The 139,770-nt window shown below is 35.3% G+C and overlaps 3 protein-coding genes across 4 annotated transcripts; 1 reads left to right on the top strand and 2 right to left on the bottom strand.

Annotated features, from left to right (window-relative positions):
* The first annotated feature begins 28,498 nt into the window (after window positions 1-28,498).
* On the top strand, window positions 28,499-57,536 carry rims4 (regulating synaptic membrane exocytosis 4). The gene is made up of 6 exons (XM_058777840.1): window positions 28,499-29,585; window positions 46,513-46,651; window positions 53,136-53,248; window positions 54,111-54,212; window positions 54,509-54,648; window positions 56,720-57,536. Exons 1-6 carry the CDS (start codon window positions 29,489-29,491, stop codon window positions 56,936-56,938), a joined length of 810 nt encoding a protein of 269 aa, XP_058633823.1. The 5' UTR covers window positions 28,499-29,488; the 3' UTR covers window positions 56,939-57,536.
* A 3,413-nt stretch (window positions 57,537-60,949) lies between these two features.
* Window positions 60,950-65,644, bottom strand: abraa (actin binding Rho activating protein a). Its single transcript, XM_058779265.1, has 2 exons — window positions 64,654-65,644; window positions 60,950-62,303 (listed from the first exon to the last, which is right to left on the bottom strand). The coding sequence occupies exons 1-2, from the start codon at window positions 65,428-65,430 to the stop codon at window positions 61,866-61,868; spliced, it is 1,215 nt and encodes a 404-aa protein (XP_058635248.1). The 5' UTR covers window positions 65,431-65,644; the 3' UTR covers window positions 60,950-61,865.
* Window positions 65,645-77,323: 11,679 nt separating this feature from the next.
* On the bottom strand, window positions 77,324-138,913 carry angpt4 (angiopoietin 4). Of its 2 annotated transcripts, XM_058778581.1 has the most exons (11): window positions 138,832-138,913; window positions 131,851-131,901; window positions 121,934-122,802; window positions 97,923-98,072; window positions 90,266-90,387; window positions 86,293-86,525; window positions 83,742-83,854; window positions 83,524-83,625; window positions 82,459-82,625; window positions 82,238-82,368; window positions 77,324-79,594 (listed from the first exon to the last, which is right to left on the bottom strand). In XM_058778581.1, the coding sequence occupies exons 3-11, from the start codon at window positions 122,246-122,248 to the stop codon at window positions 79,434-79,436; spliced, it is 1,494 nt and encodes a 497-aa protein (XP_058634564.1). In that variant the 5' UTR covers window positions 122,249-122,802; window positions 131,851-131,901; window positions 138,832-138,913; the 3' UTR covers window positions 77,324-79,433. The 2 variants fall into 2 exon arrangements, with proteins under 2 accessions (XP_058634564.1, XP_058634563.1); XM_058778580.1 differs by lacking the exon at window positions 131,851-131,901 and having other exon boundaries at window positions 121,934-122,275; window positions 138,818-138,911.
* Window positions 138,914-139,770: the final 857 nt, after the last annotated feature.

Here is a 139,770-nt window from a genome sequence, read left to right as displayed (position 1 = left end):
ACACAGACATAATAAAAACTGCCGGTTTAACCAACACGGGAGCATTGCTAAGATCACAGTCTACTCCAACTGCAATTTGCCCCTGAAAATCAAGGTTGATTCGTGCAGGTGGAATCTCAATGCGGTTAGTATTGCTTAAAGGCAATTGACATTTGTTAGTATCTATTCTAGGCCATTTTTATAAATGGTATGACGTCAAGTCACAGCGATGACCTAGCCAGGTTTTCATTTGTTAAACAAAAATAAATAGCATTGCAACTTTGCATTCATAGGGCAAGTTTGCTCATGTAGGCATCATGCATTACAATTAAGTCTGATGATGAACGAAAATGATGATTAAGATGTTTCCATCAGTTTGTAAGGTCCCAGGTATCCTTTTATACTACTAGAGCTTTAAAAGAAAAATATGTCATATTGAGAATGTCTAATGCAATCAAAATAAGCACGCAAAGATCTTTTGAAGATGATGTTTCTGCATGCATTGTGCCACAAACATATTTATTTTTTTATTTTTGCACATCCACCTTCTCACATAAAAAGCTTTTCCGTCTTTGGTGTCAGTTTTAATGCTCTTATACTCAGCTCTTTTATTATAAAGCACATGACAATGTCATGTGTCAGGGCCGGCTCCAGGCATGGGCAGGGGTGAGCCCACCCAAATGACTGTGTTGCCCACCCAATCAGAATTAGATAAAGATTACGTTAATTTGTTTGTGCATAGATTAAAACTAATCTGAAGCGGACTGTATTTTGAGAGGTTTGAGCTATAGCTTGAGACTGCCCAAACAATCATGAAATAACAGAAAATTGCAGCATTTTTCTTTTATTAGCTGCATGCAAGGCGTGCTGTGTTCACGTGGAGGCTTCAGTCTGTTGCGGAAAAGCAGAGGCTGACAACAAGAGAAAACGGGCAGAAATATTTCACGGGGAGTTTGCGAGTTATGAGGAGTTCAGTTTAATACACGAATATGTATCATAGCCTACCACTGAAATTACCTGAGCAGTTTTAATGTCCTAAAAAAAGAAAAAGAAAAAAATTCAATAACGTGCGTTCATTGCATGGACGGGGCACGATCATTAATATAAGTGTCTAAAATGCAGTTCAGTTGAAAGCTTACCCCTTTTGACTCGCTGTTAATGAAAAAAAAAAAAAAAAAAACTAACACTAGCTTTTCTAATCTTTTTATATTCTATATATTTGTCTTCTTTTTATTTATTAAACAATTAACAAAAGCAAAAAATGGCCTCTAACACTAACTTTCTCTATTCTTTTTCTATTCTATCTGTTTTCTTTTTATTTAGCCTATTGTATAATTAAAAAAATATATATTTTGTTGATTTTGATTGCTTCCATTGTCCTCATTTGTAATTCACTTTGGATAAAAGCGTCTGCTAAATGACTAAATGTAATTTAATGTAATGTTGAATGTAAGAATGAAAACTGAAAGTAAACAACACTGAAATAATGCGATGAAAGTCGCGTTCGTTACTATAGCAACAGTCGGCTCGACTGTAATATCCAGTGATGCAAACTATTCGACATTTGTTTTTGTTTTTGTTTTTTGTCAAATTCCGCCGTTTTGAATTAAAAGTTGGGCCGTCCGTTTACGTGATTCATGTAATTCATAATTATTGTGATGACAATATAATTTTTCTGGCTTGCGTTTTCAACATATTAGGAATACAACTAAAATTGAATGGGTGCATATTTTAAAATAAAAATATTATTTGCAGTTCAGATTGATTACTTTACAAAAAATCTTATTATTTATTTAGTTCCTTTACCATTACCATAGTGGTCTGGTCTTAATATTTTCCTCAAAACAATAGTCTCCGTAATGTTCTTATGATTATGGCCTTGTTTGGTATAAATAAAAAAGTTAAAAGTTAATAATAAAAAAAAAAAATCACCAGTGTAGAAACAATGGTCCAGAGAAAGAGACCAAAGAGGTTTTTTATTGTTAATAATTAATTAACAATATTGTTAATAAAGAAAAAAGGCTTATTTTGTTGTGAAAGTGCATCATATTCTAGGCTGCCCATGAAAGGTTTTTTTTTTTTTTTTCCAGTGTACATATAACAGCCTATAGTTAATATAGCAGTATCTACAGTATAAATATCCAGACTTTTCCCCTTGCAATACCCCCTGCAATATATATATATATATATATATATATATAAGAAACCTAGTGTTTTTATTTGTTTTTTTTAAAGAAATAAGTAGATAGAATAGAAAAAAAGAAAGTGCTAGTTTTTCAAGAAAAGCTAGTAGTTAGAGAAAATTGATAGAGGGTCAAGTGTTTTTTTGTTTGTTTTTTTAAATGAAAAGAAGACAGATAAAATAGAATTAGAATAGAGAGTGCTAGAGTTAGAGGGTCAAATAAAGATGGAAGAGATGTGTTTTTAGAAGAAGATCTTGATTCTTGAAGATGGCTAAGGATTCAGCTGCTCGGATTGAGTTGGGCAGGTCATTCCACCAGGTGGGAACAGTTAATGAAAAAGTCTGTGAAAGTGATTTTGTGTCTCTTTGGCATGGCACAATAATGCGTTGTTCACTTGCAGAATGCAAGCTTCTAGAGGGCACATAGGTTTGAATTAGTAAATTTAGGTAAAGGGGTGCAGAGCCAGAGGTAGTTTTTATAGGCAAACATTAATGCCTTGAATTTTATGTGTGCAGCTATTGGTAGCCAGTGCAAATTGATGAACAGAAGTGTGACGTGCGTTCTTTTCGGCTCATTAAAGATTAATCTTGCAGCGGCATTTTGGATTAATTGTAGAGGTTTGATAGAATTAGCTGGAAGATCTGCCAAGAGAGCATTGCAATAGTCAAGTCTGGACAGAACAAGAGCAAAGAAAGGGCCTGGTCTTCCTAATATTGTATAGAGCAAATCTGCAGGACTGGACAGTTTTAGCAATGTGGTCTGAGAAATTCAGCTTATCATCAATAACAACTCCAAGGTTTCTGGCTGTTTTTGAAGGAGTTATGGTTGATGAGCCTAACTGGAAGGTGAAATTGTGATGAATTGATGGGTTTGCTGAAACTACAAGCAATTCTGTCTTAGCTAGGTTGAGTTGAAGGTGATGGTCCTTCATCCTGCAAGAAATGTCTGTTAGACATGCTGAGATGCGAGCAGCTATCGTCGGATCATCAGGATGGAATGAGAGGTAGAGTTGAGTGTCATCAGTATAGCAGTGATATGAAAAGCCATGTTTCTGAATGACAGAACCTAGTGATGCCATGTAGACAGAGAAGAGAAGTGGTCCAAGAACTGAGCCCTGAGGCACCCCAGTAGCTAGATGTTGCGACTTGGATACCTCACCTCTCCAAGATACCTTGAAGGACCTATTTGAGAGGTAAGACTCAAACCACTGGAGTGCGGTTCCCGAGATGCCCTTTCTCAATAGGGTTGACAGGAGGATCTAGTGGTTGACCGTATCAAAAGCAGCAGACAGATCCAGCAAGATAAGTAATGAAGACTTTTAAGCCGCTCTTGCAAGTCTTAGGACTTCAGCAACTGAGAGCAAGGCAGTTTCTGTCGAATGTCCACTTCTGAAGCCAGATTGGTTACTGTCCAGGAGGTTGTTCTGAGTGAGAAAGGCAGAGACTTGGTTGAACACAACTCGTTCAAGTGTTTTTGCAATGAAAGGTAGAAGGGAAACCAGTCTATAGTTCCCTAAAAGAGTTGGGTTAAGAGTGAGTTTCTTAAGAAGTGGGGTTATATGAGCCTGTTTAAATGCTGAGGGGAAAACTCCAGTGTGAAGGGATGTGTTAACGATGTGAGTGAGTGCTGGTACAACTGCAGGAGAAATGGCTTGAAGGAGATGAGATGGAATAGGATCAAGCGGACAAGTAGTAGGATGACTGGAAAGGATGAGTTTACAGATTTCTGCCTCAGTGAGTGGAGAGTAGGGCTGCAACAACGAATCGATTAAATCGATAAAAATCGATTACTAAAAGCGTTGGCAACGAATTTCATAATCGATTCGTTGTGTCGCGCGACGCGGAGACGTTTGATTATTTAAAAAAAAAAAAAAAAAACTTTAGTTGAGCGCGGAGCGGAGTGAACACACTCGGTCTCTCGCGCACGGATGCTAGCAGAGTTTGGCGCCTCATAAATAAAAAACAAAAAGTAAAAAAAAAAAACGAGCGGAGGTAGAGGAAAGATACATGGCGGAGGCAGAGAAATCCGTGCGACCCAAGTCATCCAAGGTGTGGGAGCAGGGGCGGCGTTTATGGCAGAGTATGGCAGTTGCCATACCCTAGCCCAGTCAGGTGCTGTGAAAAATTATCCAAACTTGAGTCGCTTATAATTCGTTTTTATTATTTTAAATCAGAGAGTTTTAAAAATAGTAAACCAATTATAAGCATTAAAATAACTTGTCAGTAAAACTTCGTAACGCCATTGGATCATCGAGCTCTCAGCGAGACCTCGTAACTTCACCCCGCCTCCGTTCAGATTGACGCGCCGCGCACAGCCTGGAGAAGATGAGATCTCTGCTTTTCGCAATGCAAGGGTGAATAAATAATTGGTGTTTGAATAGTACAGCGTTTTCTTTACTCAAACACTAGGTCAGTAAAGGATAATGTTTTTGTGTGTTTGAAGAGTGGAGAAGAATTAGTTATTTGCTGTCTATATACGTTTTAAATATCCTGTGCATTATGTGCATAAGCGCTTAATTTGAGATTTTGGCCAAGTGTATTAAACAACAAGAAAAAACTAAGCGCCCATATAGCTACAATCAAAGTTATATAACCTGTAAAGTTGATGAAAGCATAATGCACTTAATGCACTTATGCACTGCATAACAGTTACAGCCGTTCTAACGACAGACAAAACACTCCATCTCCGTCATTCTCTGGTCAAAAACATTATTAACTCCATTTGAGCTTGATTTTCATATAATGTTAAGTGCAGGTGTCTGATACAATACCAACGCTAACGACGCAGTGTTGTTAAATTATTTAATTTTTGCACTCCCCATACATGTGTATGTTTTTGTGTTAGTCCATTTTATTTTATTTTATTATTATTATAACAGCTCAGGGATGTTCAAGGAGCAACATGTTTGTGCACTTTCTAAAGATTTTAGTTCTGTTTTTGAATAAAGGGTTGGAAATGAATGTTTTTTTTTTTTTAATCCGATTCATCGATTAATCGAAAAAATAATCGACAGATTAATCGATTATTAAAATAATCGTTAGTTGCAGCCCTAGTGGAGAGAAGGATGTGAACGAGTGTAAGATGTGTTTGCACGCATATTTTTAAGTAAAATTTAAATACAGAAATAAGTAAAATCTACTTAACTAAGTTATCTAAAATTAGTAAAGGAAATAAGTAAATTTAACGTGGCCAGGTAGAGTTTGATGAGTAATTTCTACTTAATTATTTTAAGTTTACCCAAGTACATTTCACTCAGTCACAGTTTGTTTACTTTGTTTGTTTAACTTTACTCAAACATCATAGCCCTGAAAAAAAAGCCTATAAAGCATGTGGTTAAGTTACAAGTATGTATGTAAGCAAGCAGACTGCTCGTTATTTGTTTTAAGGTAATATGTTGACTCAATATAGTTATAAACTGAATGAACACAGAGACCTGAATACTTGGCACACGATACACAATGACGGTGACAATCAGTGAATAGTGTTTGAGTACGAATGGGTCATTTTGAGTAAAAAATTAACTCCAGATGTCACAAAACAGCAAGTTACTTAACCTAACAACAAAAGCAACCACAAACAGTGTAAATACATCTCGAAAACAGCAAAAAAAAAAAATTACCTTATTAATTATTCATGCCCAAGTGCATGATGGGAACAATGCAATCATGACATTGATATTTACTTAAACAATATTTGTAAAAATAACAAACAATTCCAAGTAAAATATACTTATAAGTTCAAACTTTAAATTCTACAAGCTTAAATTGAGTACTAATATTGAATTTACTCTTTTATTTAAATTCTTGCCTGAACTAAATTATTTAATGTAGAAATTACATTATTTTTTCTGTAGTATTTACTTCACCACAAAATCATTTTAATCAGTGTATGTCCTTTTAACAGTGGAGACATAAGCAGAGAAGTCAGAGAGAAGTGATCGATATAAATTAAGGTCAGTAGGATTTTGTGATTTGCGCCATACCCTTTCTGCAGCCCTGAGCTTAGAACGATGATAACTGTTTAGGGGGAGGAAGCGAAGATGAAACCATAGCAGATAGCCGGGAGGATGAGAGTGAGCGTAAGTTACGTCAGAATCAATGTTTCTATCAGGTAATCAATTAAGTAGCCTGTCTACGTCATTCATTTAGAACTGAATTATTAGGATGACCTTTAACCTTTCAAGCCTGGTCACACAGAGGTCAATGCGAAGCACTCAAGTACACCTTCCTTGATGCATATTTGTGATTAATGTCTGTTTTGTAATTTCATGCATGCATACGAGAAATTACCACATTCTACTCAATCATCCACTTGTATAATAAAGTAGAGCAACCAAATTTGGTGCATGAATAATTGGATTTAATTTCTCACAGTATTTGGAAAAGAATACTTACTGTTCAATTAAACAGACACCACAATGAGTGAGAATGTTTCATAAACCAATTCAAAGCTTTTCAGTGATGCTATATAATGCATGACTCAGACCCAAAATAAGGCTGGGTTATTTTGGGACCGCAACCCAGATGACTGAAAAAGACAGCATTAAAGAACTGAACATGTTCATTATTATTATGAACGCTCGTTAATAATCTAAGCTTATCTTTCATATACAAGAAGCTCAATACATTCTGAAGCCTAATGTCTAAAATTAGTGAACTATTTAATGGACAAATGTAGATATAAATTATATAAATGAGGGAAAAAACTGTTCTTTTGGGTGCCTGATGGAAATGTCTTGAAATAAACCTTAAAAAATAATCCAGCAGAAAAGAGGCTGCTGTACAGTGACGAGTCTATGTTCCCTGAAGGGACTTGAGAATAATATCTATAGCTGCGAGTCTCCAGGGAAATCTGTGCAGACCTGCTTAAGGCATGTTCAAGCAGATTTATTTGTTAAGCAATAGAAGCATGTGTTGATGCTGACTTGGTCACCTATTCATAAATCAAAAACATACAGTACGCCGCTGTATGTGTTGTTGTTCTTGTTAATGAAATCTTTGCACAAAAGGCAAGCATCATTAATACTTCTATTTATACTTTCGGGTTAGGGACACAAACCAGTGTTATTATAGTATTAGTTATATACTACTATATTATTTATGAAATTTTGAACTAGATTTTATTTTTGTATTTTCAGTTTTCAATTAATTTAAAAAAAATATATTTATTTATTTAAGTTTTAGTCATTTTAGTACTTTGACAACATTTCTAATTTTAATTTTTTACCCCTTTAAATTTAAGTCTAAATGTAAGTTAAATCTAATATTTATATTATATTTGAGCTTTTTATGTCAATTACCTAAAATGATTTTTAATAGTTTTAGTTTTATTTAATAATACTACTGACAAAAACAAACCCATAACTCTAGTTTTAAATGAATAGTTCACCCAAAAATGAAAATTTGCTCACCATCAGACCATCCAAGATATAGATGAGTTTGTTTTTTCAGATTTGGAGAAATTTAGCATTGTATCACTTGCTCACCAATGGATCGCCTGCTGTGAATGGGTGCCGTCAGAATGAGAGTCTAAACAGCTGATAAAAACATCACTCCACTCCAGTCCATCAGTTAACGTCTTGAGAAGTGAAAAGCATGATTGTAAGAAACAAATCCAGAATTTTTTACTTCCAACCATTGCTTCTGTTTAAAATACAGAGTCCTGTATCCATAATATTTTCACTTTCTACAGAGAAAAGTTGTCTCATCTGAATCAGGAGAGAAATATGCACAGATCAAGCACTGTTTACAAGTGAAAACGGTTCTAAACAAATGGATCTGATGTGAGAGATGGACCTTTTCACTGGAGGAAGCATTATTATGGATTATAGACATGTATTTTGATCAGAAGTGACAGTTTGAAATTAAAACACCTTAAGGATGGATTTGTTTCTTACAAACATGCAGCTTTTCACTTTGCAAGATGTTAACTGATGGACTGGAGTCATATGGATTACTTGTGGATTATTGTGAGATTTTTATCACGATACACACGCTCACAACACCCTAACATTGCGGCAGTGGCTTTTGCACAGTCACTTGCATTTTCCTTAGTAAACGTAAAAACTCAGTTATGATGTATTGTGGAAGATACTGGTGATATAAACCTCAGAACCTTTTCACTTCAGTTCTCTGGGTCGAAATACAGGTCTGTTAAATATGTATTCAAGAAATGCACTGCCTCACAAGACACACTGCATGCCTCTCATGTTGGAGAGCGAACATAATAGTCTTGGACAATAGCACACATCGATTGTTCAGCTACATAATGGAGAGAGCAGGAAATTCTTTACTATGCATGGAGAGAAAGGACTGAACTATACTACCACATGATATAGGCCTAATCTTTATGCTAGCATGCCATTTTTAGTACATAATCATTTCCTGGATAGAAATTAACATGCATTGCTGACAGCCAAACAACTGAAAGGAAGGAGCAAAGCACAGCACAGCAGAGTGGCATATATCATCTCATGAAACATGAATGAGAAACTAGATTTGAACATTTTCTGAAGGAAAGACGAATGGTGCCTGCTAATGCAAAACTCACTCTGTGGTAGTCAGTATGTTGCTATGCAGTATGCAGAGTGTTCTGGGTGGTTGTAAGTGCATTTCTATGTGATTAATGGCTTTCAGTCAAAGCATATGCAATTTTTTGGCAGATGTTTCCAGATATTTTTTTTATTATTTTGTTTTTCTGAGCATTTCTCATAATCCTTTGCACCTGCAGCTGTAACATTGCATGCTGCAATGTAATTATTACTTCACAAAAGAATGAAAAACAGCAAGTTGTTTCTGAATTTTACTCCCTCCTCTTCAGATTCGGGTTGCCAGATTGAGGAGACACAAGTGGAACAAGTGCAATTGACAATGGAAGGTGATGAGCCTTACGCTGGTAAATTGATGAGATTAGTTTTAGAATTTGTTGAGCTTTTTTAGATGGATTCCCAGGCTTTTTAGGTCGGGTAGAATCTGTGATCTCTGACCCAGTTCGTTTGCTGGCTTCCATGGCTGCAATACGCAGTGTTTCAGTGTTGGCAACTAATTTTCAGAGAAAGTTGCTAAAGGAAGGTCAATTTGTTGCTAAAAGTTGCTAAATGACGCTGTGATGTCATTGCGATGACGTCATTGCGTAATCACGATGTGAAAATTTGTCACATCAAATCTCAGCAAAAATATATTTTATATATGTTAATTTAGATCTGTTTGTAAAATATGTATAATATAAATAACTGTCTTTAATACATTGAATTATTGAACACTTACACATTTTTGAATGTTTACAATTTAATTTTTTTAATTTTTATATATATATAGCTAGTAAACTAGAAATACTACACATTTTCAACAATTATGCTTTAGCAAAGTCCCTTTCAAGGATTTCTATAGTCTTTGGCTTTAAGCAGTGTATTAGTAGTTAGTGTGCTACACTCTAAGAAACGTCTGTAAAAAATAGGGCACGATCTACTATGTTAATATCAGTGTTTCTCACAGGATTTTGTGAGACTGTGGTGGGTGGACTTCGGTCCCTCGATGGGGGTCCGGGGGCATGCCCCCGAGAGAAAATTTTGTACATTTTAAAGTTAAATTCATCTATCTGGTGCACTTTGAGAGTTCAAAATTAAGAGCTCCAACACAGGTTCAATGTGCAAAATAAACAAAGAAAAAAGCTGGTGAAATGATTTGTACTTGAGTTTTAAAGGGGACTCAGTTGTGATGTAGTGTCTCAGTCTAAATTACACTCACACCGGTGAATTTGGAAGCCAAACAAATTAGAATATAATGATAACAACAACAACAATAATAATAATAATTTTATATTACTATTCCTATGACAGTAATAGCCATATATTGAAAAACAATTGTACTGTAAAATAAATGAAAATAAGTTTTTCACAGGTATATTATTTTACCTTACTCTAAAGTGGAGAAATTACAATACTTTTGTCCTAATTTCTACACTTGCAAGCAGGGCCTAAAATTAACCTGTTGCCACATCTGCCATTTTAATCAAGATACAAACAAAATATTCTGGTGATTTGAGAGAATTTACAAGCTATAATTTTTTTTTTTCTGGCCATGAAACTGTTTTTGCAGTTGCTGCTACTACAACAAATAAACATTTAGCCTAATAATTTAAAAAATGCCATTTGAAATTAGAATCAACCAATGCATTTTAATCATAATGCAAACAAAGATGCTACACACATGTAGCATGAGCAGTTTTTTATTTAAATTTGATTATAGCATTTCAACATTTGAAGCAAAAACAGAATGGTCTGAGTCAGTGAAATTGTGCTAAAACCTACATAAAGCAAAAAAGAATTTCACTCTCTGACAGCAGGGGGCGCTTATGGAACAACAGTGATGAGAGAGAAAAAAATGTCATCGAAACTTCTCTGAAGCCAGTTCTCTTCAGAAATACATTAATATAAACCCCCTTTCCAATATTTATATTTTTATTACTCTGCCTGTACAGTATTTTCTTTGTGTGTGTGTGTGTCTGTTAATTTAATAAATTTAGCAACAAAATTGCTAAGTTGGCAACACTGCAGTGTTTTCCACCAACTGGCCACCCAGGGTGTCAAAGTTGGAAGTGGGCGGAGCCACACAGGCCAAAACAAAAACAGACATTCTAACACAGAATGCACATTACAAAGCAAAATAACTGCATGTTTCCCAAATATCTGCAAACATATTATGGTAGCTATTTTATGCAAAAAAAAAAAAAAAAAAGATATACGGTGCATTTTGAAAAAAAGTGCATATTCATATGCTTGTATTTTTTTATTTGAAGTGTTGTTGCATCAGTTGCAATTAAGTAATGGGACTTTACTTCAGCTTCAGTCCAGGTCTAGAATAGTTACTGCTTTTCTGTTTAACATTGTTGTCTCATGATGTGAACCGATGCTTGACACACTTAGCCTGTCCTTCATCCTCCACGTTTTAATGATTAGCCGAAGATATCGGATATAAAAGACACAGCATCGTCCTCAGAGCCCCAATTTCTATATTAACTGGCAGCAGGCTGCTCCATTTTCAGCAATCTAGGTTGATGTGTACTGGAGGAAACCGATGGCACTCTTAAAACGAGTGCCAAGAACTTGTGGTTGGCAAATGAAGCGAGGAACAGAGAGTTTCTGCACAAGTCATCACATAATAAGTCTATACACTTGCACATGTCAGATATAAGAATCAGATTACTTAAAATACACAGCATGAATTCAAAATGAACCCTATTTTCTTTCTGATTGCAAGTTCTGAATGCAATGCAGGTCTTTTTGGGAAGAATTCATCGGTGTACGTTATTCCAAAAAAATAAATAATTAAAAGAATAAAACATACCTTCCTATCAAAACAGGCTTTGAAAGGGACAGTTCACCCAAAAATGAAAATTCTGTCATCATTTACTCAACTAAATGTCGTTCCAAACCTCACAAACACAAAAGGAGAAGTTTTAAACAGTGTTGGTTACCAAACAGTTTAGGTTCCCATTGACTTCCATTATGTTTTTTTTAATCTATAATATGGAGGCCAATGGGAACCAAAACTGTTTGATTACCAACATTTAATTTATGCAGTTCTGTAATTTTTTATTTTTTTTTGCATTAGTAATTTGTTTTTTTAGTTCAATCTGAGCTCACTGCATGTCATCAGTAACACACTTGCATGTGTTAGATATAAAAATCAGATTACTTAAAAATATGCAATGTGAATTTAAAAATGAACCCTATTTTCTTCCTGAATGCAAGTTCTTGGTCTAATTGTGTAGATGTTTTGGTGCATGCATATTATTCCTAATAAAAAACATTCAAAACGATTGTTTACCTATTTAAACAGGAATTTAAAGGATAGTTCACCGAAAAGTGAGAATTCTGCCATCATATACTCAACCTCATATCATTCCAAACCTGTATGAGTTTGTGTTTTTCACAAAAGAAGATATTTTGAGGAAAGTTGGTAACCAAACAAGTTTTTTTCATCAATCATTTTTGTCCAGATTATAGAAGTCATTGGGAACCAAAACTGTTCAGTTACCAACATTATTCAAAATGTTGTACCATCCCTTTAATTTGTTATGCAGTTCTGTAAATTATTTTTTCCCTTGCATTACAATTTTCTATTTTGTAGTTTTTTAGTTTTATAGTTTTCTCCTTATTCAATCTAGAACTCTCCGCATGTCATCCATAAATGCTGGAGCATTTTAGTTTATAACTAAAGCATTTTGACTATAAATCTACATTAAACATTAAACACATAGGGAGGATAGTACAGTATTATATCATTTGTCATCGAAACCACAATTTTGATTCCACAGTGCAAAGAATTATAGATACAAAATGAAATATTCAGCAGCCCCTAAAGGCAATATGGAGAATTTATTTACACATATCCATCTTTGATCTAAATCTTCAATGCTTATCCCATAAGACACGCCTGCCCCGCAGCCCTACCAGAGATATATAGTGGTGGGACGTCATCTGTAAATTACTTTCTGACTCAGCATGTTGTGGTAAAATGAATTCACACTACAGCAGGTAGTGGGCCTGTGGTGGGAAACAGCTGGCTGCGTTATTTGCTTCTCTCACTCTGGTTGTCGCTGGTAAATAGAGACAGCCTGCATGCATCGCTGTCCTTGGATGTGCTCAAACTGACCCAGTAGGTGAGCAGGCACCAACAAATGAGGTTACCACGGGAACAAGAGAGGGTGGCCTTAGCAGGTGTTTGTGAGACATATAGCATCTGCTGTGAATAACACACAGGTGAAAGCCTGTACTGCAAAGCATCTTCTTCGATACCTCTCTTTCTTTTCTCTGACACTGCAACATCATATCGCTGAAATGTCATCATTTTCAATAACAACTTATGTTCTGTCTGTCTGTCTGTCTCTCTCTCTCTCTCTCTCTATATGTGTGTGTGTGTGTGTGTGTGTATACACACACACACACACACACACACACACACACACACACACACACTAACCAATAAATTATCATTAAATTATGAATTAAAATGTAAAAAAAAAATATATATATCATTTTGTCTAACTAAATTAAACACTAAAAACTAAAATTAATCATTCTAAGTGAATTTAGACATTACAATATTATATTGTACAGCATTACAAATATTAGGAGTGAACCTATATTAAAATTCCAGGTCAATAAATGATAAATTACAGTTCTGTTATAATTAATAAACACTAAAAACTAAAATCAATCATTTTAAATGAACTTAGAAGTCAAAATATTATAATTTACAATATGAAAAAAAAGTCAACATGAAAAATATGTGACCCTGGACCACAAAACCAGTCATAAGGGTAATTTTTTTTAAAATTGAGATTATACTGAAATTGAAATTGAATAAATAAGCTTTCCATTGATGTATGGTTTGTTAGGACAATATTTGGCCAAGATACAACTATTTAAAAATCTGGAATCTGAGGGTGCAAAAAAATCAAAATATTCAGAAAATCGCCTTTAAAGTTGTCCAAATTAAGTTCTTAGCAATGCATATTACTGATCAAAAATTAAGTTTTGAAATATTTACGGTAGGAAATTTACAAAATATCTTCATAGAACATGATCTTTACTTAATATCCTAATGAGTTTGGCATAAAATAAAAATTAATTATTTTGACCCATACAATGTATTGTCGGCTATTGCTACAAATATACCCCAGCGACTTATGACTAGTTTTGTGGTCCAGGGTCACATATTAGAAATACACCAATATTAAAATTGTAGGTGAATAACCTATAAGTGATCAATTACAGTTTTTCTCAGTCACTTTGGTGCATTTCTTGAATCATCCTTAATATTTGCAAAGAAGTATGTGCATTTCTCAAAACAATTCGTACAAACAGCACCACACAATGGATTTCCTGCAAAAGCTTGTAACTTACTCAAAATCTTTAGTTCATCTCTCAAAAGTAAGTATTTATGTCAATGAACATATCAGTGCCATCAGAATGAAAAGTCCTTGTGTCATTGTTCACAAACAAGATAGTCAAAATGCTTAGTCATGTTGTCAATATAACAGTGCACTCTCTTAGTATTACCTGATGTAAACTATGGCAATAGTTTGGATGAGAGTTACTGCAATGAAATGCAGAAGGCTGCACTTCTTATATATGCCATATATCCATTTCAAAAGTACAAATTTACAAATTGCTGAATTTGGGATATTGATTGAAAGAAACTCTTTCGAAATGTTTGAAATATTGAGGATATGGTCGATCTCCCAATATTTAGCTGCACCCTTCAGCCATTGTAAGGTCATGATTGACAACATGGTCCACAATAGTGGCCCTTATTTCATCTGAAATGAGCCTCTGTCCTTGGCCTCTTCCTCTGTTTTGCCTCTGTATCCTTCCACCACACATCCTTACTTCTCTTCTTCCTCTCAGCTGTTGACCCTGATCATTTTCTGGATGTTCATCCATTGTCAGAATTTGTAACTCTTGTGTTGTCCTCTGTCTATATATGCTTACCAATTGAAGGTTCATGAGATGCACCTTTGAGCTATTTCAGAGAACCGGTTTATAATTGGTTGATCTATATTCTCTTCATTAGTGAAAGTCAAGATTCACTTACATAATTCATGGCAAATTTACAAAAAGTCTAATAGAAATGTGTAGAAAATATGCTTGACAGTTTATGACAACTAGATCAACCATTTTGTATTTAGTGACTTATACGATGAACTATTGACTAGATGTTTTGAGGGGTAAGACTATAGCACAGAGAACTATATAATACATTTTGAGCAACATGATATTAGCAACTGATAATGTAGGAAACCGCAGGGAAATGTACATAATCAGTTGCATGAATGTACCAAAGCAATCGCAACTTGTACAAAAGGATGTGAAACTGCTTTTATGATGTGCACAAGTGACTAGATGATCTGGAGGTTGAACAAGTAGTTTTGAGAATTTCATTTCTGATCTGAGAAATGCACCAAAGCGACTGAGAAAAACTGTAAAATTCTATTTTAAAAACTACACCATTTTGTCAAAAAAGAAATTAAACTAAAGTTAAAAACTAGGTTTTTACCGTAGCTTTTTTCACAGTTTTTTACCGTTAAAATCACGGTAATGTTTTACAGTGTATAATAATATCATAATATACATATGGACATATGCAATATGTAAATAAAGATATAATGGGTTTACAAATATATTTTTGTTCTGTAATGCTACCATAAACTTTATTGTATAATTAAAATATTAAATATTCAAATATTCAAACTTCATGATATCATATGATTTGTAAACAAACTGTCAGAATTCATGCTTTTTTATTATTAGTCTGAACTGTTTCAAGCCATATCTTGCATGGGAAATGCAAAAAATAACTCCAGCTGTCGTATAGAAGCATATGAGGGAGTGTGTATTATATCAGGGTGGAGTGACAGAACTAATGGAGCTCTATGATAATAATGTGCTTTGCTTATGTCAAGGGCAGGTGGCAGCTACATTCCTGTGAGCTCTTTTTAGAGGCAGCAGAGGATGATGGTGGCTTTCCAGTTTTCTAGGTCAGTCTGATGCATGATTCTGCTGTGTCTGTGAGTAATATGCATTTTGTGTGCGTGTGCAAACCAGCTGTTCCAATTCAGTCATTATTGTAAACGCGGCCGTTTGGTGTAGACAGATTTCCTGTATACGTCCAAACAAACAGGGAACCCATATTATCTGCGAACATAGCTGCACAAAGCTCATGTTAATCAAATGTTTTGTAGTGCTTTCTACTTCTAAACCAAAACAAAGTCATAATACTATATACTAAAGTACACATATACAAACACTTCTTACACATATGCAAGTTTGTTTCCACACTCCTCTGAAATCTGCCAGAATGTCACTCATATCTCAAAGCAAATACACTCTGCATTCTCAGCGTCACCTCAGGACGCTACAGCAGGCATTATAGTGTAAACTGTCTTCTTCTATGATCAGTTTTTCTGAGGAATGGATGGTTGGTTGGATGGATGGATGGATGGATTGGTATAACAGATAGATAGATAGATAGATAGATAGAATGGTTGGTTGGTTAGTTGGATGGATGGATGGATGGATTGGTATAACAGATAGATAGATCAAATTTGGACCTGTCTGGCCGTAGAAACGTTTCCACTTTGAAACAGTCCATTTTAAATGAGTCTTGGCCCACAGGACACGACGGTGCTTCTGGACCATGTTCACATATGGCTTCCTTTCTGCATGATAGAGCTTTAGTTGGCATCTGCAGATGGCACGTTGGATTGTGTTTACCGACAGTGGTTTCTGGAAGTATTCCTGGGCCCATTTAGTAATATCAATGACAGAATCACGCCGATGAGTGATGCAGTGTCGTCTCAGGGCCCGAAGACCACGGGCATCCAACAAAGGTCTTCGGCCTTGTCCCTTACGCACAGAGATTTCTCCAGTTTCTCTGAATCTTTTGATGATGTTATGCACTGTAGATGATGAGATTTGCAAAGCCTTTGCAATTTGATGTTGAGGAACATTGTTTTTAAAGTATTCCATAATCTTTTTACGCACTCTTTCACAGATTGGAGAGCCTGTGCCCATTTTTACTTCTGAGAGACTCTGCCTCTCTAAGACATCCCTTTTATGTTACAGACCTGATGTTAATTAACTTAATTAGTTGCTAGATGTTCTCCCAGCTGAATCTTTTCAAAATTTCTTGCTTTTTCAGCCATTTGTTGCCCCCGTGCCAACTTTTTTGAGACCTGTTGCAGGCATCAAATTTAAAATGAGCTCATTTAGTGGATAAAAGTGTACAATTTCTCCATTTAAACATTTGTTATGTTCTCTATGTTCTATTGTGAATAAAATATTGGCTCATGTGTTTTGAAAGTCTTTTAGTTTTCATTTTATTAAAATTAAAAAAACGTTCCAACCTTTCCGGAATTCGGGTTGTAGATAGAACAACAGATAGACAGACAGACACAGACAGATAGACAGATAGATAGGTAGATAGGTATAACGATAGAATGATAGAATGACAGACAGACAGACAGACAGACAGATAGACAGATAGATAGATAGACAGATAGATAGATAGATAGATAGATAGATAGATAGATAGATAGATAGATAGATAGATAGATAGATAGATAGATAGTGAGATTTGTGGAACACGAGAACAGGAAAAACAACTTTTGTTATAAAAAAATAAATAAAGAGCAGCTTGGGGCTGAAGAGCTTCCTAGAGATGTGAAGGTAGAGATAGAGCTGATGAGAGCGGCTCTCAAAGACAAACCAATGTCAAATGAGAGCAGACTGGAACATCTGCACCTCAGACAGCAACTAATGAAAGCACAGTTTCTTCTCCTTACTTTGCTTTGCACTATCACCAACACTGAGAGCGAGACAGAGAGAGAGCGCTCGACCTTTACTGTAGACAGCCAGAGTAAGTGCAAATTACATCCGAATGATTTATGTTAGCTCCTCTCCCAAATCCCACAACATCAGCAAGTGCTCAACGTCCAGATGCAGCCGTACCTCTCCCTCCCTCTCGCTCGCTTCCTTCCACCGTTCCACCTAAGATGTCACAAGGACACATCGGCAGAGACATCCTCATTTCGTTCTGCTGGAGAATTGTGTCTCCTGGGTACCTATTTAATTACTTTGCACTGTTTGATGACAAGAAACAGGCATACACACCCACTACCTGATTGCAAGGTGAGGACCTCTGTAAATGTTGAAGGTAATGGCAGAGACGGAGGGGAAATAGATAAAAAAAACAATGCTCATGTAGTTTATCCATCCTCAACCTCTTATTAATTCATTATTATAAGGCTAGACACAACTATTTTCTCTGTATTTGTGGCCGTTGTGCTTGGGGACACGCTATGAGGCCACAAACGTTTTCAGCGTACTCTCACTCCTTCTCTGTGTTATTTTTTAAATGATTAGTAATTTTGTTTGGTACTTTTGTCATTTTTATTATTATTTGAAGATTTTATTATTTAATTATTTCTATAAAACTTGAATTTGTTTTATTTTTAATATTTTATTATTTTGTTTTAGTAATTTTAGTACTTTTCTCATTCTCATTTCAGTTTTGGTTTAAGATTTTAGTTAACGATAACACTGCAAATCCTGTATTTGTATATATACTCATTAAGCAAATTTTTGTCTATATTTTTTTATATTACTGCAATATTTGTTTATAACAAGCAAACTGCATGAAATAATTTATCCTATCATACAATGCACATGACTTGACTTTCCATTTCCAGCGTGACCAATAATATCTTACTTTTTAAAATCTCTTTCTTTACTTTTTACTTGATTAGAAGCAAAAAAAATGTTTAGACATTTTATACAGGATTGTACCAATAGTTAAAAATAACCATTTGTACATAATGCTATGTTGCATAATGCACTCTGTTTTACATAACACTTTTTTTTAAAGATTAAGAAATATTTAGTGTGTATACTATGCAATATGTGGTAAGCAATAGGCTATTTAATTTTGAACATATTATGCTAGCACATTACTCTATTTTTGACATATAAGATATGGCAGAAATAGTAATGGTATGCTATTTTGAATTCATGAAAGCACTGAAATTCAACAAAACAAATGTTTTCTTTTGGTACTTTCTTGGGTCCAACTCTAATTCTGAGTCTTGAATCTAAATGTACAGATCCAAAGTTCAAGCGCAACACGAGAGCGGAGTTATTTTTTCACCTGGCTTCACAAATGTGTTATCCACAGGAAGTGAGTAGCTGCTGCTGTCCTGCGGCGTGGTGGATCTCAGCGAGAGGCGCACTGATTGCACATGTAAACACACACAGGTGGTCTGAGCCTATTTTGGAGCAACTCGCATTAGAGCTTGATAAAGACTGTTTTTTCTCAGCATTATGGCAGAACACTTCAGAACATTTCTGCACAGATCCACTCACATTACTACAGCTGCACGCTGACACTCCTAATAATGAAACCTCTGTCATATTTTACTCACCCTTATGTCGTTCTAAACCTATGACTTTGTTTTTTTGTGTGGATGCAAAGTCTTCTTTTTGTCTACACAATGAAAGTCAATGGGGTTCAGTGCAGTTTGCATGGTCTGGCTTTACAATCATCTGATGTTTGATAGCAGCTGAATTGTATCCAATACTTGTTTCTTACTAATTATTTTATGCCTAATCCTGATTTAAACGTTAAAGTTATTATGGCCAGTGACAGAAGAAAATGCAAACATGAACCAGATGTTTATAATGTAATTTTCCATTTTGGGAAAAGCTTATAAATGTAAAATCTTGTGTTAAAGTTCTTTGACATCAAATGCAATATTTGAACATATTTTTCACTCTTGGAAGTTAAATGATACATTTTGAATAATTCTTTTTGTCATAAAAACCTAAACGTTTGACATTTGACTGCTTTTGTTATTAAGTGCATTAGAACTGATGCATACTGTATATAATATATTATTTTGTGAAAAAACTGTACAAGATAGAAGGTTTTTATTGATACATTTGAACTCATCAAATTAAGCAATATTATTCCTTTTTTGCAAATGAGCAGAATTTTTTTCTAGATGCATGGCTGCGCAGTTATTAGTTTTGTTGCACATATAAACACACTCTCTGACTAACTTCCAGATGTGTTGTGTAACCCAGTCTTGAGTTCAGTGTAGGATGTGTTTAAATAGGCCGACACGAAGGGGACTCTCTCATGTGTCTCTCGTGTGCCAACCAAAGGTAGTGTCCTAAAAGTGGGACCGTTTTTAGAGCAGGAGCTGCTTCAAATCTACATCAAGTGAATCAGTGTGTGGCTCTGCAAAGGTTTCTGCAAATGAGATGCCCAGCATTCAGACCATCAGTACCCTTGGAAACAAGCACAATAACAGACAGCAGAAGTAAACGGGCGAGATTACATCTGTGCATGTTGCTCAACTCACACAGCCATCAACATAACAAGATTATAGAATTACCGTAAAAAATCAGGGTGAAGCCAACAGGATTGCGGATTAAGCTGCGTTTCAATAACTGAAATGATGCGGGTCAAAACAAAAAGCTGTTACATAATAAGCATTTGGAAAATATCAGGAAGAAAAGCAAAGGACTTGATTGAAAAACTAAATAGAATAACTAAAAAGAACTCTAAAGAACAATCAGTTTTTTATTGAAACTAATTTGCAAATTTTGAAATATATCTAGACATTTAGAAATTAGCAAAATGCTTGTTTAAAAAGTGTTAAATGTAACTTCATAATATAATTTCAATAATAATTTCAAGCTACAATTTCACCATTTATTAATTTATTAGCATTATTATATAAATAAATATTTAAAAAGTTTTTGTTTACATAATATATGTGTGTACTGTGTATATTTATTATGTATACATAAATTCACACGCATACAGTATATATTTTGATCATATTTACGTCTATATTTATATTCATATAATTTATATTTAATATATAAACATAACCTATTTTTCAGAAATATATACATGCATGTGTGTGTATTTATATATACATAATAAATATACACAGCAAACATACATATATTATGTAAACAAAAACTTATTTTGGATGTGATTAATCGTTTGACAGCACAAATATATATATTTGTGTGACATTTCAAAATTTCTAATTTATGTTTAATATTTTTATCTAATATTTGTATTTATATTTCTCAGCTTTATTTTAAATAACAAAAATGTTTTTAATAGTTTTAGTTTGTTAACAATAATAACACTGGTAGTTTCCAGCACAAAAAAAAAAAAAAAAATGGTCCACAATAAAGGTAAAAAAAAAAAAAATACCTTGCTTATTTACCAAAAAGTCAGCATATATCACCAATTTCAGTAAATACCTTGATATGAAACAAACAAAAAGAAAATATCTCCTGTGAACATAATATTCTTATTTTTCAATTTTTATTTATTTATTCTATTTATTTATTTATTTAGTCTGTGGCAAATAACTGACAGCTTAAGAGGGTTTTATCTGTTGAGACACTGGGACGCTGACAGCACAAAGAGGATTTTTATTTTAATGGCAGTCCATTTACAAAAGAGGAGCATTTAAATGGAAGCTGTCAAAATGTTTCAGATTTGGTTTGATTTGGAGTTTAGGGCGTCAGAAAAACATCTTGGCATTTGGAAACTTTTCTACTAAAATAACAAGACCTGGAGCAGCCATATGCTCAGTAGGCAGACTGACTAAGAATAGCTGTAAATTTAGAAGATTTAGAAACCACGAATCAGAGACTGGTTCAGTTTGTCAACTTGAATGAGAAGATCTGTGACATTACACCTCCTGTCGAGTGCATATATATTAAACACCTGAAATTACCCGTGACTCATTGAACTAAATGGCTCTAAATGCCACACAGCCTGAGACGGTCTATCGAGGTTGGCCTCTTGCATCCACTTCCTGTGGAGAGAGCCCGTCTGTTTCATGTTTACGGGCATCAGTCAGCCACGGTCGTGATGGTGGGTTTATGTCTATCAAATCAACAGCTTCAGTTCATCAAAGTCTTTTTTTAGACAGACATGACTAATGCAAGTTTGGCTCACAAATATTTGGATAAAATCAATGAGAATGTTGATTCTGTGTTGAATGGGACATGAATGGGAGAATAAATGACAACAAAAATGTCATTTTTGGGTGAACTATCCCTTTAAGATGCCAAAAGCAGGCTCGCCATGCAGGGAATAACATAAATCTGTGGAATTAATCCCAGATCTTACCTCAGCAGGTTTTTGTGCATTTGTAAATTTTGAGGTGACCCGCATGACATTACAACAAACATGCTTCAATTGAAGTTAAATGCCAAAACGAAGGGCTTAAGTATAAGGGGAAGTTAGCATATAATAGGAAAACAAGAGAGAGAGACAGAGAAAGAGAAAGAGAGATAAATGTGTAGCACTATGTTGATATTAAAAGCTGTTAGAGGGATTGGCCTGTGGACACGGCGCTTTGTAAATCCAGTAAGTGGATTTTGCAATACTGTGATAGACTGAGCGCTTTTGCTTGGTTGGTAAAATGATGTGATCAAGCAAAGCTTCAACACGCCCGAAAAGAACCAGACAATCACTTGGGTTTGTGTGTGTGGCACTTTTAACAGCGAGGGCCTCTTTTTTTTAATCAAATAACCATATATTTACTGTAATTACCTTTATTGAAGCACTATTAATTAATTAAAGTATGAAAAAGCTTTGGCAAAGCGTTGCCGCCGCTCTGAACGGAGATGCTGGTGGATGAAAATGAGTCTGCAAATTTAAAAGTGTTTCCTGGCCCACATCAGCTTGACCTGGATGTCAGTTGAGCTCCACTTTTACAAGTTGCTTTCAGAAAAAGACGGCATGTTAATAAAAAATGCAGACAATTGGATCAGAAAATATAGGCCATCCACACTGCACTGCTCCACAGAGAAGAAATATGGCAAATGAGATCTCTTTCATATCTCAGTTGTTTCTCTTAGGCAGCAATGAGGTTTAATGTGGGTCAAAGTTTCTGTATATGGGCTGATTTTCAGATTTTCCTCTAATAAAACACAGTAATCTCAAATGTGTCTCGACAAGATATCTCAACAATGGTCTCAAGTTTACCAAGATACGAAAGTCTGCAATCAATATGGAAACTTATTTCCGCTTATTGGCTATTTAACAATTGCAAGTTATAAACTCATAATTTTGAGTTTACATCTTATAATTCTGACCTTTTTTCTAAGAATTAAGAGTTTATATTTTGCAATTTTAAGTTTATATTTTGCAGTTCGTTCATGTCTCCCAATTTTGAAATTAGATCTCGCAATTCTCCATTTCTATTTTGCAATTCTGACTTTATATCCTGCAATTCTGACTTTATATCTCACAATTCAGATTTTAGCTCAGAACTGTGAGAAAAAAGTCTGAATTGTGAGATATAAACAGTATTGTGAGAATCTGAATTGTGAGAGAAAAATTCTCAGTTACCTTTTTTATATTTTTATTTTGTGGCTGAAATAAGCTTTCATAAAAGTCTCAATATGAATTCAAATATTTCTCATTAAATTCTTCCAAGACCAAATGGTCTGAGCTGCTATCTACCTTAAAAGTGTTGCAAGATTTTCCTTTCTGTTCCACAGAAAAATAAGTGCACACAGGTTTGGAAAGACATTTTGGGTGAGTACATTTTTATTTTTATTTTTTAAAACTGTTGCTTTAATGGCATCAAACAATGCTTTCTGAGCCTTCACAAATGGACACTAAAACCTGAAAGTGTTGCCCTCTCGTCCTTCCATCATGCAACCCAGAATTTCAATGCAGCTCATGAACGTGGAGCAACACATCCTCAACACGTGTGTGCGCGTCTGTATCTCAGGCAGTCACGTGTTCAAACATTTCTCTGATGCAATGCAGCCACCTGAAACGATCCGTTCTGCAGCCTGACATCAAAGTTACTGCTGCTAGTACAAAATCCAGGGCCTTACAAATGGATGATTATTTTGATTGTGCCATTTCCTTACAGATTATATATTATTCACTGATTTGCTTTCATTCACCTAGGCTTTTGAGATTAAAAAAAAAGGGTAAAAGTTCTGTTCAGATATGCATTTCTATTTTTACAGACAGGATAATAGTGGAGGATGTGTTTGTACAGGAAGCCACTGAAGTGAAAAAATAAACCTGCTGTTGTCACCTGCTGTTATGTCTCTAATCCCAAAGTATGTGCTCTCCTTGCAGGAAAAGCTGTTGCTTCCACTTGGATTGTGCAGGCAGGCATCAGCTGAAGAACAGGTAAATAGGCTATAATATATTATGATCATCGCAACAAACATCGATCATTTGTTCTGAAAACAATATTACTGACCAGGATAAAACATCTTTCTGATTCTGAATGAACCAGAACCACATACCTAAAAAAAAATGAAAAATAAAAATATAACTTACAGAGGCAGCTACTTTGAAGTCAAATCAAATTCGAAATCAGCGTTCTGTAGCCTACTCTTTAGATTATATAATAAACATTCCAACCGTCTATTTGTTATATGTGACCCTGGACCACAAAACCAGTCTTAAGTGTAAATTTTCCAAAATTGAGATGTATACATCATCTGAAAGCTGAATAGATAAGCTTTCCATTGATGTATGGTTTGTTAGGATAGGGCAATATTTGGCTGAGATACAACTATTTGAAAATCTGGAATCTGAGGGTGCAAAAAAATCGAAATATTGAGAAAATCGCCTTTAAAGTTGTCCAAATGAAATGCATATTACTAATCAAAAATGAAGTTTGTATACATTTACGGTAAGAAATTTACAAAATATCTTCATGAAACATGATCTTTACTTAATATCCTAATGATTTTTGGCATAAAAGAAAAATTTATAATTTTGACCCATACAATGTATTTTTGGCTATTGCTACAAATATACCCCAGCGACTTAAGACTGGTTTTGTGGTCCAGGGTCACATTAAATTCCATCGCTAGAAGAAACGACAAATCTATTCATCTACGGATTCATCAGACTGATTCAAAAGGTAACTCCTGAGGTCGTGAATCTTTCAAGTGATTCATTCAAATAGCCGGTTCATAAGAGTTACTTGTTAGTGAATCAAAGTCGAATCAATCCAACAAATAGCTCCGCAAAATGATTTACTCACTGTTTTGAAGCATTTGAAATGCTGTTTACACCTGCTGACGTGAAAAATGCAACGAGAACACCACGAAAATGTTCATGTTTTACAAACAGTTTCAGATGTTTTCATTGAATATCGAGACTGAAGTTGTAGTATTCTAAAATATAAATAAATATGCTACAATTAATGTAATCTTTACAATATGTATAGTCTTTTAAAATCTGAAAAAATAAATTAAAAATAAATAAATTAAATAAAATCACGTGACTAGTCTCGATCTGTTTGATACGCGCTACGAAGTGAATCTTGATTCAAAACTAAAGATTCATAAAGATTTCGAAGCTTCGACTCAGTAGCCGTTGGAACGCTCTTCACTAGTAATATGTCGATCTTGGGATTTTAAAAAGAATCTGTATCAAAAACGTTCAATTTACAATTATCTTTCAAGGTACAGTTTTTTTGTGTATTAAAGTGCATCATTTGGAATAGCCTCATTTAACTTAACGTTAGTTATACAGTCTAAATAAAAATCAAATGAGGACAAGGGCTACATTTGAAGGGTTTGATGAACTGCTGATCTTAAATAATGCCATATAATAGTCATATAATAGTGCAAGTGGGTTTCTGGTCATCACAGAAAAACATTACAACGATCTTACCCTCTTTTGGAATATTTACAGCATGATAATGGGTTTCTGCCATGGGTTTGAACAGAAGGGGTGTCAACTGTTGCAAGTACATGTTGTTTCTGGCACGGAGAAAAAAATCCTGCCCTAATTTGACCGTCTTTATTCCTCCTGTATGTTCTCTCTTTCACACACAAACTTGTATTCACTTTTTACTCTCAGCATCTGTCAGATTTCATTGGTGTCTCGCACTTAAGATGTCATCACCGTGAGACGGCCCCTTCCCCAGGGTCCCGCTGGTAGATGGAACTACATGGTAAAAGGTCAGTGAAGCAGTGAACAAGAACCAGCACAACTGCCATTGGCTAATGCAGTGAACAAGACAACTCTAACACACACACACACACACACACACACACACACTATTCATAATATCTAGTGCTGTCAAACGATTAATCGCGATTAATCGCATCCAAAATATAAGATTTGATTATATATATGTGTGTGTGTACTGTGTATATTTATTTTGTATGTATAGATACACTCACATACTGCATATACTTTGGAAATATTTACATACATATAGATTTATATATTTATATTCTTATATTTTATATTATATATAAATATATTTAATATATAAACATAACATATTTTTCTTAAGTACATACATGCATGTGTTTATATTTACATATACATAATAAATATACACAGCACACACACATATTGTAAACAAAATTTTTTATATTGGATGCGATTAATCGCGATTAATCGTTTGACAGCACTAATAATAACCCATACAGTGATGGCATCAAATGGAAGTACCATGGTACTCGAAGGCAATGTTATATGTACTATTATACTGTTTATTAATATTTTTAATTAGATTTTATTTTTATATTTTCAGTTTTCATATCAATTGTAAAGTTTTAGTAATTTATTATATGCTTTTGTAATGTTACATTTTTATATTTAATTTTAGTTATTTTTATTTAAGTTCTAGTAATTTTAGCATTTAAACTTACATTTATTTTATTTCAGATCATTTAAATATTTATTTTTAGCTCTAAATTATTTTTCATTTCAGTGTTAGTCATTTTAACTTACAACTTACAGCCTATACAACATATCAAATTTGTCTTTTAACATTTATAATTGATTTTATGTGAACTTTATTTTAATAATTGAAAACAATTCTTATTTGTTTTAATTTTAGCTAACAATAAAAACAATGCTCCAAGATACTTCCAAGAATACTGTGGTGCATGTTCAAAGCTAATGAATGAATGATGCATTTATATATATTGTGTATTGCTGTACACCCAAAGCGCTTTACAATCATGTTGGGGGTCTCTCCTCAACCACCACCAGTGTGCAGCATCCACTCGGATGATGCGCCGGCAGCCACAGGACAACTGCGCCAGTGCGCTCACCGCACACCAGCTACAGGTGGAGAGGAGAGAGAGTCATAGCGCCAATCAAGTGGATGGGGATTATTAGGAGGCCATGATTGACAAGGACCAGCGGACTAATGGCAATATCATGTTACTTTTTAAAACTTTTTTTGTAGTGACTGAATGATTATCAGTGATTTCCCCTTATAAAACAGTACTGTGATGACACCATGATGGTATCAGATGATCTGGTATTTGAATATACTGTACCATGGCAAATACATATCAGTTATCACATAGCAACTTGGCAACAACCACATAGCAATGTGCATTACTCAAATTCCTTCTGAAAATGTGAAAGTCAAGTCAAGTCACTTTTATTTATATAGCGCTTTTAATAATAAAGATTGTGTCAAAGCACTTTACAGTATCAAATAGGAAAATATTGTCAATAATGTAAAATGACAAGATTAAACACTCAATTTTCAGTTAAAGGCATTTCGTTGTTGAATTCAGTGATGACATCTTCCAGCTCAGTTCAGTATCTGTGCAAAAATCTAGTTAATCCTTCAAAAACTTGCATTCAACCAAAGTGAGGGTTAGCATACAATCTGATGAACTCTGGTAAACCTGCTGAGGTTAAACCATATACAACGACTAAATCTATACAAAAACTGACAGGGTGCACTTTGAGAGAGAGCGAGATTGTCAGCATCGGTTATGAGGCGTTCATAACTATGAGTGATGCTCCTGCGTTTGTTATTTGCAGTAGAGTTGTGATTGTTCATTGAGGTGGCACAGGTGACATTTTCAGCCACACACACACACACACACTCTCAGCTTCTCCTGCCAGACACACAGAAGACAAAATGTGTCTTTAACAGAAGATGACTGCTCTCAGCTAGCAGTGTCATTCTTTTATTCCGCTTCTTAAAGAAATATTGTGGGTTAAATACAGCTGAAGCCCACAGGTGCTGTCAATGGCTGCGTTTAAATTGCCAATCATCAGAGATTATTCACTAAGAAATGTTTTACTGTCATTTTGTTGCTATTTACTTGTACTTTAATTCACAACATACAATGTCCGAATCAAAGGCAATTGTCCTGTTTGTTGATGCTGTTTCTATCATTTCTATCATTCTATAATTTTTCAGTTTGAAAAAACATAAAACGGGTAAACCTGGTGACTTCCAGATGGCATTCATATATCAAAGATACTAAGGATCTATTTTTACATTTTCATTTTAATTTGTTTGATTTATTTTTAAGGCACTTTTATCATATTTATTATTTTTATTAGCCTTTAATTTATTTTATATCAGTTTAATACTTATTAGTAGGCCTACTTGTTATTTTCAGTTAATTGTCAAGACTTTTTATTAAAATTTTTCATGTAATATTTTTATTTTACTTTATTTCAGCTTTTTTTCAGCAGATTATTATTAATCTTTTTTTGCATTAAAAAAATCAGAAAATTAAAAAATTAGACACAAAATTTTTACATTTCTATTTCTAAGCTTTCCAGAAAGTCTTGCATTATTTCTATTGTATTACTATATCAATAATTTAATTATTTATTTATTATTTACTTACAAACTGGTGGACAAGTTCAAATTTATTATTATTATTATTATTAATGAAATACATTTACAGGAAGTATTCACTAAAATAAATTATTATTATTTAATCTATAAAATTTTTTTTTTTTGGGGGATTACTTTTATTCTGGTTGAAATAAATAAATTAATATGAATATTCACAACATTATTGATTTGATAGGTCTTAATATATAGCCAACTGTTGCAGTTTCTGGTGAATGTGTTTGATTGTAAAGACAGAGGCAAAAACATACTGCAATCAAACCTTGTCTGAAATCTATCAGCTTCCCAATGTTTCAAGATTCCCACTTCACCGTGTTAGCGGAGAGAGAGCGAGACGGTCGATGTCTGTGAAGGATGAAAGATATTCACAGCTATTGTGCCTGTAGACGGTGGCCACGCCCATATTCTGACATCCGGCCTGTGATTGGCCTGTATCCTGAATCCCAGCAACAGCTCTCGGGTGTCTCCTCCCACTTTTTGTCTCCACAAAGAGCTCAGCGCTGAATGAAGTGAATCAGCCTCAGACTGCTAGAATAGTAAGAACCTTTTCTCCCCGTCTCTCTCTCTCTCTCTCTCCGTCTGTCTCTACGATCCCATCTCTCCTTCTCTCTCTCCATTTCTCCTCTTCTCTCTCTCACACACACACACACACACACACACACAGACAAACGGTAGTATACACTATCCGTCCATCCGTCCATCCACTGCACAGCCCGGTAAGGGATCAGCTAGACAGGGAAATGCAACAGATCATGTTCTCTGAAGCAGATTCAGCACAGCTCTGAGACATCAGCCTCTGAGATGAGACTCCATCCATCCTAATTCTCTGTCCTCAAGACCTGGACAGAAACAAAACAAAATAAGGACTTTAGAGACACCAAAAACTCTGGACATCACATCTGGACAGGATTCTTGAAGCCAAAGCAGGTCCACAGGGACTTACGAGGGTGCTTTGCCGTTTGTTTTTCTATCTTGTACTGGGCTGGCGAAGGGGCCGGTGAAAGTTAGCCAAGACGCCGCGTGCTGTGCTCCGCGTGAAGAATGCTCAGGCGCGCCTGCCCAAGCCGGCGGACACGGCGCCGGCACCTACGCCGGGCCTTTACATGGAGCGCTCACAGAGTCGCATCAGCTTGTCTGCGTCCTTTGAGGCCCTGGCCATCTACTTCCCCTGCATGAACTCCTTCGATGAGGATGATGGCGGTGAGTGGATGTATATATGTGTGTCCGAGGATGTGGATTTGCTAACAAACTGTGACACCTGGAAGTTAGAGAAGAAGTAAGGCTTAGGGTTGAGATTTTGAGGTTTGAGATGTGGCTTTGTGGGTCAAGATCTGGGCTGGAAGGTTATGGGTTCGAATCCCACAAGACATATGTGAGTTTTCACCAGTGTGTCCTCAAATGGATAGTTCGAAAACATAATGGCATTTTTGGATGAATTTGTGCAATGTGATTTGTACAGAAACATATAAGCTATGTCTCATTTCATAAGCTGCGCCCTGCAGAGGTTGCCTGTCGGCCACGTACAAAGATGAAGGATGTGTCATTCAACTGTTATTCATCGTGAGGCCTAAATTATTGTAATTTCTTTCTTACTTACTTTGGAATTTAATGCTTACTTTTCCGAAATGAGGCAGCTTTAATGACATATGGTCGATATGTGTGACCTGCAGAGGGCGCAGGCTTTGAAAAGAGATGCAGCAACAGTTTTTAAGAAAAAAGCAAGCATGAATGTCCATCCCTAAATATAACCATCAATGGGGTGTAGGGAGATCTTATGAAAACATACAAATTAGCCATCAATTTGCCAAAATGGAAAATAGTTACAAATGAGATTCGATAGTTGACCCAAAAATGCAAATGCCGTCATCATTTCCTCACCCTCGTGTCATTTCAAACCTGTATGACTTAAAATAAGCTATTTTTAAGAATGTTGCAACTCTTTTTCTTTACAAAATCAAAGCCAATAGGACTCACTGGACTCATTGACTTTCATTGTATTGACAAATGACAGTTTCTTTGTGTGAAGAAAGAAAGTCATGCAGGTTTGAAATGGCGCGAAGTTGTGTAAATGATGACGGAAATTGCCGTTTTAGATTAACTATCTCTTTAAGCAAGACACTTCAGGTCACTCCAGGGAACATGCAAGTTTGCTTTTATTCAGATAACATAGATAATAATGGTTATCCTGTGGGCTTGGGGCTCATTTGGGTCATTATTGCAGCATTTAATTGGTGCAAAATGATGCACAGTTCCTTTCCCAGTCTTGGGGTTTTTGCAAGCCCCCAAACTCTTGGGTGCCACGTGCGTGGTTTGGATGTAAAGCCATGTCATACTGTTCATTTTGATATGCAATAAAGAAAATGGTGCGCTTGTTCACTTGAAATCCATATCTGCAATCTGAAATGGTAAAACAATTGATCTTTATGATGAATACGTGCATATGCGCACACAAAACGCTTCCTTCAGCCGGCATTCTAACCAGACAGGCGTTTTTATTAATGAAGGCATTTAATCACAGCGTTGACACTCAAATGCTAATATAGCTGTGATTTTCTCCAGGTACGGCTGTGGCTCATTTCAAACGACGTCTGATTGCAGGTTAATGTCTGTCTCAAATCCATCAGCAGACATCATGGCATTAATTTAGCGCTCATTAGAAATATTCCAACTGCTCGGTGCGCTACTTGCTGAGTGTTTTTGAGCTGCAATTTTGCATAATTTCCCAAGTGCTTTTAGTCTAGGCATGCTATAAATCTCTCTCTCTCTCTGTCCCTGTGTGCTCTCTTCCTTTCTTGATCGCCCTCATTTCCTTTTTTCCCGTCCACTCACCCAAAAAACCTTTTACACAGCCACGTCTATCCGAGACATCCACACACCCACCCACGCTCACACACACACACATACACACTCTCTACCCTTGGCCTGATTACAGACTTCTCTGCAGGAGAGAGACTAGTATTGAGAGGAAAAGATTGTGCCTAGCTGGTGATCATCTTCGTTCAACATGTGTGCATCACACACAAACACACACTCATAACCAAAACGATGCACACTTATAGCACTCTGTGGTTTAGCTCAAAGTAACATGCATTGCTCCTCATACGCATCTTCAATTTTCACTTTAGTCTATATTGCAAATATTTGCATGATCATGCAATATTGCTTGATAATTAAGAATGTGGGCATGCATCAAATTATACGCTGTACTGTGCAAGGCCTGTGGTGCTGTGTAGCGTACACAATTGGTTTTTAGACTTATAGGCCTGTCATTTAACTAATCAGCTCACCGCATCTTCTTTTTATGCTGATACATACTTGCATAAATCAACTTAATCAATGCAAATCGCACTAATGAATATGCTAATTACTGGAACACAAACGAACACATTGCAAGTGCTTTAGTTTAACACCTATTGCTGACTGTCAGATGACTGCAAATGCATTGGTGATTTAATAGCAAATAATACTCAAAACAGTAATATATTGTGCAAATTACAGTTTGCTTTCTGGGTTTTGATATTTGGCATAATATTTGGGATGGTTTGCAGCCATTTAAACCTGTTGTTTATGAACATGTAGATGGAGAAAAAGGTTTTCTACAAAAGAAGGGGAAAATGCTGAACAAATGCAGTAATAAATTAACTCGCCAGTGATTTCATAATAACACCCATTACTCACTGCTCAAACCCCAGGACATTTCTGACCACAAATATAGAAGCGAAATTATCTCGTGAAAAAAAAAAAAGAACTCCCGCATGATATTAATGCTTTTCGGACGGATCCATTAATCAGAAGAATGAGGGGAGTTAATGATGTCTTTGTCAGTCTATTTCAGAAGAGAGGTGCTGAATGTGAAGGTCTTTTGGTTGTGTTATATGCACATCTCAAGTCACCTGCAACTGATCGTCTATTTTATTAGAAATGCACGGGTGATATTGCAATACATAAACATTATGTTTTCTCAAAAGGCTCATACTGAAACAGATGTACGAAACTGAAGCTATCAGAGAGGCGACTGCAGTAGTCTGTAGGCTAATAGATCTGTTAAATAATGAGTCATTAATGACTACAATTCACTTTCTAACAAGACAGCTGTGTTCTCATCTTTGTTCAAACGTGATCTATCCAGACTAACACATGTCCTAACCAGGCGCAACACAACACAGATATTGTTTTATCTTAGTGAAAGCGAAAATGTGATATGAATTTTTTTTTAAATTATTATTATATATTTAATTATTATATATTTAATAATTATAATTATATATTTAATTTAGTTCATTTAAAAAAAAAATCATTTTCTACTAAAACTCTCTAGGCTTTCTCATATTTAAATTGTAGAATTTTGTAGTATTCTATCTTATTGTAATTCTCTTTAATGTTAATAAAATAATAGATCACTATTAAATGCAGTTCAATACAAGGCACATAGGTGGCGCTTTTGAGTCAAAAAGTGACAAATGGTTACCCTACGGTTTCTGGACTTCAAGTTGTCATTTTGCAGCATTTCCGCTTTCATTGAGGTCAAAAAAACTTACTGGAAACTTGTTGCATGCCATCTGGTTAGAAAATGGCGTCAAACTTCACTCGTCTTGAAGAAATGATGTAGAGAATCTGCATAAGCAAAAAAAAATACTTTTAGCTATATTTTTTAATGCACTGAAAAGTTAAATCTAAGTTAACTGGTTTTATTCAAGTCAACTCAATCTAAATACATTAATTTATACCAACATATTAAATGTCATGGGTTAAATCAGTCAGGAATAGCACTGTTTTACAGTGAGGAAAACACAAAATAAAAGCTAAACAGACACACATTCAGGGCTTTTCCAAGTTAAAATAAAAATACGAGTGCTGTGTGATCCGGCACGTTTATTTTGCATCTAATCTTTTTGATTAGTGTCCTCTCAAGCTTTAACAACCGAGTCGAAGTTTCTCTGTTCAGGCTGCTTTTTCCTTCATTCTGTGTTAAGATTTAATCTAACAGCCACACAAGAGGGTTCAACACCTATATAACACTCTCACTCCCCATGCAGCCACGTTGACATGAAGGGCCCGAAGCCTTTGCGACACGCATCAGACCCAACGTTGCCTCCCACCGCTTGTCTTGGCGCATTCAGACTTCATCTTTCATATCCTGTTTGCTGTTAGCGCTGTTTGATGCAATGTGTACTAAGAATCCCAAAGCACAACATGTTTCGGCTCCCCCCTCCACCGGCGCAGGAACAAATCTCTGCCGAAGAAAAGCGAACGCTCTGAAGTCTCGAGGCTTATTAACCCTCCTACACTGACAGGTCCTGCATTGATGCTGCTGCTCAAAATAACTCGCAAACAAACACACACACGGCATCAGTGAGATGTCATATGGCGGCAGGCGCACATTCTGTGTTGCGTAAGAGCGTAGTGAATCAAGGACAGAGGAAAAGATGGAAGGAGGTCAGGATGATTGATACTCGTAGCATCCGTGTCTACAGTGTGTCTGTGTGAGTGCATGCGTGTCTGTGTGCATGAGATTTAATGCTGACACTGATTATCAGCATGTGTTTATGGCTTCAGTTTTAAAAAGCTGCTGAAGGATGATGCGTGATGATATTTATATTTTAAAATCAGGGTCAGGCTGCAAAAAAAAAAAAAAAAAGTTCTGAAAAATCCTTGTGTCGCCTTTAACACTATCACCCTTTTATATAAAAAATACATTGCACTTAATTAGTAGGCTAATACAATTGTAAGATATATTGGGAATCAACATAGTGATATATAAAATCACTAAATTACAATGAGGTATTAAGATTTCACATTCAGAAAATGTGTCTTGATTTTTTTTTTTTTTTATAATTTTTGTGACAGATATGGCTGGGTGAATATCACGATAATACTTAGAAATGTTTAAAAAAAAACAGACAACACAGAGTCTTGATTTCAGCTTTGATTGTAAGTTGATTACATGAAAACATGATGCAGAAAAACAGCAAACTGTGACACAACTAAAAAATAAATACAAAATGTAATTGTTGGTGTCTGAACTTGAAATTTTCCAAAGCAAAAATTTAACCAATTAATTGGTATACCATGCAATTAATACAATTAAAATATTTAATCAAATGACAGCCCTGATTTTTGGTTGAATTTCTTGTTTAAAGAACAAAATATGGCTCATTCAGGAAATCTCTACAAAAGCATCAACTTTAGAAACAAAGACATAACCAGTGATAACCTGACTATGAGTTTGATTCAGATCTTTGTTATATAAAAAAAATAAATAAATAAAAAAAAATAGCTAAAAAAAAATAAATAACAGAATTTTTTTTTATGTGTTCGCATTTTGGAAATTCACAATTTAACTCAAAAACTTTTTGAAGTGTTATTTCAAGCAAAGCTTTGTCAAATCTGTACCCTAAATTTTATTTCAAATTAAATTAGTTTTAACTTAGAAAACAAAACATATTATCCAAAAATAAAAAATAAACAGGCAAAATAGGAATAATAATACTAAATAAATTAAAAATAAATGCATGCTAACTTCAAGAATGATTTACACACTTTTTCACTATGCATTTTAAGCCAAAACTAAAAATTACACAGCTTGTTACTAGCATTCCAGTTATTTTCTGACTATTTTCCAAAAGACTTGCGTTGAACCGTGAAAATCACAGAGACTTGTGATAGAGCTGGGTTTTTTTTTAATTCATGCAGTAAGCAACAACCTATAGCTAAGCACTAGAAACCACTCTGAACACCTTAGCATCAGGGTGGTTAGTTTGGCAAGATAGGATTCTTCAGACTCAATATATCATCAGACTCAACCGGGACTCAAATAGGTCTGGTTACGAAGTAATATCATAAAAGACAATCTGAAGTGGCATCAATCTATCAAATGTTACGTTCTTTTGAAAATGTCACGAAACCACTTTTTATGGTAGAGATTGCATATCTGTTTCCATTGCACAAGTTCAATTATTTAGAAAATGTCAGTGTGATAAGTGTGCGGTGGTGCAGCCGCCGTGTGTCTGTGTACTGATCCTGAATCGATGGCCGCTGAAGTGCTGTTCGATTCCCAGCCATCAGGCACAGGTGAGAAAGCAATCTGTCGTTTTTTCCCAAGTGGAAAAGAGAAAAAGTCAGCCAGGTTGAGAAATCTATCACATGATGCCAATGTGAAGACAACAGTCTGTCCAATCAGATAATGAAATTTCCTGTTTCACACTGGTGCATAGTCTGACTCATCATATAATCATCATTCATTGTTCCTGTTAGAAGCATCTCTAAAATATACAATTATTTGTTCTAATACTGAATCTGCATGTTAAAATGTTCAGTAACACTTTATATAATGCTTTATGAAATTACTTTTAATGCATTAATTGTGCCCTGTAATGCACCTTATAATGCATTGTATGATCTCATGAATATTTGTAACCACAGTTAACAATACTTAACTATTATTTTATACACCTTTTCAAAGTATATACCGTATATATATATATATATATATATGTGTGTGTGTGTGTGTGTGTGCATTAATATCTTTTAACTAAAGTCTTACCAAATATTTTTTTATAAACAATTAGAAATATTATAAACTGAAATCATTTCAGTATAGAATCAGACGTCATTACAAACATAGCTGAAACAAGGTTCTACAATTATTTTTCCTATTTTTTATTTAAAGATTGTTTGGGTGTGTTTTACAAGAAAATACTATTTCATACTTCAAAATGTTGTTTAATTCAGTGTGTTACTTGTCTGTGAAATATACTAGCAATTTCGGAGTATTTTTAGTTTTTTAGTTTTTTTCAGTGTAGAAAGAGTATTTAATGCTGACATTTTATCAAGTTTCATTTTCAGTTTTTAATATAAAAAAAAAGATTAAAAAAAAACAAACAATTGTAACAGGGTTGACATTTTAAGATTGTACACAAAATGGCTGTTAGAAAATATAAAAGAAAGAAGCATAATAATACATTTAGTGAGGTTTATGCTTAAAGTTAAAGTGTGTTATTTCTGCATCACCACTACAAATAAATTTGCAAAAGCAGGCCAAATGCACATATTCTTCATTCTCTGAGAAGACAATAAATGATGCATTTTCAGGTAAATTTATTGAATTTTAAGGACATAAAAAGGGCAGACAAAAAGATACTGACCTAGAATAGTGATTTTATCACAATGTAAAATAATTTTTTTGTGCCTCAGATTAATGCGCACAAGCCTGGCAAATGCAGCACTGATTGATCTCTCTTTTCTGTCCCAGCGTGACCTCTGGTAGTGTAGTGTGCAGGTGCATTTGGTCTGCACCCTTTGTGTTGGCACATGCAGTCGGAAAGCACAGCGATACAGTGACGCGTGGGAGCAAGAACAGATGGTTGTGTACAAATGCTCAGGTTTACCTGCTGTCATGTCCTTTACAGTCTGGAAGTGAAAATAATGTCCTGGACTTTTATTTTGATCATCAATAATCGCTATAGTTGTAAAAAACATGTCCAGGCCACATTTCACCCCAAAATAAAAAGTAAAAAAATATGAGAAACAATGAAGCCTGCAGACGCGCACACACACACACACACACACACACACACACACAAAGGTGTAGAAACATTTTTCACTTTTTTGTGTGAAAATGTATTAAGAATTATTTTATTTTTTTGCATTGTGACATTATTTTCTTAAAATTGTAACAATTTTTCTGAATAATACATATAAATTAAATTTCATTAGTGTAATACATTTGTAATACATATTTTTAGGCCTAATTTCCTTTATGCAGAATATAACCAAATGTTTTTAAATGTAATTTTAAATACAATATAATATAATACAAATATAAAACAAAACTTATATTTAATTTTTTATTTTAAGTTTGAAATTAAGTTTTCAATTGCGAAGTAGAAACACTGAAATAGTATTTTCTTGTAAAGCATACTTCAATCTTTTTTATTTACAAAGTTGAAAAATTATTTTTTACACTGCATTAAGATTTTCTTTGTGCATTGTGACATTATTTTCTTCACATTTGAACTATTCTGTATAATAAATATAATTAAAATCTTATGAAAAACTTTATGCAAAATATAACTAAAAATGTTTTTAATATAATTGTAAATACAATATAATGTAAAACAAATATAATATAAAACATAAATTATATTTTTTAATTTTTAATTTTAAATTGTGTTTTTTAGGTTTGAAGTATTTTCTTGTAAAAGATACTCCAATAATCTTTTTTTATTTAAAACACTGAATTTGTTTTACAGTGCATTGTCACATTATTTTCTTGACATTTTAACTATTCTGAACAATAAATATAATTAAAATCTTATTACTGTAATACAGTATTTTTAGGCTTAATTTTCTTCTTTATGCAAAATGTAACTTTGCATAAATAAATAAATGTAAGACATAAATATAATATAAAACATAACATATTTTTTTCTTTTAAGTTTGGGGTAAAATATGATCCAGTTCTAGACAGTTTTTCGTGAGAACATGATTCATCAATGGAACAAAATAATCACATTACCTACTAGCAGGGAGTGCATCCAGTAACTTTGAACTTCATAATTAATTTATTCACTTAGAAGTGTAGTTAAATTGAAGAGTCAATATAATATTACAATGACAATTATATCTGCATAATGATAGAATAATGAAATAACAGGTGTGCTCTATAATGCTAATCACCCATTGAAACAAATGAAGACCGTAATTGAAAAGCCTAACCAAACATGCATTTGTTTTTAATACGCTGCTTGGCAGAAGCGTTCAGCGAGCACATCAGTTTAAGTAGCAGTTGACTTGTGTAGTAAATCCCAGCGTGGTTCGTCTGTTTTACAGCATTTATATAAGCCACTCAGAGCAGATCTGCAGAACGAGACTGTTTGAAGTTTCAAACAATGTCGACACTCACTCGCTCAATTACTGCCGCCTACACGTTGTGACTGAAGTATCTCAAACAGCATCCGGTGGCCCACATTTTGAATGGACACATTGTTCTGAAAGGAAATTTATTCAGAGCTGTGCAGAAAATACGAGTTCAAGTCCGGCTTGTGTGTTACTTTCTGATCTTGTTTACCTCTTGTGTCTACATTTTTAAAGAATTTTATTGTCATGATTGTTTTATATATTGTTCTGCCAAATAATCAATACTAAAGCAGTGCAACAACTACAAAAAAACATGCAACAGATACTAATTAAAGCCAATTAAAATGTTATATTCTACACAAATATATTATTTTTTATTATTATTTTTTAAATTAATTAATACTACTATTTAGCAAGGACACATTAGGTTGATCAGAAGTGACAATAAAAGACATTTACTGTGTTTCACTATTTCTATTTCAAATAAATGAACTTTTGAACTTTCTATTTATCAAAGAATCCTGAAAAAGTATCATTGTTTCCACAACAAAATATTAGGCAGCATATCTGTTTTACACAGTGTTGGGAAGTAACTAGTTACATGTAACGGAATTACGTAATTTAATTACAAAATAAAAGTAACTGTAATCAGTTACAGTTACTGAGAAAAAATATGTAATTAAATTACAGTTACTTATGAAAATGTTAAGGATTACAAAGGGGGGGTACATCTGATTTATTTATTTATTTTTTCCACACACACTCCCACATACAGATTTAATTGATTTATTTCATAAATTGCAGTGAGTGCTCTAAAATATGAAACACCAATGTTTCAGGAGTTTATAATATGCTCATTTGATAACTCTTTTATCATTTTATCAAGTGATTCATATCACTTTTATGTCCTATATGGGTTTATGTATATGCTTTATTTTTTTAAGATTAACTGTTTTTTTAAAGGCATTGTTAGATGCCAGTGTTTCCTGTCATAGCTATGCAAAGATTTGATTTCAAAAACAGTATCATTGCTATTAAACTATTATGATTTAGAATGATTTTAAAGTAAGTCTGATTTTGTGGTGGCTGTGCTTCAAAGGGGACATCGGATGCCCATTTTCCACAAGTTGGTATGATTCTTTAGGGTATTCTTGAAATGATCCCAGTGGTCGTGTAAAACAACACCCTTTTTACCTTGTCAAAAACAGCTCTGTTCACAGTGACTCGTTTCGGTTCATATCTCTTTACATGATAATGAGCTCTGTTGTTGTCGCTACAGCTGCTCATGCGTGGAGAAAATGACAGACTGCGTACAACTGGCTGAGGGTGGAAATATGCTAATATGGGACAGTACATCAGAGGTTGTGGGAGGGGCCTGAGCCATATGACATATGGCTTGATAACTGTTTAGATTTTTGGGGGATTAAAAAAAGGAATTGTAGGGTGGTTGTGTCTACGCACTACTAATTTATATGCAAATGAAGATATTTTGCATCCAATGTCTCCTTTAAAATTAAAATATTACAGTCTTCATTCAAGTGAAGAAAGATTTTGAAAGTCTGACAGTAATAAGTGTTGAGCACTACTGTAAGGTTAACCCTGTCTGCTTTACATGTTTCAAAATGATTAACAGTTGAAAACATTGAAATTTCAAAAAGTAATTAAAAAGTAATCAAATGTAATTACTTTAATAAAGTAATTGAAAAGTTACACTACTTATTACATTTTAAGTAGTGTAACTTGTAATCTGTAACCTATTACATTTCCAAAGTAACCTTCCCAACACTGGTTTTACATTGATAATAAGATATTTTTGTTGTTGTTGTTGTTTTTGAGCATGAAATCAACATATTAGAATGATTTCTGAAGGATCATGTGACATGTAATGATGGTGAAAATTCAGCTTTGCATCAGGAATAAATTACATTTTAAAATTTATTACAATAGAAAACAGTTATTTTAAACTCACATTTTCACATTATTAATGTGTTTACTATACATAATTTGATCAAATAAATAGTGAACATGAAATCAAAATGGACCTTTTCCATTTCTGGTCTTGTAAATGATTTTTCAGTGCACAATATTATAAAGAAAAAAAGGTTTGTAATCGATTGGAAAAGGATATGTCTTATTTAAGGCAGAGTGGTTGCATAGTACAGTTTTAAACTAATATATTACTCCGAGGGGGGGCAAAGAGTTACTTATCTTGAGAGTTTCATTTAAGTAATGGATGGTATGGTATATGCACTCTTATCTCTTAATGATATTCATATATCACCAGAAGCTTTTACATATTTAAATAAATAAAGATGGAAGGTTCTGAGGCAGTCTACACTCATTGAAGTGATCTCTGGCTGAACTTTATTGTGGACGGTGTTTCCACACATTGTAAACCATACGTCCATGCACAAATACCTTGATAAGCATAAATCTAACTGAATTGAATAAACTCCAGTAGAATTAGATATGTCCACAAAACACTCCCAACAAAAAAGGACTTGACCTTTTTCATCTTGTTAAAAAAAAAAAACAGGAATAGTTCAATTTGCTGAGGATTTATTCAACCTCAGGCGATACAAGATGTAGATGAGTTTGTTTCTTTATCAGAACAGATTTGGATAAATTCAGCATCATATCACTTGCTCACCAATGGATCCTCTGCAGTGAATGGGTGCCGTCAGAATGAGAGTCCAAATAGCTGATAAAAACATCACAATAATACACATGACTCTTGAACCGTTTCCTCCAGTGAAAAAGTAAATCTCCTGTTGTCCTCTCACATCAAAATCCACCAACATATTTGTTTTGAACTGTGTTCTTGTAAACAGTGCTTCACCTGTGCACATTTCTCTCCTGATTCAGACAAGATGACATTTTCACTGGACAAGGCAATATTACGTGACTCGTGTTTTAGCCAGAGGCAAAACGTCTTAATGATGAACTTGTTTCTTACAAACACACAGATTTTTGCTTCACAAGATGTTAACTGATGGACTGGAGTTGTGTGAATTACTTGTGGCTCTCATTCTGACGGCACCCATTCACTGCAGAGGATCCATTATGAACTTACACAAAATTGTCAGTTCACTGTTAATCAAATAAGGAAAATATATAAATTATTTTAATACAGATATATTTAAATGAACAACAATAAAAAAAAATAATTAAAATAACTTAAATTATAAGGCACAAGACAAATATTTTAATCTAAAATCTGCTGTGAAAAGACTCTTGTCTCTGGTCTGCAGCTACTGAAGCTCCAGTATGAAAAACCAAACTCATAAAATCCCAGAAATATCTCAGGTATATTAATATAACTCTCATATATTTGCTTCTGATAAATGACCTTCTGAGGTCATTTTTCCCCCTTGCATCCATTTATAGCTCAGATCAAAGCCCTGTTCTCTGTCTCCTGACTCCTGAAGCTCACTTCTCATATTTAGCCTGTACGCAAAACATCGGAGCTGAATTAGGGCAGTATATGAGTAAATATTTGGCATGAATTTTGGCTGTGAAGGACGCATCTGTGTATGATCAGATCCTCCACTGTGATTAAACAGATGGGCTCTCATCTAACAACCAGCACATGCTAAATACTTCTGTATTTGGGGCTTATAAAAGGATTTTAACACATTCATATGTTGAGCTGACAGGGAGCTGAGCATCAAAAAGCAACCCTTACATCTCCAGGTTATTATAAAATAAAATGAAATTTTTAGAAATTTTAGAAGAAATGTTTATTTTATTTTTTTATAAGTATTTTGAAGAACATTGAGCCTAATTTTTAATTTTCGTTTGATTAAGATTTTTCCATTGTGATTTAAATTAAGCATTAAACCTCAAAATGTGAACTTTACAGGATAAAAACATGTCCAAGTTAAAAAAATTAAATTAAATCACAATGAACTATTGTTATACAATAAAGTCAATAGAATAAATATCATAATGATGTACAAATGAAAAAAAAAAAATATATATATATATATATGTCATGTTTTTGCTTTATATTAAAGAGAACGAAATAAGGTTTTTTTGAGAATCAACCACTTCCATTAAAAAGTAGTTATAGTAAAAGTAATTATAAGAACAGTGCTTTGGTTGGAAAATTGGCAAGAAAGAAAGGTCTGGATATTTACTTCAAAAGCAGAAGCTGTGTTGGGTTTCACATCTGATTAGGGAGCGCAGAGGTTATAGCCTCAAACCAGGCATCTATCAACATCACTGTAGATCAATAGACCTAGTGCTACTGATTTATCAAAGAGTTAATAGGTAATTAAGGCAGGCTGGGGTAATGAAAGGTAATGGCATGATCGATAGCATGGACAAACCAGAAAACTGACATGCTCATTTAGATGACAATCAATGTCTGGCCTAATGATCTTCAGCAAGCTATGTTTAAATCGGACCGAACTTAAGAGCATCCTATTCCTGTTAACCTGGGATGTGCACAGTGCATTAGAGACACATCAAATCATGATGCTCTTAAAGAGACTGGTTTAAACTTTAAACTATGTTGTTCATTTCTGCTGAAACACAAAAGAAAATGTTCTTGGTCCTTTTTTACAGCTTTAAGCTCCAAAAGGACGTAAAAGTAGCCCATAAATAATATTTTTGTCTGTTTTCGAGCTTGAAAGCTCTTGATGGAAAAGAATTTCTCCTATTGTTAAATAAAATCAAATAATATAGGTTTAGAACAACATGACAGAAAATGAATTTATGGATGAGCCAATTAATTAAGAGAATGATTCACCTATTTTCATTTAAATTCGCACATCACTCTAGGCTTTTATTGAAGATGTAGTCTTAAGTCTTATAATAGGTTTTTCTATAAGCCTCTTTGTTCTTATAAAAATTGATAGGAAATAAATTTGGACGCTCTGACAAGTGACAAGCATAGGTCATAAACCACACGCAAGATGAGATAGCAACTAAAAGGGCTTGTTAGAAAAGCCTCTTATTTCTTTCTTGTTCGTTGTATATTCGTGAATGTCACTTTGATTAATGAGTGTTGGCCATACTGGTAAAATGAGATACTTTATCTGTTGTCAAGGGATCCAGTTGCTGAGACCTACTTGTGGTTGCACAATACTTGACAGAACACAAAACGCCAGTGAGATGTCCAGGGAACAGAAACATCACACTTACACAAGACATAATTAATGTCAAAATGGATTATTTATAGAGAAAAATCATTATTGCTCATACTTATTTTGGAAAAAAACAAAAAAACAACAACTCCCTAGCAACCACTCATAACCAGTGGTGGACGAAGTATCAAATACTTGAGTAGAAGTACAGATATCCTAATAAAATATTAGTAGACTACTACTTAAGTCACTACTACTTCGAAGATCGATGAATGTTTATTTTAACTTATATACTTTAATATTTAATAATTTTACATTATATAATTTAGGCTATGTAAAACTAATGCTCAGAATATCTGGGGGCTTGTCATACGCACGCATCAAAACAATAAATATTAGTATCAATTTATAGGTTACTAATACTTCATCTGTGCAAACAAGTGAAAAAAAAAAGATATAGTATTTAAAATGAGGAAAAACTAAATGTGTGTTCACGAACAATATACTGTGAATACAGACAATGGGCAAAATATATAAAATTTGAAGAAGAATATGCAAACATACTGCTTCGGCAATGGGGAAGATGCATGAGCATTAAGTATTATATTTTACTTTTTACTTAACTCGTTAAGTACTTCATACAGTAAGCTTAAACAGCTCGTCATTTTACAATAGATATAGTTCACAAACAACTGACATTCGTGACTTAAATGATTTTCATATAGGAACATTAGTAACTTTTTTTTCGCGCCATCAGTCACGCATGCACTCAAGCTCTAGAAGGGATATAGCTACAACCAGAAAAACCAACAATAAATTTTATTTTCTACCTATTAGATTGTGTTTTATTAGCGTCTACACCACCCTTAAACCTACCCCTTACAATAATGCAAAAACAGTAATTATTGTTGTACAGCATTACAAAAATGAAGCTATATTGATGTGTGCATGCTCAGTAGCCCCAGATGTATCCCTTCCAGCTTTAACCCATTTTTTGCTTATTTTGAGTCAGACTTGTGAATTCACTGAATTGCTCAGTCCAGTTCGCGAATTAATCATTCAGTGCGATTTGCGAACCGATTTAAGAGGTTCACTGAAAAATATCGACTTGTTCATGAATCAGGCACTGATATCGCGTCTCGGAGCGGGTGGCAATTTCTTCAGTTCAAAATAATGAGGTACGAAATGTTTTAAGAAAGTGAAAAAATTTCAAAATAAAAATACTCAGATAAAGTAGCTAATAAATGTACTTAAGTATAGTAACATAGTAAAAATACTTAAGTTCCCGTAGCCTACACCACTGCTTATAACTCACTTGAAACCACCAAACAACTCCCAAGAAACCACACAGCAGCATGTCAACAACCAATCACTCTGGAGACCACCCAAAGGCACATGTAAAAATCAAGTTTTGCTGGGATTTGCCTGTTTTTTTGTTTTGTGTTGTTTTTGTGAAAAGGTGAAATCACTTTTTCAGGCATGTTCGCTGAACATAAAAAGGCTAAAGAGAGAGCGAGAGAGATGCAGTGAAGCACACTGCTCTTGTCTCCCATAGCAACCCTGGCATTTCTAGTGCATTTCCTGATACATGATGTTCTGTTTTGGAAGGTTACACTGACATGCTAGTTAGCATGTGCCGAGCGCACCAGAAACGTAGGAACAGACAAAAGAGGACTGTATTTTTAGGAATGGCCTAACTAGGTCATGTGCTTCACGGCCAGGAGAAAGCTGTGAAAATGGCTGCTTTCCCATCACTGCAGAGAGCGTGTGCTTTTCATGTGGATCAAACGGATAACATGCAGTTTTCATAAATGACAAAAAAGAAATTATGTGTATCAATCTTACTTGCTGTTGCATTTAAAAAAAAAACTGAATTAAAATATGTATTAATTAGTCATTGAAAAATAGAAATAATTTGATGATCAATGAAAAATAAAAATGTTTTTCCCCAATGAAGATTTAAAACTAAGACGAAATCAAAGGTGACTTAATATATTAAAAATATAATTTTTTATTTTTATTTTTTTCAAAGTTTGTGTAACGTGTTTTAGTTCCTGTTTGTCCTTTTTTGGTTTGTTTCCTGTTCTCATTATTAGTTAATCCTCGTTCATTCTGATCACCTGTGTTTATTAATCATCTTGTTTGCTCCTTTGTTCCATGTCTTTATTATCCTTCAGTTTGTGTCTAGTCTTTGTTTTGGTTTAATGTTATTAAATGGAAATCCGTGTGTTGATGCTTATTAAAGACTCCTTTCGTCTACGCCGTCGTCGTGCGACTATTACCACAACCACGTCCCGTGACAGTTTGTCAATAAGATTTTATTTTATTATTTTACTTTTATTCAGCAAGGACATAATGAATTGCTCAAGTGACATTTATAATGTTTCTATATAGCGTTTCTATTTCAAATAAATGCTGTTTTTTTTTTTTTTAACTTTCTATTGATCAAAAATTAATTATTATTATTTGCTGAAAATTCAGCTTTGCATCACAGGAATAAATTACATATTAAAATATATTCAAACAGTTATTTTAAATTTTAGGATTTATATAAAGTGCATGCGAAAAATGAGTACCAAAACCATTATGAGATGACATCCAGCTTTGAAATGACTCTGAAACTCATTCTCTGAATAGAAATATATTCATGAGGTCATGGGCTAGTAAAGCGATCAGTCTGCGGCTGATCCCCTTCACCTTTACTAGGAAAAGTCCAGGCTTTGTGAATCTGTTCTCTAAGCCTTCTGAGTTCAATAAGGCACCACTACATACTTGAGTTATACAAGAAGATTATATTTTTCAAAGGATTTATTTTTAATACAACCAGCGCTCTACCTGGCGGTAACGTTATCACAACATTTTTATTCAGTCTGATATGGAGAGGATTTGATTTAACTTGCTTTTTCCAGTGCCTTTGCTGCTCAGACAGAAATACAAGAATAACATGGATATTTCACAATAACCCGTCCCACACAGTTTGTGCTACAGACATGAATGAAATCATGTGGCTTATGAAGGCATGTGTGATCATGAAACACAATTTTTATGCACTGGACAATAAACATTCCCACAAAATGTGGGGAGCTAAGATCAGAGACTTGGTTCCAATAAGAACCGTAGCAAAGATCGTATGAATTAAATGTTGGTTTGGTGAACTTGCCTATCTTTCTTTGTTTCAGACCCAGAGGGCCGCAGGTTAAAGGGCATTCAGAGGAGTACAGAGACGGGGCTGGCCGTAGAGATGCCCAGCCGTACGGTCCGGCAGGCGAGCCATGAGTCCATCGAGGACAGCATGAACAGCTACGGCTCAGAGGGAAAGTGAGTATTATAAATAAATACTTTTCGAAATACTACATTTCTTTTAAAGGAATAGTTCACCCAAAAAAAATAAATAAATTGGTGATCCAAGATGTAGATGAGATTGTTTCTTCACTGGAACAGATTTGGAGAAATTTAGCATTACATCACTTGCTCATCAATGGATCCTCTGCAGTGAATGGGTGCCGTCAGAACGAGAGTCCAAACAACTGATAAAAACATCACAATAATACACAAGTAATCCACACTACTCCAGTCCATCAGTTAACATCTTGTGACGTGAAAAGCTGCGTGTTTGTAAGACACTAATCTATCATTAAGACACAATCATCACCTTTGTCTTCTGAGTCCATAATCCATAATAACTCTTCCTCTAGTGGAAAATCTCCTGTTGTCGTCTCACATCAAAATCCATCGACATATTTCTCTCCTGATTCTGATAAGATGACTTTTTCACTGGAGAAAGCAATATTATGGATATGAAGTAATGGTTTGAAGTTAAAAACATCTTAATAATGGATTTGTTTCTTACAAACAGACAGCTTTTCACATCATATGAATTGATGGACTGGAGTGGTTTGGATTACTTGTGGATTATTGAGATGTTTTTAACAGCTGTTTTGACGGCGCCCATTCACTAATATTATAAAAATAACCATTATCACAACGATGATTCGCTTTAAATGTACAACAATCAATACCGGCTGCTTCCTCTCAAACCGAAGACGCCTGACAAATATAGAATCTGTTATTTCGTTTGTTATCAGTTTGATAAAAATAGAAAAGAGTGTTGCATTACATTGTGGAAAAGTGCAGGTGAGATGAGAAATGAGCTTTAGAAATCTACCTCTGTACACAGCCTTTGGATATATTCAGCTACAAGTTTCATTCAGACAAATCTTTCTTTCTTTCTTCCTTTCTTTCCTATGAAAGCTACTAAAAACAAGATTTTTTTTTCTCTATCTTTTGACAGCCTTAGTGTTTTTATTTAAAAATCATAGTTTCAGTTTTACCACTTTAACAAAGCAAAATTTAAATCTGGAATCTACTTATATACACTTGTTGGTTGTGAATCACTGTTATACAGGAATCACAGGTCTCACATTTCCATTTTATTGGTTTGGGATACATAGCATGTGTTATTGCATTACATTTCTCTAGAAACAGGGATGCTCATCCAATAACTCTCAGGAGATTGTGCTTATATCTTATATCAAGCAATAAATAAAAAGTGTTTGAGGTATTCCCATAAGTTACATAACCAACAATATAAACCCCTCTTCTCAGTAATAAACCTTTTCTCTGCTGGCTCCATTTCTGAATGAAATCCAGAGTTCAGACCTTCTGTGTTGATGTACAGTAAACTCATTTCAGATCTGGACACTGTCTGGAGTGTCACATCAAAGCTACAGGTTTTGAGTTTTGCGTGATGTAGTTTTATTTTAGCTCTGTGGAGGACAAAAGCTGTTTAGCTTTAATTCCAATATGCCAGAAAGTTTTGCTCAAGTTTGGATACATAAATGGAGAAGATATTTGCTGGTTTGGGCTTGTCTGAACCAGGGCTATTATCATTATCTGAAACTAAAACCATAAAAAACATTCCCGTTCACAGAAAATAACATAAAAAAAACAAAAAAAACTAATACATATAAATAAATTTACAATTATTTTTCATTGAGCAAACAAATTCTTTTTAATGAATGATCAACTATTAGACATAATAAAATATCAAAGCAAGTGGCATCTATTTTAAAGAAAGATTGCACAAGTACACATTTCATACAAAACATGATAATATGAACAATAGATATTTGGTTCAAAATGTATCAGGACACTTTTGCAGTTGCCAAAAGCTAAAATAGAAATCTTAAGAGAGGATGCAAAATGATATAAACTTTAAATAAATTCATGAAGATTTTTCAGACAAAACCATTAAAATAAGAACCACTCATTAATGACAAAAACTTCTGAAATGCGCTTGCAGTTCACTTCAAAACAATATGTTCGGTTACATAATTATAACGATATGTTATGCTCGACCGCGGTCTATTCTGCATAAATTTCCCCTCAAACTCTTTGTCCAATACCCAGCGCTCCATTAGAAATTCACAAACAGACAAAAAATCCCCACAAACCTTACGTAATGTAGTTGGATGCTCTTCCTGCGCAGCTCCATCATGGGAGTAAAATCCAGCCCAATTCAGCGGGATTACTGCGCAGTTTATGGAGCATGGGGATTAGAGTTTTGGCTGCCACTGCTGAGGATATTTTACCATATTACATTGCATCTTATGCATCTCATGAATACATAACAGAGTAAAACATATTTTACATAAACACTCACTGTCAGTCTGGCCTTTGACGATCAACTGTGATGGAAAGTCACAGAGCAAGGTTGATTTGATGCAGTGGCTTTTTTTTTTTTGCTTCGACAGAAGTTTCTGTAATATGTATTCAGTATCTAGTGTTTATTTGATCTTTTTTCCATTAGATATTGTTGGTAAACTGCCTTTGGCCTTTTTGTCTTTAAATTCTTCAAATGTTATAAAATCAAACAACTGTATCAAAATGTTATAAAACTATTTAAAAACATTTAGAAAGCATTACAAGGAGCATTATTAAAACTAGGACTAAACATTATATAAAAAAATATTGGGGTTTAAAACTTACAAAAATCATTATTAAAACATAAAAAGTATAAAATATTAAAATATTACAGAGCATTATTTCTTTGCAGTTGTCTGTTACAAAACCTTAAATCTAAATTCAATTTATAGTCTATTGACTCCAAAACACATTGCAAATCTTACAAAAATCAATGCATTTTCTAAAGTAAGCAGCAAGCATCATCTTGCTGCAGCTGTTGTACAGATATAGAAGCATAGATATCTTTACTGTGGTTTTATAGGTGCTTTCGCTTCATTAAAACACAAATAGTATGAATCTACATTAAAAACTGATGCACTTTCTCTGATACTCTTACAAAAATCTGAATCTCTTGCATCTCTGACCTCCACAGCTCCCACTTTTGTCAGTAAAAATGTCTTATTTGGGGAGCAAGAAGTGTGAAAGAGGTCACAATAGTGACATTTATGTAACGGACCTGTCAAAATGCCCTAGAAAGCGTAAAAGGAACAATCTAATGCCCTAATTATAACTCCAAAAGCAGAACTGCTCATGGTGCATGGACCAAAAATATAATCATTATTATATTTCTTGAATAAAATCATTTTTGAAGCATTTTTTTAAACGGCCAGAAACTGAAATGCAGTGACGCAAATATAAGTGTAAAAGTAAATGCCCTCGAGTTCACACAGGTCCTAGCAAAAAATAACCACGGGTTTGACATTTGACATCCAAAAAGTGTCCAAATACTTAATTATAAACAGTATATCTGCTGATTTTTTTAAATTTAAAACCTAACACACTTCTTTTTGTGAAATGATCATTTTCTGTCTTCTTTAAAATCAATGCTATTTCATATAAAATGAAATTCATACATTTTTAAGTGTCCAAATACTTTTTGGGGCCTCTGTAGAAAATTAAGATGTTGAGATCGATATTCAGTAAATTCTCAAATAGCTAAAAATCTGAGAGATATACAGTAAATACAGTATAACTGAACAGCAGATCATCTTCATTTAGGGTTATTATAGTTAATTAAATTAAAACCATTAAAAAAAAATCATTACATCAAATTAAATATATAATTAAAAGAAAATATTTTTAAAAAATTGCTTAAACTTTAATTTATTTCAATTAGTGGCCAATGCAACATCTCTCATTTTCCTTTAGTTTAACTTGATATACTAACATAAAATAAAAATTATGTATATTGTTTAATATATACTTATATATTTAAATAAAAACTATATAGACTTACAGACAAAAACATAGGACAAAATTATTAAAAATGTACCTAACATTAAAAAGTAAATAGAGAAATAAAAACTAATTCAAAATATTGCTAAAACTAGAACAGTATCTCACTGATACTAAAATAACACTGTCTCCACCACATTTAAAAATAAGTCTGCACTCTATTTCAGATGTATAAACATTTCCCGCATACCTTTCACTTTTTTTCCAGAAAACAATAACTCTTGTACTTGCATGCAAGGACGGAGCATCTGTTTAAAATGTTTGCATGCAATGAATACCAGAGCACCAGAAGAACGGCGCGGAGACAATGATATATAAAGCAATTGAGAGCAGTGCACTGAGACGCCATGATTAACACATAACACAGACAAATGTTTATTCGAGTGACATCAAGAATGTGGCGTGTAATATGTGGAGCGGTGATAGGTGCATTTGTCACTCTCCGAAGCGTTCGTAGTAATGCGTGTGTTTACTGCTGACGCCAGTGCACGCAGGGGCCAGTGACTAATAACGACTCTCCGTTTTGCCAGATAGAATGAATGAAATGTCACATGCGAGAGAGGAAGAGGGCGAAAGGAATAGTTTGTCCAGAAATTAATGTTCTGTCATCATCTACTCACCCTCAAACCCAAACATATTTCTTCTGTGGAACACAAACAGAGATGTTTTGAGTAATTCTTTCATATTTTAACTTAAAATTTTGAAAATTCTTGGAAATAAGTTGTATGGACCACTTTTCTGATTCTAATGTGGTTAAATGGACTGTGTGACGATTCTCCGTTTGTGTTCCAAAAGGATTTGGAACGACATCTTGGGAGTAAATGATGACTCTTCCTTGAAGAACAGAGAGACGAGCAGATAGAGACACCAGGCGAGAGACTAAATGATGAACTAGATATTGACGTGGGACAAAGAGACAGGATGGAGTGAAAAACGAGCAAAAGAATGAGGAGGCGATGAAAAAGGCATCTCTTGGGATGCCCGGTCTGAGTATTAGGCATCAGGATTGTCTGGACCCTCCCAAAAGCATTTTAAAAATAGACCTGTGCGGAGACGGCAAGCAAAAGAGACGGCAAGCTGGGAATGGGTGGAGGGGCGCTGGAGAGAATCGAGGTCAAACCGCAGAAAGAAAATTAATTATGAATCCGTCCACATTAGTGTGGAGGATTATTGAGAACAAACACACAGGAATGGGAATGGAGAAAGGAGGGAGAGATGGTTTGACAGGAGGACTGAAGGAGAATAGGGAACGACAGTCATATAGAACGTCAAGGAGCTTTTAAAAATAAAAATAAATATACCTTAAATATATATATATATATAATAAGAAGAATAAATGTGTAATTTTTGTGCAGAAATGCAAAACTAATGACTATTTTCGAACAGGTTTCCTGAACACTCTCACTTCCCATCTGCTATTGGTCGGTCAAAACAGATAGTCCCTGAATGTAAAAACACCTTATGTCGGGGTGGTTACGTTTGCTCAAACATGCACCCCTTTGCCCTCTTTGGCCCCCCTTTTTTTTTTGCTTGCAAATGAAAAACACACTTTTTTCATCACCATCTGTTTCTGTATCTAAAATGGATCTCTTTTTACAAAAAAAAAAAAAAATTAGACCTAATTAATCTCATCTGAGCACAAGTAGCTGCCTTCTGTTTGCTGGAAAAAAGTGAAAAATCTATGATAAGCAATATGGGATTCTTCACCTGTGTAGATAGCTAAAATGAAGTCAATTTCCTTAAGAAGATCTAGCTAAAGAGTAAAAAAGAAATTATGTATAAAAAGAAAAATAAGAGGTTGATAATGGAGAATTGCTTCGCAAGTGAGACAAGCTATTTTACTTTTATTATAATAACATAACATATATAATGAATTAGGAATATTAAGAGCTTGTTGGTTTAGTTTAAGGCTTAGAATTCTTTATTGAAGATGTTTTAGTGGAGAAAATGTATCTGAAAAATAATTCCGGAAGGCTGATGAAAAAGTGGACAGTCACTGTTGTGCTATTAGATGAAGGCCAGACCTCCTATTTCAAGAGGTCGTGAGGGTGAATGTGACACGGAGCATGCGGCTCATCTCCTGGAAACACATACAGTACACTGAAGTGATGAATTTTTGGCCGCATACGTCTCAAATCTGCCGATAGGAGCAGGAAAGCAGTGTGATTACATGTGTGTGCGTTGGCTTTGCTCCAGCGGAGCACTCGGCACTATCAAAGCTGAGCTTCACTTTCAGGCTTAAATGCTGTCTATCTTCATTACATAAAAGAGAAGTGCCTTCCGCCCATCGATCCCGTCCCATCACAGAGCCATGCCGTTATCATTTCAGCCATCGCAGAATGAAGGAAACCATCATAATATGCGTCATACATGCTCATCTAATGTCAAGCTTCAAAGCCATCACAAGCAACACACACATGCTTAATTCAGGCTGTCAGTACTCAAAACAATGACATATATGTCTACACAAAACATTCTCAACATTATTTTAATACAGCACTGCATGTTACATCCAGCAGACAGCATACAGCACTCAGTAAATTGTGTGAATAAAATGAATGCAAACTTCCACAGTAACACTGCCCTGTTTTCTTCCCTTTAGTCTGAACTACAGTGGAATGTGTTTGGCATCAGACGCCCAGTTTAGTGATTTTCTGGACGGGATGGGACCTGCTCAGTTTGTGGGCAGACAGACACTAGCTACAACTTCAATGGGTGAGTGCACTTATACATCACATGTTAGTGTAGTACATGTGAACAGGCTATAATTTGTCCTTTTCTTTTATGCAAATAAAGGTTAGCCATTTAAAAATACACATTTTGTATTTTATTGTGTTAAATGATAATGAAAATTATGCATCTTTTTAGATATGTACTGTATATGTTACTAAAGTGATAGAGCTTGACACCTTTTATGTGTTCAACAAGTGGTCGGTAATTGTCAGAGCTGCTTTTCAAAAGGTTGTTTGTATGACAAAATGCATGAATGCATGAAAAGAGATTCTATTTTGATACTTCCAAAAAATGTGATGTAAATTATAGAATTCAAATAAAGTCCCTGACATGTAAATAATAACAGAGCGTGTTTATATGGTGGCTGTTTAGCCAAAATGACCAATCAGCACCCAGGACTTGAACCATCAGTTTATAATCAATAAAATAACATTAAATAAGACTGCAGAGAAAATATTGTCATTACAGTATTGTTAACGCTTTACAAAAAGGTCTCATTAGTTAACATTAGTCAATGCATTAACAAAACAATGAACAATACATTTGTTACAGTATTTATTCATATTTGTTAACGTCAGTTAATAACAAATATAACTATTCATTTATAGGTTATGTTAGCTCGGGTCCATTAAAGATACAACATTTGATTTCAATAATGTATAAGTAAATATATTATTATTAGTTTCTCATTATTAGCTCATGTATCTAATGTTAACGAAGGGAACCTTATTACCAACATATTAAAATAACTAAGATCAACACAATGCTATTGAAAAAGGTAGAAATAATGTCACTCACCCACATGTCACTTGACGCTCGTTAACGTGTGTATTAATGTCTGCAGGAGATGTTGAGATCGGTCTGATGGAGAGGAACGGACAGCTGGAGGTGGAGATCATTCAGGCTCGAGGACTCATCATGAAGCCTGGATCTAAGGGCCCTCCAGGTGATTCTTCACCACACAGAGGGTTGAGCCTGATTAGATTCAGTTAGCCAGAGGACAAAACTGACTGCAAATGTTTAGAGATTGGTTCTCAAATATACAAGTTTCTCTTAGATTATTCTCCTCTTCTTATCTGAGCATTCATTATCCAAATGCGAGCATGTGTGTTTTGAAAAAAGAGAGAAAATTGAAAAGAGACGTCTAAATCAGTGGCTCTTCAAAGTGGTTTTCAATATCTTGTGGATTTCAAGGATGCCGTTTGAATTATTGTATTTGTTTGTTTCCTCCTTCCCTTTCAGCGGCCTACATTAAAGTCTACCTTCTGGAAAACGGCATCTGCATTGCCAAAAAGAAGACGAAGTCTGTCCGGAAATCATTAGATCCCCTTTACAATCAAGTCCTTGTTTTTTCAGAGAGCCCGCAGGGAAAGGTTGTACAGGTAAACTTGTACTTTGTGCAAAGCTCCACCAGAAGATGCATCAGAGGGACTTACATTTTATATAAATGCTTAAATATTTAGCATTAGGGGTTGTTTAGTAAGTATGAGCAATAGAAATAGTATTGCTTGCCTTATAAATCTGCATCGAACCAGCAAACTAACCCTAGAATACTTGAATTTCTTAATGCATTTAACATTAAGGTGTCAAGCACTTCAGATGCATCTGTCTGGCTGGTTATTTAAATGACAAAGAAAATAGGCTCTAATTTACGGCAAAGTTTACTCACGTCTTTTCCAATTTGGTGTAATTTCTCCGTAGGTGACGTGATGTCAGTGAATGATCATTTCTTATGCATTCCCTCCATCATTTAGTTCCACTGCAGAGAGAACTGGCGATGAAACAGCATTGCAGTGAATGCTTTATTTTTAGCAGCGCTGAAGAAATAGGGGGAAACATTTCATATCTCTCAGAATTAGACATTTTTCTGAGGACAACATTTATGAAAGCCTGTCACAACAAACATTAAAGGTTAGAACAGACTGCAGGATGTTCAGGATCATCGGGTGGCGGGAAAGAAATCATTTGCATGTGTTTATTCACTGATGTACGGCATCCTCCATCCAAACATCCGTCATTATAACATTATAATGAATCTCAGGGAACTTTCAGATTGATCTAGGCTAAGTTATTCTTCAAAATTTTCACACATTCATTATCATATTTGGAAATTCAAATTATTCAGTTTGTGCTGCAAGATGGATGAATCACACAAAATCTGTCAAGAATGTACACGTCATATCACGTCAAAAAAAAAAGAGAGAAAAATGGTTTTGCCTAAAGAAAATGTAGCTTATTTTTAGGACCTTTTTTATTGTAACATTATTTTATTTAAAGCACATTTTCCCCCAGTTCTCATAACTGTAATACAAAAACACTGAATTTCTATTACTTTAATTAAGAACAAATATGATGTACTATTTGTAAACTAATTATGCACCTTGAAAGAATTTATTGTGCTGGATTTGAAGCTTTTTCAAAAATGTTCATGGAAAAAAAGCTACTAAATATTCTCCCTTAATGCTCCTAAAATGAGATTTATTTTTTCTGCAAAATATAATTTATTTATATTTTGGAGTGATCTGGACATGAGATTTGCCCAGACTAATGAAACTGAAATAATAACAATTATTGAATTACGGTAAATTAAAAATTGAGAATTGTGAATTTATGAATTATGAGGATAACAATAGCATTATGAATTATGATGAATTCAGGAATTTATTAATTACAAAAATCATATGTGACCCTGGACCCCAAAACCAGTCATGAGTAGCACGGGTATATTTGTAGCAATAGCCAAAAATAGATTGTATGGGTCAAAAATATCGATTTTTCTTTTATGATTTAAAAATCATTAGGATATTAAGTAAAGATCTAAGAAAGAATTTTAAAATAGTTGTATCTCGGCCAAATAATGTCCGATCCTAACAAACCATACATCAATGGAAAGCTTATTTATTGTGGTCCAGGGTCACATATGCATTTCAAATTATGTGATTCACCCAGATTAATGGAATTAGCAAAAAAATATTATGAATTATGGTAAATTCAAAATTGACAATTATGAATTTATGAATTTACAAGGAATATATACATTTCAAATTGTGAGATTTTATCCAGATTAATTAGATTAATTAACAGAACTAGCAAAAAATTATTTTGAACTATGATCAATTTAAAATTGACAATTTTGAATTTACGGATTAGAAGGATTGCATACATTTAAAATTCTTAAAATCTATATAATTAAATTCATCTGGATTAATAAAACTAACCATTTACAAATTTATGAATTAGAAGGATTATATATATATATATATATATATATATATTTCAAATTCCATTCTGAGATTCATCCAGAATAATGGAATTAACTAAAAATAACTAAAACTGAGAATTCTGAAATGAACTATAAGGGTTATATACACATTTAAAATGTAGAATATTATAGTCAAAGATACTTTTCATCGTTCCTTATGATAACATGTTACTTCCATTTCTCATGAACAGGTCATCGTTTGGGGGAACTACGGCCGGATGGATCGTAAATGCTTCATGGGCGTGGCCCGCATCCTATTGGAGGAGCTGGATTTGACAAACATGGTGATTGGCTGGTACAAGCTTTTCCCCACCTCCTCTATGGTGGACCCCACGATGGCGCCGCTGATCCGCCACTCCTCACAGCTCTCTCTGGAGAGCACCGTGGGGCCGTGCTGCGAACGCTCCTAAGACTAACTACTCCACTAGATTTATTTTTCTCTGGAAGGGCTCTCACAGCCCCCCGATCCTAAGAGTGCTGGTTGTGCATGACTGCAGCACCGGAACCCTCTGGAATGTTCTAGAATTTCTTCAGAACAAATGACCTTTCTGGAATATTCCAGAATTGACCACAGAGGGAATGCTCTTTTTCAGCCTCTGAGAAAAAGACTTGAGGACTGGCAAAGAATGCAGACCAGACGTCTGGGCTTTAATTTAGCTTTCAACACATTAGCTTGTGATGGTCTGTATGAGGAATCGTCCTCCATTTAGAACTGAAAGCAGGTAAACGTTTGTGCAGGCATCATGTTGGGTGCTGCAACGGATGGGTTCGTGCAATATGACACACAATAGAAAGAAGAATGTATCGGTAATAAAAGTGCGGGTTTGCATTCATTTTCTTGTGTAATTAACAGGAATAGATATATGTCTTAAAAATATGTGTAGTTTGAAAAGAGTCTATGTTTGTAGTTCATGATTTCGTTCGCACACGGATCTTTTTCTGTTCGTGTCTCTTCCGTTTGTCTTTCTCATTACTAAACAGTGCCAATGCTGCCAGCAAGTGGCTTTATTTGTGGCTAGTGTCTATATTCGGTGACTACAGGCTTTATGAATCAATAATCTAAGCAGACACATGTTTAAAAAGACTATCTTTTCCCAAACAGTGACATGTCCAGTGACATGTCATTGTACGTTTTTCCCCACTATGACAGCATATGGAAAAATTCAAATGGATGCAAGATGCTGAAGTAACATAGTGATTATGAAATTAATAACTATGACAGATATGAGGTTTCTAAAGAGCAGAGTGATATAAACAGACACGATATATACATACATATATAATACAAGTTTATGATAACAAGTGACATGTACATAAAATTAATGAATTTAAATTTTAAATGAAATACTGAAAAAAAATCAAACTTGTGCAATCCATTAATAAGGCTGTGATTTTTAAAATTAACAGTAGGCCTAATGACCACTTCTGTAAATCCAAAAAAAAAAGATCAAATATCGGTCAGATTAATCGCCAAGGCCAGCATTTAAGAGTATATTACTAATTATTGAAAGATAATTTAGTTTTGCACTTTATAATCTTAAATGTCTTTCTTATAAGCAACCGCTAGTTTGGTTCTTCTTTACATTATGATATTATTTGTGACTTCGGGATGCAGAATCTACAGTAGCAATGATAAGGTTGTAGCATTAGATAGTAGCATACGCATGAAAGGCATCTTAGTTTGCCACCATCTAATGAGATTTTGCATGGAATCGATTGATACGGGATTATCGAGCGTTTTCGCTGGCAGTCAAGCAAACATGTAGCAGCCAGCGGACGATCAAACGAATACTGTTACATCGCACTGAGATGTGCCGTGTGCCGTCCTGATGCAAGAGCGGCGTCGGGGATTAATAAATACTGATACAAATGTTTTCATACGTTCTGAAATGATGAAAACGCCAGCACAGAAAGGGAAGAAACAGCATTCTGCATAGCCAAGAATTTTTACGTCCAGCATAAAAATATGACTATTTGTCAAGAAAATACACTATTTACCACTAGACAAAAGGATTTTTTAAAAGACTCATTCCTCTCTGAGAAGTTCAGGAGTGATGATTTCAATTAACGCTGAAAAATGTACCTCAGACACCCTCAACATGCTCATGTTGTGAAGGCCATATAAAGCACTGCCACATTCTTTTTGAAGACTTTAATGTTCATTGTCTTAAAAAGCAATAACTAAATGAATTTTTGCTCACTTTATTTGTTACAGGGAGTAAAGCCAGATTGTCTCTGCATTACATTAGAAACTTCTGCATCCATGTAGCAATATAGTAGATAGTCTGAGAGATCCTCGAGAATTTAGTGCCATTTCAAAGATGTGTTGATGAGCTAACAAAAAAAAAAAAATAATCTTGATCTAGAAAAACCTTTTCGGGCAATATAGTGCTTAGCATTGTATATTAATATAGATGATATATATTAATATGCATCAATTTAATACAGCATCATTTCATTGTTCATAGACGTCGATCGCTGTCTGAAAAACTACATATGAACTACATCTTTTTCGGTCTGTTTATTGTAAATAGACACCTTGGATTTAGTGGTTAAAACAATAATAAAACTGATTTGGGATGTCAGTATTGACATTTCTGTTTTTTAGGCTGTAAGCAACACATTTCTCCTGTTTCTATCAGCATGATGTTATTGCTGACATTTTAAAATCTGGATTGGATATATAATTGCTTTTAAACACCAAATACACTCCAGATGTTATAAAAGAATGTGATTTATAGAGTTTCAAATGAAATATCTCCATTCCACAGTAGTTTTTGTAAAGCCTTAACTTGTAAACCAGAGGTCTTAACACAGTTCCAGTTGTACGGCGGAGAAACGAGCATGCAAGAATGTCATTCTGCTTTTATTTCTATTCATTTTCTGTCTTTCTCTTTCTTTTTGTATTTACTATTCATTTAATCTGGTATATAGTCATGGCCTTTTGTCATCGCATTTTTCACCACACAATTTTGTAACTAATTAACCATCTACCATATCAGCTGTATTTGTTGAAGTTGATAGGGCAAAAATAATCAACATATTCCTAAAAATTGGATGCTGTGATATTTTTCTTTGTGGAGATACTTGTTTAAATCCTTATAACTATTCATTATATGTCAATTTGAATTGTAAAAATAACGTCACTGTTGATTAATGCACAATTTAGTGTATTGTTACTCTGTTGAAAATGGTTATACAGAATAAAACAGCTCACTCTGATTTACAAAACACGCGTTTGGCTGATGATTGCCTGACGCTTCATGGGTTTAAGAGGAGATTTATCCTGAAACCATCTGATAATCTTCGACGACTAACACATAACGTTAAGCTTATTGCGCACATCAGAGAGAATCAGATATTGAGTGTTATAGTTAGCCTGTCTGTCTGCTGCACTCAAGTCTTTATCAGGAGACCAAATGGCTTTTTAAGAGTTAGATCAAGGAAAATTAGATCAAGCACTCTCGATTTGGGAACTGAGCTGGATGTTGGTATTTTGGGGATACGGCTGAGTTTTATTATCGTGTGTGTGTGTGTGTGTGTGTGTGTGTGTGTAGCCACTGCCACTAACAAAGGAATAGATGAATAATCTTGTCCCTGTTTGATGTAATTACAAAGAATAAAGGTCCCTTTTATACACATCATACAGTATGCATCCCACACACATACATATTTTTTTTATATAATATAGCTTATTTATTTATTTGACATTTTCTAATAAAATGAATAAATAATAATAATAATAATAATAATAATGGCACCAATAATCTTTATTATGTTAAAATTCTATAATAATAAAATTTATATTTTTCTTAATATTTATATATATAATTTAATTTATACAAAGTATTATTAATATTTTATTACTATTATGCATAACATTTGTAGTATTAATAAAATATAAAAATATAGGAATTAGAAATTAAAATATAGAAATATAGAAATTATACAAAATAATAAATATAGAAAATGTTTATTTTGTAATATAATATTTGTTACACATACTGTCATATTTATTAAAATATCTATCTATACATAAAAGTTATATATATATATATATATATAAATATATATATATATATATATATATATATATAATGTTCATTTTGTAATAAAATATTTCTTATAAATATTACAATTATATAATTTTGTTAATATTGTTATATTTATATTACTGTTGCTTTGGGTAAAAGATTCCGCTAAATGACTAAATGTAAATGTAACATTAATATTACTACTAATAATACATTTAGTCCCCAATGCAAAGTAAACACACACACACACACACAAAATAATAATAATAATTGTGTTTAATAAGTGTGTTTACTTTGCATTGGGGAAGTTTCAATAGCCAAATTCAAACTTTTTACCTTCAAACTATCTTATTTACAAATAATTTAAAAAAATGAATTAGGACAATGTTGTATTTTCTATGACTCAACAGTTTTATTTAATATTTTACTGACAGGAAAAGAAATTCCACATCAAATAAATTAGTTGTTTTAAACTACATGACTGTATATCTTTAAATATTTATAACAAATCCTTCTGTAAGAAGACTATCATGCTTTCATTTTGAAAGAGGTTATTAAAATGAGCCACAAACACTGAACAATAAAACAACAGAAAGTGTCTGAAAGTAGATACAAATTAACAAAATGTTCAGATGGGAAATAATGCAAAGCCAAAAAAAAAAACAGACCCTACACCTATATTCTCACAGGGCCAAACTGATTTGTCATTGAATTACAAGCATGAAACATGAGATGATTTCCAAAACACTTCTAGACATCAAGGTTGGTGTGCTAAGCATTCAGAGGATGCCTGATGTTTGATGCATGAGGAGACAAACATGAGATCTGTATATTCCCTTGTGTAAACTGTGAGAGAGGAGTCGCCCTTACACCATCTCAAATATGAAGCTCCTCAACATTAAAATTAAATTCACTTTCAAAACACATCATGCACCTCTGTTTACGCACATCTCAGAGAGTTCATCGGTTTTCTGGAACGTTCTCAAGGTTCTAACATTTCATCCTGCTAAATACAATTATAAATAGAGGGCTAATTTGAAACTAGATACCTAGAATCTAATTTAAAGTCATTTAAAAGTAGTTAGTTTATAACTACTTATCCGGTGCAAAAAAACAAAAACAAACAAACGAAAAAACATCAAAACAATCATTTTTCGAATTTGCGCAGCTTTTGCAATGCGTAAAAACAACAACAATGCACCATTTTGACATGTTACACTGCTACTTGTTGGAAAAAGTAGGTTTTAGAAAAAAATGGAGGTAAAATTAGTTTTACACTGCAACTTAGCAACTTTCCGGAAAATTAAACTAGTAATGTGATTATTATGTCATCATCCTGGCCCTTCCAGAGCATCTCGCCCTCAAAGTCCACCATCTTGTGTTTGCGACAGCGCAACAAAATTCCCACAACTTTATCGGAGATTTTAACGTAGCGGTCGAACAGGCGGCCGAAGGTGATGTAGATATGACCCTCTTTATCCCGCTGGCCCATGTCGCGTATGATAAAGCACATCTCCTCCATCTCACGGTAGATGTGTTTCTGGGCCCGATCGGCACGCTGGGCTGTTTTGGATCCCTCTTTGGGCTGCCCGTATCCCGCGTCGCCCTTGTGGAGTCGAATAGCCATGGCATGTTCATAGTCAAACTCTTCGCTGAAAGGGTTGAGCTTCTGACCTTCAATGTGGTCTTTAGCGAACAGCTGCCACTTGCTCCTCAAGTCGTTCATCGTGGCTATTTTAATCTGAGAGGACAAGATTCATATGTTATTCATATGTTAGTCACATCACATTTAGTGTATGTTTTGAAGAATTAATGCTGAAAAAGAAATATGAATTAAGATGAATTTGCTTGGTTTGTGGATTTAGTTGTATATGTACAGAATTTTATAAACAAACAAATAAATAAATATTTTAGAAAATAATGAAATTAATAATTAATTTTTATTATCAATGTTGAAAACAGTTGTGCAAATAAATAAATACTAATGAATAATGCAAATAAATGAGTTTTATAATTAATATGAAATATTTATTTATAAATTAAACATATACATAACTTTTACAGTATTCAACAAGAAACATTTCTTATTATTATCAATGTACAGTTAATTAACAGTTGTGCAAATGTACACAAAAAAAGATTAATGAATTAATATAAAATATTTATTAATTTAATTTATGAATAGTTTTTACAATATTCAACATTGTAGAAAGTTGTATTCAACATTTCATATTGCTGAAAACAGATATTTATTTACACATTCAACAAGAAAGGAATTGAGGTCATAGTATTTAATGTGGCCTAGGTGGCATCATACGCTAAAGATTTCAGAGGTTATTTATTATTATTAAATCATTTTAGTAGTAGTATTAATAATAATAATAATAATAATAATAATTCACCTTAAAAGACAAACATTTTTTCTTTAGATTAGCATGCACAATAAGACTAGGAATGTTTATTTGTAATTTAGATTTCTTGTTGACTTCTTATTGTAAACATCTTTGTTTACAATAATATATTATTCAGATCTTGTCTAAGGTGTAGACAACCTGGCTTGTCACCAGACTGTCACATTACACTACTGTCTGTCTGACATGCCTGAGCATTACTGTTAAATATTTCTCAGGATGTCTTAAAGGGGCACTTATTTCACATCGGCGCCATCTGAACCCGTGCAAATGCGTCCTGTGAAACACAAGCTGGTGAATCAAATACCACGGTGACACAGCCGTGATGGATCTCACTCATCAAGTTGAGGGTGAGCATGCTGCTTTTTGAAGGTCAGATGTAAATGATCCATCACTGTTTTTATTTACATATATTCCATTGCGGCAGAACATGTCTGAGTCTATGATGGAACATTATGCTGCCGTGAAAGTATAGTTGGACTGTGACGAGCTATAAATCTCAGCTTGCAATTACTTACAGGAAAACATCTATATATTACAATAACACTGTTGTATGGTCAAGAATTCATTTTTTGATTAAAGCCTTGAATGAATAGTCTGTTCATTTGCAGTTAGCTGTGATTTTTATTTGGTTTTCAACCAAAAAACTCATATTCAGCAATTCAAGTCATTCAATTTCATCAAAATAGATTCCCTATTAAAACGCATTTACTAGATTTTGATTATAGATTTTGTGAGTATTTTAAGAGAGACAACCGCATTTAAATTAATCTCGCCTCCAACCAAACAAAAACCCATCACTAGAACCAAGTCCCCGCCCTACTTTTTATTTTTATTTTTTTACTTATCACTATTTATTTATTTATTTTGATTTTCCATTGTACATCACAAAATGGAAAAGATACATGCCTTTAATGTAAATGTGGCTGCCACTACATGAACTTTTCAAGAGTGAATTCAGTTTTCACTCCCATAACAACTGAATTCAATGTGAACAGAATAAGATTCTCAACCAAATTACATTGAAAATATGAAAACATATGGCAGTGCCTATTTACACTACTGTAAAAAAAGGTAAAATTATAGAATATATTTTAAAAATTGTCATCTAAAATGCGCTATAATTAATATTCGCCTTTTAACGCCGAGCATGCAAACATGTCCAAGTTTATTTGTATAGAGCATTGAATGGCACTACAATTTATGTTTGTTTTAAACTTATATTTTTGTTTTGTTCTGTAATGAATAAAGTTAAATTTAAATGATTTTTTTTTTTTGTGGAGCACTAAAATACATGTCTATAGTATTTGTTTATAAACTTTTTTAATTTACCGGTATTTTACATTATTTCTGAATTTAATACTAAAATGTGACTTATACAATGTGACTTATCTGTGTGATTTTTTATTCTCTCAGCAATGCAATTTTGATTTGTTGTGACTTATAGTCAGTATAAAAATATCAAACAAAAATAGTTGCTCACACGAAGTGCTAATAGCCATACAGGCTATTCACACAAAGTTCGAACAGAAGTAATACGCTATTTAAACTAAAGCTATAATTTCTAAGCGGGCAGTTCTAATTGGGGGCGGAGTTAGTTCAAATAGCTTTTGACAATTAGTTTGGCTATTTGCACTCAGTACAAATAGAATATAGCATGAATTGTACAGATAAACGTACCTTGTGTCTGCTGACATGTTTCTTAGGCTCACTCTCATTCTGATCGCTGTTGTCGCTAAGAGACGCTTCCTCCCCAAAACCACTGTCCTCGGCATCTGAACTGCTACTTCGGGATCCCATTGTCTTTTCCTCTTTTCGTCCGAGCGCTTTCGCCAAAGTTCCTCCTTTGCCACCACAGTAGCGTCTCCTGGTGGGAGATTCGTTACCAAGAAAGTTTTTGGTGTCCTCTGATGTGAGCTGATTGGTGTTGATCTTCTCCTTGATGACGCTCACTAGGTCTTTCCCGTATTCGCTACATTTTGGTGTGATGGCTTTAGTCACCATTACGGTCTTGATCTGGTCATCTGCATCTTCTTCGCTGTTCACCGAAACCACACGAGGTGTAACCAAGAGTTTCATCTCACTCTTCTCCTTCTGCTTTTCTTTCGCATCTTCAATGATGGTATCAGGCATCCATCCGCTTGGGATCGTGTCTTGCTTGTCGGTGCGTTTGTTCGCCCAGCTTTGCCAGCTTTTGGCGAGGCTGTTCACCGTCGAAGCCACCTTGATCTTTCTGACGGCTCTGCTGAAAGGCCGGTTTTGCTGGACAGCAGCAGTACTCATGGTTCTTGTTGTGTTTCCTGGTTGGCGAGGTTCAAATCTCAAGATTCGTAATCCGTTTGGATGCTGCTGGTGGAAACCGGGGTCTTTTATATGAATAGAAAAGGAAGTGTCTTCTGAGGTGGGCGGTGTGACATTCCTCTGGATGCACATGGTGGCCACTGTGACCCCAAACATGCTAATGGAATTTCCCCAGTGGAATAACAGGTGGCCACGTTATGACCAACCAAAAACACTTCTGTCCAACCGTGCAAAAATCACTCCTGACATCACACCTGACTGCATCTCTTGTTTTAGATGCACCCATGATCTCACCAAACCCTAAAACTGCTCAAGGCCGCCTATAGATCCTGATGAAACAGCTACAAAAATGCATGCTCTTCTCCACTGCCATGGCATATTTTTGTTCAACGTGCCAGAACTCAGTGTGATGATCTATTTTTGCAGACTGGGTGTTGAATTGTGCATGTGCGCGCTTCTGTTGATTGATACACAGGCCTGTTCTTAAAGCGCAAGCCAAGCTATTTTAAGCAGGAGTCGTGTTGAGGGAAAACTTAGGATGAGCCTTGGATTTGCACATCGACTCTGTTTCATTTATACTGCTTTGCAGATAAAATAGTGATTAGTATTATTAGAGTATTAATCTGCTAGACATTTTCATAAGGTTAACCATTAAACAGCTAGGTTACTGCAGAGATAATGCGTAAAGCAGGGGTTCGTAACAACCCAAATTAAAAAAATGGCCTGCAGATTTGTTCTGATTAGGTCACGTACAGCTATGCTAAATTAAAATAATCAAATGCAACTAACAATTTAATGGCTACTGCATCAGTAGGATTGTAAAATATATTTCCCATATTTTTGGCGCTGTTGCCTGCATGTTCAATCAAACCCTGCAACATTTTCTAGCTGGAAGCTAGTGAAATTATACAGATGCCAACATGGAAAGATTGCTTGACATCTAAGAGGGGAACCACTGACTTCTCTTCTGAAATCAATTATTAAGAGAAAAACGAGTCCAACAACAGAACCAGTTTGTTCTTGAGTGGTGTACTGCAAAGTTAGCATTTAAAAGAAATAATGTTTCTAAAATCAGTATTGGAGATGATAAACATTTTGCATAATTCATGGTAATATTAATACATTTTGATGTCTGATGTTAAAGACACTTTTGTATGATAATTTTGGCACTTTGTTTGATCGCCAGTTGTAAAATGTAAACATCTGCATTGTGATGCAAAAACAGTTAAGAACAAGTTTGCACTGCATTATATGTGAAACCTGCTGAACTGATAAGGTCACACACAAAAACGCAAAATTTAAATAAAGTAATAAAATGCAATTTGAGAGTCATTTGCAAACCAAAAGTGACAATTTTCTTATTCAGCCTTAGTTACGTCATTATGCATAGTAATATCAATACATGTCAATGTTTAATTTCTAAAGACTTCCTATTTACTTTTGCCTCGTGTAGAAAATGTAATGTAAAAATCTAGGTTGTGACGCAAAACCATTCGAGACCCAGTTCACATTGCCTTTTACAACTTGCTAACGTGAATCCTGCCCTAGATAACTCCAAGTGATGCTATACCTTAATTGCTCAAGGATTATCAGAAATCTGTGTGCGATAAATATATTCCCGCCTCTTAAATGTCTTTGCTTGTTTTTAGCTCCCACACAAGATCCCTGAATCTTTGGGGACAAAAATAAAACGACTGTCATTTTGGATGTTGTTCTCATCTCTTCCTGCTTCCTCTGGCTTATGGTGACTCACATACGGAGGAGTGTACCGAGGAAAGAAACCGTCACTTATATCACCGCTAACACCACCAGCTGGATGCACTTACCGACTCACAATGCAGCTCAACACACTAACATTAATGCTCATTAAAAGCTTCACTGACTGGCCAATGTAGCATCTCCTAATGTATCTGTAAAAGCAAATGCATTCACAACCTCAGACGATTCACATTTAACTCATTCGGATACGTAAATGGCTTTCTGTAGGAAGAAAATAACAAAGGAGATTTATTGATCTCTCAATAATAGCTCTAATATTGCAATCGTCAATCTCGAAAATGAAATTATAAGAAGAACAAATCGAGACTTTTGTCTGCCTACTGTTTCGAAAGAGATTTCAACATCACATCAAATCTGTATTCAGACATTCCAAGTCTCACCATCTGACTCTTCCAAGGCAATAACTGTACTGAAATTTCTATATGAAAATCTTCCCTTCCACTCAAATCCCATTTGTACATTTGTATATTTACATATTTAAATGTAACATAACTGAGAACTCTATTAAGGCTCAATTGTCCTAGATGTATAGTACAACTCACACAACACCAAATGGTAAAGCTATTAGCATTGAAAAACACATTACAATAAATGTGCTTTATAATATATGCAATGAGCCGACATTCAACTCTATAATAACCTGAATGCATGTCTAATCTCACTTGGGCATTAGTGCAAAGATTGAACTGCACATAGAATCATTTCTTCTTTCACGCAGTCATCTCATTAACAGACCATGAGTAATGGGCTAATCAACACTGTGCTAGGCTATGACGTTAGCCCTGCACAGTAGTCAGTCGTTTCATTGACAGCGCTACATGTCAGCGCGACTAGCTTTAGCGCACACAGCAGTAGTGGTTTGACAGCTTGGGTATCATTAGAAACCAGCTTGGATGAGACAATTAGTGTCCTCGCGCTCCGTTTGGTCCTCGTAAACAAGCCAACCCTGCATTTTAGCACACAGCTGTATCGCTAATTGTCTCCAGCAAAAAACATGCTTGATTTTGAAGTATTTCATATTAAATGATGTGAAGGACAGCCTTATGCTTTGAAATGTTATTTATGTATACACATTGTGGTTAGCCCATGCTTGCAAAAAAGTGCCATTGTACTACCACATTTTTTAGTCATGGTATCAATTCCTGTCAGGATAAAGTTATGAATGCAGGAATTTATTTTCTTGTTTTGGAAACATGATGACTGGACTCTAATAATAATGGGTTACCACCTAGCAATGATATGACACAGACCTGCTGAAGTCACTTTGTATTTCTGCCTCTGTTCTATTAACAGACAACCTGACCCACAAAGTACCCTTGAACTATATATATTCACCACAATATTTTTACCGTGCCTTGTCAGTAGCTTTGGTATGGCATGCCTGTCGTGCTGTCACCATAATACTTGCATTACATTTATACCTTCTTTATCTTTCTCTCAGGCACCAACTCTACTTCTTTTTTTTTTTTTTTTTGCATATAACACAGATGAATTAAATATATCAACTCACAAGCTAGATAAAAAAAATTAAATTAAATTAAAAAAATTCATAAACTAGATTAACTGTAGTTTCACTAACAACAACAAAAAAGGAATTACCATAATTTTTGGTCATGGTCGAATAATGTGATGCAATCATCATCATCATCATTATCATTATTATTAATATAGTACTTCAAGGTATTTCCAAGTAGTGGTATTCTTTATATCGTTCTGTAGCATGGTATATAAAAGTACCGTGCCATGAACAGTATATGTATTTTGCATTTGTTAATATACATACTGATATATGTATTTTTGCTTGTTTTTTTTTTTGTTTGTTTATAATGCATGCCAGCCTCTAAGGTTATTTTCATGGTGAAAACTATACTTGAGTTACTAAAGTTTTAAATAGAATCTGATATTTAAAATATATTTTTGCTAAAAGTTCTAAAACTAAATTTGTATTCATTTAAATGTTTTTCAAAAGGTATCAATGGATCAAAAGTTGTTTTCTTTTGAAGAAGTACACAAAAAAAAAGGTGTAGAAACAGTTTTCACTAAATTGTTAGTATTTCACAATTAATTACAAAGCAACAGAATTGAATTAAACATGAACTTTTAAAGTAGAAACACTGAAATAGTATTTTCTTGTAAAAAGTACTGCCACAGTACTGCTGTAGCCTAATATTATAGTCAAAGTAGACAGTGCCATCTGATACTGTAATTCTGTAAGGCTAGGTGTTTGGAATTGCAGTTGTATTCTTAAACCAGAACTTCATTCTCAGAGCGCTCAAGAAGTAGATACAATTTTACCACACGGACCACCTAATTTAGCCATCCAGTGAGTCTGAATGAACAAACCAGAAATACAAAGCTTACAGAAGAGTCACCAGGTACTGCGAGAGGTGTTAAAAGACACCAAGACGTCCATCCTCTCTCTGTCTTTCTGTGTATGTTGATGAGGACTGGTGTGGTTTGTGAGTCATTTCTGAGTATGACTCAGATCAGATACTCAAACTGTCCTCAGACACTCTCAGCACGCAGCCAGCACCTGCTCAAGACGCACATGCTCTAAAATAAACCCTCCCTCTCCATTTTTCCTTCTCACCTCCCCATACCCCCCACCCTCTCGTTTTGAATCTCGAATCCGTTTTTTGTCTATTGCTTTCCTGCTTGTCTTTCTCATATCAATAGATGCAATCAGGTCTGAATCGCGAGTGTGTCGCGACCCCCGACCGCATGCAGACTGAAGTCACTGATTGTGCTTTGTTGAATACGTCTGATGAGATTTGACAGATTATCATGCATGCCATTTTTCTTTTTCACATACAGATTTAGCCTTTTGCAACCGTTGCTTCCTGTGTAACACTGAAGAAATTCTCTTGCTTAAAATCTGCGGCCTGTCACAGTGTGCTGATCAAAAGCAATTTGTAGGAAAGCAAAAGCGGGAAAATGCTACAAATAATTTGTCTTTTTGATGGACTTATCATGATATGTTATATATGTTGTCGTTTTCATTTTCTCTGAAGATTATCTAGAATTACACATCCAGTTTAATGGTATAGCCATGTGAAGAAAACTTCATCGCCCCACATGAAGATGGAGGTTTGTTACCGCCACACTTCCAATGATTTGGATTAAATATTATCAGTTCACAAGCCAGATTTTAGTTTCAATAATTTTCACAGAAAAACTATAGTACCATGGTACAGTGATAATAATACAATGCAGTGCAATTCAATGCAATAAAAAAATTAAAATAAGCAAACAAATAAAATGTAAAAGCTTTTTTTATTGGTCCAGAAATTACCATGTTAGTACTATGGTAAAACTACTAAAACTAAAAAATATTTGCAATTATGTGTCTTTGTATTGTTATTCTAGCATCATTGACATAATATTATAGATTATTTAATATATAAATATATATAAATTTGATAAATTAAATAAGTAAATGAACCAGTGAATCTTATACAGTAATGATTATTATTTATTTATTTTGCATTACGGCATTGAGAATTTCACAATGCAAAAAAAACAAAACATAACTGTCCTAAAAACAGGCTTCATTTTCTGCAAAGTACAATTTCTTAATACTTTCTTTTGATCAAACATGTTCTTGACAGACGTGAGATTCACCTGCGAGTGAGATCACATGTGTCTGTGTTTGTATGACACACTGTGAGTCTGTCATGTTGCCCCGCAGAGGCCTCCGCATAATCTGAATGATTTATCGATTTGCCTGTAATAGCCCCTGCATATATTTACTTTATAACCACTTGGACAGTAGATTGGAAACATGTTGTGAAAGGTGAGGGGGACAAATGTTCAATTTAAAAATAGTGTCATGTCTAGTATTACCTCAGAAAACGTACAGACACTACAAGAAAAATACAGCACAGCACAAAATAATTTTAATAAATCGTATAATGTTATCCATAACATGTGTTTACTTCATCATGTTTAATTATATGTGTGCTCTGTTACACTCTTTTAAATATCAAACAGTATGTGCCGAGGTTATTAACATTACCAAGAACACTGTGTTTCAAATAAACACAGCCATTACGCTGATCCATGTAACAACATACAAAATCTGACCACAGTTAACAAAAGTTAGCAAATATATGCAGATGGCATCTCTGTAATGTACACGCAATTCTGTCACTGTCATGGTATGGACACCAGCACTATTTAAATACTACCAACCATCCATTTATTCACTCTAACACGTCATATATGTTAATTTATTAGCAAATTAACTAGATTTTCCTATCCAGTGAGATATCCAGCATGATTCATGTATAATTTAACCCTAATGAATCAGTTTGTCAGTAGTGAAGCCCTAATAAGTTATTGATTTTAGACTGTAGTGACATCACATTTATAGCACAGTCTGATGGTTCAATAACATCCATTTATAAGAAAAAGTACTATAGCACTACCAGGGGCACGTACACAAGTATTTCCAATATACATTGGCTAAAAAAAGTACCATAATTCTACCATGATGCTTATACATGATTGTATGGTAATGCAACTGTATTCTTTGAAGTACAATTGATATAGGCTATACTATATACTCTATTTCATTTATATGTCAAGTACATGATATTTATATTATTTCTTATTTTCAAATACCATTTACATGATAAAACAATGGTACTTTTTTAAACTCTTAAATAGGCCTGACATGAAAAGATAAAAATATATGTACAACTTCATATGTTTTAATACTAAAATTAATGCACTTACAGAAGCAGACAGTATAACGCCATTATCCAATTCTACAATTATGCCTCGCATGCACATATGAATGCATAAAAAAACAAACTAACATCAAAGCAGCCATGATACATTAAACCACACAGAAATAGATCCAAACAGCAGCATAGTCTCGGTATCCTCAGCCTCCCTGAGCTAGAATGTTTACGATCAATCTAGAATAGCTAAAGCTGAGTGCATTTACAGACCCCCTGCGTTAAGAATGATGGGACAGGACAGCTGTATTACCAACCACTGTTTTGGAAAAGCGTTTAGCATGCCAACATTGCAGACAGTTTTCCATGTTAATGGCATATGGGACATCAGTGACAATGAATTGTGCTTGCATTCATTTACTAGTTGCTACCTGGCTAAATTAAGGTTAAAAAAATATTACCCCCTCACTACCAGTTATAAGCTCTATTGGCAGCAGGAAATCATTTAGACTCGCTTCTCAGTATGTAAACAAACAAGCAAGATTCACGTTTACAGTATGACACTTAAAATGGAAGTTTATGAAAAAGGTACTGCACCAGGATACATGTTACACTCCAAAAAAAAAAGATACTTTAAACTAACTTAATTCAATTATGGACATTGGTTCCACATAACAGAAACATGTTATCTCTACTCAAATACATAATGTATGATGAACTAAACTGAACTGAGTAAACTTAAACAACCATGTCCAAATAACTTCAATCAAGTAAGTTAATCCTAACTAAAGTATTTGAGTAAAGATAACATGTTCCCTTATGTGGAACCACTGTCCATAAATAAACTGATTTATTTCACGGTAAAATCATTTTTGATGGAGCTGCCATTTATGACACATACTAAACACGCTAAATATAGCTCTTATTGTTAGGAGTTAGCCAGAAGATGGTTGTTACATCCATGCCATGCCCAAACTAGTTTTTTTATTTTTTTTACTTTTATTAAAACAACATTAATTTTTGTTAGCAGGTCCTCAACCCAAGCACATGCTCTACACTTCCCTACAATGGTAACCCCCCAAAACACTAACATAACAGAAACTCTCTTACATACAAACATAAAAGAGCATTTAACATTATTATGTATCCCCATTGTATCATCTTGAGAAAAGATGCATAAAATAACATTTTATTTGAACATTTACTCTTCTTATCCAGCCCCGTGCAAAGCATGATGGGAAGTGGAAATCCTGTTCCTAGATTATATAATGATACTTTAACACAACTAAAATCATATATGTATTGTAACTCAAATGGATTAAGTAATGTGGTAGAAAATAATTGTGTTAGGTTAACTTGATTTAAGTAAACTGAAAAAGCACCAAATGATCTACTTAACTGATACATGTTCTTTCAAACTGAAAACATTTAGTTGAACCAAAGCATAAGTGTTTCAAGTCAGTTTACCACAATGCAACTGTGTTTGAAAGAGAAATCTAATACAATGGTGTTAAATTAAAATGAATTGTTTAAATAAAGTGAACAGTATTATAAAATCATTTTTTGAGTGTAATATACATACCCTATCAAAAGTGTAGTCACAAAATTCAAACATATGTAGTACCCTAACTGGGGAGTTGTGGCCTAATGGTTAGGGAGTTGGGCTTGTAACTTGAAGGTTACCTTCAATACCATGACTAAGGTGCTGGAGCAAGGCTGCCCACTGCTCTGGGTGTGTGTGCGTGTGTGTGTGTGTGCGTGTGTGTGTGTGTGTGTGTGTGTGTGTGTGTGTGTGTGTGTGTGTGTGTGTGTGTGTGTGTGTGTGTGTGCATTTGTTCACTACTCACTGCTGTGTGTGTGCACTTGGATGGGTTAAATGCAGAGCACCATTTCGAGTATGGGTCATCATACTTGACAATACATCATGACTTAACTTAACATGCTAATATTTCAAATCTCATTATGACCATGTAAACTTTGGATGGAAGAATGAATATAAACACACTGTAAAACTCAACAGTGAAATGAATGAAATGAAATGAGTTAATTTCACTCAAATAATAATGAAAGTTCATTCAACTTAATTGAAATAAGTTCTGTAAACTCAAAATGTTGTTGTAGTAAGGTGAACTTAAAATGATTGCGTTTTCTAGTTCCCAGCATGCTTTGCATCAGACAACAAGGAAAATAATTAAATTAAGTGTTATTTTGTGTGTTTTTGCACAAGATTAACATAAATGTTGTGTTATGTTAAGATTTACATAGATTTCTGTTATGTTGGTTTTGTAGTGTTACCATTGTGGTGAAGAGTAGAGCCTGTGGTTAGGTTGAGGATGGATAATAAAACTTAAAAACTATATATACTGCATGTTGTTTGACTATTTACATGCAAGTGTGTCGTGAGTCTTTTAGATAACTACATTAGCATGCCAGTGTGCTGTTGCAAGCTAGCACTTAACTATAAAGATCTGAATGAAGGTGCTGTTTATAGAAGCAAGTTGTATATAATTATCATTGTGATGAGTAGGGTGGGATCATGGAAGTGAGGCTTGGATTGGCTCCCATGGCTCTCAGCCATGGCTCTCACTTGTCATAAAAATTTTAAGCTCTACTAACTTAAAAAAATTTAGTTCGTTTTCTCAAATGTTTTGAGGCAATAAGTTTCCTCAAATGTTTTGAGTATTCTTAACTTATCGGGTCTTGCACTTAAAGTACATATTTAAGCATGTTATGCTAAATATAAGTCCATTGTAAGTGCTATACTGCAAATTATCAAAACTATTGTACACTCTGGTTAAGCTTAATTAATACACACACACACACACACACACACACACACACACACAATAGCAAGAAAATAAAAAATATCAACCTTCCATAATTTAATCAAACAGCATGGGCTGTATTAGAGTGAAACAAAATAACTAACACCACAAAACATTACCGAAGTCATCAAATAAGTCGCTAATACTCACTAATGTTTGCACTGTTGGTTTCCCTCCAAAATAATGTCACTTCCTGGAAGACGATGCCATTAAGACATAGCTTTTGCTATTTAAAGGGATATTTCAAAAGACCATCAGGATGTAAAGTCATGTTGAGGACACAGGGGAAAATACATTAATGATCAGTTTAAACAATATTCACAGTGGAAATTTTTTTCCTTGAACTAGTTTGATTAAAGAGAGAAACAAATGAAGAAACCTCTACTGCAAATATTGGCTCATAAACTACAAGCTTTTCATGTTAGAAGTGCAGCTTTTGGGGATATAACAGAAACAAAACAAAACAAAAGTTTCTGCTCAAACCTATATTAAAAAGTACACTTATTTAAAGTTTTTTTAAATTGTGATTAAAAACCTAATTAATATGATTCCATCTTTAATATGTGCATGCTTATGCATATTTTATACCATTTATTAAGGCACACGATGGGCAAATGAAAACGTACCTCATAACACCAGTGACCCTGGTCATCTTTGGTCATTTTACCTTTACTAATAAACCGCTGTCACCATCTGCCCTCTACTGGTGAAGTCTGACCGTCTGAACATCATGGAATATCTTGTTTCCTATATCTTGGCATCTTGTTAAATATATGTATTGTAAAGATAAATATTAGTCAAATAGAAATGAACTGTGACTGTCTACAATAACCTAAGAGAAGTTTCTGTTGTTTAGACATCATAACCTAGATTTCCCTCTAGCTTCTCCAGAGGAACAAGAGCCGGAGGGCTAGAGCAAAAAAAGAGACAGAATCGAGGTCGTCGGAGGAAGGGAGGGCGAGAAGGAGAGAGAAAAGGAACAAGAGAAAGTGAATGATATAAAAGAGCTAAGAGGGTTTTGAACACACTGTTGAAACTGATATAGAAAAAAACACTTCATAAACATTTAGAATAAGAGGTCATTTCAATGTGGCAAACGCTGTGCTAAAACTGATAACATAAGAGTAGCCTATATACTTAACGAGACAGGGCTGGTCAGCAGATGGAGCTAGAGAATAACTGCTCATCAAAACAGCTGCCAGTTTGGCTCATAGACATAATAATTGGCATACTATTTATTATTATGGTATTTATTATGTCTATGGTTTTGCTACCGCACGTGTTTGAATGCTGTTAGCAAGATTAACTAAAGTCCAACATTTCCAGTCTTTGCTTCTTGTGTTTGCAAGTAAATGAGATTTTTAGGTCATTTTTAGGGCATATCTATAGATAGTTATTTGTCTCAAGCTTCTCACACGTCTTGTGCACATCTTAGATATATGTAGCTTGTATAAAAACATTGAAATTCTATAAAAAAAAATAAAAAATACAACAAAAAAAAAAAAAGTAAAAATTTATAGGTTACACATGCATGCAGTTTGTCCCTGCTGGCAGAATTTGTAATTACAACATTTGGTTCCACAAAGCCCCCCTTTAGCTCGCAAGATGTTCATCATGAATATGTTTACATTATGAAACATTGAGTAATGAAAATGTTTCCCCCCTGAACGTTTTAAAAACGTATTGGTTGTGAATGTATCACTCCATTTGATCATTTGGTAACACTTTACTTGAAGGAATTTATTTTTAGAAAGACATACATTTTTAAGTTTTGACAATTTCAAACGTACATTTTCACTGTTAAATTGAATGCAGTATAGAGGTGGATGAACAATGTTTCTTCCATTATGTATTTTTGTTTGTTTTTGTTGTCAATTTATATGTCGTCACTATGTGTACCTTTTCATTTATAGTGAATGAATGTTGTATTATTGGTGGTTGTCCTTGTTAGTTTTGTTACCTGCCTAGGGACTGCAGATGAAAAGTAGTTATTGTTACTAATTCTGGCATATTTACATGGTGTATTTTTTTTATACAACAATGTTCATGAATATGCATGGTCCCTATTAAATAAACCAATAAATAAGGGGTGTGCATAAGACTGATATGACACCTTCATAATCATGACATGACACATGTCATGAATATGAAGGGTTTTCATGCATGTTTATGACAACTGTCATTAAGTGTCATTCACTCAGTTATGTCATTTTTAATGCAAAGATGACATTATTTGACCTACCCCTAACCCTAGCCCATAACAAAGACATCTCAAACAGTGTCATCATTGCATTAACTGAGTGAATGACACTTAATGACAGTTATCATAAACATGCATAAAAACCCCTCATATTCATGACATGTGTCATGTCATGACTATGCACACCCCTTCAAGTAAAGTGTAACCGATCGTTTTTCAAACATTATGGAAATGTTACTTTTGAATGTTCTTTGAACATTCTGAAACAAAGTAACATTTAAAAAATGTTAAATGAATGTCAAATTAAAACGTTTCAGGGATAAAGCATTCCACGAACGATAGATAATACTTTGAATTAATATTCTATTAATGCATTCCCTGTTAGCATTATACCTCTATAACTCTATTCAGTCTGAATATATTAATTAAAGATCAATCATAATTTATTCAAATAAATATACTATAAATAAAATGTTAACAGTTTGACTCCAGTGAAATATCAGATGATATGCTGCAGTATGAAACCGATTAAGACACATGTGACCAAAAGAATGCACCAGATATCCATATAAGAAGCACTTTATTGGTCATGTAGACCTCTTAAAACAAAACCAAAAAAAAAAAAAAGAATATCTGACATGACAAACTGACATTTTATAAAATGTGAATAAAGACTGATCAAGAGAGAATGTCTTCCATATGCTCCTGCTGTTTTTGGCAGAAAACTGGAATTCAGTTAAATAAAAACACTGTATGAACTAGGAAGCTCGAACCACAAAAAGACAGGAAAGCCTTTGGCGTCTTCAACTTTTAGTTCAGAATAGTAAAATAAACCTCGACCTATTGAAAAGCTGTTATCCAGTTTACCTCCAGAACTGATCTGCAGGGTTTATCATCAAACTGTGATGATATGTGATGAAAGGTTCATGGTCAGAAAGTAATAATGCATGTTGAAAGGTTTATGGTCAGAAAGTATTAATGTATATACCACAGCAGCAACTAATAGCATTGTTCATATTGTACAATTGTAGGAACAGTCAACTCCTATCAGCGTATCTGCTGTCTAACCACATGACCGTCATACTGTACTCCTTAAAGTGCATCCTCCTAAAAAAAAAATGACAAAATGACAATATAGTTTTGAAATGGGAACAACAGGTCACAAAGAACACATTTAAAAACATTAGTAAACAAAATATAGTATCTTTTTTTTTACATACAAAACATACAAATCATATGGGTACAACAATTATAAGACCAGAAACACACTTTCTGCAAGTGGGCAAATGCAACACATTGCTTTTGAGTTGTTTTAAGAAAGGTATGTACTAAAGAAGGCAACAGAGTTACCTTCAAACCCGCCGACTACAACTAACTTGCCCAGCAAGATCTCCTTTCTGATGTTGCTCCGTCAAGACCATAAACAAGATAGTTTATGCTCAAGCCTACTAATAGCATCCTACAGCAATGTTAAGAATATGACACACATTAAACAAATAGAATTTAGTCTCATTAAATGAATTATGACACATTGGAGAAGCGTTTGCATTCACATGCTTGTTCAGAGTATGTTTCAGGCCTAAAAACGACTAAAAAAAGAAAGAGATGCAAAATATTAAAAATATCCAGTTATTAAAAATATACATAAAATTATGCAATGTGTCAGTCTAACCTGCTGACTTGCTAATACACTACCATTTAAAAGTCTGGGGTCAGTAATATATATTTTTAAAGAAATTAACACTTTTATTCAGGAAGGATGCATTAAATAGATTAAAATTGACAGTAAAGACATTTATAATATTATAAAAGATTTCTATTTCAAATAAATGCTGTTGATTTTTCTATTTATCAAAGAATCCTGAAAGAAAAATGTATCTGATTTCCACAAAAATGTTAAGCAGCACAACAATTTTCAACATTGATAATACTGAGAAATGTTTCTTGAGCAGCAAATCAGCATATTAGAATGATTTCTGAAGGATCATGTGACACTGAAAACTGGAGTAATGATGCTGAAAATTCATTAAAAATATTAAAATAGTATATTCAAGCAGTTATTTTAAATTATAATAATGTTTTACTGTATTTTTGATCAAATAAATGCAGTCTTGGTGACCATAAGAGACTTCTTTCAAAAACATAAAAAATCTTACCAACCTCAAGTTTTTGAATGGTAGTGTAACTAGTCAGCTGCCTCGCTAAGTAGTTAACAGCTATTATCTTTTACAAAATAGAATACAACCTCTTGGAAATTAAGGTTATTCCTCTGGAACATCTAGAACAGTTCCAGAATCAGACTCATTAAGGTCGAAAGGTTTTCCTTTGGAATTACATTATGCCACATCGATGATCCGCGTTCTGACACCATGAGAGTCACCATCGCTGAGAGTGTTTCAGGTTATAAGCCACACATGAATTCAGACCAGAGTAGCTGTGAAGGAGAAACGTGTTTGCATGTGTAAAAAAGAAAATTGTGGCATAGTAATGAATTTTCAGTCTGATCGCTTTTCTCCACTCCAGCTCTTGGATTTGCAGTAAAAACACCACCGTCCATCCATTAAATGATATCTTTATTTGTCTCCACCTTGTTGCTTCTATGCCCCAAAGCAAGCGCTTTAAGTCCTGTCATTGTCGATGTGAGAAGCTTGCGGCAATGCTAATTTATTCACGTCAGAAATCAGCTGGACGGATCATCATGGAAGTGGACTGGAGCGAATAGCTGGGTCCTCGGAAGTGATGCCACTTAATGCCATTGAGTTTGCGGATGTTGTGACCCACGGTGTAGTAGATTCCATTGAGGTTGGACAGACCGCAAGCATCAAACCACCACCCTGAAAGAACGACAAATAAAAAGAGACTGAGACAAATACTTTAAACAGTTTCAGAAATAGTATAGTGCTCACATGTGTTGAAAACTATAAAATAAAATAAAAATAAAAATAAAATAAAATAAAATAAAATAAAATAAAATAAAATAAAATAAAATAAAATAAAATAAAATAAAATAAAATAAAATAAAATAAAATAAAATAAAATAAAATAAAATAAAATAAAATAAAATAGTACATTTTGCCTTGGCAACTAACTGAAGTAAATTTAAGTTGGAGCACTAAAATTACAAACCCTAACTAAAACTGAACTGAAACTAAAATAAAAATAAACTTAAAAAAATAGAAAAATAACAAAAACACACAACAAAATTACTGGAAAAAAATAAATTAAATAAATTAAAATAAAGAATTTATTTATGGAAACTATTTTCTATTAAGTGTTTATAAAGTGTATAATTGTTTCAATATTTAAAAGCTTATATTTTTCAATAAATCATTGCTTTATAAAACTTGGGAATATAGTACATCAGTTCACTATTTTGATAGTACTTTTATGCTGCTTTTTGTCCTTTTTGGAGCTTGACAGACTCTAGTTACAACATGCTTTTATTGAATGAAAAAAACCTGAAAATTATACAAAATATTTTTATTTTGCATTCCACAAAATAAAGAAAGTCATATTGGTTTTGGAATGACATGAGGGTGAGCAAATGATGGCAGGCTTAAAAATTACATCTCCTCAAAACAATCAAAGCCCTTGATCCATCTCTCTCCTCTATATTGTGTTTTTTTATTTTTCTCTCCACAGTCCGTCAGTGTTTCAAAGGGTATGTTATTCCCACTGTACGGTCGATGTCTCAGCAAGACCTGTCAAAGCAAACTGTGATTCTTCAATAAAAACCAGACTTGGTCTCTTCAGAGAGGACACCGTCTCTCTAGCCCTGATTAAATCAGTATCACCTCCCTCAATGCGTGTTTAGTTTGGACGGGCCGTACAGATGGATCCATCTTTCCATCTTCTGATTACCATTTGAAATGCAAACATAAAGGGCACTCGAAGGTCTCCAGCCGGTTCAACGGTAATTATCTCCAACAACTTTCAAAATCAATCGTAATGCATGCTATTAAAAGCTGTTTATCTTGGACCCCAGAGGTGTGGGATCTGCAGTCGAGTGCAGCCATAGAGTAAATTGTTTGCATAGCGGGCGTTGAACGTGCGTCTGAACCCTGGACGTGTTTTACATAATTCTGCGATGGGGTTGCGTTTTCTTCGATTAGAAGAGGATCAGAGGGATTTTGCATGACCGTTTCAGCTTCACATCCAGGCCACAAGTGAAGAAATGTGACTGAGAGGATATGAATGTAGATGGCTTGCATTCAATAAGCACTGCTGAGTGCCTATCTACAATCAGATTAGTCTTTACGTAACAAGTATTTTATGTCAAACGATCAAGGATGTGACAAGGCTGTTTATAATCTAAGATCAAGGTCTTTGTTCATGTTTTTGTCAACGGGATTAAAGATGCAAAAAACAACTTAACTGACGGACATTCAATATCTGTTAAATCTATTAAATCTATTATTTTGCTTAATCATTGCAATAAATATTAATATTCTCTAAGTAATAAGTAATATTCAGTAATATCATCTATTTGACTGCATTGACACTATCAGATGAGAACAAAACTTTCTGATTCTATTGTCTTCTGTGGAACTGCTTTATAGCTGAATCAAATTAGTTTATTAATTGATTAATTTTGCGACATTGATACTGTTTGACAACTTGTTTTATAACTGATGAACTTTATACAGTCATTGAACTGAACTGAATCAATACTGAGCTGAATGATGACACTATTGTCTTTCTCAGGGCTACTTTACAGTCTCATATTTGAAAAAGTTTGCATCATTGATTATGTTATTTTCCTCTTTATTAAAGCTGTGAACCTGCTTTGAAACAATCTGTATTGACTGATATGATATGATATGATATGATATGATATGATATGATATGATATGATATGATATGATATGATATGATATGATATGATATGATATGATATGATATGATATGACTTCACTATTTGGACATAAAATGGGGATATCAAATGAAGTGGTGAATCAAACTTCAAACCATTTTTTAGTCACTTCATTTAAATGAACTGTCTGAATCATCCAATCCACTAAAATGAATCAGTTTTTTAATAAAATGCATGGACATTTCAGGAGAGCATGTCTGAGTGTGTTGCATTATTACCTCAAATTGCTCAGCTACAATATTATTAAAAACAGCTATGCTTTTTATGCTGTATCATTGAGAACAGATCTGGAGAACTTTAGCATTACATCTCTTGCTCACCAGTGGATGCTCTGCAGTGAATGGGTGCCGTCAGAAGGAGAGTCCAAACAACTGATAAAAACATCACAATAATCCACAAGTAATCCATACCACTCCAGTCCATCAGTTAATGTCTTATGAACCCATTTACCGCAGAACATCCATTGGTGAGCAAGTGATGTAATTCCAAATTTCTGAAAATCAAATTTTCATTTTTGAGTGAACCATTCCTTTAAGTACTTTTAACATTATAACAATTTTCTTCATAACTGTGTTTTTCAACGAGATCACATGCAGTAGCTCACCTCCGGTCATCATGAGGGCGCACTTGCAAACGCACTTGTCGTTGTCAGCATCGCGAGTGCTGAAGCCTGTGCCGTTTGATGCCAAGCTACTTTGCTGTCCTGCTGTTCCGCTATAGCTCCCTAGCAAGAGTCTGAAGAAAGAGAAATATTATGATGTAACAAATTGTCAAGAAGTCTATCGTTAATATCAATCTTGGTCGTTCTGTTAACACAGGTGTTACCTGTACTGCTGTTTTTCCCCAGCCAGCTGGAATTTGTCATACAGAGCATAGGCGCCGTTATCCTCCCAGTCCTTAAGTTCCACTCGGAGGGAGTACTGGGCTTGACTGGTGATCAGGTGAACAGCCTCATTACCCAGCCAGTGCTCTCCACTAGGATCACCAAATCCCTGTGAGAACAACATATAATGAAACCAATGCTGCATTCCATTCATCTTGTAAAGTCAGGATTTCAAACTTCCTATTTGGGAAAGCAATAAAACAGCACTTGAAGTTGAACTTTGAAACTTGGGAGGAAATTTTCAAACATAAGATTGTATATAGTTAATTATACACACTTCAATGCAAATAAAATGCATCAGTGAGTCAAAGTTCCTTGTGCAAACAAGGCAACTGATCATCTCTACTCGATCTTATTACTGGACAACACTTTATGGTTACATATCAAGCAGGAATATCACATATCCAACTTTAAATGAAATACAGCATTAGACACAAGACAGCTGTTCTTGTTTCCTTGAAATAAATCGGTACACTCTAAGTCTTTTGTTTCCATAAAAGAGTGTCATCCTTTTCAGCTTTTTATAGAAAGGAAGGCTCACAATGACATTTGGCAAGATTAACAAAATGTAGAAAATTGCAGTATTGATTTTCACTGCTGCAGTTTCAAAGAACTGCCAGTTTTCAGTCCATTTCAGCATATTTAAGCGCTTAAAATATCAGCAGAATGTGCCACTATTAAATACAGAATGTACCAAACAGTTCAGCTACTGCCAATGACGCCAATCTGTCACGTACAATTTTAGCCGCCGTGCTTCATCCTGCTTTGGCTGGTTTTTGAGTCTATGTCCTCAGAATAACGCCAAACCTTTAATCACGTCTTCCCAGCACAGGCAGAAAAACATTTCTTAAATGTCACCATTTTCTTTAAACACAATCAATAGGGATTTACATCATTGTCTAGAAATGTAACAAGTTCTCTTTGTCTGTACACTGATGTGATGCTAGGAAGTTCTGCACAGTCAACTGTAAATGTTATGCAATCTTTTAATGTTTAGGTCCACTCACCAGCTTGTAGTCTTTCCAACCTTTCTGGAAGTTCACACTTTCACTGGCCCTGTGCTGGAACACCGTCCAGCCACCTCCGCTTGTCACCATATCACAAAAGACCTGTCAGAAGCATATGAAACATCTCAGTCTCACTCTCTTACATTCCTCGTTCTGTATGTCACAGCCAAGATACATCACACTGATTCCTCATACTTGTGAAAGAACGCATCCCACACCTTGGTTGGCTTGGTCATGTCTCCGATGTAAATGTGGTAGACTCCGCTGGTGTTGTGACCGGATTTATAGGCCTCGGCACAGTCTCTGAAGTGCTGCTCATTTGATGAGAAGCCTGTAATGGAAAACACAGAGGCTCTGGGGTTCAGAATTGATTTGAACGGAAGGTAAGAAAGACAATCAGCCAACAAAACACTGCTGTGACACAGCCGTTAACGTAAGTACTCTTATTTGCACTCGTATGTGAATCCAGACTCCATATTATTTAGTATAATAAACGGTTGTGTCCCATGAAGCTGTTTTCAGTGTTATTAACAAACTAAAAATATTAAAGAACATTTACTGAAATAAAGTAAACATTAACAGAAAAAAAAAGAAAATATTAAAATCTTCTATTTCAGCTAAATGCCAATGACTAAAACTGAAATAGACATTAATAAAAATTAAACAGACATTTAAAAAAATAAAAAATAAAATAACATAAATAAAAGTGACAAAAACATTTATCTTAAATTAAAATGGAAAATATAATATCGATTCAAAATAATAGATACTATAATAGCATATTAATTATACTAAAATAACACCTATTTGAATTGTAATTGACCTCATTGGCATAAAAAACTAAAACCATACTTTTATTTTTTACTTGAAATAAATTAACTTTAACTGAAATAAAATGTAATAAAATATTTTTAAGATGACTTATTTTCAGCTAGTTGCCAAGACAACTAAAACTGAAATTTCTAAAAACATTTTTGAAAATTTTTATAAGAAATAAATACATAAAAAATAATAATAATAAACATGAAAAAACACCCAACAAAATTTCTAAACTTAAACAAAATCTAAAATTAAAAAGCCAACTCTAAATATGAATAAAAACTGTAATAGTATCTCAATGATACTAAAATAACACTGATGCAGTTTTTTGCGCTGAAACATCACATAAAGTTGTTTTGTGGATTTGCCACACAGTGTGACAAAACAAAACGATGTGGTTTCTGTTGTCAAAAGAACAAGATTTATAATAATTACATGACCTCAAGTTTTCAAATATAAAGTCCATAGAGGTCTAGTTTTAGGATGAGTCATTTAAACATTCAACACAATGTTTGCTTGTCAAGCATCCGAGAGAGAGTTTATTTAGAAAATTTGGTACATTTGGTTCTTCGATGTCTCCATGCAGACATTTATAAACTGACATGTCTTCTGTCCGTATAAAATGCTGCAGTCTTGATTTAGCTTATCAGTGCGTGTTGTGACGCATGTGAACTTCATCCAAGACATGGGAGCACGCTGCCAAAGACATCACTAGCGAGAGCTTATCCCCTCTCTCTCCATGAATCACGGCGGCTCGATTTATCATTAGTGTCACAGTTAATTAAGCAGAACTTTCAGGTCATGTTAAGAATCTGCCACCAGATTTAAAAGCTGTTGTAAGCCCAAGAATCAGACATGTCTGTCATTCTCAGACAAGTAACCTTACTTCGTACTCTAACTGGGTATTGAGTCATTTTTCTGTCCTATCAGACAGTGAAATTCTGCAGCGATGCAACAAATCTAATCGAAACATTAAAATCAACATGACATGGCATTTGAAAGGCATTTTAGCTTTCATAATATGACATACGTTCAAGTGAAACAGACCAACATCATGCACTTCTACGGCTTGATAGACAATCAAGGTTGAGGTAGACTAATATCCTGAGCTAATATACCACAATGTATGATGATAATCACATGTAAACAGAAAAACTACAGCTTGTAGATGTGTTTATATAATAGTCCATGCAAAAATGAAAATATGCTGAAAACTTACCCACAGGCCATCCAGATGTAGCTTTTGTTTCTCCATCAGAACAGATTTGGGATAGCATCACATCACTTGCTCACCAATGGATCCTCTAGGTGCCGTCAGAATGAGAGTCCAAACAGCTGATAAAAACATCACAATAATCCACATGTAATTCACACAACTCCAGTCCATCAATTAACATCTTGTGAAGCCAAAGGCTGCATGTTTGAAAGAAACAAATCCATCATTAAGACGTTTTTAACTTTAAACCATTGCTTCCAGCTAAAATACTCCATAATATTGCTTTCTCCAGTAAAAATTTGAATCAGCACAGAAATATGCACAGATCAAGGATTTTGATGTGAGAGGACCAGAAAGGATAGATTTTTCACTGGAGGAAGTGCTATTATGGATTATGGACAGTATTTTGGCCAGAACGAATGACGTAAAGTTAAAACACTTGATGGATTTGTTTCTTACAAACATGCAGCTTTACACTTTATAAGATGTTAATTGATGGACTGGAGTGGTGTGGATTATTGTGATGTTTTTATCAGCTGTTTGGACTCATTCTGACGGCACCCATTCACTGCAGAGGATCCATTGGTGAACAAGTCATGTAATGCTACATTTCTCCAAATATGATCTGATAAAGAAACAAACTCATCTACATCTTGGATGGCCTGAGGATGAGTACATTTTTAACACATTTTCATTTTTTGGTGAACAATTGCTTTGAAAGTGTGCATTTTTACCTGTCCCAGAAGACACCATGCCAATAAGTGTGTGTACGGACTTCATGAGCTGCTGATGTTGTTTCTGCAGGGCTGAGTTGTTGGTGCTGGCCGCTCTCAGCTGTCTCTCCAGAGCTGTAATGGCAGCTGTCTGTCTCTTCACCAGGTCCTGCAGTCGCTCTTTCTCCTCCCTCATGTCATCCAGCTCCGTCCTCTGCTTCGACTCCAGGACTAAGACTTTACTCTCCAAATGACTGGTGGAAACAATGTATAATGCATTCGTTTAAAAAACTTCTACCAGTAGTTTAAGTCAAAAAGACACTTTTTCAAAGCATCTCCAGATGTTTCTGAGAAATTCTTAGATAGAGAAGAAATGAATGCCAAATGGAGACCTTGGGCCTCTACCTTGGGACTACAATAGGATGGATAATGGTGTTTTGCAACCATAGGGGTTTATATTAAACATTTAGACCTAAGTATTAAACTTTGGCTCTAAACCTATCCCTCACCACTTGTACTAGACATTCTATAGAGAATAATTGTGCTATTACTTTTAAGATGTCAGCAACTGCCCAGAAAAGCCTAGCAACAGGTCAGAATACCCTAGCGACTGCCCAAAACACACTTGCTACAGGTTAGAATACCCTAGTAACCACCTTGAACTCCTTAACAACCACCCTAGCAGCTAGAATACCCTATACATCTGAAAATGCAATTGAGGGTACGTTTACACATCAACGATTGCATAATTCTTGTGTGTGTGTGTGTGTGTGTGTGTTTTGAAATTTTTTATAGACAGACAACAACATTGTCAAAAAACATTTTAAGGGGTCATCGGATGCAAAATTCACTTTACATGTTATTTGAACATAAATGTATGCTGGAAGTGTGTGTACACATCCACCCTATAATGATAAAAATCCACTCAGTGTTTTTTTTTAAAAGGGGTCATCAGATGCCCATTTTCCACAAGTTGATAAGATTCTTTAGGGTCTTAATGAAAAGTCTATAACATACTTTGGTTAAAATTTGTCGATGGTAGTGTAAAAAACACCTTTTTTACCTTTTTTTTTTTTTTGTCAAAATCAGCTCTGTTTTTAGTAAGCCATTTTAGTCCATGTTGCTTTAAATGCTAATGTGCGCTGCTGACCCCCGATCTGCCTAAATATGTCTTTGTTTGCGCAAATCATTCGTGATCCAGCTTCGTCTACAGAAGAAGTGAGAATAAGGGTTTTTTATGAATCTTTACAAATCGCCTTTACTAATAATGTGCTATTTAGCCAGTTTCGCGGCTGAAGTTTACAGTCTGCACGTCACCCTACGGAAGAGAGGGGCGGAGTGAACAGAGCTCATTAGCATTTAAAGCAACACGGACTAGAACAGAGTGCTGAAAACAGAGCTGATTTTGACAGGGTAAAAAGAGTGTTTTTTACACTACATTGAGAAATTTTAACCAAAGTATGTTATAGACTTTTCATTAAGACCCTAAAAAGAATCAAATCAACCTGTGGAAAATGGGCATCCGATGACCCCTTTAAAAAATGATTTAGTCCAGTGGTTCCCAACCACGTTCCTGGAGGCCCCAATACTGCAAGTTTTCCTTGTCTCCTTAATCAAAGAGCCTGTCCTCCAACAAAAAACGACCCTATAGGTCGTTTGTGCAAGCCCTTATTACGACCTATATTTACGTTTTAAAGTTAAGCGCCCTCTAGCACGCGTAAAAATAATGAAAGTCTCGTGTTGCGTCTGTCGTCATGAAATGACGTATGACTGTCATTACCAATCAAAATGCGTGTTTATTTAAATACAATGTGTCGACTTTTTACACCGATCTCACAGTATTCGTACATATTTTACTAGGTGGCTAATTCGTACGAATGACCACACCTAACCCTACCCCTAAACCTACCCCTTACAGGAATCATGCAAAATCATGATTTTTAATGCACATTTTATGAGCGCATGCGTTCTCTGGGATCGAACATCATTGCTAGAAACTTGCAAGCAGGTGTTATTTGGAGCTGGCTGGATCAAAACTGTGCAGAGCTGTGGCCCTCCAGGAATTGAGTTTGAGACCACTGCTCCAAGACCTGAAATGGATGTGTCAGAGAAAGGAGAGATGCAAAATGTGCAGTGTTGGGGTGGCCTCCAGGAACATGGTTGGGAACCACTGATTTAGTCATTGTAAAAATGACTGAAAACGCTGTATTAAGCATGCCAGGCCAGTAGATGTGCATGCATATGATGTGACCGTTATCACAAATTCATGTTTTCATAGTTCACACAAATAATGGTATTGTTTTCAAATGGTTGTGTTTTCAAGCTTCCAAAACACCATTGTCATGTAAATGAACAGCCAAAATGCATAAAACATTTTCTGTTTTTTGGTTGAAAATGTAAATAACAACTTTTTGAGCATAAACCACAGCTTATATAAAGTGCCATCGATATAAGCATTATATATCAGCATGTATGATGTCATACATTAAAATCTTGAAATGACCGATTATTGTTAGATTGTTACTCTAGCTGTTGCTAGCTACTGTCTAGTGGCTTGCTGTGTCATGTGAAACAAGACTGAACTCTGGGCCTTTAGGAAATGGGGATACGGTATTTCCATCAGCACTATAGGTTCATGATTTAGTGTCTGGATCAGAGGAGATAGCACTGAATCACTCACGTCTGCTGTCAAAACAATTTACAGCCGCACAACAATGAGCCACTGCTACAAAAACGAGTTTCTGAGGAACTCCGCAAAATCCTGCCGGCTTCAATCTGTGTGTGATTTAGTGAGCGAGTGTGTGTGTGTGAGCGCTGAAAAATAACACCACCCGAGGGTTTGAGGCCGAAAATAACTGGAAAGCATATCAAAACTCCATCGAGCCATGTAACTGAACGCTTACTTTGTTAAATTACAGTAGATAGTCATTAAACATGCTTTGGTTGCCAGTGGTTCTCGATGCTTATGTTTATAAATTGTTCATGATTGATTACACAAATAGTTTTCGCACAATCGATTGGCAAGGACTGCTGAAATCTCTTGCCAGGGTTTGTAATGTGTACACAATGCTGAGCAATTGTTTGTTGCTATTATACTATGAAGCTGACCCTCGCTAAACCCACATCAATTCTGGGAGCAATTACGAACACTTTCGCTCGCACCGCCGTAAGTTGCCTTGGAAAGGTCGAAAACTCTCTGTTCTCACTCGTACGGGAAACATGAAATATTGAATCGTCTGTAACGTAGCGGTCCATTATAATTATGTCTGATGCCCCCATGCAGCTACCAAAACATCGCTAGCACCACAGTTCAATTGGCCGTCAAAGTTGAATGACAACAAGCGTTATCTGTTTAATCTAGCGAGAGTCAAGTACAAAGCTTTCTGGGAAACCCTTTGTCCGGCTTTGTAAGTGTGCAAAGGAAACTTGCCTGGGGTCTGCTTTGTGTGCTGTGCTTACTCCGTAGTTATTAAACATTACAAACAATCAATTAAGTTGCTGATTATTTCCCTTTACAAAGCCTTTACCCCTGCTGTGCTCTCTGACTGGCCGAGTATGGGAAAATATCGCTTTGAGAACGACAAGAGAGACAAGAGTTGCTGTACACTGTGCGAACGTGCAGATGCAGACTCGATCTGACCCTTAAAAATGACTTGCACAGATATTATTGCTCAGAGTTGTAATGAGCACAATTACATAATGCAGTTCTCAGTCATGACTCATTCATGCATCATTTTGTCTGATGTTTCTCGTATAATCTCATAGGGGAAATAAAATGGACACAAAAATAAGGGAATTGTTGACAAACAGTATGAGTATAGAGCTATAAAATGAATGTGGAAGATGAAATGAATTCTTTCTATGACAAGCATTTTCTGCCAACATTAACATAGAAAGTACATTTTAAGTTACCAGACAAAACACTATAGTACAGACTGCATTTGAAACAGAATGAAATGTAAGAAATAAACAAAGATTCATTAAAAAGTCTTACCTGTTCTTGTCTCGAAGTTTGGAGATTTCTGAAATCTGTGTTAAGAGTTCCTTCTCCAGTTTGTTTGTTGATAATGAATTCTCTAATAACTGAATTGCAATTCTTGATGTCTGGTTCATAACCTTCAAGTGGAATACAATAAAATGAAGAATGGGTAATTACAGAAAACTATCATACGGTATATGATTTTATATATGACATGATACAGTGGGGTCCTAAAGTCTGAGAATGTTTAAATTAAACTTTAAAATGTACTATTTTTATTACAAATTATACAATGAGCACAACATTTTAAAATAACATAATACTACAACAATAAAAACATGAATATGAATGTTTAATTTTTTTTTTAAATGACAACTAAAGCAGCTATACTAACAAAATATGATGTTTTCCAGCATGATTTTAGATCTTCCAAAAAGTATCTTGAGCTTCAATGAAAGAAAGAATCTGAACAAGCATTACATTTGATTCGGGACCTAGACATTGCAGAATATAAAAAATAATCATTTTCCATTTATCTTCCTCCTTAACATTTCTCTGTTTACATTTTGAAGGTTTCAACAACTTTGTTTATGTCCAGGTTTAAATTCATTTTGAATTTAGATTTTCAGTGTGGTTTTTGGACCCCAAATATAGTATACATATACAGTATCTCACAGAAGTGAGTACACCCCTCACATTTTTGTAAATATTTTATTATATCTTTTCATGTGACAACACTGAAGAAATGACACTTTGCTACAATGTAAAGTAGTGAGTGTACAGCTTGTATAACAGTGTAAATTTGCTGTCCCCTCAAAATAACTCAACACACAGCCATTAATGTCTAAACCGCTGGCCACAAAAGTGAGTACACCCCTAAGTGAAAATGTCCAAATTGGGCCCAAAGTGTCAATATTTTGTGTGGCCACCATTATTTTCCAGCACTGCCTTAACCCTCTTGGGCATGGAGTTCACCAGAGCTTCACAGGTTGCCACTGGAGTCCTCTTCCACTCCTCCATGACGACATCACGGAGCTGGTGGATATTAGAGACCTTGCGCTCCTCCACCTTCCATTTGAGGATGCCCCACAGATGCTCAATAGGGTTTAGGTCTGGAGACACCCAGGTGAAAAAGACGTAGTATTAAATGTATTAAAAATATACTTGAAATTCAAGTAGTATGTTTATAATACATTTGTATTCCCAACATGCTTATTTGAAGTGCATTAAAAATATACTGAATTGCATTTTAATATATTTCTAAAAAGTATACTAGAAGTACTTTTGTATTAAATATATGCTTAGTTATACTTCTAAGAAATATGCTAAACAGAAGCATACTTTTAATGTGTTTATAAAAATTATAGAAGTACTTTTGTATTAAATATATGCTTAGTTATACTTTTAAGGAATATACTAAACACAAGCATACTTTTAGTGACGTTTTAGTGTATTTACAAAAAACACACTTATGTTACTCTTACTTAAAATATATTTTATGTGTACTTTGTGTAAGAACATAACAAGATGATTACACTTTTAGTAGGTTTTTAATGTCCTTTATATTGCAGTAGGCCTACACATGGTTATATTTTAAATATTTAAGTATTTATAATTTTAATATTTGGAAAAGTATGATATTTTGAAAAACATTTTTTACAAATATTATTAACCATTGCAGTATTTAAAATATGTTGTCTAATATGGGTTATGCTACTTTGGTTGATTAGGCTGTTGTTCATTACATGATACATTAATTGTAATAAGCTAGGTGTTTATAAACTTGTTCAAGCTTGCAGGATATACAATGATTGAATAAGTGCAGGACAAGGATATGTATTGAATATATGTATAAATATATATAGAGAGATGGTTAGTACTATAAACAGAATTTACAGGTAAATATGTATAGTGAATAAATATACAGATGACTATTACTAAAAACTGAATTTACAGGTGAATATGTACTATCAATATAATATAATATACAGATGGCTATTACTATAAACAGAATTTTACAGATAGAAGTATACAATGATATGTTAGGCCAAGATAAGGCATATAGCAGTGGATTAAGGTAGTGCAATAGAGTATGGACCGAAGCTATTAGTGTAAAAGTGCAGTGGAAGTGATTGCATATTACAGTTAGACGTACGATGCAAAATGCAAATGTAAACAGTTGATAATGTAAACAACAGTCGGCAGTGCAAATGAGCATAATCCAATTTAGGTATGGTAGTGCAAGATACAAAAGTAAACAGTTGTTACTGTAATAAACAGTCGGTAGTGCAAATTTACATTCAGTAGTGCAAATAAAGCAGATGTGAGGTAGGAGAGAAGAGTTAGCTATATATGAGGAAGTGGATCAACGGGGGTTAGAGATCAGTAAAGAGACAGCTCTAGGGAAGAAACTGTTCTTTAGTCTGCTGGTCCTGGTCCGGAGGCACCTGAAACGCCTGCCGGAGGGCAGGAGAGAAAACAGTCTTTGAGCTGGATGAGAGGAGTCCTTAAGGATGCTGCGAGCTCGATGCAGACAGCGTATCCTCTGGATGTGTTCGATGGCAGGTAGTGGAGTCCCTGTGATGCGCTGGGCAGTTTTCACCACCCGCTGCAGTGCCTTGCGCTCCGCAACAGAGCAGCTCCCATACCATACTGCGACACAGTTGGTCAGGATGCTTTCTATTGCGCAGCGATAGAAGTTCACCAGGATAGCCGAGGAGAGTTGATTCTTCCTCAGTGTCCTCAGGAAGAAGAGGCGCTGGTGAGCCTTCTTGACCAGGCTGGAGGTGTTGGTTTTCCACGACATGTCCACCGAGATGTGGATCCCCAGGAACTTGAAACTGGAGACACGCTCAACAGCCATTCCATTGATGTGGATGGTCTCGTGTGTGCCTCTTGACTCCTTCCTGAAGTCCACGATGAGCTCCTTCGTTTTAGTGGTGTTGAGGAGCAGGTTATTTTCAGTGCACCATGTGGCCAGGTGCTGGATCTCCTCCCTATAGGCAGTCTCATCGTTGTTACTGATGAGGCCAATCACCGTAGTGTCATCTGTGAACTTGACGATGGAATTAGATCCATACACAGGCTTGCAGTCGGAGGTGAAGAGGAGTAGAGAACGGGCTTAGCACACAGCCCTGTGGTACACCAGTGTTAAGTGTGATGGATGTGGAGCAGGTGAATCCTGATCGAACATTCTGGGGTCTGTTGGTCAGGAAGTCCAAAATCCAGTTGCACATTGAAGTATTGATGCCCAGGTCTCCAAGTTTGGCTATTAACTTGGTTGGGATGACAGTATTAAATGCTGAGCTGAAGTCAACAAACAGCATACGTGCATAAGTGTTCTTATTGTCCAGGTGAGTGAGCACAGAGTGCAGTGCCATGGAAACTGAATCCTCTGTGCTCCTATTGCTACGGTAGGCAAACTGGTGTGAGTCCAATGTGGATGGTAGAGAGTCTTTTAGGTGTTCCAGGACCAGCCGCTCAAAGCACTTCATAACGATGGGTGTGAGTGCTACAGGGCGGTAGTCATTAGGGCACCTCGGACTAGAGTGTTTATGATAATGAGCTCACAGCAGAGAGCTTCGTAAATTAAATTCCCTTGAATGTGAATATAAGTCTAAATCTAAACAGTATTATATTATATAGAGCGATCGTGTCTCTTTAGGGCGCTTGGAGGAAACCACGCAATTCATATGGATTACTTTGGCGATGTTTTTTTGCGATGAACTTTTTGAAACGTGAACATGTTTGATGAATCTTTTCATCGGAGGGACATACATCTCTCAGATTTCATTCAAATATCTCCGATTTTCTTTCGAAGATGAGCGAAAGTCTTTGATGGTTTGGAGCATCTTAAGGGTGAGTGATGGCAGAATTCAAATTGTTTTGGGGGAATTATGAAATTAATTAGAAAATATGTAAGGGATAATCAACGGCTAGCTGTGCATTAAACGATTTGAATGCAAGACATGGAGGCGAAGAACCACCCGCGAAGTGCATTCAAATCTTTTTGGTCATTTTCATGGTCATTTCCCAGCATTCACATATTAAAGATGTTAACAATATTTGTGCTGCAATATTTGACCGGAACGATAAAAATGACGGTTATTTTCATCTGTATTACTATTCAACTGTAATTGTATGTTACTATGGTTACCAATGTTTATAGGAAGCGCATTAATATAGAACGTGATTAAACTGACCTGGAACCAGAGCCGTTGGAACTACCTGTGCAGTTCAACGAATTTAATCAACACCTGCCAGCCAATCAGAATCGAGTATTCAGACAGACCATGGCATAAAGGAGATGGTCCTCACTGCAGAACACAAGATCCAGGGCGTGGATAGACCTCCCACCTTACATAGACCTAAACCTACCCGTTTCCACCCCCTGATCCATAAGCCCACCCATCCCCACCCCTAAACCTACCAATCTCCACCCCCTGGATGTGGATCCAACTCCGCCCCCTGGATCTTTGTTCTGCAGTGAGGAGCTACTGTGGCATAAAGCGGTATGTTCTTATTTTTACCAGCTTCTGCGAGCGTGTATGGCATCTGGCTTCAGAACCTCACGGTGACTTCAGGTAAGATTTGTATTTAATTCATGTTATTTGTCTGTACCAGTCATGTTTTTGACACATGCATTGGCAGAAAAAAATTTAATAAAATTAGTTAACATTAACATTCTTTTATTTGCAACATGAAGTATATTTATTTCTGATTTCCTGAACAATTTGGCTTCATTGTAATAAGGTTAATGATCTTTGAAAAACCATGATTATGAACATACAATTACTTTGTCTTGAGCTGACCACCCAACTGTGGTAGTGTTGGTTGATTGGTGTCTATATTTGTTCAAGCTTGACAACCTTATGACTTTATTTTCTAATATATATATTTCTCATTACAGATAAGAACAAAGATTAAATTGTAAGAAGGGTTGCTTATAAAAGCATACAGTACATCTGAAACTGCTGAGACTGGTAAGGTTTTTGACTATATTTCCGACCAGGTACATTGTTCTGTCATTCTTAAATAGAAAACAAATCATCAATCATCATTTGCCTTTTTGTGTGTGTGTGTGTAAGAAATATTAACATTTGTTGTTTTTCAGATCAGCTGCTATAGAAGACAAAATGAAATCTGAGTGCAGAGACATGCAAAGGAATAGTAAGTATGTTTTAATGTCATATCACCTCTGTTATAGAGATTTTTGAATCAGGCCTAATAGAGGGGGATTCGGTCAATCTTGGAAGAAAAACGTTAGCAATCTGTCCATTCCAGGTGGCTAATTTGTGCTTCTTTTCAGTCATTCATGTAAAAATCTGTTATCTAATTTTGTTTCTGTTTTGTTTTTTCATCGGTCGGCCCCCAGATGTTGGCAGCCACACCATCTACATCTTGGCTCCTCCCTCCCTCGACTCCGCCGTGTGTTGTCAGCACTGGGATGCTCTGGGTCTGTGCCATGTGCCAAACACCATCTAAGCCGCCAGGGCATCATCGTCATCCTCTCATCACCATCCCTACACCATCTCCTTGTCCACCTCCAAAACCCCTCCATCCCACCCTATTCTGTTGCTTGAACTTTATCATCTTCAGTCTTTGCACATGCATCTATTCACTTTACATGTTTTTTTTTCTTCAGAAGATTGCATTGTAATTTTTATTTATTCATTGATGTAAAATTCTTTACTTTTCAGTAATACAGGTATAACTGAAATGTTCTACAAATGGATAAGATGGCTCTTCCATAGCATTTCAGTCTTTTTTCATTTATTATGTTTTTTTTGTATAATGTTTTAAAATATACTTGAGAATGTTTGTAGTAATACAAAAATACTATAAACATACTTGTATTTCAAGTGCATTTTTAATACATTTAATAGTATGTTTTTTTTTGTTTTTCACCAAAGTATATATGCTGCTGTACTTTTTTAATGTACTTTATGAATATTTGTAATGTACACAATATATAATACATTAAAGGTTTCTAAATATCAAAGTGTACGTGTGTGTATATATTGAAAAATATAATACTAATAAATATAATATAATATACTAGTAGTGTAATGCTAATGCATTTCTAATGAGCTGAAATACAATTGAAATGTACTTGAAGCACATTAAAACGATGCTTCAAATATACCTTACCTGTAGTTCATGAAGTATTAAAAGTACATTTTAAATGTATTTTTAAAAATACACTTAAATTGCACTAAATATACTTAAAGTGGTTCCAATTTAACACAATTTCAATATATTAAATATATTACAAATAGATTAAAATTGAACTTAAACATATCTTGAAATACACTTAATATACTTAAAGTTGTTTCAAAATAATACATTTAATATGCAATTAGTACAGTATAATATAAATATATTAAGTGTGTCTGAAAAAGCACAATTTAAATATATTTCTTTTTCACCTGGGCATGCTTGGCCAGTCCATCACCTTTACCCTCAGCTTCTTTAGCAAGTGTTTGGGGTCGTTATCATGTTGGAAAACTGGCCAGCGGCCCAGTCTCTGAAGGGAGGGGATCATGCTTTGCTTCAGTATGTCACAGTACATGTTGGCATTCATGGTTCCCTCAGTGAACTGTAGCTGCCCAGTGCCGGCAGCACTCATGCAGCCCCAGACCGTGACACTCCCACCACTATGCTTGACTGTAGGCAAGACACACTTGTCTTTGTACTCCTCACCTGGTTGCCACCACATGCTTGACACCATCTGAACCAAATAAGCCATGCAGACCAATTTGATGCAGTGTGCGGCGTATGGTCTGAGCACTGACAGGCTGACCCCCACCCCTTCAACCTCTGCAGCAATGCTGGCAGCACTCATATGTCTATTTCCCAAACGCAACCTCTGGATATGACACTGAGCATGTGCACTCAACTTCTTTGGTCGACCATGGCGAGGCCTGTTCTGAGAGGAACCTGTCCTGTTAAACCGCTGTATGGTCTTGGCCACCGTGCTGCAGCTCAGTTTCAGGGTCTTGGCAATCTTCTTATAGCCTACGCCATCTTTATGTACAGCAAAAATTATTTTTTTCAGATCCTCAGAGAGTTCTTTGCCATGAGGTGCCATGTTGAACTTCCAGTGACCAGTATGAGAGAGTGGGAGCGATAACACCAAATTTATCACACCTGCTCCCCATTCACACCTGAGACCTTGTAACACTAACGAGTCACATGACACCGGGGAGAGAAAATGGCTAATTGGGCCCAATTTGGACATTTTCACTTAGGGGTGTACTCACTATTGTGGCCAGCGGTTTAGACATTAATAGCTGTGTGTTGAGTTATTTTGAGGGGACAGCAAATTTACACTGTTATACAAGCTGTATACTCACTACTTTACATTGTAGCAAAGTGTCATTTCTTTAGTGTTTTCACATGAAAAGATATAAAATATTTACAAAAATGTGAGGGGTGTACTCACTTCTGTAAGATACTGTATATGTAGCAAAAAACAGTAATATTGTGATATATAATTGCAATTTTAAACAACTTCAGTGTTTAAAAATCAACTTTAGAAATGATTCTAAAATGCAGCTCAAAAAAGTTTCTTATTCTTATCAAGGGAAAACAGTTGTGCTGCTTAATATTCTCATATTTAATAAAACTGATGTGTGGATTCATGCATTTCTATAATGTGAAATGAGATTACCTTGGCTTCAACCACATTGAGTTTCCTAGTTTGCTCAGCGGTCTGGGTGAGCAGGTTGGTGCCGATCTCCAACATAGTGGCCGTCTGGTTATGAACTGCATCAGCTTGAAAATGCACCATCCCCGTCTTTTGATGGATGTAGTTTTCTAACTGTTGAGCAAAGCAAAGAGAATTGTGATTTCAGATAATATTGAATATTGCAAAATGTTGGGTTGACAAATTTTTTCAGCAATACCATATACAGTAGAAGAACCATTTTTGGTTCCCCAAAGAACCTTTCAGTAACACATTCTTAAAAGAACCATTTTTTCTTAGTGGAAAGAACATTTTAAAAATCTAAAAAACTGTTGTGGAATGGAAAGGTTCCATGGATGTTAAAGCTTCTTCATTGAACCATTAAGAACCTTTATTTTTAAATGTGTATGATGGTTGGTTTAGAATTCCCATTTGTCATTTCAAGATTCAGAAGGGTGTTTACGAGGGCCCCTTCTTGTGGCTGTGATGTGTCCTCAGTACTCCCATCTGTGAAGTACTCAACAGTGTAGACTCAAGAGCTGGAAAATTTATCAAACCTAGTGTTTTTTTCCCTAGCCAGTGGGTTTTAAATCCGCTGGGAGAAGATCCAATGCCAGGCAAAGGTGCGGTATAGTGACCCGCTCAGTCCCAAAAGACTCTGAGCTCTGCAAAAATAAATATAGCATCACCAAGACCGCATGGACCCTGAGAGAAGGACTAATGAAGGATAATTTTATCACAATGGAAATAAACACATTAAACCCTGAGGGAAAGCAATGCTCTTGATGTGGTCTGTCAGAACTTACATGGAGAAGGAAGACACTTTTTGATGTGTTAGAGACTGTGTGTTAGAAATATATAATATAGTGATATATATCAGTCACTCCAAAGTGCACTCAATGCCCTGACATGAATGCTTTTGCTTAAACTCTTAAAAATAGTTCCAAAAAGAAGTTCCAAAGGTGATGCAAGAGAAGAGCAATTTTTGGTTCCTCAAAGAACCTTTCCGTGAACAGCTCTTAAAAGAACCATTTATTTCTTAGTGTGAAGAACATTTTCAAAATCTAAAGAACCTTATTTGGAATGGAGGGAAGTTCTTGATGCAACCACAGATGCCAATAATCTTTTCATGTACGATAGTCATAATTAAAACATGATGGTTGGTTTACAACAATTAATTAACGTAAACAAGAACGCAAAGGTTGGGTTTTCTTCTGTTGTTGTTGACTCCCTAAAGACGCAGTGTGCCCTGACCGATTAATTGACCCAAGCTTCCTGCCTTGGATTAAAATCACATAGGACGAGTCCAGCTTGGGAACACTGATCTGGATTCAGTTGGATCAGCTTTACAAGTGCAAACCAAAACCAGATGTTTCATCTCATTTTGACTGGAGCTTCCTGGGATGTTTCCTTACAGAATGTACTGTAAAACACCACCAATGTGAGGGTAATGCTCTTCGGAGAAGATGTTTCTGCTGAGTCACGGCGATCTGCATGCAGTCACGACATGGATAATCATCATTCACATGCACCGCAGATGTTTATAAGAGATCACTTCAGAACGATTGTGTTGGGTTGTTTGCTTCATGAAGATTCATGCAGATTACATCATTTTCAAAAACATAGCAGCATAAATTCCAGTAAGTGTTTCGTGATGGCCTCTCACAATGACAATCAATCATCGTTCTGTTTTAAAACTAGTTACTATTTTGTCATTTAGCTGACAAAGTGATTTATATGACACTTACAGAGCAACCTGGGGTTAAGCGTTTTGCTCAAGGGAACATTGGTAATAGTCCACGGATCAACCCTTTTGGGGTTTAAACTTATAACTTTTCTGTTAACAGCCCAGATTTCGAGCAGCTAGAATATATCACCAACATGGTATGGGTTAAATGAGGACAAATACTAATTTACAATGATTAAAAAAACGTTTTTTTTAGATTACACATAAATTACATCAGTATTTATAAGTAACATGCTTGTTAAATTATAGTTTATATGTTTTTATAAGCAATTTTTTTTTTATAAATAACTATTATGCAATGTTGAGAAAGTTACCCTCCTTAAAATGAAATAAGTAGTGTAACTATTTCAATTACTTTATTGAAGTAATGTAACTGATTACATTTGATTACTTTTCTAAATTTCTAACAAATGTTTTCAACTGTTAATCATTTTCAGAGGGTTACAGTAGTACTCAAGACTGATTACTGTCAGACTTTCAAAATCCTTCATCACTTGAATTAAGATTATAATAATTTAATTTTAATGCACAGACACCACAAAATCAGACTTTTTTTTTTACTTCGAGGTCATTCTGAGATTATAGACTGATTTAAAATCATAACAAGTTATCTTAAAAAAATAAAGCATAAACCCAAATAGGAAATAAAACAGTTATCAAAGCAGCATGTGTCATATTCTGTGTCTGGTGTCTCATATTTGTAAATAAATTATATAACGTTGTTACATGTAACTACTTGCTCCCCAACACTGTTTTTCACACACACACATACACACATCATTTTCAAAAACATAACTGCATAATTTCCAGTAAGTATTTATCGATGACCCCTTACACTAAAAAAGGCACAATTACAAAACCTATCTTATTAAATTAAAATAATTTGATGAATAAATAAAAAACTGAATGAATAATAAATTGCATAAATGTTTATTAATTCACCAACAAAACAACAAAAACGCTACACTCTCAAGTCAAAATGAAATCAAAGTAGACTCTATATTTGCGTTCTTAAAACATATTCCTGGTCTTATTGCATAAGATTCATCAGTGCATGTTATTTTAAAGAAAAAAAACTGTTTGTCGTCCTAATCTTTCATCAAACTGTAATAACTTGCTCTGACTCTGAAACAACTTTCTATATCAGGTGACGTCAAAGTTCTACACACCCACATTCAGGTCTGGCTGGCACTACTTTTTATGATGCAATTCATTCCCAAGTCCTTCATTATATTCTGTTATCCTTACAGAGGTAAAATAAGCTGTGAATGCCATTTGGTGTTGTCTTTCTAAATAAAAGAACCAGTTTAAGTCAATCTCCACCACTAGATCTTCTCAGAAAGACCCAGGGAGATTACTTGGTTAACCTTCTCATTAAACCAGTAGCAAAGCAAACTCAAAAGCAAACATCCGAGCATGTAGATCTTTCCCTGCAGGACGTCTACATCTCCACATCAACCAAATCTCCTCTAATCCTGACTCCGTCTCTGGAGTCCTCTGCCATCTCGGTCCCCTCATCCGACATCTACCACACACAACGAGAAACTATCCAACCTACAAAACAATCAGCAGCTGCCTGCCGCCCGTTCTCTGATTCCGGCCCAGTATAATGTTTAGTTTTTAATCTACTCTTCTTTCTCATCCTGCAGGGGTATTTCTAGACACACTGAGACGTGAGCCGCAGAATTTGTTTATGGCTGTCTGGTGGAATGCAGTGGATTATTGGAAAGGTTTCCTGTAGCTACAGTAAGGTATTCATTTCCTAACGAGGATTATTGAGCATAATAGACGAGAGGATTCTCAAATCTCTTTCTAAACAGAGAGGGAAATATGCTAAGAAAAATGTTTGGTTAAAACTAATGAACCGTACTATTTTGCTCGAAAGATACTGCAGAAATGTTCAAAAGCCAAGACAAATGCACATTTCGAAATAGGTTAGTGCAATCAAAAATGAAAAATGGCCACTATAATGTAATTTTAAAAACTGTATGAATTTCTTTATTCTGTGGAATATGAAAGAAACAGTGTTGTTTTATCATTGAGACAGTACTTTAGTTTTGAAGATTTTGAATCAGTATTTATTTTTATATTTTCAGTTTTCATTTGAATTTTTGCTAAAGTTTAAGTATTTTGTGTTATCATTTTAGTATTTTTTGTTTATAGTTTTATACAGTTTTTATTCATTTTTGGTATTTTTAGTTTTAATTAAGATTTTGAATCAGTATTCATTTTTATATTTTCCGTTTTCGGTTGAATTTTTGCTAAAGTTAAAGTATTTTGTGTTGTTGTCATTTTTATTAGTTTTTGTTTTTATTTCAGTTTTAGTTTTATTTATTTTAGTACATCAAATTAAACTAAATTAAAATAAGAAACGTTGCTTGGCAAACTCAAATAAAACTTTTTTGGCCACTAACATCGCAAAGCATCGCAAAGCATCAAAGCATAGAAAATTAGTCTTCTGAAGTCAAATGACAGCTTTGTTGACGCTTTCAGTGAAAATCTTGTTTGACAGATGTGGTCAACCTTCACTTTCACCAGTACATTTATAAAAGGTTAGTGCAGCCAAAAATGAAAATTCTGTCATCATTTACTCAATATCGTGTCGTTTTCAAAAACTTTTTTTTTCTCCTGTGAAACATGAAAGACGACGTTTTAAAGAATGTTCACACTGCTCTTTACTATACAATGGATGTGAATGTTCATAGGGGCTAACAAACTTATAATAAAAGCATAATGAAACATAAAATTAGCCCATATGACGTGTGCATTATATTTCAATTCTTCTGAAATCATACTTCGTGTGAGGAACAGACTGACATTTTTCAAAGAAAATCTTGCTTGACAGATGCGGTTAACATTGTGCTATAAATTTCTGCTTTTTAGAGTCTTATGGGTTCTGAATGACATGAGGGTGAATAAATGATGACATAACTTTCAATTTTGAGGGAACTATCCCTTTTATGTAAGTGTAACAGAATAATACAACTCAAACAAACACACTGGAAAATCACTGTCAATGTTTAGCCTTTTTAACACATTTGATTGTGCTCGCTCATCAAACAATCTTGGAATTTGAGATTTGCCATGTTTACATTGCAAGAAAGCGGTTTGCGGTGTAGACAGCTTCATGAATTATAATGGGAATGTTATAGTTTTATTGTGTCATGTGTCTCGCTCTCATTATAAACAGGGTTTATGAATGGCAGAAATAGCCCGTGTTGTTCTGCATTGTGTATGACGATCAGATTTTGTTTCACGACCAGAAGTATGTTTTCCCTCCTGTCAGGATTTGCTTGGACGTCCACTGCTATAGGCCCAGAAACCCCAAAGATTATTTTTAATTCTGAGACCTCTGAGAGACTTCAACATTTTAAGATTAGTAATATGTTTCAATATTTTTAGTGTTTTAAGTAAGCTGCACCAAGGCTGCATTTATTTGATAAAAAAATAAAAAAATAAATAAACACACAGCAAAACAGTAATATATATTTTAAAATATTTACTTGCAACAGAAACCTTTTGTAACATTATAAATATATTTAATATCACTTTTGATCAATTTAATGCATCCTTTCTGAACAAAAGCATTCATTTCTTAAAGAAAAAACTACTTATTTTTTATACGGGACTTAAACGTAAAGGGATTTTAATCATCAACTCACGTGGACCATTGAAAACAACATAAATCCGAGACAAAAAAAAAACTCTAAAACTGAAGGCTTATAAAGAACAGGCAAAGCAAAGGAGCAAACGAGATGATTAATAAACTCAGGTGAACAGACTGAAGGTGATTAACTAATAATTAGAACAGGAACTAAACCAAATAAGGACAAACAGGAACTCAAACACGTGACACCCATAACTTCATCTAAAAATTCTTGAAACAAGATGATTTATTTGAGAAGCAACACAACATAAGATATTAAGACTTGCTGGGTTACACACTCAAGTTTAATACGAGTCAATTATTTTGACTGTCTTTTGCTTTATTCATTTTGGCAGCTTTAGGATACAGGTTTTTAGAAAGGAAGAGCCATGTTCATCTATAACTGTAGTGCATACTGTTCACTTTAGTGCTTTCCTGGGTCACCGCACCAGATTTTACAACAAATCATGTCAAATTAGGTCGGACGAGGTAGATGACCTGCAGTGGGAAGCTATTTTTCTTTGTGAGAGTGAACGGGAACGTGTATCCTGATTATTTTCACATTTTACATGATAATAGTGATACCGATCTTCTGTATGCGTTTTAGCAGGATATTCGGTGGAAGGCGCTATAGAAACATTTCTGACAGGCCGCGTTGAAGAAAGTGCTGGTTCCGTCTTGAGTCCTTCAGGAATCTTTTCCATAAAATTTGTGTGGTCTATACAAGAAGGGTTTTCCGCCCTTATAAAAAATATGTAAACTTGCTGTCTGTTCAGCTGTGACCTCACACATACAGTATATACACTGGAGAGCTACAGTATGTCAATATACTACTTCTGCAGTATATATACAGTATCGTGCAAAATATGCAATTTTTCTGAATGCATGGAATACTATACTGTACATACATATTTAGCACGTGTGTGGTATGTGAATATTAATGCAGGCTTAACGCTGTATACTAAAAGTACTGCATACTTTTTTCATTTTTGCTAAAAGTATGTAAAACAAAATGCAAGAATAAATGAAATAATTAATTATTGAATTTTAATTAATTATTGAAATAAATGAAATAATTTTAGCTTGTGGTATCTAGTTACCAACTCAAAAGAAACATTAGAAACAAATATTAAAATGGCTGTTAAAGTTCCATATTATTCATAAAATGAAAAATCAAGATATTTAATCAAGATATTCTACATATACAGAAAATTTGCATACTATACGAAGTAAACATACTATACACTACACTCTCATAAACCAGGGTGGCTCCCTTTCAAAAGGGGTCTATGTATATATACTACTAGGGGATATGTATATAATATGTATAATAGGGTAAAATATGTACCTTTTAGCTTTTGTAGCTCAGGGTACTGCCCCAGCGTTGTCCTTTTTTCAGATAATGTACAGTACAGGCAGTAAAAGTAGTGATTCCATTTTTATTTTAATTTGCCTTTGTTATAGCATTGCTCAACTTTACAACATCCCATATCCAAAATGTGTTTATCCTGCGCCATTGCTAAGTCTTCACAAATATAACATCATTCTACAAACATTTATTCCATAAATATATATTTTTTAATTCTGTTTATAATGCAGCGTTTCATGTTTGCAAAAAAAGTCTGCTAGCTTTTATTGGGACAAAACTGAAAATGTTCCAGCTACAGAGGCTTTTTTTTCCTTCCATTTATTAATATTCTGGGATATTAAGATTTGAACATCCTTTTATGGATTTAATTTTGTAAATCTGTAGGTGTGAGAAATATGGTTCAGAAGACGAGATATTTATACAGACCCCCCTGTATGCTGCCTAGTTTAATTTTATCATGTTATCTTTCTGCTTTAATACCCCAGCATGCCTCACTGCTGACCGGACAAACGTGACCTTTCTTGCCTCAGCGTGACACTGTGTGGTAAGACAGAAACTCAGGGTCAGAGAGCACAATAAATAACATGACTAACATGATTAACATGACTGGATTTGAGCTCAGTTTAGCAGGACTGCTTTAGTCACAAGGACTTTCTGAGTTGAAGGTTTGTGTTAATACTTGGACCAACTGTACTAAATTGTGGCTTGAACGAGGCCATAGCGAGCAGAAGCAGGGCTGACCCGCAGGGAATCACTCCTGCAACAATCATCTCACACATCTCGCTTTTAAACTAAAAGCAGATGGACAGAGTCAGTGCTGTTGAGTCTATACTCACTCTTTACAATTTCTCCATTTTTCTGAAGAGGCATATTGATTTTTCCACCTGCCTTTTGGTTTTGTTCGTCCATTCATTATACAAAAAGCTATATGAAGTCAGAAATGTCAGTCATCGATTATCTAAACAGATGCATTCACACACTTTGAGTCTCATTTAACACCAGTGTTATTTTAGTATCACTGAATATAGTTTTTAGTATTATTTTAAATAATTTATTATATATATTTTTTCTGTTTTTAGTTTAAAGTAGTTTTTGTCTTTTTATATATATATATGTATATACAGCTTTATCATATTTCATTTCAGTTTTATTTATTTTAGTACTTCAAGTCAAACTAAATTAATAAAATAATACATGATCAGATGTAGTTTAGGGCAGGCCTATATAAAAAGATTATTGTGTTTCAGCTGAATTTGAGAATGGTACATTTGACTTCACTCTTGCTTCCAGACTAACAGTCTGGTAACAGTATATTAACTGTAAGCACAGGCTCACTCATTTGAAATAATTCAGCTTGCAACTGTTGTGAACACAACTGAAATTGCACGTAAATGAAAGCCAATGCATTGAAAGACCTGCATTTGATGTACATTCCATTTCCCCTGTCTGACAGTCACCTACTTTTCTTTGTATTTCACAGGTCAGGACATAAAACAAAGGTCATAACATAATCTGCACATGCAGTCCACATCAGAGTTCGTCAGGTCTGTTACTGGAGAGGTATCATTCAATGTTACTCACAGATCTCTGGAAAACATCTAAAATTGAAGGACAGGAATGTTAAAGGGAATTCCTAAACAAAGATTCCTTTGGAATTTCTATTATCTTTATCCTAAAGGCTGGAATGCACTACACAACTTTTAAAATCTGAACAGATTTTTAAAACACTAGGCATCATACACTTACCGACTTTGTAAATAGTGACAAAGGAAAAGTGGACATCATACACTACCAGACTCAACAAACTCACACAGAAATGTGCGCCTTGTTGCTAGGAGACGCATGACAAATGAAACAATATGTGTTCTAAAATCGGCTGAAAATATCAAACATGTCTGGATGGAATCAAAGTCTGAAGCTAAAAAATCGGAGACTGTGACCATCATACACTACCCGATTTTCTGTGGAATCTGTCAGCTGTAATTTGCAGACTGGCTCTGACTTTTTTGAACTAGCGTCAACTTGTTCAGACTGTAAAATCGGGGGGAAATCGAGGCAAAAATCATGTAGTGTATTCCAGGCTTAAAGGAGCCAATAAGATCAAATAAGAATCAAAGAAATACTGCTGTTCTTGTTGCTCAACTTGCAAAGCACTATAGATCATGGGTTTGATTCTGAGGAAATACACATAATGAATAAATGCATGTCTCTGAATAAATGTATGTACTTTTTACTTTACTCAGCAAGGACACAATAACTTGACCAAACATGATAGTAAAGACATTTATAGTGTTAGATTTCCATTTCAAATATATATAGATATATGTTTGTTTGTTTTTTTACTTTCTATTCAAAGAATAAATGTATCTTGGTTTCCACAAAATAAATAAATTTATTTTTATAATAAATATTTATAATAATCATAAATATTTCTTGAGAAGCATATTAGAATGATTTCTGGAGGATCATGTGACACTGAAGACAGGAGTAATGATAATTCAGCTTTGCATCACAGGAATAAATTACATTTTTAAATATATTCAAATAGAAAACATTTGGTTTAAATTATAATAATATTTTAAAATATTACTGTTTTTACTGTATTTTTTATCGAATAAATACAGCCTTTGTGAACATAGGACACTTATTAAACATTAAAAAATTTTACAAACTTTTGCATAGTAGTGTACATGTATAAACAAAAAGATTTTATCAGAACCTTAAAGGAATATTTCACTACAAAATGTCAAATCTGTCATCATTTGCTCTCCTTCATTTTAGGTTAGACTAACCCTTAAGTTGGTATACTTTATAGTATTAGAATAAACCTAGAAGAAGGTTAAAGAAAAATACACAGGCTAAATGAGTTTAAAAATGCTAAAAGATTGCATACTGTAAACGATGTGTCCAAAACAATCTAATTTTGTTTTGTGCTACATTGAAACTCTTCAAGAAAAGTACCTTTAGGATTGGTTCCAAATTATGATAGAAACTCCAACAGGCATCCTTGACTAATCTTTTCAAAAGGGTCTCAGAGTGTCAGTTTATTGTAAATGGGAAATTAACAGTGCATAAAAATTACTGTGTTGATGGTCAGGCTGTTTATGGTGGCATTGAGCCACTAATCCATTATGACAGTGTGCCGGTGACAGGACAGGAATGTGCCCATAGACTGGACACAGGGATATTTCCAGCTTGTCCTTCTGACAGCTAAATATGCTAAAATAATTTGTGAACAGTTTTAACACACTCTCAAAATCACGTCATACTGCAACAACAAGTTATTTCCTTAGACAGCAATTAGATACTCATTTAGCATCAATAATGCATCATATGTTTTTGTATTATGATTAACATTCATCACACAGGCAGCGTCCAGAGAGAGTCTGGATACTCAGAAAAGGAAAGAGTGGGATGTTATGTGTCCCTCAATGGCTAAAGTGTTTAGCTTGATGTCAAAGGGAAAACCCTGTGTGTATGTTCATATACATATGTGTGGAGTTTGGAATATCTCCAGTTTTCTCTTTACACTTCAACTTAGTTGCTCAAACGTTCAGAGTGAGGTCAAACAGAACACACACAAAAAACACAGAGAGGCTTTCAAAGAACACAAAGATCTAGTCTCTATTCTCTTGTACTGAATGCCCCAAAAATAGCCCCCGGTCTGAGAACATCCTTGCTAATTCTATCAGCATGGTTACAGAGAGACGCCCCACAGTCAGAGCCACTGGAGACTTCAACATCACTGACGTTTGCATGGATTCTTCCCACTGACACACACAACCAGATACCGATGACTACAACAATCTTTCCAGACTGACACTGTATAAAGAGACCAGGGCTAGTTGTCACATAGAGAAGGACCTATGTAAGTAGCCTAAGTATTAACATAGTCAATCTAGCAAAGTTTTTATATTTTTATTTAATGTAAAGGTAATTGTAACATTAGAGCTTGTTTTCTTACCTTGATATCATATGACATAAAACTAGATAACTATACCGCACACTAATATTTCTAAAACAATGGCTTATTAGGGAGCGTCTGCAAATTTGACATCTTTCTCTCTTCTGCAATGTAATCAAACTTTTACTATTTTTTCCTCTTTTGGATGGAAATGTAAAATTATATTTGTTCAATATATATATATATATATATATATATATATATATATATATTAGTGCTGTCAACCGATTAATCGCGATTAATCGCATCCAAAATAAGCTTTTGTTTACATATGTGTGTGTACTGTGTATATTTATTATGTATATATAAATACACACACATGCACGTATATATTTAATTAAAATATGTTGTCTTTATGTATTAAATATATTTATATATAATATAAAATATAAGAATATAAATATATAAATGTATATGCATGTAAATATTTCCAAAATATATACTGTATGTGTGTGTATTTATATGTATACATAATAAATACACACAGCACACACACATATATTATGTAAACAAAACTTTTATTTTGGATGCGATTAATCGCGATTAATCGCTTGACAGCACTAATATATATATATATATATATATATATATATGTGTGTGTGTGTGTGTGTGTGTATTTTTCAGTTAGCATAAAACAGCTTTTCTGTAGGCTAGTCAATATTTCAAGTGAAAGATCAAACTGAGAGAGAATTACACGTGATGTGACAACTAGCCCCAGTCTTCTGCATCTATAAGTTCTAATAAAATGTCATGGTTCATCATTATATTTAAAAAATGACAGTTATTTCCTATGAAGCCGCCATTTTTTATGTGAACTGCTGTAAATTGTTCCCCGATGTCTTAAACACCAGAATTAGTTTCCGCCCGTAGAATTCATAAATAAGCCAAAGTGGATTGTGGTGAGCCAAATTTACGATTATACTGGGCTTTTGGTTATGGTTTTATCATCTGTAAAGCCATCACAGCTGGTGAAGCTTCAAAGATTTTGGAAAACAAATACAAAATCCAGAGCTGTGCTAAAAGATGTTAAATATATGATTTGCCTGTCAAAGTACATGTACGTTTTACAGCACAATCTGATAATGCAATCTGCCAAGCAGACCTTTAGGGAAGAAAGCAATCCATCATACTCTCTAGAACATAAGCAAAGGAAATGTAGTGGATATCATATCATGTCATATTTTACACTTTTATTGTACAAAGTCACCATTTATGGTAATGCAATCAAATAAGGGTGAAAACGATCCGCAACTGGCACTACAGATAACATCAAATTCTCAAGAATCGCTGAATTGGGAATGAATCACTTGGCTTTCTGAACTGAATCAACTGATTCACTGAGAAGATTCAACTTAAAAGAATGATTCATTTAATTGAGCTGTGACAGTTGATTATGATGCAATGCAGTCTTAGTTCATTGTTAATTCTTGTTATTAGTTTTTAAAGGATGTTGTGCAACTGTTTCTGTTATATTCAGGGAAGGTTGCATTTTCAATTTATGAGTTTGTTTGTGTAAAGCCACTGATTTGTTAGGGTTTGAATCGTTAAGGTTAGTTAGTACTGATGAGAACCTTGTTTGTTTTAATAGCTTAAGGGTTGTTCCATTCATCATGTGAGTGTGAAGTGCATGATGTTCAGCTAAACAAATAAAACTCTGTTTGTGCAAAAGCTGATGCATCATCATGGAGCCAAGGCTTGGAATAGACCAGTGTTATTTTAGAAATATTTATTTACTTTTTTTTTTTTTTATATATATATTAAGAATTAGCTTTATTTTTAATTACACAGTAACAATGTTTATTTGGTCTTTTTTTTTTTTTTTTTTTAAGCTTTAATACGTTTAAATTGGGCAGTCAATTTAACATTAATTTACTGCATTTAAAAAAGTCTGTTCATTTGAACTTAACTTATCTGACCATCAGACTATGCTAAATGGATTGTCCATTCCATGTTCAGTTTTATGAAATCAAAACAAACTATATTCTGACATTTAAAGCAACTTTTTATCAATTTAATGTCATAATAAGGCTTTGAAACTATTACCCACTTTTCTTGTCAAATATGCTCTAATACAATTAACTAATCAGCATATTATGTAATTCTATTAAAATACCTAATGCAAGACAAGATAAATCAAACAAGCCACTCCAAAAACTGCTGCTTGCTTAATTAGTATTTTCTAATCTCGGGCCTATGATTACTCAGAGGTGGAAGGGTTAAGACTATATTTTATTGAGCCAGACTCTCCCATCAATTATGATTATCAAAGTAACTGCTCCTCTGGAAGACAACCATGTTTTCTTTGCAATTGAGATGGAGCTGCAGCCAATCAGAGAGTGGCTGTTGACCCTGTCGTGGACGGGAGTGCAGCTGTGCAACGAGAACTGTGGTTCCTCTCTAACATAAACAAACAAACTGTGGGCTAATGCTCGGCCGAGGGAACATCCACCACGGACGACACGAGACAGAAGGTAATATACTGTACAAGGCAATTACAGCCTTTTCCTTTTTTTTTGAACAGTTGAGATTAAAGGATTAAGAATCGGTTTTTAGTTTTATACAAAATATTTTGCCAGGTACCCAAAATGTGCTTCATGTGGTCTAAACATAACTGGATTTATTAAAGGATGGAAATAAAGGGGTAGAGGGACTCAAAGTTATCTTATGAGGATGACAGATTGAAGCAAATATTTTGATATTTTGCTATTATCAAAGTGATTTCTACTAATTAATGAAACAGGATGGATGTTTTAGAGTATCTAATATCACAAAACATTAGAATTTATTAGCTCCATTGCTAATATTTACTATGTTTGTGCTGTTGACTTCCCTCCAAAACGATGTCACTTCCTAGAGGACGATGTCATTAGGAACTGGCTTTTGTTAAAGGGGCATTACAAAAAAGTACTAGTGATATAAAAGTGATATTGAAGACACCGGGGAATTTTTGTTTTGTTTTTATTTTTGTTTTAATTGATCAATTAAAACAATATTCATGAGAAAGCATTAAAATTAAAATGAAGAAAAGGGCAAATTGTAAATAATTTATTCAGTAATTATAAATTCACAATTTAGTTTTGTATGAAATATTATTTCGTAATTGATATAATTACAACTTGTAAATAAATTATAAATTATTTTTAATTATTAAACATAAATATAAAAAATTTACATTTTGCAACATCTGCTCAAAACAAAGAAATAAAAAATATTTATATCTAATCAGTATAATATACCTAATCAGTTTTCAGTTTATAATTAAGAAAAAAATGTTGAATTCACGATTTTGTTGTCTCAGACTTTTTAACCAAACATTATCTGACACAAAAATGTACTGAAGTGCTGGAATTGCCCTAAGACAGATAATGGGTAAGATAGGTATTGGAAAATCCATCTACAGATTTGTTTATTATTGATGTGCAGCCATGGAAACGTACGAGTTTTAGAATGTTTGGAGAAAGAAACAGCCCCATCTGTAGCATCTCTTGTAAAATCATCACTTTTATTCCATATAATGGATTATTGCAATTGTGTAATGTGCCGTTGGAAATTCTGGCTGAATCTGCCCAAACTGAAATTTTATATGAAAGTCCTTCACATCAGCAAGAAAAAAAGCAGAAGCGTAAGAAGACACGGTAAGAGAACAGAAATGTAACTCAGTGAAAGGAAAAGCACAACAGATGGTCCAGTACTTGAGGCTTTTTCCTTTTCTTTGTGCTTGTTGAGGGTTGCAACACTAATGGGTTCTCAAGTGGGGACGGGATAGGTTGAAAGCATCTATTTCCATGTAATCTCCACATTTGACCCTAAAACAGGATGTACATTTATTATATTGTGCTTTTGTTATTATTAGAAAGCCTTTTTAAAGGAAATTGAGGAAGACAGTTATCACAGTTTTAAAGACGTCCTGCACTGCATGCATGTGGTTTTGGTGGTGGGGGTAAATTGCTGCTACTGGTTAGTATGAGTTGACTTAGAAAAATGCCTTTGATCAACCCAAGACAAAACCCTGTGCCTCATAAGAACAAACAGCAAACCTCAAGACTCTAATCACTCATCTGTAATCTGCACAGCTCAGCTGAAAGAAGAACAATGAGCCAATGGTCTGGAATTAGATTCAGCTATAGTTCCAGGTGTGGGATGCAATGTGGTTTTTGAGGTTCAGTCTCATTGGAGGCTTTAACTTTAACACATTAAAATGAAAAAATGCTTTAGTTTTGGTTCACAATATGTAACTTGATTATATGTATTTTTAATGTAGCAAGCAAGCTTTTTAACATGTTGTTGTACTATCACAGAGAGGAATAAAATCACTTTCCAGAACATTTTAATTCACTGTTCCTCGTTGGTGAAATGATCTTACCAACATGGCTGTCCATCTTAAAGTTGAAGTGTGCAATTACTTTGCAGTGTTGCCAACTGAAAAAAAGCTTTTACATAAGTAAGATGATGTTGAATGTAGATGCATACACAAGAGCAAAGAATGAGAAGTGCTGACTCAAACACCCATAAGCACATGTCTCAGGACACTTGTGACGCAAGACAAAGAACAGAGTTTGTCTGAATGCACTCTGAATGCAGCCCATGCTTACTGGAGCCATGTTTGCTTTGGTCCCTTATCATTACCGAGACAAACTCCAGGATATAAACATGACTAGGTCCTAGGATTAAGATATTACAACATGATTGTGTAATTAAATGCATGTCAAAAAAAAGTCCATGAATTAGAATAACATCAATATACACAAAGCAAAATCAATGCAATACCACATTTATCAAACGTGTGGAGGAAAAAAGATGCTGTATCTCCTGAATAGTCAAAATGTAATAGAATATGATCAATTAAAAATAAATTTTAGAAGAATTTAACAAGCCAAAAGATGAATCATGGTTTAAAAATGAGTTTTTTATTTGATGAAAGGCTTGTTTTGTTTCTAAAGGCATCTGCTGTGCAAAAGGGAACAGTAAAAGTCAGGGTACATTCAAGGACGGACGAATGAGATCCTCTTGGCCAAGCCAAGAACACTATGTTTTCAATTCTACAAAATGCTCTCGTTTGCTTCCATATTCCATAATTGGTGCTAAAATCTTATATTGAGTCAGGAGACCCACACTAGTTCAACGACACACACACACACACAAATTCAACACAAAAAAATAGACTTAAAGGCATAGTTCAGCCAAAAAATTTAAGTCTGTCATCATTTACTCACCTTTGAGTTGCTCCAAACTTGTATGAATTTCTCTCTTCTGTTGAGCACAAAAGAAGATATTTTGAAGAATGTTGGTAGCCAAACAGCTGCTGCTAGCCACTGACTTCCTTAGTATGAAATAAAATACTATGGACGTCAATGGCTACCGTCAACTGTTCGGTTACCAATATTCTTCAAGACATCTTCTTCATAAAAGAAACTTGAAACAACTTGAGGGTGTATAAATGATGACAAAATGTTCATTTTGGGTAAACTATTCCTTAAACATCAACCTTATCACATAAGAACACAAGATCAATGTCTAGCTTCTAAGACAATTTATTGAAAGTAAAATGATGTGTTACTTTTAGAGTTAAAAAACTTTTTTTTTTTTAATTCAGTCAAATACAATTGAAACCTACGGAAGTTCTAAATAGAAAAGGTAGAGTTGTTATTATTATTTTACAATTGCAACTTTTTCTTCACAATTTCTTGTAATTGTGATTTTATATCTCCCAATGTGACTTATTTCTTATATTAGTTTAAAATATGAAATATTAAAGGGTTAGTTCACCCAAAAATTAAATTCTTACCCTAATGTTTCAAACTCGTAAGACCTTTGTTTATCTTCAGAACAGAATTAAGATATTTTTGATGAAATCCGAGAGCTCTCTGACCCTGCATAGACAGCAATGGATCTGCCACGGTCAAGGCCCAGAAACGCAGTAAGGACATCGATAAATTGGCCCATATGACATCAGTGGTTCAACCACAATTCTATGAAGCTACGAGAATACTTCTTGTGTGCCAAAAAAAGGACGATTCAACAATTTCTTCTCTTCCGCATCAGACTTCGACGTGCATTCACGACAGCACCACGACGCATGCATTGACTATTTTATCAGAAAGCTCTGAGATTACATCAAAAATATCTTAATTTGTGTTCTGAAGATGAACAAAGGTCTTATGGGTTTGGAACGACATGAGGGTGAGTAATTAATGACGTAATTTTCCTTTTTTTGGGTCAACTAACCCTTTAAAGTCACACTGGGAGATATAAAAATCAAAATGACAAGAAATAAAACTGAAATTGTAAGATATAAAATAACTAGGGCGCAAAACAATAACAATGTAAGGTCTTGAACCGTGGCAGCATTTCAGTAATAATTCAATGACAGCTGAATGTGTTCAGTAGATACAGTGCTGGTGCCAAAGCGGCTGTGAAGCTCAGCTCTATCAGTGAGGCGGTTGTCGCTCTGTAGGAGTTCTGGCTCCAGGGGGGATCTCCTAATGTTGACTGATGTCAGTGAAAGCAACACAAGAGAGCCCATGTCCAGCTCTTCCCCAAGCCCTGCATCTCTCTTTGCTCTCAAAGACACTTCCCCAAGAATGATAAACACGAGGGCGATGTTTGTTTAACAAAGCGAAGCCTTCTGCTGTGATCTGAGCCAAACTCAATATACGAGCAGGCATAAATAGAGACGACATTTATAAGAGACAAGAACGCACACATTTTAACACATTGTGCGTATTATTCAAACTCAATGTCTTGCTGTGCCACCGGACTTCTGCAGAGATCCAAGTTCTAAGCGGACATTAAAATACTTGAATGCAGTTTGGAGGGATTTTTGGCTTGAGGAATCATTCAAAAACGATCGTAGATTTTTACAGAATATGCAAGAGAACTAATCAAAAATGACATTAAATTCGTTCCGGACCGAAATGTTCTGTTACAATCAACGCAACAATCTCCAATTCTCAGGGTTCCCTAACATATTTGTGAGCCTCCCACAAGGGTACGATTTTTATTTCGAGCTCCTAGAGAACATTCCTCAGAGAAACATGTGCGCTGAGTGAACGTTTGATGTGTACGGCTCAGATTCAGCACGTTGATAGCGGCAGTAATCAGCAGTTCAGCCCTTGCTCTACTCCCAAGGAAGCCCTGCAACCGTGGCGTTTTACGGGCTCATTAGAGAGAGTGCCGAGACATTGTAAACTCAGCAGGCTTTGTGTTTTCCCATCCTCTGCTCTGCTCCGTCTATCTTTCTCAGTTCTCCACTGAGGAATGATATGCACAATAGGCCAGAGAACAAAAAAACTATTAGCTGAGACGCTGGAGGCTTGTTAATGTGATGTTGCATTAGGAGAAACAGCACGTATTAAAACCAGTCACATGCTAAGAAGTTTTACTGTTCTTGTTTTCTTTTAGTATTTACTTTCTGGCTTTCATTTTCTAAGCAGCTCTTTTACAAAGTAATAATTGAGCCACCTTTGCTCAAACAGATTTAAGCAGGCCTACGTTTGGCTCTAAATGTTGTTTTTACAGCGTCCTTGAAAAAAAGCATTGATTGCCGAGTGATTAATGCATAGCTTTTACCAAATTGCAGGTCTTGTTTCAGTTATAAGGCCTGCTGACCATTGGCACTGTGCTGCATTGTCAATAATTAGTCAAAGCATTGCTATTATTATTGCTCAAACTTAAGGTTAGAGATTTGAGCAAACCCCTAACAATAAGTATTAAACTTTGGTGTGTAGTTGTCCTGCACAATTTGCACTACAGACGTGAATCATACCTCAAACCATGTGGCTTACTGAGGAGAGTTGGGATAAAAGCATAAAACTAGATTATAGTCTTAAAATCATGCTAAACACTTATTCCAAACTTAGTCTAAACATTTAACTGGTGGTGTATCAAAAAAAATAAAAAATAAAAATAAAGTGTGTGTATAATTTATTTTTATATACACTAGCTTTCAAGGCTTCATTTATTTGATCAAAAATAAACAGTAATATTGTGAAATATTATTAGAATTTAAAGAAACTACTACATTTGAAAACGTGTGATGCAAAGCTGAATTTTGCAGCCATTACTCCAGTCTTCAGTATCACATGATCCTTCAGAAATCATTTTAATATGCTGATTTGGTGATTTATTATTATTATTACCAATGTTGAAAACTGTTGTGCAACTTATAACATATTAATAATTTTGTGAAAACAATGACTCTTACCAAAAAGTAGTATACTTCAAGTTTATTTTATTAAGTACACTTAAGTAAAGTTCAAATATATTTTTAAGTAAACTATGTAGTATGTATACAAATATCAGTGTACTAGTAGTATACTTGTAAGTGTACTATTTCAATCCTCCTTGGGACTAAATTGGCCCACTTTCTAGTATATAAAAGTATACTTTTAAGTATAATTGAAGTATAGTAAACTTTGAGTACACAACTAGTTTACATCAATGTTTTAGCTTGTACTGCAACTATACTAAAAGTGAACTTATAGGTGTACTGACAGTTTACTAATTAAATACTTGTAGTAGTTTTTGGTACACTTTGAAGTATAGTCTTGTATACAGTTTTATACTGCAAGTATACTCGTAAGTTTTCTTTAAGTGAACTTTACATCATACTTTAAGTATATATTTTATTTTATGAATAAAATAAATAACACAAAACATCAAAAGAAAGAACAGGGTATCTTCTTGTAAACAAAGACATTTTATTTTATCTTCATACATTCTTTTTTCAAACACTTGAATGTGGGTATGTTAAATAAAAAATAAAGAAATAAACAAACTTTTGAACAAAAAGCTGAAAAAAGACTGAATTCAGAAAGATAATCAAAACGTAGATGGACTCGATCAACACCGCAAAGCTTGACAGTCATTATTATCTGTTCATTGGTCGACATTTTATTCCATAACGTTACACAGTTTTGATGCTGTTTTATGTCTGATGATCATGTTGGATTACATGTGGAAGCATCTCTTGTTTCGGTTTCTTCTTCACTTATGTTTTTTTGGAAATTCAGTATACTATGTGTATGTGTACTAGCGCCCCCTACCATATAATAATGAAAACACGGATTCTAGGAGCACAAGTATAGCAAGTATATTCACAAGTATATTCTAAATGTAAGTCAAGTATACTTAGATGTCGTTTTAAGTATATTTCTGAGAAGAACATAAAGCCCATTTCTGATAAGTACATAAAAAGTAGACTAAAAAAAGTATACTTTCCTATTTTTAGTTTAAAAGAAGTATACTAATAGCACACTTGAATAAACTTCTTTTTCATAAGGGGATGCGTTTTATTTTCGTGATTCTTAGGTGACTAGAACGTTTGGTCACTTCTAATCAACTTTGATGCATCCTTGCTGAATAAAAGTACTCATTTTGTTAATATATTCATTTATTTTGTTCTTTTTAGCAAGTAGAATGCGTGGTGTTACGCTGATGAATGAATGCATCATTTTGAATGAATCGGTTAATGAATGATTCAAAGAATCGCTCATAAATAGTCACTTGTCGCCACCACCTGGTATAACGATGTAACATGCAGAAGGAGTCACTGCTATATCCCCACCACTAATGCATGGATAATAAAATAGTGCTCTTTTTTTAAAGGGCTAAAATGCTGTTAAATAAAGATGTTCTCACAGCTTCACGTTAACAATTGCTTATTTTCCTCAGCTCCAATGTATTTTTTTTCTATACCAATCAGAGCATTAAGCCAAAAAGCCTGTGAATAGAAGTGGAGAAGGTTCAATTCAGAATTCAGCTTTTTGGCTTAATGCTCTGAAGGTTCTTTTCTTGTTATTCAGCATCCAGTGAGGCTCCCACTCAAAGGGGGCTGGGGCTTTGCCATATCTCAAGCTGCTCTAAATGGGACGTACAATCGCTAATCCCTTGGCCTTTGAAGAACTCTTTTCCAGGGAGATCTTTGGTCCATGGCCATTACACAAAAAATAAGCAAAGACTTTAAATGGCTCCTCATGCTTTCCATACACTCCTATACTCCATATACCGCCCTCCTCCCCTCCCCTCTCCTCTCATTCCTGTTAATGGAGTCAGATACATGGCATGTCTCCCAGTGAATGTAGTTATCAGGTAAGGGGTGAGCAGCAGGAGCAATCTAAGAGGGCATATCCGTTTAGTTTCAGTCATTTGCCAGTAAACTAAACACTCCTCCTCCATAAACATTTTCCCCTATTATACAGCCGGAGCAACACATGTACCAAGCCCTCAAAGGATTTTAATTAGCTTACAGAATATCTAACATTCAAGCACATTTAGCCTGTTTTGTTAGTATATATATATATATATATATATATATATATATATATATATGTATGTATATATACAGTAGTCAACATTTGAAGTGGATCAAAACCTTTCATCAAAGTTGTCCTAAAACCAAAATCCATTCTTGTCTTAGGACAACTTTGAATAACTTTTTTGATCCACTTCAAATGTTGGCTACTGTATATATATTACACACATACACAAATGGAATAGTGCAGACTTTTGGACCTTACTGTGTGTAAATGCACAACTGAGAAAGCAAATTTTGTTATTTTTATATTTGCATCTTGACTGAATGAGTGATTTATTGAATTGATGATATAAGCCTTTTTTTTAAGCATTTCATGCTCCTTGTTATTTACCACCAATTTAATTTAAAAAAACATGAATGTAACGAGAGCAGCAAGTGTTTATAATTAAATGACTCTTATCGCAATCTGACCTCTTCTTAAACAGAGTCAAGGGTCGCGTCTCTTTCCTCTGGAGGTGCAAGCCGTCTCCCTTTGAGCCGTATTGATTGTCAACTTGGGTGGTGCACTGAATACATAGAGACAGACGCAAAACATGCACACACACGGCAAACTTTCACTCTACACCACAGCACTTCATCTATTCATTAGCTCAATTAATGTCACTGAGCAAACTTTCCTTGAAGTGCCAATCAAAACTTGCATTCTTCACATTTGAATGGAGTAATAAATCACTCTGTAGTCACTTATGCAGATCAAATGCTTCTCTGGTTTTGTCATCTGGCTCCTGTTTAATTACCACTTCTGTATTATTACTGAAATGAGTGTTTCATCTATTTATTCAGATGTGAAAGTTCTTGCAAGCTCACTTTGATGTCTGAAACGGTGCTTAGTCAATGCACTTAGCTGAAGCTGCAAATAGAGTCCTGTTAATGGAAATCACACATGACAGTTCCAAAAGCATTGGAGGTCTTGGAATCCGTCAAATGGCTGAGTCGCCTTTCAACAGGTTGTGTTTTTGGAAACCATGCAGTATTGAGTATTCAACCAGAACTTCTTTCCATTCTATTTTGATAAATGTTTTGCATCGCTCAGCTTCTCAAACCAGCTCAGCCAACATCTATATCTGGCCATTTGGCCAGCGTCTGCACCCTAACAGTTCACCCATCTGAATACAAATGGGCTACAGGTCTTTACATCTGAAGTAGGGGTGTAAGCGTTTGCTCTGCAAGCGTATTCAGTTTGATTACGATAATTTGTTAAATGATGCAATGCATCATAAAATCTGCAGTTTGGTCATTATTGTAATTATTTTATTATGCTTAAGACCCATATTCAACTACAGGGACAATTTACTTTTACATTTAAATTGACTTCTTATTTAGACAATTAATTTTTCATTTTATACAATAAATTATAGGCTAATAATTGTTGTTGTTTTTTTTTTTTAGAAGAAGAATTGAATGCAGAATACATTGCATATTGTTATAGCAAATATAATAGATAATTAAATTCTGATGCACTGAATTTTCTTTGTCAGAATGCAATGCACCAATGCAGTTTTTAGGTTGCCTTCAAGTACTTCTGGTAAGTTCTTAATTGTGAGTTTAAAAGTCATAACTAGTGTTCAAGGTCTGAAAATATTTAGAATATTGGTCAACTTCTCAACTCATCAACTTTTCTCAAAAACAAAGCATTTTGGATGCTATAGTGCAGCAAAACAAGTGCATTAGGTGAGTAATTTATGTATTATCTTGTATTTTAGTATTCTAAAATTGTGGAGAGAGAGAGAGAATGATGGGAAGTGTAGTTTTGTTGCACAAGCCTGTCACCTCAGCTAAATGAGTAGTACTTTCTGGCAAGCTTTTCTTCTATTCTTCTTCCTTATTACCCTAAATTGAGTACAAACTCAATTGCACCATCAACATTAACAATTTAAACGTAATTATGATAAATACCAATTGCTTTCTCTGTGATTTTTTAATCATCCTACCTCAGACTTGGACAGTTGCGGCTTATAAAATGCATTTTCAACATGTAAATACAATCATTCCCAACAAGACTTGAAACCAGCATTACAGCCCAAAGACAAAGCTTTTCTGGTGCTAGTGCATTAGTATAATAAATGAGTAATTTATGTATTATCTTGTATTTTAGTATTCTAGCATGGACAGAGAGGATGATGGGAAGAGTAGTTTTATTGCACAAGCAATAAAATAAACCAGCTTATAAACCAGCTAAATGCGCAGTAATTTCTGGCAAGCTTTTTCTCTATTCTTCATCATTAGTATCCTAAACTGTGTACAAACTAAATTGCACCGTCAACATTAACAATTTAAACTTAATTATAATAAATACCAATTGCTTCTGCCATGATTTTTTTTTTTATTGCCATTCCTCTGACTTGGAAAGTTTAGGACTGAAAAATGTGTCTGCAAGCCATTAATACAGTCATTCCCAAACATGACTTGAAGGCAACATTACACCTACACCTGAAACACTGGCAGCAATACAGCCCAAATTTATAAGAATTTTTCTCTTTTTCTCAAAGACAACACTTTTTTATGCTAGCGCAACAAAGGATGCGCATTAGGTGAGTAACTTATGTATTATCTTGTATTATTTTGGCATTCTAGTGTTGCCATAGAGAATGATGGGAAGTGTAGTTTGAGCCTGTCGCCTCTTAAGCCGGCTAGTATTTTCTGGAAAGCTTTTCCACTATTTCCACTATTTTTCATCATCAGTATGCTAAATTGTGTACAAATTAAATTGCACAGTCAACATTAACAATTTAAACTTAATAATGATAAATACCGATTGCTTCTGCCAATAGACATTCCTCAGACTTGGAAAGCTGAGAATTAAAAGAAAAAAAAAAAATGCACGCAATTCGTAAATATCATTCCCGACATGACTTGAAGGCAGCATTACAGCCCGACTGAAATACTGCCAGGTTTGAGGAAGTTAAGGACGTAATGACGCCAGTCACCTGTGTCTCATTATGAGGTCATTCTCACCTTCTGCAGCCACTGCGTGTTGTTTTCCATGGCCGACTCCAGATGCTGCAGCTTCTGAACGGGCCACTCGCCGTCCGCCGGTGGTGAGTCCCGCTGAACCACATTGGTCCCGCTCATCTGCTCCGCTCCACCCTGACAGCTCTCCATCTCAGGCAGGATGAAGGTGTAGCTGCACTGGCCGTTCTGCACGCGGTGAAGCTTCCTCCTCCTCTCACCTCCCCCGCGTCTCCCTTGACCGTTCCCGTTTCCGGAACTCACCAGGCCAACGGACGCCAGCAGCAGTGCCAAATGCCAACCGCTTCTGGCAAACCTCATGGCAGCGGGAGCAAAAGCAAAGGCCACCTGCGGTCAAGAGAAGGTGCCAACTCAGTAGTTCAAACTCTTTTGATGGAAGAACACATGGTTGGATGGAGATGAAGAGGCTTTTTTTGACTCTTTTCTTTTCACAGTTGGATTGCAAGACCAGAAGCTCCTGGTTTTCACGAGGTTCCCCTGAAGAAATGGACACAGGCACTGAGCCTTGAGTAACCACAACACACTCTCACAGATAGATAAGAAGGCAAAGAAAGATTTCAAGGAGAAGCAGAAACAGCCCGTCTCAATGAGTCTCCCAATCTGTAGGCTCTTAACACGAGAGAAAAGTAAACAAAAGAGGAGAACTTTCCTTCCTATCCCAGAGCGGTGTGTGAAATGACCGGAGTGAGAGAGTTCTGCCCTCTTATCTGGGAGCGAGGGAGTGTGTGGAGGAGCGGGGGGAGGCTGAGGGAGGTCTATTAACACACGTTCTGTCTCTCGTCTCCTCTGCAGCATTTCCTCACCCCCGTGGCCTGGAGGATAGAGAGTTTCTTCTCCTCGTTCCTCTCCCTGTTCTGAAATTGGTTATGGGTCAGATTTTGCTCATTAATGAAAAATTCTCCACATAATTCTCTAAGTAATAAAGGGCTATGCACCACTGAGAAATAAAGGGAGAATGCATTTTAAATTCTAATATTTCAGAATTTGAACTTAAGTAGAAAAAAACAGTAGAATTTGCACTTTGATAGTTAGGAAGTACAAAAACTATTTTACAGTAAAATTACAGTAACTGCAATTTTAACAAGATTCACAATTTTTTATAGACAAAACTTTGAATGTTGGCGTTTGAGACAGACAGACAGACAGACAGACAGATAGATAGATAGATAGATAGGAATTTTTAGAAGTACTTTTTAGCTTACAGATAAGCTTTTTGCAGGCTTATTTCAGGCTGCAGATTGATGTTACTTTTCATGGGACTTTTTAATGCACTATGCCCCTTACCCACTTGTTTATTTTTACATAATTCTTATTTTGGTTCAGTTTGTGGTGAGGCTGTGCTCTTGGGGATAGAGGTCAAACCGAGTGACTCTTTGCCCCGACTGAAATCATTCTCATGGGAAACCCGCGATAGAGAGGGCCAATGCCAGAATGCTCCTCACAATTACGCAAACTTAAGGGCCCTTTTTCTGAAGGTGAAACTTTACACGTAGCTATTCACCTTTCCTTTGGGAATACCACAGCCAGATTGATCCGATGTTTGTTTTCACACGTTGCGCATAGCTCTCCTCCACTCAAGGGTAGCTGTGTTATATTGAACTTCAGCTCAGTTTTATGTGAAGTGCTTGGCAGGATTGACAAAGCTCTTTCATGGTACGGATCAGGGTTTTTGAACCACTTCCAGCATCTGTGTAATCCTGAACCTTTGATATTGCCATGGATCGACTACATTTTAATGTCCAATAAATGTTATGTAGTTTAACAGGAGTAAACTGTGCGATTGACAAGCAGTGTCCTGCAGTATAACATGCTACACACCATCTAAAGCAGCACTTTTAAATAGTTTAACATTTTTATGCATGCATTTTTTATGACATGAAATGTGCCTTTTGTGCACGTAAAAAAAATTACTGTATTATTATTTTAAATTTATTTTATAGAGTAGTTTTATTTTCTATTTTATTATATATAGTATTTATTTATTTTTTAATTCTAATAACGCATAACCCATGTGTCAATATTTATAATACTGTTCACTAAATATTGTTTTTAAAGGAAAGAAACTTCTATCTGAATAATGTGCCAAAAAATAAATAAATAAATAAAAATACATCAAGACATATTTGTATTTGACACATAGACAGTGAAAGCTTTGCATACTAATTTCAATAAAACAAAACAATTCAACAAAGAAATGCAAAATGCAAATTGCAACTGCCAAATGCTAACTGAAAAAACAGACATTTACATATGTTTTAAGTTAAAAGATACTTTGCATTTCTCACTTCACTGTGTTAAATATGTCAAATAGTGTGTATAATTTTAATATCCTGCTCATTATATCAGTAGTAAGTAAAGCACACAAATGACACTTGAGTTTGACCTGGTGAACATTTTAAAGTATGTAAAATACATATTTTCCCTTAGACATGCAGATGACTTTATCCTAAAATCTTGATGTTGAACAAAAGTTCATTTTATTTGTCAGCCGCTCACTTATTCTTCAATCAGGAAATGTCACATTATACAATACAATAGCAGTTTATGAGCACTGCTTTGGCTGTTAGTCTGATTCAGTCAGGGCCTCTGGATTTAGTTACCTAATGTAGAATTTTTGTTTTACAACAATAAAAAGAGCCTAATTCAGACCAGAAATGACCAGGGGAGAGAAAACAGCTCCCTGTCAGAAATCATCTGCCCTGAAAATTCACTCACGGTCATCTTTCTGGACAGTTCCAGTGTTGTCCTTTTATGGAGCCCCTGTCATCCCTCAAACTGTAGTGTTTAATTGCATTAATTGTGTAGATTGTTTGCAATCTACGGAACAGTTATATAAGACGTAAATGAATCATAGAGACCTGATTCTGTAGAAATAATCCTAATATGGTGTTTCATGCCCAGAAAATATATTCAATAAGTCAATTAAAAGGGTTGATGTACAGGTCAAGAATGAGATAAAAGTCTAAATGGATACTCAAATGTGATTTGTCAGACATTGCTCGAGCCCTGTGATTGGTTGATGTCTCTGGAGGACCTCAGCTTTGTTTAGATGGTGAAGTAAGCCGTTTTCACCCATGTTCCTTTGTCATTTTCATGGTAACTTTCTTATAAAGGTTGGACATCAATTTCAAATATTGCTTGTTATTTTGCTAAGATCATTTGATGTTTAATCATTTAACGTAAGAAATACACCATATGATCTATTTGTATAAGAAAAAGTATTATTAAAAAACGTCACGGTTACGTATGTAACCCTCGTTCCCTGAAGGAGGGAACGGAGACGTCAAGTTGGATGACCAACAAAATTGGGATCTCGCCAGAGAGACCAATCCACTTCGAGTGAGGAGGCTTAGGAGGATTTAACCTCCTGGCCCCCCTAAGAAACCTGACGACCAGAACGTGCTTCTCCACCGACCTCCCGTCTATGGGGTCGTGGTGGGCGGAAATAGCAGCAACGTAAACCTTAAGGGTGGAGGGGGACAGCCTACGCTCCAACCCTTGTTGCAAAAAGGAAAGCACAGCTCTGATCTAACATCTCCGGGGGTCCTCATGGTGAGAGGAACACCATTCAACGAACAGGTTCCACTTCAGCACATAGGCCCGTCTTGTGGACGGTGCTCGTGCTGAAGTGATAGTGAGAGCTACCTCCTGGGGCAGGTCACCTAGAACCTCCGCGTCCCGTCTAGGGACCACACATGGAGTTTCCACAAGTCTGGACGCGGGTGCCAGAGGGTGCCCAGTCTCTGAGAAAGCAGATCCTTCCTCAGAGGAATCGGCCAGGGAGGGGCTGTTGCGAGGAGCATGAGTTCCGGGAACCAGGTCCTGTTGGGCCAATATGGAGCCACTAACAAGACCGGCTCCTCGTCCTCCCTGATCTTGCACAGTGTCTGTGCTAGTAGGCTCACTGGGGGAAACGCATATTTGCGCAGGCCCCGGGGCCAGCTGTGTGCCAATGCATCCGTGCTGAGCGTTGCCTCAGTTAGGGAGTAGAACCATTGACAGTGGGTGGTTTCTGTAGATGCAAACAGGTCCACCTGAGCAACTCCGAACTGTCCCCAAATCAGCTGAACTGCCTGGGGATGGAGTCTCCACTCCCCTGTAAGTGCTGTTCGAGACAGCTCAGCGGCTGCCCGATTGAACACTCCCGGGATGTGGATGGCACGAAGGGACTCCAGAGGAGGAGGTGGCAGGCGAGTTGTGATATGCGATGGGAGCGTAAACTGCCTTGCCGGTTGATATACGCAACGGTCGCAGTATTGTCTGTACGGACTAGAACGGCCTTGCCCCGAAGGAGTCCTCTGAGGCGGCTAAAGGCAAGGCGTACTGCCAGCAACTCGAGACAATTGATATGCCAACGCAGTTGGGGACCCGTCCATACCCCAGACACTGCGTGCCCGTTGTACGTGGCTCCCCAGCCGGTGGCCGAGGCATCCGTGAATACCACAGCATGTCTGGATACCTGCTCAAGGGGCACTCCTGCCCGAAGGAACGAGGGATCTGTCCCTGGAAGGTTTTGCGGCAGGCCGGTGTAATCTGAACCCGGTGAGTTACCACGTCTCCACGCCCACCTCGGGACTCGGCCATGGAGCCAGTGCTGAAGCGGTCTCATATGGAGCAGACCGAGCAGAACTATCGCCGCAGCTGCAGCCATATGCCTCAGGAGCCTCTGAAAGAGTTTGTGACAGCTGGGGGTGGGGTCTGGGTGTGCAGTGTAACACTCACCTGATTCCTCCTCGTGTGGGAGGAAACACAGGAACCCGGCTTGAGGCTTGTGACAGCCCGGCGTGTGACGACTTGAAGCGGGGACTCGAGTGCTACCGCCCTTATCTGGTTCCATGAATGGGCAGGAGGGGTGCTCTTGGGCAACCACCCACTGCCTGCTGGCGAAAGGGGAGGAGGGAAGTGATCCCGTGATGCACGGTTCACCACTCTCCTCCTCTTGAGACCCAGAGATTGAGGAAACCGCTCTTTTATTGATGTTTTTGGTACCACAACATCAATAAATGCTGGGCCAGCGGCGGAACAAAAACAAAACGAAACAAAAGATTCTCCACACGAGCAGTCTCCTCCATCTCTGGGTTGCTCGTCTCAGGGCCTCTTGCACTTGCGCTTGCCGCCAGGTTTGGCGGGGGCCTGGATAGGCTGGGCATCCCGTCTGTGACCGGCTCCATGACGCTGCCTGGTGGAAGGCTGCTGTGGCTGCGCGGGAGCGGAGGCGGCCGCAAGGGGGTGCCCACGGCGATGAGCAGGCTGAGGGGCTGCAGCCAGGGTGGAAGCAGCCGGTTTCCTCCGGCGCATGATATGCTTGATCGCTTCAGTCTGCTTCTGTTCTGCCGAGAACTGCTGGGCAAAGCTCTCGACAGCATCACCGAAGAGGCCGGTCTGTGACACGGGAGCATTCAGGAACTGTACCTTCTCCTGTTCCTTCATGTCAGCGAGACACAGCCAGAGATGGCACTCCTGGACCACTAGCGTGGACATCGCACGACCCAGAGACTGTGCGGTCACCTTCGTCGCTTGAAGCGCTAGGTGACCACCCTCATGTAGGTCTTTCAGAGCTTTGGCCTGGTCGACCTGCAGTAACGCCATGGCGTGGAGGGCAGAAGCAGCCTCCCCACAAGCTCTGTAAGCACTGCCAGTTAGACCTAACGAATACTTACAGGCCCATGAGGGGAGACACGGATCACCCCACAGAGTGGTAGCAGCTGTTGGACATCGAGGGGATGCCCGTGTACCCCAAAGCGGCTACACCATCGAGGGTGCAGCTGGATGCAATAATCGCATGCCAATATCATCCGACGTGACTCGGAATGACCGACTGAAAGAGAACTACACTTACAGTTATATGAATTTAAAAGAATTTAATTTCATTCTTTTTTAACTTTACTTAAAGTTGCCATAGAATTCATTGATACAATATTTTAAATTGTTCTCTGATATCTACATAGAAGGTATGTGGCTTAGGTAAGGGCAAAAATTCTCCAGAAACGGTTTTACATGTCCATTTACAACCCTAGGATTTCTCCCTAGAATTTAATGGTCTGTTATTGGCTTATTTGGAAGGGTCATGAATAATAATGTTGAGCTCTGCTCTGATTGGCTGTTTCACAGTGCGGCTCTGCTCTGATTGGCTGTTTCACGGTGCGGCTCATTTCAGTAGCTCACAGCAGGAAGGAAACACAGGGAGGAAAATATATATTTCAATACTTTCTCTCGCAGTTATATCGTCGGGTAATTATACTGTATATAAAATGCGGGCATCAGGGAGCCGCACTGAAACTGCTTTCAAATGCATGATCGCTTTTTACTTTCACTTTCGCTTTCGAGATTCATGATTGCACATACTCTGTTTACACTATGGAGCGGCAGTACTAACCACACATTTTACAAGATCAGATGCTTGTCAGTGGTGCTCAGGATCCGTAAATCATTCGCCATCATCCTCAGTCATCTCTCCTTACTCTGTTTATGTGGTTTATGTTCGTTATTTGCTTTCCGTGCCTTTCTGAATACAGACACCAACCTATCCCTGCACTTCACATCCCCTGCACAGGCTGGAACATAACATTTATTTCCATAACCTGCCATTTTCGCTGTTGTCCTCACTTGTTTCTTCACAATACCTGCAGAACTTCTGATGATTTGGCTGTGCAGGTTCGGCTGGTGGCTGGCATAGAACATGGGTGGGTATATGCAAATGTTGGGGGCATCACTATTAGTGATCCCGACTGTTACGTCACAGTCGGTGTTATGTTCTGATTTGCCTATTTTTCAGTGGTCTTTTTTATTCACAAGATTTACATAAGAAGGAGGAAATAATGGTGTTTGAGGCTCATGGTATGTCATTTCCGTGTATAGAACTCTTATTATTCAACTATGCCGAGGTAAATACAGTTTTCCATTCTATGGCACCTTTAAATGTATTTGTATTCTAAATTTTAATCATTTAATTAAAATTTTATTTGAATCTTAGATCTTAAGACATTTCTTTGTAGGATAGTTTTTATTTTATTCCTTTATTATGCATGTTTATTTTTGTTTTAATTGTTTTCAGTTTTCTTTTCAGTTCACTACACTTACTGAAGTTCTATGGATTTAATTTCATTCTATTTTCATTGTACTTCACATTGAGTTGTTTTCTAAATTGAAATGTAAATAAATTTAATTTAATCTTAAGATGAAATTTATGGAAGCCCGTTTCCGCCACTGAATAAAACATTTAAAAGGTAATTGCGACTTTTTATCTCATACTTTTTTTCTTATAATTGCATGATACAAACTCGCAATTGCGAGTTAAAAAGTCATAATTCTGAGATATAAACTCGCAATTCTGAGAAATAAAGTCAGAACTGTGAGATTCTTTTTCTCAGAATTGCGATTTTTTTTTATCTCACAATTCTGACTTTTTTTCTCAGATTTGTGAGATTTAAACTCGCAATTGCGAGTTATAAAGTCAGAATTGTGAGATATAAACTCGCAATTCTGAAAACATATCAGTCCCCCCCCCCCTCAAAACTGGACTTTAACTCGCAATTGCGAGTTTATATCTCGCAATTATGACTTTTTTTCTCAGAATTGTGAGATATAAACTTGTAATTGCAAGAAAAAAAGGCAAAATTGCGAGATTTTATCTCACAATTGTGACTTTATAAATCGTAATTCTGACTTTATAACTCGCAATTGCGAGTTTATATCACACAATTCTGAGAAAAAAAGTCAGAATTGTGAGATAAAAAAAAAATCGCAATAACCTTTTTTTTTTTTTTATTCAGTGGCGGAAACAGGCTTCCATAGAAATTAGTTTATTGAAGATTAGATCTTAAAACTTTTTAGGATAACTTTTATTTGATTTACTCATTTTACTTATTATTTTATTATTTAATTCTCTTGCATGTTTTTTTTTTTATTATTTGTTAAGTGTTTTGGGAGATAAAAATATAAAATATAAAATAAAGCAAATCTAAAATGAAAAAATCTAAAATAAAAATATTACTGAAATAATACTTTAAAAAATATTAAAATTATTATTATTATTAAAAATACATTCTAAATTCTCTTTTGAAGGCACACATAACCCTGCCAGTTGTCCCACAAAGTAAACTTTGAGGCATGACCCAAACTACTCCCACCCAAGGTAATTGTTGGGGGAAATGTTATGTTATGTTTTTTGGGGGCCTGACGTCTGACACTGCAGCATTAACACTACTGGTACCCATAATGAAAGCTCTTATCATGCCTAAAGGGACCGCCAGCTTCCAACTAGAAATTGGCTGCATAATTTATCAGTAAACCGCTGATTTATCATGCATGCACTCGTGGTTCCAAGTTACGACATTGTTTATAGTACAGATGATGATAATAGTTAATGATCCTAAAGGTTAATTTCGCTCTTTCAGCCTCTGTTGAATCAAAGTGTGCTTTGTTGAAACACAACAGTGATTTTGAGGCACATATGACATTTAGGTCATGCATGCATGTGCAAGTTTGTTGTACCGATCCTGGTTTCAAAGGAATTACCTCACAAATACACGGCTAAAATGTTTGAGAAACTCTTCAAATTGCCACCATGTGTCAGAAACATATGCACACGGTTCTTTAGTTGGACTCCAAAGGTGATAACTAGTGAAATTTGAAAACTAATTAGGTAGGTATTTGCTTACATATTGGCAATTTCTCCTACATAAAAATCTCTCTTTGAGAGATCAAACATGTGTGAAGATTTATTCAGACAGCATTTATGTCTGTAAGATTAGACGTACTGAAAACAATACTGATGTATATAAACCATAATTATACGTTTTTTTGGCAATCTGCGTTCTTTTTCACTCTTGTTCGCTCTCATTTTCAAAGATTAGGTCAAAACATGCCTTACTCTCTCAGTAATGTTCTCCACCTGCACAAACACACACACACACACACTCACTCTTGAAGCCTTACAAAAATAAAACCATCAGAACAGTATGACAACTTCTCAGTTTGCCCTGTCTGAGTGTGATGATAAGGATGATTAATTCACTTCCCCTGGAATGATTCGGTGGCGTTTATGATTGCCCATGGAAGTGCATTAAAGACCTCATAAAAGCCTTCATTAGGCTGACAGAAACTTGCTGAGCAGGCTTTAAAAAGAGATCTTATTGAAGTGCTAGAATTACAGCGCTCAATCAATAAATGAAAATTTGCTGAAAATGTACTCACCCTCAGGCCATGCAAGATGTAGATGAGTTTATTTCTTCATCGGAACAGATTTGGAAACATTTAGCATTACATGACTTGCTCACCAATGGATTCTTTGCAGTGAATGGGTGCCGTCAGAATGAGAGTCCAAACAGCTGATAAAAACATCACAATAATCCACAAGTAATTACAGTCCATCAATTAGCATCTTGTGAAGCAAATACTGCACGTTTATAATAAACAATTCCATCATTAAGGTGTTTTTAACTTTAAACCTTTGCTTCTGGCTAAAATACAACTCCATAATCCATTATATTGCTTTCTACAGTTGAAATGTTGTCTCATCTGAATCAGGAGAGAAATGCACAGATCAAGCACTGTTTACAAGCCAAAACAGTCTAAAATAGCTCTAAACAAATATGTTTGATTTATTTTGATCTAAAAGGACAACAGGGGATGGACTTTCTCACTGGAGGAAGCATTATTACTGATTATGGGCTCCATCCATATTTTGGCCAGAAGTGACGGTTTAAAGTTAATATCTTTTAATGATGAATTTGCTTCTTATAAACATGCAGCTCTTTGTGATGGCACCCATTCATTGCAGCAGAGGATCCATTGGTGAGCAAGTCATTTAATGCTAAATACCTCAAAATCTGAAGAAATAAACTCATCTACATCTTGGATGGTCTGATTCAAAATTGAAATGTCTGCCATCATTTACTCACCTTCTTGTTGTTCAAAACACATATGACTTTTTCACAGCAGGTTTTCAAGCTCTGAAAGGACAAAAACAACATAATACTAATAAAAAAAAGTAGGCCCATCTGGCTTGTGCTCTATTTTCAAAGACTTCTGAAACCCATATGATCCCAATTGGCTAAAAATATGAGAACCAATGAGATTGAAATCATCAGGTCAAACCTAGTGTGATGCATCTTCATGCACTCTGAATATAAACACATTTAGGTTAATGAACAGCTGTAAACTGTAAAACATTTAGGTAAGATGATCTCGAAATGTGTAAAAATGTCTAAAAGCTGAACTCTACCTTCTGATCGCATATCGTTATGCAAGTCCAATTTCATTGCCAACGGAAACCCTAACAATTATTCACCCAATACCCTGATGCATATCTCAGTTCTCAGAAGGTTCAATCAACTGGACGCTATTTGGCCCAATCATTCAGATATGATGAAATCTTGACAAATTGGCTGATATATTTTGAAACAGCTATATGGCTAATTGCTTTGGATTGCATTTTAATCATTATCCTCAGCCCAAAGCTTGCAGCAAGTCAAGGTGATGATTGCAGCCAGAGCGCTAGAACGTGTTTTCAATCACATTTTCATGCTTGTTTAATCATGTGTGTGATCTACAGCGGTCTAATACTCCTGGGGAAGCCTTAGCCTTGGTTTTGACCTAAAACTTCTTCAGGGGCTTGGTGGCATTGCAGTTAGGCTGGTTTTGGGCAGGTTTTCCACTGATGATGATATGTGACAACTTTCATAGCTTTCAGTCACGTGACCGGCTCGACAACTTGGAGGGCAAAACATCCATAGAACTACAAGACAAGCCCGTCAATTTTCCATCTCTTTCACAGCCGCAAATATTTAGATCACCTCTCCAAAGAATAAAACAAAGGTATGTGAACAAAATGCAAGTTTTGGCCATTTGCAATCCATATTACAGTTTTTTACAATCATTTTTGCACTAATAACAGAACCTTCATGTCATTTTTCAAAACTGTAGACACATAATTCACAACTGATGATCATTTTTCAAAACATTTAACACTTTTTTCAAATGCTTGGATACAATACACATAAACCAAAGATCTTTTGTTCATTGAAATAAAATCACTGGTTCAAAATGACACAACTTAACATCAAAGTACTGTATTACTATTTCAAAATGCAACTCACACATTACATCTGAATTGAGTGTTTATTCATTTCATTACAATGATCTAACTATCAATTGATACAACTGCTCAAAATGCTGCCTAACTGTTGCATTACTCTTGAAGCATAGTTTTTATGGAAAATGATGAACAATATTAAATGTTTAGATTATGAAAGCAACTGAGGACTGAGTATATGTTCAGGTATGATCAGTTTCAAGATGCCTGTTGTTGGGAGAAGAAAAAAAATCCACAATAATTCTATATCATTGTTATCAGTACTTGTTTTTTCTACAGTAGGAAGGACATTCTGTAGAAGGAAGAAGGAAAAAGAATAGAAGGAAATTTCATCTATTCTGTCTTTTTAGAGGGTGATAGAGCTGGAAGCTGATGAAAACCATTCATATTTTTGGATGAGGCAGGCTTTACTCTGGCCAAGAGATGGAGGAGAGGTTGAGAGCCCAATGGTTGAGAGGGGCCCAGAACGATGTTCACTGGGGTGCCCGACCACCCCCCACTGAATGTTATTTTGAGGGGACCCCATATCAAAATCAGTGCAATAGGCCCAGAATTCCTCTCAACTGACAGCAATCATGGTTTCAGGCCCATCCACAGTTTCTCACCATGTATTTACCCCCATACTCCCCTTTCCTTACTGTAACCCGACTGAGGAGTTTTTCTCCACATGGAAGTGGAAGGTTCACAATAAGCTCCAAACAAGTCCTTCATCTCCAGGCCATAGATGATGCATGCAATGACATCACAGGAGACCAATGTCAGGCCTGGATTTGCCATGCCAGATTTTTTTCCAATATGTTACAGTTTTTTTCAATTGCTAACAAGCATTGTTCAATACTGAAGCCACATTTTCAAAACTGTTCACACATTCAGCGATACAGACGTCTATGCGCACCAAACTGTGAATCATTTTTCATTGCTTTCAGGCAAAATGCATGCAATGATGCATGTAATGCATTTTTCAAAATCCACAAACACTTTTATCATACATACTTCACAACCTGCAAAACACTACACATTTTCAGCACATGACATCTCTGAATTCAATAATGAAATGCCTTTAACTGAAAACTGTTTAATCTTATCATTATACATTACTGACACTCTATCCTCCAATTTGATACTGTTAAGTGCTTTGACACAATCTGTATTGTTAAAAGCGTTATATAAATAAAGATGACTTGGCTTGACATTTTTCAGATGCTAACACACTGCTTTCAAAACTGATAAAAGCACATTCAAATCAGAATGATGGCAAACCATTTCTGCAGGAATTATATTGAAATATAAAATCTTAGCAGAATATTTATTATTAAATTGAATAACAATTATTCCAAACACAACTAAATGCAATTTCAGCTGAAAGGCGAGCCAGATGTCCTATTTTTAGTCTTTTCTTCTTCTTCTTTCTTTCTTTCTTTTTGGTTATCTTTTGATAAATGGATGGTTTCGGAATGATTTTGTTTGGAAACATGGATCAAGGAAGACACATTGGTGGGGAAAAAAGAGTGGCAGAGAGAGGGAGGACTAGAACCCTCACTGTACTGAACATCCATCCATTCATCCATCTATTCCATACATTTTTCCTAGCGCTTGTCCTATGTAGGGTCATGAGGCTGAAGCCTTTCATGGGTCATAGGCAGGAAAACCCCCTGGACAGATGTCCAGTCCATCACACACATTCATATTCACACTCGCTACAGTCTCAGTTCACCTGTCCTGTATGTCTCTGTATGTCTCATGGAGAGAACATACAAACTCCACACAGAAAGACTCCTGCAGCAGCTGGGACTCAAATACTGCACATACAGCACCTCATTACACTAGACTGCTGATGTTTTTTTTTTTTTTTTTTTGGTAATTATTTTATGTATATTTTCTCAACTTTTTATATTTATTTTTGTGTGTTTTTCTTTTTTACAAGTAAATTTTGTATGTGTAATTTTTTCACAAGTAACTGCTGATGGGGTTTTTTTTTTATATAAAGAAATAGGGGGGAAATGCTGCTTTTCTCATTCATTCTTTGTGCTGTAATGCAGTTAGTAAAATGCAAAGATGTTATTCTTATTCTAAAATGAAATACTTATGTTACAAATCGTTCAAAATTCAAAGATAAAAGTTCATAGTTTATGTAATGTTCCCTGTTGTTATTATTTTTTAGATCAGTGTGTTATGAATGAAATGTACGTTTTCTGAATAAGAATTGTTCCCAGTGTTATGATGAAGCTAGCTTATTTTGAGACATATATGAAGTGTTTTGTTGGTCTGAGTGAGTTTTGGAGGATAAGATGAACTGTTTGGTCAAGATTTATGTTGGTAATGCAGACTGCGTGAACAGTTTTGAAAATGTAGTTTCAGTATTGAACAATGCTTGTTAGCAATTGAAAAAAACTGTAAACTAATGAAAACATCCATTATGATGTGGATGAGAACCTGAATGCTGCCAAACCCACAAGACAGGGTTGAAAAAGTTTTTTTTAACCTGCTGTGAGTTGATTATTTCATCAATAATTTTCAAATGTTTAATGATTCCAGTGTCTGTACTTTTCTCTCTAGTCTATTACAATGATGCAAGAATGTGTAGAATCATAATGAAACCTGCATCATGTGTTTTGAACAACTGTATTTAATGATTGTACTAACAACTAAACAGTGCAACTATGGGTATCTTGTGTGTGGGTGATCTAAAGTAATGTTCCTATGATATTTAATAATAAATGAGTATTTTGAACCAATGCTTCTGCAAATGCAAGGCTTCTTTAAAGATATGAACGCAATATGCAAAGTTTTGACCACTGGACAGCCTGTTTTACAAATAATGACTGTTTTGAGTTTTGTGTCTAGAGTTTTGAAAAATTACATGAAGGTTCTGTTATTAGTGCAAAAATGATTGTAAAAAACTGTAAGCACCCGCGGCAATATTTCAATCATTAAACAGTGCGACAACACGTTGTAAAAACACTTAAAGTGCCTTAATATATTTAAAACAGTAATATTAAAAGATCAAATTCAGTAATCAGCATATTAATAATGCATAGTTTACACAGGCAAGCAGATGAGGCCGGAATATGAATGCAATCTGCTTAATGGTTCAGTGTTTTCCTTATAATGGTTTTCTATGGGAAAGCATTTAATGTGAAACTTTGCAAATTTAGTGTTTATATTCTGGGTTCATCTGCTTGCCTGTACAAAATACACATAATCAATAAGGTGTTTACTGAAGTTCGCCTTTTAATATCTGTGTTTTACTACATTACTACTTAATGCAAACCGTGTAAAAATAACTGGCAGTCAGTGGAGCAAAGTTTCGTTTTGCCCTCCAGCTGGGCATTCTTATAAGGGTGTGACGTCACGTGAAAACTATCAATAAGGTGAGATATGAAATACAAGAGAAACCTTATGCTAAAACTTAAGACATGTGTGTTGAGTTTTCTTGTCCTTGGAAATTATTTTTTAATAAAGCTCACTGTAGCCTTAATGAATATTCTTGTGTTATAACAGAACAGAGAGCCCAGAATGTCATTGTGCACCTTTAAGGAAGTACAGTGGGGCAAAAAAGTATTTAGTCAGCCACCAATTGTGCAAGTTCTCCCACTTAAAAAGATGGGAGAGGCCTGTAATTTTCATCATAGGTATACCTCAACTATGAGAGACAAAATGAGAAAAAAATCCAGAAAATCACATTGTAGGATTTTAAAGAATTAATTGGTAAATTCCTCGGTAAAATAAGTATTTGGTCACCTACAAACAAGCAAGATTTCTGGCTCTCACAGACCTGTAACTTCTTCTTTAAGAGGCTCCTCTGTCCTCCACTCGTTACCTGTATTAATGGCATCTGTTTGAACTCGTTATCAGTATAAAAGACACCTGTCCACAACCTCAAACAGTCCAACTCCAAACTCCACCGTGGCCAAGACCAAAGAGCTGTCAAAGGACACCAGAAACAAAATTGTAGACCTGCACCAGGCTGGGAAGACTGAATCTGCAATAGGTAAGCAGCTTGGTGTGAAGAAATCAACTGTGGGAGCAATTATTAGAAAATGGAAGACATACAAGACCACTGATAATCTCCCTCGATCTGGGGCTCCACGCAAGATCTCACCCCGTGGGGTCAAAATGATCACAAGAACCACACGGGGGGACCTAGTGAATGACCTGCAGAGAGCTGGGACCAAAGTAACAAAAGCCTCAAATCCTGCAGTGCCAGATGTGTCCCCCTGCTTAAGCCAGTACATGTCCGGGCCCGTCTGAAGTTTGCTAGAGAGCATTTGGATGATCCAGAAGAGGATTGGGAGAATGTCATATGGTCAGATGAAAACAAAATATAACTTTTTGGTAAAAACTCAACTTGTTGTGTTTGGAGGAGAAAGAATGCTGAGTTGCATCCAAAGAACACCATACCTACTGTGAAGCATGGGGGTGGAAACATCATGCTTTGGGGCTGTTTATCTGCAAAGGGACCAGGACGACTGATCCGTGTAAACGAAAGAATGAATGGGGCCATGTATCGTGAGATTTTGAGTGAAAACCTCCTTCCATCAGCAAGGGCATTGAAGATGAAACGTGGCTGGGTCTTTCAGCATGACAATGATCCCAAACACACCACCCGGGCAACGAAGGAGTGGCTTTGTAAGAAGCATTTCAAGGTCCTGGAGTGGCCTAGCCAGTCTCCAGATCTCAACCCCATCGAAAATCTTTAGAGGGAGTTGAAAGTCCGTGTTGCCCAGCGACAGCCCCAAAACATTACTGCTCTAGAGGAGATCTGCATGGAGGAATGGGCCAAAATACCAGCAACAGTGTGTGAAGACTTACAGAAAACGTTTGACCTCTGTCATTGCCAACAAAGGGTATATAACAAAGTATTGAGATGAAATTTTGTTATTGACCAAATACTTATTTTCCACCATAATTTGCAAATAAATTCTTTAAAAATCCTACAATGTGATTTTCTGGATTTTTTTTCTTCTCATTTTGTCTCTCATAGTTGAGGTATACCCATGATGAAAATTACAGGCCTCTCCCATCTTTTTAAGTGGGAGAACTTGCACAATTGGTGGCTGACTAAATACTTTTTTGCCCCACTGTATTTGTGTCACAGGCATTGCAGTGATTATGTATTTTTGTAGGTCAACCCGTTAGTTTGAATCATCCTGGTTCCCTCGACAAAAACCCAATAGGATCCACCGTAAAGCAAGAAGAAGAAGACGTGGCACGCACCGGCTGTTGTGAACGTGCTCAGGACAGTTAGACCAGTTGGATCAAAGGTAAAACACTATAGAAATACTGTTCAGTTTCTTGCACAGACCAATCGTTTAGTGTCTATAGACCTCAATGTATCATCATGAGTCGCAGGGTTTAATTTGGTTTTGTCTGTGTATGTTTTTTTTTTCTCTCAAAGCCGTGGGTCCCATTGACTGCCATTATATGACTGACAGACTGCAACAGTTTGAGTTAAAAATCTTAATTTGTGCTCTACTGAAGAAACAAAGTCACCTACATCTAGGATGCCCTGGGGGTAAGCAGATAAACATCAAATTTTCATTTTTAGGTGAACTATTGTCACGGATCAGTCAGGCCCTACACTTCACCAATCACAGCATTCCATGTCACCAGAATACTAATCACGCGCACCTGCACCCGATCACAGCCATCATCAACACAAGTACTTAAACCCTCACAGCAAACACTACCGCGTCCGATCTCGTTAATTGCAATGTGGACTCCTGCCTCAAGAACCAAACTCCTAGAGATATCCTTCTATTGCAAATACTTACCTTGTGTACCTTACCTGCTGTCTCTACCATCTTGTGTTATACTCTCCTTCCAGATCGTCCGTCGTCAGAGTGTGTCTGTCGTGGTGGATGCCCTCGTCTCATCACCCCGACAACACTGTAAAGAGAACTCAGTTACTATCATCCTCATATGCCTGGAAACAATCTCAAGATTGCCTACTCACCTCAGGATCTCCTGCTCACCTCTCACTTGCACCAACCTGTTCAATAAAATCACTTATATTTATCACTTACCCTTGTGTCCGGCCCTGACTGTAACAACTATCCCTTTAAAGCTCATTTTAACATTATTAGAATGACTTTTTTTTTTTTGAGTTTATCAAACAGGATTAATGTTTATAGTAACACAAACCAAATAAATTGAAGGCTCAGGAAAAATCCCAAGAAAAGATGTTTTCATGTATATTTTTTCATGGTAAGAATAGCAACATATGCTCTTTAATTAAACAGGTGAATGCATACGGTCATTTTTAAAAATGTGACTTTAATATTTTATCCTATATATTAATGGGGAAATTAAAATATACTGCATTAAGAACGACCCATGTTTACTTCAAGAGAATATAACGGTAATAAGATGCTAACATCGGATGTTTTTAGTGTTTTTTCACTGTGGCTATTGTCTTTCTCATTGTTCATTGTGTTTATTGGACCAGTTTTTTACCATAAAACATGCATAAGGAAGAAATGATCATGAACTCTAGCCTGGACGTCTTGGTTTCTGGCAAAAGCTGGACATTTTAAAAAGGGCAACTTCAGAAGGTCATAAGCAAATGCCCGTGTCGTGCTTGACAATTTTAGAGTCTTCACATAAACACAGGGCTCAGTTCCCATGACAACACGAACCCATTGTAATTTAATTGCAACCTCAGGCTCGTCTTCTTAATAACTCGTTTTGATTATTCTGTTTATTTTAGCCTTTGGTCCTGTTTTAT

This window comes from Onychostoma macrolepis, chromosome 06, assembly GCF_012432095.1.
Source record: "Onychostoma macrolepis isolate SWU-2019 chromosome 06, ASM1243209v1, whole genome shotgun sequence".
Taxonomy (NCBI): Eukaryota; Metazoa; Chordata; class Actinopteri; order Cypriniformes; family Cyprinidae; genus Onychostoma; species Onychostoma macrolepis.
The sequence above is the reverse complement of the archived record's forward strand: the minus strand, read 5'-3'. Positions and strand labels throughout refer to the sequence as shown.

What these genes read in the sequence shown, in the direction of transcription:
- rims4 (XM_058777840.1), top strand. Translation starts at nt 29,489, where the DNA reads ATGGAGCGCTCACAGAGTCGCATCAGCTTGTCTGCGTCCTTTGAGGCC. An exon ending in ACTAGCTACAACTTCAATGG is followed by an intron (nt 53,249 to 54,110) that starts GTGAGTGCACTT and finishes TAATGTCTGCAG; the next exon opens with GAGATGTTGAGATCGGTCTG. An exon ending in TGGATCTAAGGGCCCTCCAG is followed by an intron (nt 54,213 to 54,508) that starts GTGATTCTTCAC and finishes CTTCCCTTTCAG; the next exon opens with CGGCCTACATTAAAGTCTAC.
- abraa (XM_058779265.1), bottom strand. Translation starts at nt 65,430, where the DNA reads ATGTTTGGGGTCACAGTGGCCACCATGTGCATCCAGAGGAATGTCACA. An exon ending in AACATGTCAGCAGACACAAG is followed by an intron (nt 62,304 to 64,653) that starts GTACGTTTATCT and finishes TTGTCCTCTCAG; the next exon opens with ATTAAAATAGCCACGATGAA.
- angpt4 (XM_058778580.1), bottom strand. Translation starts at nt 138,847, where the DNA reads ATGGTAGAGACAGCAGGTAAGGTACACAAG. An exon ending in ACACGCAGTGGCTGCAGAAG is followed by an intron (nt 98,073 to 121,933) that starts GTGAGAATGACC and finishes TTTGCTCAACAG; the next exon opens with TTAGAAAACTACATCCATCA. An exon ending in GTTGGAAAGACTACAAGCTG is followed by an intron (nt 82,626 to 83,523) that starts GTGAGTGGACCT and finishes TTGTTCTCACAG; the next exon opens with GGATTTGGTGATCCTAGTGG.